A 126,340-nucleotide genomic window follows, 5' to 3' on the forward strand; every position below is an offset into this window, starting at 1 on the left:
CAGAAAAAAATACAGAAAATCTCCCGGATATAATAGGTGATCAAGGGACTTGTGAAACTGAGGAACTAAAATAAATTAATATTATTAAAGAGCTAGTAGTTAAAAAATCAAGTGGGTTGAAGATTGATGAATGCCCTGGACCAGATGAGCTTCATCCCAGATTGTTGAAGGAGGAGGCTAGAGAGATAATGGATTATTGATGGTGTTATGGCTCAGGTCAGAAACTCCAAAGTTTTATGGAGCCCGCATGAATCATAAGTTTTGCATCTTGAATTTGGCTAGGATAAGCATGATATGTTTCACTTCAGGTATGATTCGAATGACCCACGAGGGAGCATTTATCAAACAAATTTTATTTATGAACATAGTGAATATGTATGGTAAGAATATTAACAATAACTTCTATCAATTACAAACAACACCAAAATAACCACGAATATAGGAACTGTCCCAATCAAACAATATAGGAGCTGTCCCAATCAAACCAATCTCTAAACAAGACCCTTCAAACAGGTTTGATACAGGTAATGCTCACGTGATACTGGAATTGGATCCTTTGGATGAAGTTTGCAGTTCTCTGGATAGATTCAGAACAGTTTGAAGTCAGAACAACTTCCTAAAACCCAGGGATTCTGGGCAAGCCACCAATAGCAGATTCTCCCCTTCAGAAAAACAAGACTTTGCTTTCAATGACCAGCAGAATTTCCAAAACCAGGAAGAGAGAGAGAGAGAGAGACTCTTCTTTCCAGCCTAATGTCCCCTCTAAAACTTCAAACCTGCAGCTCAACTGAAAATTAAAGAACTCCAGTCACCTGATTTACCAACCAGTTTTCCTCCTAAAAATGCAAAGCCATAAAACATCCCACAGTAAAAATAAACAAACCCCCATATCAAGCAGCTTAAGGAACAATACAGGACATCTGGTAGACAGCTCGGCAGCAGTGAGGAACATTAAGGCTGTGAGAGCTCCAGAGATCGTTATTTTAAAAAAAAATCACAGTGGTTATCTTTCAATGTTCTATAGATTCTGCAAAGGGTTTTGCAGAATGGAAATTAGCAAATGTAACCCCACAATTTAGGAAGGGAGGGAGAGGGGGAATGGAGAACCAGTCATAGGGAAAATGTTAGAATCCATTATGAAGGATGTGACAACTGGACATTTAGGCGAATAGCAAAATTGGATAGAGTCAATATGGGTTACGAAGAAGAATCAGGTTTGACAAACTTGCTGGAGATTTTTTTGAGAATGTCACTTGTAGCATAGATAAATGAAAACCAGTGGATATGATGTATTTGGTTTTTCAGAAGGCTTTTAATAAGGTCTCATACAAAATAAAATTAGAGAACATGGAATTTGGGGAAATTTCCTTTATAGATTGGGAATAGTTTAACAGGCAAAAAAGCAAGGTGTGAGAATAAATGGGTCATTCTCAGGATGGCAAGATGTTACCAGTGGGGTACCACAAGGAACAGTGCTGGGGCCATCGTTGTTCACAATCTATTTCACTTGAACACCGAAGGGGGCAACATGATAGAAGTTTACAAAATTATGAGAAGATGGCTAGAAAGGCTATTCGGAATCTTTTTCCCAGGATTGAAATGTCAATTACTAGGGGACATGGGTTTAAGGTAAAAGGGGGAAATTTTAAAGGAGATGTGAGAGAGTTTTATTTTCAGAGGGTGGGAAGTGCATGGAACGCAGTGCCAGAGGAGGTGGTAGAGGCAGATACAATAGCAATGTTTAAGAGGCATCTTAAACATGCCTGAAAAGGCAGGGAATAAAGGGGTATGGACCGTGTAGAGGCAAAAGATCTTTAGTTCAGAAAGGTGTCATGTGTCAATGCAGGCTTGGTGGGCCAAAGGGCCTGTTCCTGTGCTGTACTGTCCTTTGCTCTTTAAATGATTTGGTTGTGGGGACCAAGTGCAATGGTTCCATATTTGCTGATGACACCAAACTGGGTGGAAATGTAAATTGTGAGGAGGTTGCAAGAATGCTTCCTGAGAACTTGTACAGGCAAAATGAATTGTCTAGAACATGGCAGACAGAATATAATGTGAATATGTGTAAAGTTATCCACTTTGGTAAAAGAAACACAGAATATTTCTTAAGTGATGAGAGGTTGGAAAGTGTTGATGTCCAAAGGGATCTGGGTGTCCTTGTTCATGAGTCACTAAAAGTTGCGCATAGACGCAGCAAGCAATTAAGAAGGCAAATTCTTGCTGCACTTAATTAGAGCATTTAATTAGACCTCACCTGGAGCATTGTGTACAGTTTTGGTCCCCTTATCTAAGGAAGAATAAACTTTCCATAGAGGGAGAGCAATGGAGGTTCACCAGACTAATCCTTAGGATGGCAGGGTTATTTAGACGAGAGATTGAGGAGACTGGACCTGTACTCTCCAGAGTTTCAAAGAACAAGAAGTGACCTCTTTGAAATTTACAAAATTCTCACAAGGTCCGACAGTGTAAACATAGAAACTAGCTGCAGCAGTGCACTGTTCGGCCTTTCAAGCCTCCACCACCATTCAATGTGATCATAGCTGATCATGCACTTTCAGTATCCCAATCCTGCTTTCTCTTCACACCCCCCGATCCCTTTAGCCACAAGGGCCATGTCCAGCTCCCTCTTGGACGTATTTACTGAACTGGCCCCAGCAGCTTTCTGTGGTAGGGAATTCCTCAGGTTCTCAACTCAGAGTGAAGAAGTTCTTCCTCATCTCAGTCCTGAATGGCTTACCCCTTATTCTTAGACCGTTACTCCTAGTTCTGGATTTCCCCAGCACTGGGAACATTCTTCCCGCATCTAGTCTGTCCAATCCCAGCCTAGGATTTTATATGTTGCCATGAGATCCCCTCTCATTCTTCTAAATTCCAGTAAGTACAGGCCCAGTCAATCTTCATATGTTAGTCCTGCCATCCCAGGAATCAGTCTGCTGAACCTACACTGGATTCCCTCAATAGCAAGAATATCCATTCTCAGGCTAGAAGACTAAAACTGCACACAATACTGAAGGTGTGGCCTCACCAAGGCCCTGTATAACTGCAGCAAGACATTCCCACTCCTATATTCAAATCCTCTTGCTATGAAGGCATTAGTTTTCCTCACCACCTGCTGTATCTGCATGCCAGTAACTGTTCAAGGTCATGTTGCACTGCCCCTTTTCCTAAACTGCCACCATTGCGTGGTCAAATTCCCCTCCAACTTGACTTTCGAAGTTTGCTGACGATACTACCCTAGGAGGTTTGATCTCAAATAATGATGAGACAGAGAACAGGAAAGAGATAGAGAATCTGGTGAACATGGTGTGACGACAATAATCTCTCCTTCAATGTCAACAAAACAAAGGAGATAGTCATCGTAGTGGAGGACAAGTCCCTGTCTACATCAGTGGGGATGAAGTGGTTGAGAACGTCAAGTTTCTAGGTGTCCAGGTCACCAACAATCTGTCCTGGTCCCTCCATGCTGATGCTATAGTTAAGAAAGCTCACCAATGTCTTTACTTTCTCAGGAGACTGAGGAAATTTGGCATGTCCAGTACGACTCACCAACTTTTACAGATGCACCATAGGGAGCATTCTTTCTGGTTGTATCACAGCTTGGAATGGCTCCTTCTCTGCCCAAGACCACAAGAAACTACAAAAGGGTTGTGAACAAAGCCCAGTCTTCATGCAAACCAGTCTTCCATCCAATTATTCTGTCTACACTTCCCACTGCCTTGGCAAAGCAGCCAGCATAATTAAGGACCCCACACGCCCTGAAAATACTCTCTCCCACTTTCTTCCATCGAGAAAATGATACAAAAATCTGAGGACATGTACCAACCGATTCAAGAACATCTTATTCTCTACTGCCATCAGGCTTTTGAATGGACTTACCTCATATTAAGTTGATCTTTCTCTACTTCCTAGCTATGATTGTAACACTACATCCTGCACTCTCTCTTTTCCTTCTCTATGAACAGTATGCTTTATCTGTATTGTGCTCAAGAAACAATACTTTTCACTGTATACTAATACATGTGACAATAATAAATTGAATCAAAATCAAAGCATTCAGATAATAATCTTCCTTCCTGTTTTTGCCACCAAAATGGATAGCCTCACATTCGTCCACATTATATTGTATTTGCAAAGTATTTGTCCATTCAGTCAGCCTGTCCAAGTCACCCTACAGCTTAGTGTCGTCTGCAAATTTGGAGATACTACATTCAATTCCTTTGTCCAAATCATTAATGTATATTGTGAACAGCTGGGGTCTCAGCATTGAACCCTACAGTACCTCACTAGTTACTGCCTGCCACTCTGAAAAGCACCCATTTATTCCCTCTCTCTGCTTCCTGTCTGCCAAGCAGTTCTCATCCAGGTCAATACATTACCCCCAATATCATGAGCTTTAATTTTGCTGACTAATCTCTCGTGTGGAACTTTGTCAAAAGCCTTTTGAAAGTCCAGATACACAACATCCACTGGTTCACCCTTATCGTTGGATGGATGTGGATAGGAAGTTTCCCCTGGCCAGTGAGTCTAACACTAGAGGATATAATCTCAGGAAAAGGGTAAACCATTTAGAACTGAGATGAGGAGGAATTTCTTCACTCAGAGGGTGGTGCATCTTTGGACTGTGGAGGCTCAGTCATTGACATGTTTGAGACAGAAACTGATAAATCTCTGGAGACTAATAACAATGAGGGATGTGAAGATAGTGTAGGAGAATGGCATTGAGATAGATGATCAAACATGACCTAACTGAACGGCAGAGCAGGCTCGATGGGCTGAATAGTCTATTCCTGATCCTATGTTCCTAAGCACTTTCAGATGTCTTAAGGTTGTGAAAGGCACTATATAAATGCAAGTTTCCCTTTCCTTTCAGTTTTTCATGAAAACAAAGGGGCTGTTTGGCCTTCAGCAATGCAAAGCGCATGATGTGGCCAGATTTCATTCATTGGAGCTTAGAAGAATAAGAAGGGATCTCATAGAAACTTATAAAATTGATCAGGGTTGATTCAGAAAGAACATTCCCGATGATGAGGGAGTCCAGCACTAGGGATTCTAGTTTGAGGATCAGGAATAAACCTAAAATCTATGCCCCTTTGAGGAATTAATAACTTTGAGGAATAATAAATCAAATCAAAAAATTACTAACTTGTGATACAGTTTCAAGCTACCCAGTGAGGCTAATCTCTTTACAAATTAATTTTTAATTGCTAGCCCTGTGCAATTAGTTCTACAGGACAAACGTCAAGTTGTTTTCCCTGGTTAGGTGCATTGACCCGAACAGGCGCCGATTGTTGCGACTGGGGGATTTTCACAGTAACTTCATTACAGTGTTCATGTAAACCTTACTTGTGACGAATAAATACTTTGAAAACTTTACTTTCTCTCAGGTACAGGATGGTCGGCACACATGCTAAATGAAGCAAGACGGGGTACATATCTACTGTATGTTCAAACTGCCAGCCGCCTGGGTAAGGCCACTCACAATTATCCCAAGGGTTTGAGAGGCCAGGCAAAATCCTCACACATATGGAGCAAACCTTTTTTTTTCCTTTTTGTCGTCACACTTTCTCAGTATGAGACGAAGAGTGTGCTGGGGGAGGGAATTAAAAAGCCAAGTCAACCAGAGGCTCCCCATCAGACCAGAACTGGGCAGGGGGCAGTAGCCTGAGTGTCAGAATGCCCCTGCGCCGGTAATTAATCATTCCTCCAGCCGGACTGATAGCTTCCACCCTCGAAATCCTGTTCTGGGATCATTCCTGCGGCAACAGCTCACAGCTTCTGCAAGACCAGGCTCCCCAGATCCTGAAGAGATGAAGTGGAACGGGCTGATACTGACTTTGCAACTTCTCCTGCAGGCAGCCCCAGGTTTATCCGTCGACTCGGAACCAGAGAGTGAGTATCTGCGGGACAGGAGCGTTTGATTTCTGATTTCGGCTGCGAGGGGATCATTTAATCGGAAATTCTTCCACTAATTGCATGACCTGTAAAGTAAAACAGGTCGACATACCTCGTTAACTAACCTTGATTTGGAAAGAAAAGTAAACCGGATTCAGTAAAATAAAGTGTGTTTATTAATCACAAGTAAGCCTTACATTAACACTGCAATGAAGTTACTATGAAGTTACTGATTCAATGAATAATCAGGGACAGAGATTGATAGGAAAGAAACAATATTAGTGTCTACTGTGATTGGGGTAAGATTCTCCCCGCTAACGTTAACTCTATTAAGGCATTCAATATTGCACTGGGATGACCAAAAACTTTCATTTTAAACAATGCAAAGCTCCCGAACTGCTTCGTTCTTTTAAATGTTGAATGGAAAGAATCTGCAAGGGGGAGGGGCAGGGGATGGCGCTAAAGCCGTTCGTTTGGCGGGCCAGCACAGACACGATGGGGCCAATGGCCTCCTCCTGTACAAGTCTGGGGAAGGTTGAAATGTAAGCTGTTGGCAGACGGAATCTGTGCGGGTTGCAAGACTGAGACATGACCTGCACCTATTAAAATGCATTCAAGTATATAAGGGCAGTTGAAATTAGATGGTTTGCCCACTGGGTTATAAAACAGTACAAAATTAGTATGTTATGAAGCATAATCACAACCATCTGCTACTCTCCTCATTAGATAGTCATCTGTTTAATGCGAATCTGTTATATTCATTCGTTTGGATTGTGTAGAGATACAGCAATCCTAGAACCCACTTGGGACCAATGGTGCATACATTCACCCAGACTACAGTAAAGTCAGAGTGTTCAGTGCCAAGTTAGGGACATAAGAAGAACACATCTTCGTTTGCCACTATGTTCCATTTCGGTTTTTTCCCCCCTGAATCGAAAAGTAATTGTTGCCAATTTAAATATCTGAGAATGAGTTACACTCAATCCACGCATTGGAACTCCCGCCCACGACGCAAGACCCAGCTCCAACCATTTAATTGATAAATTAGTTCCCAAGCAAAACTTTTTCTACTCTCCAACAACAAACAGGTCACAGTTAAGTGAGAAAATGTTCTGCCCGAATATAAAGCTGAACGGCTAGCAGAATCTAAGAGAGGAGGGATAGAAAACACTGAACTGTAACTCATTCTAGTTTTATTATCGACTCCTGGCACCGTTTTCTCAGTAATTCTTTATAATAACGTGTTTTTTAAATGATGATTAATGGCGTTGTGAGTTATGGGCTATATTACATTAGCGAATGTGCAGCCCTCAAGTTGAAGGGAGTCTGAAAGTCCTTTCGGAAGGACCAGGGATTGTATATTGTTGAATATCCGATGTCGGATATTCTGAATCCTCTGCATTGTTCTTGGCTATTAATCCCCTGGTACATTTATCAGTAATATCCCATAGTTTGATTTGATTTATTATTGTCATATGTATTAGTATACAATGAAAAGTATTGTCCCTCGCACATGACAGGTGGCACAGGGGTTAGCACTGCTGACTCACAGTGCCACCATCCTCGGATCAAATCTGGCTTGGGTCACTGTGTGGAGTTTGCACAATTTCCCTGTGTCTGTGTGAGTTTCTTCCCACAGTCCAAAGATGCGTGGGTTAGCTGGACTGACCATGCTAAATTAACCTTTAGTGTGGGAGGGCTCACTAGGGTAAATGCATGGGGTTATGAGGATAGGGCCTGGGTGGCATTGTGGTTGGTGCAGATTCAATGAGCCAAATGGCCTCCTTCTGCATTGTAGGATTCTATGATTCTGTACAGACAAAGCAGACCATCCATGGAGAAGGAAAGGAGAGAGTGCAGAATGTAGTGTTACAGTTATAGCTAGGGTGTAGAGAAAGAGGCAGGTGCGTTCAAAATCTGATGGCAGCAGGGAAGAAGTTGTTCTTGAGTCAGCTGGTACATGACCTCAGACTTTTCTATCTTTTTCCTGACAGCAGGAGGTGGAAGAGAGAATGTCCGGGATGTGTGGGGCCCTTAATTATGCTGGCTGCTTTGCCAAGGCAGTGGGAAGTGTAGACAGAGTCAATGGATGGGAGACTGGTTTGCGTGATGGATTGGGCTACATTCACAGCCTTGTGTAGTTTCTTGCAGTCTTGGACAGAGCAGGAGCCATACCAAGCTGTGATACAACCAGAAAGAATGCTTAAGAATGCTTTCTATGGTGCATGTGTAAAAGTTGGTGAGAGTCATAGCTGACATGCCAAACTTCCTATTCCATCAAATTTTACTGTGACTATCTGTTCCTCAGTAGTTGTTTATGTAGGGGCCACATAATGGTGACAGCATCAAAACAATTGCGGTCACATAGAATCCTACAGTGCATCGAGTCTGCGCCAACCACAATCCCATCCAGGCCCTATCCCCATAACCCCATATATTTACCTGCTAATCCCCCTGACACTAAGGGGCAATTTAGCATTTCCAATCCACCTAACCTGCACATCCTTGGACTGTGGGAGGAAACCAGAGCACCTGAAGAAAACCCATGCAGACACAAGGAGAATGTGCAGACTTCACACAGATAGTGACCCAAGCTGGGAATTGAACCCAGATCCCTGTCACTGTGAGGCAGCAGTGCTAACCACTATGCCAACATGCCACCCTTCTCTGGGGTTGTTGGAATTTCGAGTGACAAAAATCTTGCAGAAGATGAAAGTAATGGTTGGGTCTCCAAGGGGGTGAGGATTTAACTCAAAGGAATAAAAGGAATGGCCAGGGTCCTTGAATACTGATGGTGTAAAGACCATTCTCTTGCAAAAAGAAGACCTAGCAAATACATTGTATTTTTTAATCATCCTTGGGATGTGGGTGTCATTAGTAGAGTTAAAATTTATTGTTCATCCCTAATTGCCTACAGAAGATGGTGTTGAGCTGCCTTCTTGAGCCACTGTAGTTCATGTGGCTAGGTACACCCACAATGCTGTTAGGGTGGGAGTCCCAGGATTTTGATCCAGTGACAGTGAAGGAATGGTGATATATTTCAAAGTCAGAATGACCAGGGACTTGGAGGGGAAGATGCAGGTGGTGGACTTTGAATATTTTTGTTGCCCTTGTCCTTCTAAGTGATGAAGGTTGTGGGTTTGGAAGCTCTGTCAAAAGAGCCTTGGAATTCCTGCAGTGCAGCTATTGTGTGTCAGTGGTGGAGGGAGTGAGTGTGGAAGGCAGTAGATGGTTTGTCGATCAGGTGGGGTGTTTTGTTCTTGATGGTGTCACACTTCTTGAGTGTTGTTGGAGCTGCAGTATCCAGACAAGTAGGGAGTATTCTATCACCCTCCTGATTTGTGCCTTATAAATGGTGGGCAGGCTTTGGGGAGTCAAGAGGAGAGTTGCTCATCACAGGATTCCCAGCCTCTGATCAGCTCTTGTACCCACAGTATTTTCATGGCTAGTCCAGTTCAGTTTTTGAGCAACAGTAACCCCCACTGGATGTTGATTGTGAGGGTAGATTCAGTAATGCTTTTGAATGTCAAGGGGAGATGGTTAGATTCTCTCTTGTTAGAGGTGGGCATTGCCTGGCATTTGCATGGCTCAAATTTCACTTATCAGCCCAAGCCTGTTGTCCAGGTCTTGCTGTATTTAAATAATTTGTTTAATGTCATTAAATCATACATTCAAATTACACTTAACACTGGAGACAACAAAATAAGTGATCACTTAAGCTCTGAGTAAATGTAAAATCTGCTTGTTCTTCTGTACTAATGAAAACTAAAATAGAAGCAAAGTGTTGATATGCAAAGGAAAGATAGCCTTTAAGTGTTCCACTGGGAAGCAAGGCATCTATACTATCATATTTCCAGTATAAATTCCAGTATATTCAGCTTAAATTGGCACTGAGTTGCGTAATCCTTGTAATCTCTATTATGTTATGTTAGAAATTGGAAAAGTTAATCCTATGTGTGACAGAGAAGAACTTTGAAAGAATTTCATGGAAATCAATCAAAGGTGAATAATGTAGAAGGGAGGAGTAAACCTGATAATCTGCTGGGGTGGAGAGATACGAAGACATTTTGCTGAACTTTCAGGAGTTGAAATAAATAAAATAAAATCCACATCAGGGCATCTCTGGTGCACAAAATTACATAATTCTATACCCTTCAATACCTAAAGCTTTGATCACCTTTAAAGTTTATTTATTGGTTGCAAGTAAGGCTTACATTAACATTGCAATGAAATTACTGTGAAATTCCCCTAGTTGCCACACACTGCCACCTATTCAGGTCAATGCATCTAACCAGCACGTTTTTCAGGCCAGAGCACCTGGAGGAAACCCACACAGTCACGGGGAGAACGTGCAAACTCCACATAGACAGTGACCCAAGACGGGAATCGAAACCAGGTCCCTGGCACTGTAAGGCAGTAGTGCTAACGACTGTGCCACCATGCCGCCCACATTGGACTTAAATATTTGTTGGCATCCTATTCTCCATCTTCCCAAGACTTCAGATTAACCACAACGTTATTGTCCATATGTACTGCCATGCACCAATTCTTGCTCGCTCATCCCCTCTGTTTCTTTCACCTACAATTGCTTCCTGTTGTACAAGAAATTGAATTTGAAATCTTCGTTCCTTGCTATAAACCCTGGCTTTGCTCCACCCTATCCACTCACTCAATCTCTATTTCTCTAAATCCAGCCTCCTCTATGCAATCCCACACAGCAGCCCAATCCGTTGTTGCTTGTACATCACTCAGCTGCCTCAGCTATCTCAATCTCAGGCTTTGCAGATCACCCCAACTCTTCAGTCGTTTTTGTCGTTTTATCCCCCTTTCCATATTTATAAATATAAATCATAGAATCCCTACAGTGCAGAAGAAGGTCATTCAGCCCATTGAGCCTGCACCAACCACAATCTCACCCAGGCCCTATCCCCATAACTCCATGTATTTACCCTGCTAATCATGCTGACACCATGGGTCAATTTAGCATGGCCAATCAACTTAACCCACACATCTTTGGAGTGTGGGGGGAAACCAGAGCACCCAGAAGAAACCCACACAGACATGGGAGAATGTCAAAATTCCACCCAGAGAGTTACCGAGGCTGGAATTGAACCAGGGTCCCTAGCAGTGTGAGGCAACAGTGCTAGCCACTGTGCCACCATGCCATCCATATATATGGTATATACAGAAGGAGGAGTTCAGGGAAAAGAGGGTGGATCTCATAGAAAGCTTTAAATTCTAACAGGACTAGATGGGGTAGATGCAAGAAGGCTGTTCCCAATGGTGGGGGTGACCAGAATCAGGGGTCACAGTCTGAGGATTTAGAGTAGACCATTTAGGACTGAGATGAGGAGAAATTTCTTCACCCAGATAGTGGGCAGCGTGTGGAATTCATTACCACAGAAAGCAGTTGAGGCCAAAGCATTGAATGTTTTCAAGAAGCAACTAGATATAGCCCTTGAGGTGAAGGGAATCAAAGGATATGGTGGGAAGGTGGGATCAGCTATTCAGTTGGATGATCAGAATGATTGGTGGAGAAGGCTCAAAGAGTTGAATGGCTTCCCCCTGCTCCTATTTTCTATGTTTCTGTGCCTATACATGATTACATGTATTCCTTATTAATGTGAGAGAAATAGACATATAGCTAAATGGACTTTTATCATTATAGCTGTTTTATGTTTCTATTAATTGTATGTTCCTAATAACCCTTTGTAGATTATGTTAGAAACCAGGAAGCTTAACCCTCTGAGTGATGAAAGAGAGCTTTGAAAGCTCCTCTACCCTACCTGCCTTTTCCAGTTGGTACCGTACATGCCAATGTTGGAGCAGAATTTTGTAACATGCTGTGCCTAAAAAAGCTTTCTTTTTTCAATTCTTTTGCAGTTCTTGACCTTCTTTCTCTATCCGAGTACAGAGCTTATGTGGACCTGCTACAACAAGCTCTCACAGATACTCCTGCAGTGAATGAATTCTATATTGTAACAACATTTAAACTGCAACCAAAGTCCCTTGCTGCCATCTTTGGACTTTACTCTGCCAGAGGCAATATTAAGTACTTTGAATTTTCAGTGTTGGGCCGATTGAATAAAGGTAAGAAGACTTGTTTTAATCATTGGGCATTACAAGCATCACTGGTATTTATTTCACATTTCTAGTTGTCCTTAGAAGGGTAGTGAGTGCAGTGTTTTCTTGTGAACCAATCAGCGTGAGCCATTACACAGCACTTTCACCTCCGAGCCAGAAGGTTGTGGGTTCAAGTCCCACTTCAGGATTTGAGCACCAAAATCTAGCCTGACACTTACAGTTTGTGGGTGAGAAGTTAAGCTATGGCCTTGTTCACCCTCCGAAGGTGAACACAAGAGAACCCATGGCACTTTTTCACAGCAGAGCAGGGGAGCTAATCCATTGTATCCTGGTTAACGTTCATCCTTCAATCAACAGCACAAAAACAGACCATCTAGTCATTTTCACGTTGCTGTTTAGGGATCTTGCTGTATGGAAATTAGTGGCTGCATTTCTCTATAACTGACATTACATTTCAAAAGTGTCCTGAGGTTGCGATACATGCCGCACGCATGCAAGCCTTTTAACGTGGCAGAACAGCTCCTACAATGCAATTAGGCAGAGATTTTTACCCAGCATCAACAAAAGAATTTGATCTATATCCAAGTCAGAATGGTGTGTGTAGAGGGAAATTTGCAGGTGATGATTGAGGTGCATGGACTGGGAGAGTAGGGAGCAGCTGTTCCCCTTAGATTAGGGGTCAATTAGGACAAGATATAATTTTAGGATGAGGGACAGGAGATTCAGAGGGGATTTGAGAAACATGTTTTCATTCAGAGGGTGGTGAGGATCTGGGATGCACTACCTGTGAAGGTCATGGAGGTTGGGAACCTTACAGCCTTTAAAAAAAATATTCGGATGAGCGCTTGAAATATCATAACATTCAAGGATATGGGACAGGTGCTGAAAAATGGGATTAGCATATCTTTAGTAGTAGTGATTGTCAGTGCAGACTCGATGGGCTGAAGGGCCTTTTGTGTGCTGTATGACTCAATGATGTTTCCATGCACTGGTTGACCATGTCCCCCTGGGTTGTGGAGGCTGTGTGTTTTAGTGGTGCTGCTGAAGAAGCCTTGGTATTTTGGTGCAGTGGGTCTTTTAGGTAGTTTACACTGCACTGATGGAATACTGGCATTGGATCAAGTGGATTGCTTTTCCCTGAGTAATATTGAGTTACCTGGCCGTTTTTACAGCTGCACTCAATAGTAATGAGGTAATGAGAGAGAATTCCATCACACTCCTAATACGTGCCTTGCAGATGCTAGAAAGACTGGGGGGAGGCAGGAATTGATTTGGTCTGATTTATTATTGTCATATGTATTAGTATACAATCTTGCGCACTATACAGACAAAGCGTACTGTACATAGAGAAGGAAAGGAGAGTGTGCAGAATGGTACAGTCATAGCTAGGGTGTAGAAAAAGATCAACTTAATGCACATTAAGTCCATTCAAAAGTCTCACGGCAGCAGGGAAGAAGCTGCTCTTCAGTCACTTGCTGCAGAATACTTGGCTTTTGTTCGGCTCTCATGGTTATGAGATTTGTGCAGTTGACCCAAGTGAGTTCCTGGTCGACAATTATAGAATGATGATAGTGTGGAAATCGCTGACGGTAAAGCCAATAACTGTCAAGAGGATGCGGTTGGGTTCTCCCTTGTTAAAAGTAGTCATTGCCTATGTGACGTGAATGTTATTTGACACTAGCCAGCTCAAATCTGGATGTTGTTTAGGTCTTGCTGCTTTATTAACTGAGGAATTGCAAATGGAGCTGAATACTGTAATCAGCAATGTACAATATACTTCTGATCCTTCAATGAAGGTAGTTGTCGTAATATTGCAGTTAATAATTTTTGCAGTGATGTACTGGGGCTGAAACAATTTGCGGGTATTCTTGAAGCCACACTGGTAGAACAATGCCTCACTGTCTAGGGCTGTCACTCTCACAACTGGAATTCTGTCCTTGTATCCATGTTTGTTACATAGCTACAATGAGGTGTGGAGTGGAATCAAGAGACTTTAAGGAGGTGGAATTAGGTGATCTTGGTGATGAAGTAGATGAGTGTTGCACAGCGGCAACTGCTGCCTCACAGGGACCCGGGTTCGATTCCTGAATTGGATTACTGTCTGTGTGGAGTCTGCACATTCTCCCTGTATCTGCATGGGTTTTCTCCAGGTGCTCTGGTTTCCTCCCACACTCCAAAGATGTGCGGTTAGGCGGATTGGCCATGCTAAATTGACCCTCAGCGTCAGAGGGCTAACTAGGATAAATGCATGAGGTTACAGGGATACTTGGTGGGATTGTGGTCAGTGCAGACTCGATGGACTGAATGGCCTTCTTCTGCACTGTAGGATTGTATGATACCATATGTGGTCAGAAGCCCAGCACAGAGTCAAATGCGAGAGTAAAGATGCAAGGAGTATCTGCTTCACATAAGCATTCTAACTACAATGTAAATGCGTCTTTAGAAATGCTCTGATACTATATCACATGGCACAATGTAACTGAGGCACTAAACTGTTGACACTTTGCTGTTCAGGAGAATTTTCTAGATCAGTATGTTTCCGGCTCAGTGAGAGAGGTGGCACAGTTGGGTCTGGTTTTGGGGAATGAGATCGTAGAACGGGGTAGTGGAAGCAGATACAATAGTGACTTTTAAGGGGCGTCTTGACAAATACATGAATAGGATGGGAATGGAGAGATATGGTCCCCAGAAGCGTAGGGGGTTTTAGTTAAGTCAGGCAGCATGGTCGGTGCAGGCTTGGAGGGCCGTAGGACCTGTTGCTGTGCTGTAATTTTCTTTGTTCTTTGAGATGGGTCAAGTGTCAATAGGGGGACATTTAGGAGTTAATGTTCATTGTATCATAATGTTTAGGTTAGCCACGGAAACGAACAAGGAGTAATCTGGAGTAAAAATAATTAAACGTGAGGACAGCTAAATTGGAATGAAAAATAGTAACGGGACAATGGGCTGTCTTCAAATGGAGCGTTGGTCAAGGTCAGGGTAATAAATCCAGGCCTTCCTAAATGATAGAAAGCTAGATAAAAGAAACTGCGTGTGGCAAATGCCAGTGGATAATACATTTGTGAACCCAGCTGAATTCAAAAGGTTGAGAAGGAAGTGAATGAAGAAAAGGAGCAAAGAGAGACTACAGAGAAGAATTTTCAATAGCAGGGTTTCCAACGCACTGTCAAGCCTTAATATTTGGAGACAGGACTTCACTCTGATTGGCTGGTAACTCTATAGTCCCAACAGCATCTGGAGCAGCAGTGGCCAGGACTGGACCAGAGCTAGTCCCCAGATTGAAAGTCCCGGATCCAGGGCCAGGTACGTGAGAGTGGAGTCATGATAGAGAAGGGAGGTCAGCCTCGGGTGGGGGAGGGTGGTTGTTAATAGGGAGAGAGGGTGAAGGTGGGATGCTGAGAGAGGTGATGGGGTGGGAGGAGAAAGTAAAGGGGGGGCAATGCAGAAAGAGGCCATTCAGCCCAATGAGCCTGCACCAACAACAATCTTACCCAGGTCTATCCCAGTAACCTCATGTATTTACCCAGCTAAGCCCCCGGACACTAAGGGGCAATTTAGCACGTTCTGTTCACCTAACCTGCACCTCTTTCGACTGTGGGAGGAAACCAGGGCACTTGGAGGAAACACATGCAGACATGGGGAGAATATACAGACTCCACACAGTGACCCAAGGGCCGGAACCTGGATTCTTGGCGCTGTGAAGTAGCAGCGCTAATCAGGATGCCACCGTGCTGAGTCCTTTACCAAAACAGAAAATGCTGCCTAAGTCACAGTGAATGTGGATGTAGCTGAGACATTGGACTAGGTAACAGTTGATAAAGAGAGGGTATTGAAAAAGTTGGCTGTGCTTAAAGTTGATTTATTCTCTGGACCTTAGAAACAAAATTGAGGGGATCTTGTTGAAACATGTTAGATTATTAAGGAGCTTCAGAGGAATCATACTGAGACTGTGTTTGCCCCAGCTGAGGAATCTAGAACAACTGATTGAGGTCCAAGTCCAAAAGCTTATCATCAGACTCAGACTCAGTAGCTCCCTTGCCTCCAGCTGTCCTCCCAGTGCCAGCAACCTGAGATGTTTCTGCTTCCACCTGCTGTGGAACAGATGGTATGCTGTGCTCAACAGATAGCGGTCCTGAGCATGCTATACATGGCGGTCCCACCAAGATGTGTGGTGCTGCTCTGGTGGAGGGTGTAGGTGAGTGAGTGATGGGTCTTCAAGGGTGCTGTCCTCAGGGTCATCATCTGAGGTGGTGTTGGCAGTGGATTCGGGGCCGAGATTGACTGAGGATGATGTGGCAATTATGCCTGGTGGGGAAAGTGTAGATTGTTCTCACATAGACACCATGGTAATGAGATGGTTGCCTTATCCCGATGGCATGGATGAGATCATTTGTCCTCTTTCTGCACTGGATTGTCATTTTTTTTAATTCATTCATTCCTGGGATTCCTGGAATGCTGGCTGTTCCCCATCCTTAATTGCCTTTAACTGAATGGCTTGTTCAGCCAGTTCAGAGGGCATTTAAGAGTGGACCACATTAATGTGGCTCTGGAGTCACGCGTAGGCCAGACCAGGTAAGGACAACAGATTTCCTTCCCGAAAGAACATTAGTGAACGAGATGGGTTTTTACAACAATCAACAATGGTTTCATTGTCGTCATAAGACTTTTAATTCCACCAGCTGCCGTGGTGGGAATCGAACCCAGATCTCCAGGACAATACTCTGAGTCTCTCAATTAGTAGTCCAGTGAAATTACCACCATGCCACTGCTTTCCATGTGCAGCATTGGCACCAACCACTGCTGCCACCACTTCCCAAGCTGCATTGGCGATGTTGCTGCCCCTTCTGTGGTCATTCTCAGGGAAGTGAACATCACAGGACACCTCCCTGGCATCCAAAAGCCATTCCAGGGATATGTCACTGATGATATGGAGTGATTAGATCATAATCATATAAGATGATTAGAGGTTTAGATAGGGTGGATAGTAATAGCCTTTTTCCTCGGATGGAGAAAGCTAGCACGAGGGGGCATGGCTTTAAATTAAGGGGGGGTAGCTACAGGACGGATGTCAGGGGTAGGTTCTTTACCCAGCGGGTGGTGAGGGATTGGAATGCCCTGCCTGCTGCAGTTGTAAATGCGTCTAGTTTGGGGGCGTTTAAGAGATCTCTGGATAGGTTTATGGACGAAAAGGGATTGGTATAGGCTAGTGGGTCATTGTTTTTGTAACTGGTCGGCGCAACATCGTGGGCCGAAGGGCCTGTTCTGCGCTGTAATGTTCTATGTTCTATGTTCTGTGTTCTATGAAAGCCCCACCATTGTAGCTGGCGGGTAATTCAGTTTTTCTCCCCACTTAGTGTAAACCACCTAGTTAATCGTAATATTTTAGAAATAATTTTCAGTTCTGGGAACATTAATGCTTAACTGTAGAAAATGGGAAATGCAGTTAAAGCAACTTGAAGTCTATTACATTTGAAAGAATGGGGCTATGTTGACTTACTTGGAACTAGAAGCAGGAGTAGGCCATTTGGCCCTTGGAGTCTGTTCCACCATTCATTTTGATTATGGCTGACCATGGAATTCAATATCCTGATTTTTTCCCTTCCTCCCATGCCTCTTTAGCCCTAAGAGCTAAAGGTAATTTGTTCTTGAAATCACACAACGTTTTGGCCTCAATTATGTTCTATGGTAGTGAATTCCACACATTCACCATCCTCTGGGTGAAGAAATTTCTCCTCACATCAGTTCTAAAAGGTTTACCCCATTTTCTCAAACTATGATCCCTACTTCTGGACTCTTCCACCATTGGGAGCATTCTTTCTGAATCTACCCTGTCTAACCCTGTTAGAATTTTGTTTCCATGAGATCCCCTCTCACTCTTCTAAACTCCAGTGAACATAATCCTAACCAACTCAGTCTCTTCGCATATGACAGACTTTCCATCCCAGGGATCAGCCTGGCAAACCTTCATTGTAATCCCTCTATAACTTAGAAGTTTAACAGCTCAAATGGTAAGATCATAAAACAGCAGGTGAGCTTCCATTGCTGAAGATGAGGTGTCTACACAGCAAGCAAAGAAATTCAGCCCAGAAAATTATTATGTTTTGGGAGTTAGGATTCCAATTACAGTCCTGGAGGGCTTTATCATCATGGAGATGGATGGACCTGAAGAAAGTTTATTGGGGAATGTGTTACAGAAGGGGAAAGGCCATATTCAAAAGGTGCTGCAGTTAGCAGGCACCAGGCAACAAAAGTGTTGCTGCTGGCTGGCTCTGTGTATTTGGGGCTCAGGAGAAGCCTTGGGGGAGCTGAGAAGGTGGCAGAAGGTTACTGGCTCCATGTTGGAAAGGCTCACTTGGTATATCTGGGGCGATTGGAGCTTATTGAAATCCAGGGCCTGTTTCAGCCCAGTGAAGTTAGCTGGCTATTAAAAAGCTGAAATTGCACCAATGAGTAGAGGCGAGAATGCAAACTCAGATATCCAGGGGAACAGGGTCTCAGGCGATGGGATTGAAACCCTGGGAGATGTACAAGCATTGAGGCATTCTGAGTAGGTGCAGCTTTGAGGGAATTCAGAGGGCTGATCTTTGAAAATGAAAAGTTTGGGGTCTTCATGATGGACATAGAATGTCAACACAATTAGTTGACATGTGTGTATTGACAATTAGGTAGGTTTCTGTGAAATCCATAGAATTGGTCTTGATTGCATCTGCCATTTATTTCTCAGTCTGGTGTGTTGGATCCCTGTTTGCCTGTTAATTCACATATCCCTCTTACTAACCCTGAACATTAGATATAAAGTAGATGTTGTAAATTGTTTAATCTTTCTAACTCTGTACAGTGAAGTTTATTTTTGTTTGATGAAAACCTGTGGAATCTTGGGTTTTATTCCCTTAGCATATGTCTTGAATCTCAAACTTTATCTTTTTTTAAACAAAAAAATGTTATTGGCCCCAAACCAGGTCTTGCCAAAAACTTGGCCTGATCTAGGATCATAATACAAAAACAAAGCAATTCATTTTGGTAGGAAAAATAAAGGAAGGCAAGATAATAGAGCATCCAATTCTAAAGGGGATACAGGAATGTGTATAGCTTAGGGTATCTGCAGAAGTCATTAAAGGTGGTAGGACAGGATGAGAAAGTGGTTAATACAGTGGCACTGTCACAGCACCAGGGACCCAGGTTCAATTCCCTATTGAGGTCACTGTGCAGACTCTGCACATTCTCCCCATGTCCATGTGGGTTTCCTCCAAGTGCTCTGATTTCCTCCCACAGTCAAAAAGACATGCTGGTTAAGTGCATTGACATTCTAAATTCTCCTTTAGTGTGCCCAAACAGGCACCAGAGTGTGGCAACTAGGGCATTTTCACAAACTTCATTGCAGTGTTAATGTAAGCCTACTTGTGACACTAAAACATTCAGAAGGCTAGGTTTTGTAAATAGGGGCAAGTTTGAACTTGTATGTAATCTTGGTTCAGCCTCAAGCAGAGCATTATATCCAATTCTGGGCACCACACTAAGGATGTGAAGGCATCAGATATAGGGTACAGAAAAAGGTGCATGAGAACAGTTGCAGGAAATGCACTGCCAGACAAGGTGGTGACAGCAGATTCTCACACATGACTGCCAATGTCACTGTTACATAATGATGCAATAGTGATGTGTATCATTATCATCACAACTATTAACTCATTACACTACAATTTACTGAGGAACCCATCATCTATTCCTTGTTATTTCTTGACTATTCCAACACATGACCAATTTCCCCTTTGATGTCACAAAAGACTGGGGCAAGTGATGACTGTTCAATAGCTCACACACTTGTCCAAATATAAAAGAAAATGAATGTTTCTTTAAAGGTCTTCAGATACTCAGCAAAAACAAAAGGAAATAAAACACTTGACTTTTCTTTGAGCCTAACTTTACAACAATATGTCCCTATTTAAATCCAGATGGCTGATACAGTTCCCAGAGTAAATTCAACATTGTCTATAACAACAACCATGCTTCAGGATAATAAGGCAGAGGCAAGGTAAAAACACAGACAAAGAACATCAGATTACCAGAGGAGGTTCTGACACAGGCCAATGTTCAATCTGAATCAGGATTTTCATACAGTCCAAAGTCAACAATGAACAGTCATGCACACAACAAATTCTTCACCCTCCACACATCCACCAAGTTAACTTCCCCCTCTAGCAGGGCTCACTCCTCTACTTATATAGTCTAGCAAGGCTACACAGCTGATTCCCCATTGCACTGATTCCTGATAGAGGCTTTCCATCAGCCTGCCATGTGACTTCAGTGTTGGCTTCCTGTGGCCATCTTGGTCGGGGGAAAGTCTGCCAAGAGACTGGAGAATATTATGGGAAAAGTACCACCTGCCAGGCAGCAGTGGGTGATCGATGGGGTCATCCACCCTGACTGTCTGCCCCTCTACTGCGGCTATATTTGCATTCAGGTGTCCCTAGAAAGGGAGCATGCGGTGCCCATGGGCACAGTTGACTACTTCCATGCCCGCTGGGCACCAGAGGGACTGGGGTGTATTATAGACACCGATAATCACATTTTAATTTGATGTTTTAAGTTTACTTTCTACTTTGTTATTTGGTTCGTGTGGGTTCCCCTCTCTTTGGGGAGCTGCCCCTTTTAAGTTGTTAATTTGATGTAGTTTATTTGATTGGTACCTGATAAAAAGTATCTGATGAGTCTTCACAAAAAGAGATACCACCCTTCTAGCACAGAGGCCCTGGTGACACCACATCAAATTCACCTGAGCTGATTCAAAATGTTGTGTCTTCTCTAACTCACACTACAGTTCATTCACCAGCCTCCACTCTTCGTATTCACCTACACTGGCTCCTGATCCAGCAATGCCTGAAATTTAAAATTCCCAGCTTTGTATTCAAATCCTTCCATAGTCTTCCCCCATACTTCTCTAACCTCCCTCTGTCCTACAGCCCTTCCAAATCTCTGAGCTCCTGCAATGTTGGTCTCTTGCAAAAGGAATAAAGTTTTGGATTTATTTTCATGTCATATGAATCCATAGAATCTCTACAGTGCAGAAGGAGGCCATTCAGCCCATCAAACCTGCACTGGCTGCAATCCCACCCAGGCCCTATTCCTGTAACCCCACATATTTATCCTGCTAATCCCCCGACACTAAGATTAATTTAGCATAGCCAATCAACCTATCCTGCACATTTTTGGGAAGAAACCAGAGCACCCAGAGGAAACCCACACGGACCCAGGGAGAATGTGCAAACTCCAGACAGACAGTGACCTGAGGCCAGAATTGAACCCAGATCCTTGACACTATGAGGCAGCACTGCTCTAGCAGTACTGTGCTACCATGCCATCCTATTGAGCCAACATAATGTTCAAGTGAATCATGTAAGGAGGTTTTACTACATTAAAAGTGCTACATAAGTGCAATGTGTTGTAGTAGTACATTAATGCTGTATGTTATGATGCAAGTGCAGCCTGGATCCCTAGTTAGAGTCTGACCGCAGACTAAATTGGAACGATACATCCATGAGCTAGGATTCCAGAACCACTTCATTTCCAACTCATTTTGTGCCTGACAGATATCCTGCCCCCAGCAGTTTAACCCTCGAGTCTGCACTACACAGTGCCCAGGTGGGGATGTGGCAAAAGTGTAATTGATCTATTCAATGTGTTCTTTGTGTTTAATAATCTTCCTGTATTTTCAGTTTGTTGTTGGTGTTTCATGTTGGTTGGAATTAACTTATTCTCTGCAATCCCTCCAATGTGTTGCTACTCAGTCTTTGGACTTTCCTCCATTATTCCGAAAGATCTCACAAACAACAATGAGACGGGTGATCACTTAACATTTTTTGCACTGGAGAGAACGTAGTTATGATGTCCAGCAGCTTATTCTTTGGGCTACTATTCGCCATGACACTGATGATTTTCTCAATGACTCCTGCACTACCTACTTTGATGTCCTGTCCCCCAATCAAACCTTTACTTTCTTCCCTCCTATTCACACATCCTTGTATAACCAATCCCCTCCCCATCTTTTTGATCCTTAAAATCAATGGGTACAAATGCTGCACAACTGGTTTAGTCATCCGTCATCATGTCTGCCTGGGCCCTATCAAGTGCTATTGTATCCTGGTTTCATCTACAAGGTAGTCCTGGAGAATAATGCTAACCCACCAACACAGTGGCACAGTGATTAGCACTGCTGCCTCACGGCTCCAGGGCCCCGTGTTTGATTCCCGGCTTGAGTCACTGTCTGTGTGGAGTCTGCACGTTCTCCCTATGTCTGCGTGGGTTTCCTCCGGGTGCTCCGGTTTCCTCCCACACGCCAACAGACATGCAGGTTAGGTGCATTGGCCATGTTAAATTCTCCCTCAATGTACCCGAACAGGCATCAGAGTGTGGCAACTAGATTTTCACAGTAACTTCATTGCAGCGTTAATATAAGCCTACTTGTGACACTAATAATTAAACTTAAACTACTCTCCCTTCCCCCTGCTGAACAACTCTCACCCAACTAGATTCTATCTCCTGATGCTAAATGTCTCCTTTATCCTCTCTCCCTTGCTTCCTTTTCCAGCTTTGCCTCCAACAACAACTGCTATCACTGGTTTTAAATGGAGTTTCCAAGTGGTTCCTTGTAGCTTAAATTCTACGCCTGTAATAAAATTTAGCACAGCCATTATTAAATGACTGTTACCATTTGATATCTCGGAAGGTACTTTGAATTGTGTGTTTCTTGTGTTGTCGAGTGGAACCGGGGCTCTGAGGAATTTCCCCCTCGCCCCTGGCAGGGTATAGAGATGACCTCGCGTGTGTGGACCTTCACCTAGTCTGTGCTTCTGTCCACAGCCAGCCTTCGTTATTTGAAAAGTGATGGGAAGCCACATGTAACCACATTTCACAATGTCCAGCTGGCAGATGGGAAACGCCATGCTGTGCTAGTACAGATAAAGGGGCTGCAGCACGGGCCCACCACAGCTGAGCTCTACGTGGACTGTACGCAGGCAGGCGTAGCCCACAACTTACCAACCATGTTCGCAAGCATGCCGCAGAGTGCAGATTCCGTCGAAATCCGCACCGTCCAGAGAAGAGCACAGGTGTGTATAAAAAAAATCCATTCAATTATAAATGCTACATGTTCCGACTGAGTGAGGAGGGATGAAGTGATTCCCCTATTCTCCCACACCATGTTTGACAGAAACAGGGCTTAATGTGAATTTGGAGAAGTTGGGTGGGATTTTACTGTCTCACTTGATCCAAAACTGTAAAATTGCACCTGAGGTCAATGGACCTTTCCATCGTCCACCCCTCGCCCACTCCCATTCCCATGGCGAGTGGGAAAGTAAAATTCTGCTTCTCTAAGGTTAAACAAAGAGAAAGATGAGTTCATTGAAATTATTTCCCAAGCTAAGAAAAAAACTAGGTTAATCACGAGCACCATTCATATGTCACACACTGTCATTTGGGCTCACGCACACGTCAGTACAGGTGACAGTGTAAGAGGATTCTTACAGTTCGTGAAAACATAAAACAAAGAAGTGTACAGTTAGCTGTCCTTAGGCTTCTCTTGATGTGATGATGCTGCTTTGTGAGTGTTTTGTTCAGTTGTCTTGAGTTTTTTTTCATGTTTTATTCCCAAAAGGTCTCAACTTGCAGTAGATTTTTCTTCTCAGGATGGTTACTTTGCAAAACCGGGTACAATGGTCCATAACTTCCTAGCTCCCCAGTGTCAGATTTGAAGCTTATTAAAATGCACCACCCGCCATATTGGACTGGGCTTCTCCATAGGCATCCAGGGCATTGCCAGAAGAATTAAAAACCATCACTATAATATTTAAATAAAAGTGCTGTGGTTTCTGTAGGATCCTTTTATAAAATTAGTCTGCCCCAACACCTGACTCACTACCTGATAAACCCATCTCTCAACTCATGGTGCTGATAGGCACTCCTTTCCAATTTCTCCCTTTAGACTACTGGTTAGTATCCGTATGTGCTTTTGCTAATTTTCCGTATTCAACAACTGAATATTGACTACTCACAAAAGTTTGCTGGAGCTGGATGGCTTCGTCTGGCACCAATCAGGGGTGATTTGGGAGAGTTGAAGGATAAGGGAAAACAGTGAAGAAAGGAGAAGTGGCTGGGAGAAAGAGGCAGAGGAGGAGACTACACAGGAGGCCATACCCATGGCTGTTTCTCCAACTATAGAAGTGGCTGAGGATAACTTAACTCTGTTACATGGCCCAGAAGGGATTAAACTACAAGTCATGGGCAGAGAATCCCTTCAGTACAGAAGGAAGCCATTCGACCCATCGAGTCTGTACAGGCCACATCCCACTTATTTCCATACCCCACACATTTACCCTGCTAACCGCCCAACGCAAGAGTCAATTTAGTATGGCCAATCCACCTGCACATCTTTGGACTGTGGGAGGAAACCTACACAGACACAGAGAGAAAGTGCAAACTCCACACAGACAGTGACCCAAGGCCCGAATTGAACCTGAGTCCCTGGGGTTGTGAGGCAGCAGTGCTAACCACTGTGCCACCGTACCCCTACAGTGCAAGAATGAAGAGATACTGGAGACAAAGAACAAAGAACAACCCAGCACGGGAAACAGGCCCTTCGGCCCAACAAGCCCGCGCCGCCGCATCACCCTACACCTATTCTACCCTGCATTCCTACGAATGGAACCCTACTCAGTCAGATTCAGGGAAGAAATAGTGTCAATTTGGTAAAAACCGATTAGCCTAAGAGCACATCTTTGGGGAGTGGGAGGAAACCGGAGCGCCCGGAGGAAACCCACGCAACCACAGGGAGAATGCGCAAACTCCCACAGACACAGGCCCAAATCCATGTATCTGCACAGCCAGCAGTGCTAGTCACTGAGCTGTTGCGGCGCCCGTCTATCGGTCCAGGATCAAGCACACACACCGACATGAAGTACTAGGCCACTCCCGGAACTTCCAAGAGCAGCCCACGCACGACCCGCCGTGTGCATGCCCCTCGTTTGACACGAGGTGGACCTCCACCTGTGGAATAAAGACAAAAATATTAATCTTACAGCCTGCCTTTCCGGTGTCTCCCGAGGTTTAACCCTATTTAAAGCCCCTACCATATCCCTCCATTCTCGTTTCACTCATATGCCTATCTAACTGCATCTTAAACGAGTCCAACGTTCCTGCCTCCACCACCCTACTCGGTAGCGCGTTCCAGACCCCCACAACTCTCTGCGTAAAGAACCTTCTTCTCACCTCCAAATTATACCTCTCCCCCCTCACCCTTAAATGATGACCTCTCGTGTTCGTACCCAGTCTAGGGAGCAGTCTCTCACTATTAACTCTATCTATTCCCTTCAGTATCTTATATACTTCTATCATGTCCCCTCTCAATCTCCGTCTTTCCAAGGAGAATAGCCCCAGTTTCTTCAATCTCTCCTCGTAACCCAGTCCCCCCATGCCAGGCAACATCCTGGTAAACCTCCTCTGCACCCTTTCCAGAGCCTCCACGTCCTTCCGGTAGTAAGGTGACCAGAACTGGACGCAGTACTCCAAATGCGGTCTAACCAACGTTCTGTACAACTGAAGCATTAGACGGCAGCTTTTATACTCTATGCCCCTTCCTATAAAGAGACGTTCACGGTCAGGAACTTTTTCAGCCAAAACTCTTGTGTCGACCTCGACCTCATCAAGACAGCAGAGGGCATCAATCATAAAACATTCACCAATTATACTGAATCTGAGCTCCTCAAACTATCCAAATGCACTGCAGTGAAGAGCTGCATTGAGACTTTTGTGTGGGTTTTCTGACACTTTTCACAGAAGAGGATAATCCAACCCATTTCCAGGAAGATGTCCAGAGGACAAAGAGAAGCTTATTCTCCCCAAAGTGGGGCAGAATCAACTGGACCAACAAATACTGACGTGCGACCATGACCCTTCATCACTGTGTGCACCTGCTGAGAAAGTGGAAGACAAAACTGAAGTGATAAAATGTCCTGGTACAATAACCATTCACCCAACAGTGGTGATCCCTTTGTAAATGTATCCACACTTATCCCTCCACAAGTGTCCATCCACAAATGGACACAAACAATCAAGCAAGTCCAGCACTAGAGACAGAACCAAACAAGACAACGTCCACCTCTTTCCCATTGGAAGATGCTGACATTACCGCTATACCAGGGTTGTTGGAATTTGAGGGAAAGTAATTTGTTGACCAAATGCCTCCACAATGTTTCCAGTTTTGCCTAAAAATTATTTCCAGAGGCAGCTTTCCAGCATTACCTAAAGGTCCACAAACAAGAGGCTACAAGGAATCATCATTCTGAATGTAAAGAAGGACAACCAAAACTGTCAGAAAACATCAAGGGCCACTCAACTGACAGGGATGGGGTATGTATAAACATAAAGAAAAGGACAAACCCACCAAGTTCATTCATGAGAGAAAAACAAGGGATCGAGAAAGATACAATAATGAGAAAGGGGGAAAGAGGATTAAGTCTAGATGCAGTTGAGAACCAGATGTTGAGAGTCAAACTGACAATGCACCAGATACCACAACTCCTACCAAAACTAAATTGTTTCAAAGCAAAGAGATCCAAAGAGAGGCTGCTGATCTTAAAATTCTGACAAAAGCACAATCAGGAAGTCATGAATCTTCCACTTGAATCTATGAAGTCGGAGACTTCAGAGGAGATGGAGTAATCAGTAAATAGAAATGTAAAATATATTTGGACATGGACTTGGGAGAATGGGGGTGAGGAGATGTAGTATTAGGGCATTCAGGGTTGAAAGGGTTAATGTGTGGTACTGGGGAAACAGTACCGCCCACATAACAATGTAAGCGAGACTCATGACTAAATTGAGAAGGAGAAAGCTCATGGCTTAAACTGAGGAACACCCAGCCTTGTATATCTCGACATAGTTATGTTCATCCAATAAGCCAGTTATCATTCAGGCTTATTTCTGCAATCATTCCTTAGCCAGTCACAACCAACGCACTACACTCATTACTACCAGCCATCTGGCCTGGCTAGCTCTGCGCCATTCACAAAGACACTGGCAGAGTTGTTGCTGAGTCATCCTGACAATCTGCCATTGAACCAAGACCACTCTCCTATGCCCCAGTATGCCCACTAATCTGTGATGTAGAGATGCCGGTGTTGGACTGGGGTGAACACAGTAAGACTTCTTACACTAGTCTGTGCCAGAATACAAATATTACCTGATTCACTCAATTGTACCCAACAATTAATAGCTTTTACTTCATTGGATAAGATTGCTATGGAAACCGGAATTCATTAGGATTTTAAACGTTTGGCAGGCTGTAATCTCTGCATACATTACAAGATTGAGTTAATGCATATGGGCTGCTGGTGGAGAACTTTGCACACAATTTGAAAGATTAGCCTTATTTGTTCATGCGTAAATTAATTTATTTTATTATAAATGTCACATAGGGCAAGCAAAACATGCATGTTTTGAACTCCTGTTTGAACTCTCAACTGAAGCTTAAATTAGCAACCTGGAAACACCCAGGATTAATAGGGATTAGGATCCCAGGATTACAGGAGCCAACTGATGCCTGGTAATGGTGACGTTTGGGCTCTGATCTTCATGTGTCCACTGTTATCAAGTACAAAAAAGTAGCTGATGTGGTGGTTTGCAGTGCAGTGATCTGTGCTCATCTTGTACCTGAGACTAAGCAGTGCGACCTGGATCACATTTGCCAGAGAGCTGGCTGGGATAAGAATGACTGGGATCAGAGCAGCACCATACAATGCCTGAGGACAATATTAGAGGTGTTCACTTCAGCTCAGCTTTATGCAATTCCATTGAAGAGCACAGGAGCTGAGAACCTTTTACAGCAATGTGGAATTTCATCCATGCATCTGGGAAAAAGCCAATCTCCCATCCCTCATGCACACTATTCTCTGTCTATGGCAAAGTTCTTGATATAATGACAGTTCAGTGGAAGCTACCAAGAGAAATGTGCTTTTGTTTATAAAGGTACAGTCAAATTGATGACGACCCTCATCAGTCATGTTACATTGTTCACGATTAGCATTCTACATATCCTGATGATGTTTTCTGAGAATCACACCATTGTCTGTGATACCCAGCTATGTCGCTCCTAGAGCCTCTGCCCTATGCCTTTGATTGGCTTCTTCAGTTTGGCATCTGCCCCAGTGACAATGATTCCATATATGGGGAGGATGCATCCTTGCTTGGAGGCATATCACTGTCAGATATTTTTGTAGGAGCCTATGTATTACATATATCTGTAATAATGTGATGAGGGAGTCCAGTGGTCCCTAATTAATTTATGGAAAGGAGGAGGTAAAATTGTAGTGCTTCTGTGAAAATATTACATCATGTCTGATGTCAACACTGTAATGACTGCACCTTTTCAATCACTTCCAGGAAATAGGATAACAACATTTCCAGCATTTTCTGTTCCTGTTTCAGATTCCAGCATTCACAGTAATATGTTTTTATCTTATTTGATAACATTTGTGTCAGAATCTCTTGGACTTAACGTTGGGTTTTCCTGATGAGCCGTTCTTTCTAGCCTGGCTATCGTCTTTGCTGGCTTTTTGACATTGTTACATCAGTTGTGGATTGTTTGCTAATATTCCTGGTAGTTCAGACTGTAATCTCCTAATCTTCTTGCTGCAGACACTGTTCCCTGTATTGGAAAAGCTTCTTGTCACTCAATTGTCAATTTCTATTGTCTCAGACTCTATAAAATATGCTGGGGCCTTGAAGTTTCTGATCAGCAATGCTGGGTGAATTACCACGTTATCTTTTACAGGTTAAGTGCCTCATTTCCTGCTTGTTAAATGACACCACTCTGTGTGTAATCTGATTGGGTGCCTTAATTTACAGCTGGCAGTAAGTTCAGCTGCTATTCATTTTAACACGGTGACGTACTACATGGGCAGTAATCAGGACTAATTACTGCTGGAAAATGTCTACAGTGTCTGAATGCTTGCAAGTTAAAAACAGATTCCTAGTGTTTTTCCTTATTTTTAATAGGTCGTAAATAATGAAATGAGACATGAATAGTAATTCACCGATTACCATTTCCAGATGATAGGCCGGGATTGGAACCATATGAACTGACAGTGCAGAACGCGACAAGGCTGTAGCTTAGGCAGGCTGTTCAGACAGATTAACGCCTGTTAGCAAAGCTTTATTGACATCACCTGAAACCTGAGATCAGGCACAATGTTCATAATTCAGCTCAGGTACTGACAGTATTGGACTGCACTTTCAGTGGATTTTAAAGTGTGCATTGTGTTGTTGGCTTGGTGCCAAAATGTATTTGTTTTACTGAACCGCAATTTCAGTGAACAGAAGTGGCACCGCTGTTGTTGCAATAATACAAAGGGAGAGTGGTGGACCAGTGGTGTTGTTGTTAGTAGTAATCCAGGGATCCAGAGTAATAACCAGGGTTTGAATCCCACATGGCAAATGGTGAAATGTGAATTCAGTCCAAGCCTGGAATTAAAAGATGACCATGAAACCATTCTTGATTGTCATAAAAACTCATTTGGTTCACTAATGTCCTGTTGGGAAAGGAAATCTGCTGTCCTTGCCTGGTCTGGCCTACATATGACTCCAGACCCTCAGGAATGGGCAATACCCACATCCCATGAATAATTAAAAAATATTTACCTCCTACTGCTTCATTGGAAAGCAGGGACAGGAGGCAAGTAAAATAAAGCATGTGGCCAGCCCATCACCTTTCCATCACTGCTGAGGCTACCCCACCATATTATGGGGGCCACGAGTAAGCCAGGCCTTAGGTTTATTGAGGCCCTTAAGTGAACAATTATTTTCCACTTAAGGGCTTCACTCCACCTTTGTCACAACTTTTCGATCTGCACAGAAAGGCAAACGCATGGCTTTCACAGCATGGGCTGCTGGTGGGCAGGGGTGGGTGGCCCCTCCTTTGAAGTTCTCTGTGTCCATCAAGGGCACGCCTCCCAAGTTGGTTTCCCCCTCCCCCACCCCCCACCCCCTTGTCCTGCCCACACAATCTGGATTTATCTGAATTTTGGTATCCGCCTGCAGTTCTTTCTCAGCACAGTAAGTAGTCTCACAACATCAGGTTTAAGACCAACAGGTTTATTTGGAAGCACAAGCTTTTGGAGCATTGCTCCTTCATCGGGTGAGTGAAGAGTTCAGATAGTGTGACGCGAACCCAAGATGCCGGTTGAGGCTGTCCTTATGTGTGTGGAACTTGGCTATCAGTCTCTGCTCAGCAATTCCGCATCTTGTTCTCCAAGGTGACCTTTACAACACACGACAACGCAAAATCACTGAGCAGAAACTGATAGCCAAGTTCCGCACATGAGGACGGCCTCAGCCGGGATCTTGGGTTCATGTCACACCATCTGTAACCCCTACAACTTGCCTGGGCTTGCAAAATCTCACTAACTGTCCTGGCTGTAGACAATTCACACCTTTTTAACCTGTGCTTAATTCTCTGTCCCCTCACTTGTCTGCACCTGTAAAGACTTGATTACCTGTAAAGACTCGCATTCCAACCATTACATTGTAATTGAGTTTGTGCCTATATATGCCTGTTTGTGAACCAAACTCTTCACTCACCTGATGGAGGGGCAACGCTCCGAAAGCTCGTGCTACCAAAGCTAGGGACTAACTAGGATAAATGGGTGGGATTGTGGGGATAGAGCCTAGGTGGGATTGTGGTCGGTGCAGACTCGATAGGCTGAATGACCTCCTTCTGCATTGCAGGGGTTCATTCAATGGAGAAATCTCCAATATAACATTGCACTTTTATTCGTTACCACCAGGGGATGACATTGCTTCACTTTCCAGCCATGCATAATGGGGAGAATGATATGACTATAACTCATACTCTAATTGTCCCCAGAGCTGGACATCCATTGAGAAAGGTTAAATCAAAGAAATGTAACACTGGGCTGCTTGTCAAGAAGAGAGTAATTTGGCACGGTCAAGGTATATTCCCAGAAGTGGGAATGTTGGGTCAAACAAATCCAGAGCTCACCAGATAACAAAAAGAGACAGAGATAAAGATGAAGAATAAAAAGTGTGTTTCTGATGGAGATCAGGTGGATAATGCAACTTAGAATTGTTGCAGAATGTGGGAAGGTTCAGAGGGGAATTGAATAAATAAATCAGAGAAGCAAAGAGAGAGAACGAGAAGAGACCAAGAGCAAACATAAAAGGGAATCCAAAAGTCTTCTATAGGCATATAAATAGTAGAAGAGTGGTAAAAGGAGGATTCGGGTCAATTAGGGACCACAAATAGGATTTACGCATGGAGGCTGGAGCATGGCTGAGGTACTAAATGAATACTTTGCATCTGTTTTTCCCAAGACACTTGAAGGGTTTAAAATTGATAAGGAGGAAGTATTGAATAGACTGTCTATACTTCAAGCTGAAAAGGCATCAGGACCAGATGAAATGCTTCCAAGGATACTGAGAGAAGTGAAAGTGGAAATTGTGCAATGATTTTTCCACCTTCCTTAGACTCAGGAGTGATACCAGAAGACTGGAGAATTGTAAATGCTGCGTCTTTGTTCAGAAAAGATAAGCCCAGCAACTACTGGACAATCAGTTTAATCTCAGTGGTGGGGAAATGATAAATCAGGACAAAAGTAATAGGCACATGGGCAAACGAGGGCAAAGGAAGGCAAGCCAACACTGAACTTTTGAGGGAAATTTGTGTTTAACTAAACTGCTTGAGGTTTTTGACGAGGTAGCAGATAGGTTGATGTAGATGGTACGGTGTACACAAACTTTCAAAAGGTATTTGATAATGTGCCGCACATCAGACTTGTGAGCCAAATTAGAATTCATGGAATGAGAGGGACAATCGCAACTTGGATACGGAATTAGCCCAGTGACAGGAAACGAAGAATGGTGGATGTTTATTAGACTGGAAGAAAGTTTATATTAGGGTTCCCCACGGGTCAGTGTTAGGATCCTTCTCTTCCTGATGATATTAATCATCTTGACCTGGGTGTACAAAGCACAATTTGCAGATGATGCAAAACGTAGAGATGTTGGGGCAGCACAGTGCTGGCACAGTGGTTAGCGCTGCTGCCTCACAGCACCAGGGACCTGGGTTCGATTCCCAGCTTGGGTCACTATCTGTGTGGCGTTTGCGCGTTCTCCCTATGTCTGCGTGGGTTTTCTTCCACTGTCCAAAAGATGTGTGGGTTAGGTGGATTGGGCATGCTAAAATTGCTCCTTAGTGTCAGGGGGCTAGCTAGGGTAAATGCATGGGGTTATGGGGATAAGGCCTGGGTGGGATTGTGGTCAGTGTAGGCTCAATGAACCAAATGGTCTCTTTTTGCACTGTAGGATTCTATGATTCTATGATTGTGAACTGTGAGGGGGATAATATAGAACTGCAATAGGACACAGGCAGGTTGGTGGAATGGGTACACATGTAGCAGATGAAATTTAATGCAGTGAAGTGTCAAGTGATTCAATTTCATAGAGAGACAAAATAAAAGGGTGCAATTCTAAATGTGGGCACAGGAGCAGAGGTGTAAATGTGCATAAATCATTGAAGGTGGCAGCTAGTTTGCAAAAGCTGTTAACAAAGCATTTAGCATCCTGAGCTTTCTCGATAGAGGAACAGGTACAAAAGCAAGATGGTTATGTTAAAACTATAAAATACTGCTTTGTCCTCAGCTGGAGCATAGCATTCCAGTTCTGGGCACCACACTTAAAGAAGGATGTGAAGGCTTTAGAAAGGGTGCAGAAAGGACTCATGAGGATGGATCCAGGGATGAAGAACTTCAGTTACGTAGAAAGAAGTTGGGGCTGTTCTCCTTGGAGAAGAGAAGATCGAGAGGAGATTTGATGGAGATGTTCAAAATACTGAGGTGTCTGAACTGAGAAAATAGGGAGAATCATACCCATTGATGGAAGGATCACAAATCAAAGGTTTAAGGTAATTGGCAAAAGAAGCAATGATGACACTTTGCTCTGTACTTGTAGCCTGTTTTATTTTACAATTCCTATCGCCTTTATGTCGTACCATAAACATGTTGAGGAGATGCAGCCATCACTTGAAAATACATCATTCTGAATTGTATTAAAGTATGTGTTTTTGATCTTTGTAGGATGCTGCTCAGGAGATGAAACTTGTTCTTGGAGGACCTATTTCTAAAGTGGCAGCACTGCAGGATTGCATGTTGCAGCAAAGTGATTCTGCTGGAATTGGAGGTAAGAACAAAGAAAATTACAGCGCAGGAACAGGTCCTTCGGCCCTCCAAGCCTGCACCGACCATGCTATCCGACTTAACTAAAACCCCCTACCTTTGCAGGGACCATATCCCTCTATTTCCATCCTATTCAAGTCGCCCCTTAAAAATCACTTTTTGTATCTGTTTCCACTACCTCACCCAGCAACAAGTTCCTGGCACCCACCACTCTGTGTAAAAAAAATCTGCCTCATATCTCCTTAAACCTGTGCCCCCTAGTAATTGACTCTGGAAATAATTTTATTTGCCTGCTGGAAATTGGTTGCTGTGGTAGGAGCGGCTGGAGATTTCTATGTGAAGCTGGCCCCCATCATCATCTTTGTGATCTCGATCTATATCTACCCCAAATAGGAATCCAAGATAACCAACTCTCTTTATATTGCAGGTGACACAGGAAAACTTTTGGTTACCCGGATGACGCAACTCAATCAGTTACTTGAGGAAATGAAAGAGCTTCTCAGACAACAGGTAACACAAATGTCCCACTCTGCAAGTAAGATATGTCATTAAGCACCTTCGGTCCAAATACCTGTAGAGGGATCACATCCCAGTGTATGTGCTGGAAAGTGCCCACCACCAACCTCTACCACCAACCCAACACATTTAACAACATCCTTACTGTGATTGCCATGGCATGTGCCTGTGCAGCTAGAGATGCATGTTGAGTGGTCATCTGCTGAGGAGGTTGCGAGTATAATGAATTGTATATGGTCTAAGGTGTACAGTTAAAGAACTGTCCTTTTGACCCTCTTTGCAAAGTGATCATTTACAAATCCTTTGGATTGCGAAGGTCTGGTTACAATCTTTGACCCAGGCATCCAAGTGTGCCCCCAGCCACAGCTTAGCTGATTGATATGCCTACTCCTGCTGATGAAGCAACCAGCTAATAGAAAGCTGTGGTATGCAAACCCCTGATGTTGGCAGTCTTCCAAATGACCCTGCCCATGCCTCTGCCACTTGTCTTATATGGGGTGGGTGGAGATTCCACTCCATTACAAGGCTCAAGGAATCCAAGATTCCTGTCTACTGTCTAGTCCCCTGGGCTTACACTGACAGTGTAGCAGGATGGTGGCAAATTTTAACTTTGAGCTTCAGTATCAGGTTGTGAGATCTTGGGCTGAACTACCCCCCACAGAGCTGGGAAACCGGACTCAGGGCTTTTTTCATGTCCGGGAGGGGTGGGTGTGTGTGTGTGTGTGTGTGTGTGTGTGTGTGTGTGTGTGTGTGTGTGTGTGTGTGTGTGTGTGTGTAAGAGAATCTGATTCAACTCAAGCCTTTCATGTGGGTGACCCTTTCATTGGAATGTCTAACAAAGGATGGCAAACAGGGTCTATTATTTCAAAAGTGTCGATAAAACAAGACCAAAAAAACAGTCAGTTTACCACTGGGGAGGGGTGAGAAGTCTTTGTACAAGGCAGTCTTTGGTTGTACCTTTCCAAGGCCAACAATAAGACTCTAGGCCTAGGGTCATTAGCGTATCTGCTTCCAGATAGTTAAGTATAGGGAGTAAACTGGAGGCCATTTGGAAAATCCCAGTCCGCCTCCTCACTTTACTTTCACAAGGCTTTTAACAAACCTCACCGACTGTCTGACTGGTGGAACAGGTGCCCCAAATCTACATCAGCTCAGAGGGCAGCACTGGCCAGCCTTCTCATTTTCAGGCTCCATCCGGCCCTGCTCTGAAACCAGTGGGACTCGAAAATTCAGCCCTTTGCATCAGGAGAGCCAGGCCGGAACCTTACCACTGCTCACACTGGCGGGATTTTCCCATCCCCGCTGCAGTGAACGGAGCCTGTTGGCGAGCCACCAATTCTCTAATCTCATTGCAGCGGGAGCGTGGCGGGAACAGGCGGGAAGCTGGCACTCCCAGGGTGCAAACACATGGGAACGTGCCCTTTGCTTCCCCCTCTCAATCTGGTCGATGCTCTTTGCCCTTGTGACCAGCCGGGCCTTGGCTCTTTCACACAAAGTGAGTGAAGCTGATGGAGAGAGAAACAACCAGCTACGTATGGAGAATTAAATTATTAGGAAGCAGATTCAATCGTGACTTTCAGAAGAAAATTGGAAAGCAGCTGAAGAGAAAAGCATTTTGCAGGGTGACGGGGAAACAGCGGGTGGGAATGGGAAGAGGGGAGTTGCTCTTGCAGAGAACCAGCACAGGTACAATGGGCTGAATGGCCTCCTTCAATGCTGTAATCATTCCATGATTAGTGTTCAGTGACAGGAAGGATCAAACCAAGATGATACACGTTTTGCTTGAAGTTCTCCCATGTGTTACTTTTAACACTGATTAAGTGAGGCATGAAATCTGCTGCGATTTCATTTCCTGAATGCGTTCTCGTAACATCTTTCTTCAGGAAATCGAAACAGCACCTAAGTCCCTATTTCGGGAAGTGTTACTAACTGAGAAGCGAGCTGGATTATGCAATGCACCAAGCTGTTACAAATATACAGATCTGGGACTGCTTAAAGCCAAGCTACCTGCTGCCACACAAGTGTTAATGAGAAGGCTAAAACTTAGCTACTTTCAGCAAAAGAGGGCTGGGGTAAAAGGTATATTTAAGGTGATAATATCAGTCAGTAGCATCATTCTGGGAACATAAGAGCAACATATTGCAGGTTCTGGAAATTTTTAAGTTTAAAGTTTATTTAATAGTGTCATTACATTAACACTGCAATGAAGTTGCTGTGAAAACCCCCTAGTTGCCACACTCCAGTGCCTGTTCAGGTACAGTGAGGGAGAATTTGGCATGGCCAGTGCACCTAACCAGTATGTCTTTCGGACTGTGGGAGGAAACCAGAGTGCCCAGAGGAAACCCAGGCAGGCACAGCGAGAACGTGCAGACTCCACACAGACGGTGACCCAAGCTAGGAACTGAACCTGTGTCCCTGGTGCTGTGAGGCAGCAGTGTTAACCACTGTGCCATGGAGGAAATCTGAAGAAATAAAGAGAGAAATGCTGGAAAAACTCAGCAGTTCTGGAACAATCTGTGGAGGGAGAGAAAGTGGGGTTAACCTTTCAAGTCCGTATCCCTGTCTTTCAGAGATAAAGAGAGGTAGAAACATGATGAATTATATACTGTAATAGAGAGGGTGGAGCTGTGTAGAAGGTCAGTGATGGGTAGGAGCTAGGAGAGATTGTAACAGAGATGGGAAGGTCACAAGACGGAGCAAAAGTTAATGGCAGTGGGAAGGATTGTTGAAGGTGCTAGTCACAGCATAAAGGTATCAGAATGTGTTAATGGGAGAAACAAAGCTTAGCGCTCAGTGAATGTACAAAACAATAGATGGGAAATCTGATCTGAGGCTAAAGGGTTTGAAGGGGATGGATATCACATTTATTCACAACTTTAGCAAAGGTAGGAATCTTGACCTTTAGCCAGTGAGAAATGTGGCAGCAAATTGCTTCTAAAAGAGGCAGAATGTGGACTAGCCTGAGAATTACATGCTATTTTCTGGAGCAAAGTATCTAGGATAAGCCTGGAGTGCCATATTCTGCCTCTTTCAGGCATCGTTGAATAATTCTGATCAGTGGAAGTGGGGGGACAGGAGTTTCTCTATTGTGCACTGTTCCAGTTCCCCGTCCCCCGTTGTAAAGTTTTTTAAACTTTATTTATTGGTGTCACAAGCAGGCTCACATTAACACTGCAATGGAGTTACTGTGAAAATCCCCTAGTCACCACACTCCAGTGCCTGTTTGGATACACGGCAGGAGAATTTAGCATGGCCAATGCACCTAATGATCAGACTGTGGGATGAAACCGGAGTACCCGGAGGAAACCCATGCAGACACAGGGAAAATGTGCAGACTCCGCACAGACGGTAACCCAAGCTGGGAATCAAACCCAGATCCCTGGCGATGTGAGGCAGCAGTGCTAACCACTGCGCCGCCACTGTGCCTCCCATAATGTGAGACAACCCTCCCCCAAAATCCAACAGAGCCACCAATCATATAGCTATAGGTAAGTAACCCTGCAGGCACTGGCTGCATATTGTCCATTATGGGGCAGCTAATGCTCTATCCCACAGGCAATTGATCGCATATTGAAGCACTGATATTTGGGATTTTAATATGTGTGGCGTGGGGGACTGTGTGAGCTCCAGTCCTTACAGCAAGCTGCCTGAGGGAGGCTCCACCAGCCATTTCTCGGGCTGCATTCTCATCTGCTCAGGATGATACCTGTGGCTTCCAAATCTGTGCTCTACAGATGGTTGCTGCGGTTATGTGGCCATGCAGCAACGCAACAGTTCCTGTGCAGGCCACCACACTGCTCGGCCCCTTTAAGCAAGCGTGACATATAAAAAACTTAAATGGGCCATGCACTTAAACAAATCACCCACGCAGTGCACAAAGAAATACTTTGCTCACTGGATCTGGCTACGGTTGCAGGAGCAAGTGATGGCTTTCGAGGAAAACTCCCATCGCAAGTCCTGTTAGATTGCTGACCCAGAGGTTTATTGTTATTTTTGTTTCTGGTTTGAGAGCTTCACTGAAACACTTCACATCCATTAGTCTGTTGAAGTCAGCCTTTATTTCTAAAGGGTAAATTCCGCAGTAATATCATTCAAGCACAAAACATCTGTTACATAACAAATACACAAACTGAGTCAGACCTCCTTAGAATCACACAGTACAGGAGAGGCTCTTCAGCCCATCGAATCTACACTGACGCACAAGAAACAGCTGAACTCCCATCTAATTAATAAGTGCATAACTAATAAGTGCATTGGCCATGCTAAATTCTCCATCAGTGTACCCAATTAGGTGCCGGAGTGTGGTAACTGGGGTAACTTCATTGCAGTGTTAATGTAAGCTTAATGTGAAACTAATAAATAAACTTTCAACTAATCCCATCTATCAGCCTATAGCCTTGAATGTTATGATGTATAGAAATTTATAGAAATCAGCGGACAGGCTGATGGGGGGGAATCTTAATGTGACCTCATGGTGAACGGGAGCAGTCTGCGGCGGAGGGGGTTAAACATATTTCGTAATAACCACATACGCACCTGCCACGTCTAAACACTGCAGATTGGAGACTGTGCCTATGATCTGTCAGGGAAAGCTGAGACACCTCATTATGATATTTAGATCAGGCACGCACAATGCTGTTGGGAGCCTGATTTAAATTCCAAGCTGGCTAGCTGTGATGTCCAAAGCTCCAAATCCATCATCCTGATATTCCAGCCCAGTGATCTCTCCCAATCCCCCTCCATCCCGGCTGACTAAGAACCGTCTCCAGCCTGCCAGCTGGCTCTCCCACTTGGCGGACAGGTTAGCTATTGATCTGGCTGGTTATCATGCGGGTAATAGATTACAAACAATTATGAGATCCTACCATTAAATACCATCACACGCACACACCGCATCCCAAATCCTCACCACCCCACCATGCCACCACCACCCCACCTCCTCCTTCACCCTTCCCCCCCCCGCCACCCCCGCCACCCCAACCACGATCATGCTCCTTCGCTTAATCCCTGTAAAATTAGTGCCATCATTACAAAGTCTGGGAGGCACAAGGGGATGGTCCACTTTGCCTGTTGTTGCTAGTTTTCTTGTCCCATGTGCTCAACTAGGCCTGAAACCATAGCCTGCTTGTCATTTGCCACATCGCTAAGTTAGGCATTATACCAGACAGAAGTTACAGAAGACACTCGCACAATGTAAAATGAATGGCCTTCTATCTAATTAAATGAGTGCTTCCTTTCCAGTCTCCTTGGGAGCATGGGTTCAGATCTCACCACTGCCACCATGCTGTGTGTTCTTGTCTTTTGATTTCCAAAGGTTGTTAATAATGTTAATAACACTTCATGTTTGTAAAGATTAGAAACTGTTCACGTCTACTTTTGCCTTGCTGTCTGGTTCACAAGAAGAACTGGATTGAACAAATTTTTTCATTGCTTCAGTCTCCAGTGCAGCTGTGAAATGTGGCCCCGGAACACTAATACATAACATATTAGTAGCTCCGCACTACTTGCAGATATTTACAGAAAACACAACAATGTTTGATAGCCCTCTTATCTCTTTCCACATTCTGTGGGCACTGGCAGCCTTGTAGTTTTGATTGAGAACGAACAGTTCTTCATTGTGCTTTCTTTCCACAATCAGCTGTCGTGCTTTGAGAAATTACTGCATAAAATGTCTTAAACTAATAGCTGAACTATATGGCTTTCCACTTAATTAGGCAATAAGGCAATGCTTGCACACATCTACAAACATTCCTTCCTGTCTAGAGAATGTCACCTTGCTACTCCACCAACTTGTGATGGCACCTTACTTTATAAAGATGTCACACATTTCCAGCATCCTTGTGAGGGTGGGAAAGGTGGGCTGGCAAGTAGCCATGTTGTCTCACGTACACTCCTCAGGCCTTTGTGTTTATTAACACCAAAAAGAGGAATTAAACTACTGCTGCCATAAGATCAATTTACTTCACTTTATTATTATTATCCCTATGGGAATCTGTTCCGGGCACATTGCTCATTTAATAAAATATATATATAAATGATTAATAATAAAAAAAGACTGTATCACAAAGATCTAACTTTAATTAAATATCTATTAAAAATTATTCCAATGCAATTGAAAAGTTTCAGCAGTTTCTGTGATATTTCCACTAATAATCTAACAGGGAGGCTCATATATAATACTTGAAGATATATCTGTCACTAAACTTTCCCTTCTAAACCTAAGATTTCACTTCAAAAATCTCAGTATGAATGGACTATTGAACAGTTTCCATCGGAAGCTGTCCTATGCTCACACGCAACAAAGTAACCTATTATTCTTTTACTGCTGCCCCATCCAAAACATTTTTTCAATCTCAAAGCCTGTTGAATCCTTACCATTCACCATGAGCATACTAAAGGTGGGGATAAATATGACAGGCAATTGGCAATGATCGCTCTCAGTCTTGTTTCGCACAACAAATCTTTCTAACACAATAAGGCTACCTGCTAAGAGCATCTGAAAATTCATGGCAAGAAAATGTCTTCTGTGGTGAACGTCCCTCTTGCACCATCTCCTGATCCTTTGCTTTAGGAAACAACAATTTCCTTCCTGAAATTCCTTTAAGAAAAACATTCCAGCAGTGTTGTGACTAACCTCTCTAACACTCCAGCATCTCAACAAAACTTCACTGCAGTTCCTGTCTAAGGATGTTGATTGTCCATGAATCAACCTCTTTCCCTAGAATTTTCAGTTTGCTCTCCTGTTGAGGAAAGAATGTTTGTTCCACTAAGCTGCTACTTAAGGGCCTTAATTGTGGGGGGGGCATGGTGGGACTGACACATGAGGAGAGATTGAGTCGGTTAGCATTATATGCACTGGAATTTAGAAGAATGAGGGGGAATCTCAAAGAAAGCTATGAAATGTTAACAGGACTTGACAGGATGGATGCAGAAAGGATATTCCCGATGGCGGGGGAGTCCAGAACCAGAGGTCACAGTTTGAGGATATGGAGTAAACCTTTTAGGATTGAGATGAAGAGAAATTTCTTCTCCCAGAGAGTGGTGAGCCTGTGGAATTCTCTACCACAGAAAGCAGTTGAAGCCAAAACATTGGATCTTTTCAAGAAAGAGTTATGAATGGTGCTTATGGGATCAAAATAAATGTGGGGAAGCTGGGATTAGGCTACTGAGTTGGATGATCAGCCATGAACATAATGAATGGCAGAGTAGGCTGAAAGGATGGAATGACCTACTCCTGCTCCTATTCTTTATGTTTCCATGTTTCTAAGAGGCAGATGAAATTTCATACACAGAAGTGTGAAATGACTCATTCGGTAGAAAGAATGATGAAGAAACAATATAAAATAAATGATGTAAGTTTTAAAAATATATTTGTTCAAGAGATGTGAGCTTTGCTGGCTAGGACAACATTTATTGTCCATCCCTAAATGCCTGTGAGAAGGTGAAGGTGAGCTGTCCGCTTCAGAATATAGGAATGGGGTAGACCATCAGCCCATCAAACCTGTTCCACCATTTAATGAGATCGTGGCCTAATCCCATGGCCCTTGGGCCCATATCCCTTAATACCTTTGCTTAACAAAAAATTAATCGATCTCAGATTTAACAATAGCCACTAATCTAGCATCAGCTGCCATTTATGGAAGAGATTTCCAAATCTCTACACCCTGTGTTTGTCAAAGTGTTTCCTAACATCTCTCCTGAATGCTCTGACCCTAATTTTTAGACTCTGTCCCCTATTTCTAGAATGGCCAGCCAGTGGAAATAGTTTATCTTTATCTACCCTGTCTTTTCCTGTTAGTATCTTGAAGACTTTGATCAAACTATCCTCAACCTTCTAAATTCTCGAGAAAACAGGTCCAATTTGTACAATCCCTCCTCATAATTATTTCCCTAAAGTCCAGGTATTATTACTGTAAACCTATCCCTCCCAGGCCAGTATCTCCTTCCTAAGGCATGGTGCCCAGACCTACTCACGTTACTGCAAGTGGGGTCCAACTAGAATTTTGTATAGCTGCTGTAGTCCATGTGGACTAAAGGGGATACAGGGGCAGATGGACCTGGTTGTGTATGTGTATAAATCATTGAAGATAGCAGGACAGACTGAGAGAGTAGTTAATAAAGCATGCAGTATCCTAGGCATCATTAATAGGGGCATAGCTTACCAAAACAAGGTGATTATGTTAAACTTGTATGGAACAGCCTCAGCTTCAATATAGTGTCCGTTTCCGAGCACCACATTTTAGGAAAGATGTGAAGGCATTAGAGAGGGTACAGGAAAGATTCATGAAATTGGTTTCAGGGATGAGGAAGTTCATTTATGTCGATAGATTGGAAAGGTTGGGACTGCTTCCTTGAAGAAGGGAAGGTGGAGTGGAGATTTGATAAAGGTATTCAAAATCATGATGGATCTGAAAAGTGTAAATAGGGAAACATTGTTCTAATTGGAGGAAGAATCAAGAACAAGAGGGACAGATTTAAACTAATTGGCAAGAGAAGCAGTGGCAAATGGGGATCAACATTCATGCAGCAAAGAATTGAAATCTGGAATATATTGTCTAAGAGTGTGGTGGAGGTAAGTTCAATCAAGGCATTTAAGAGGGGATCCCTGTGTCTGCGTGGGTTTCCTCTGGGTGCTCTGGTTTCCTCCCACAGTCCGAAAGATGTGCTGATTAGTGCATTGGCCATGCTAAATTCTCCCTCAGTGTACCCCAACAGGCACCAGAGTGTGGTGCCTAGGGAATTTTCACAGTAACTTTGTTGCGGTGTTAATGTAAGTCTACTTGTGACACTAATGAATAAACTTTAAACTTTAGATTATCATCTGAAAAGGAAGAATGTGCAGAGCTGCAGAAAGAAGAGAAGTGGCACTAGCTAAGTTGCTCTACCTGAGAGGTAGTACATGCACGATGGGTTGAATAGCCTCCTCCTGTGTTGTAACTTTTCTGTAGTTCTGTGTTATGCATCAAATTCCTGGATTAGTGCCTTTGTTGAATACATGGTCAAGAAGTTGGCACATCAGCAGGTGCGCCAAATTCCTGGAATTATTTTCCCATGTTACAGAATTCCCATTTCTCCCATACATGTCTCACACCTCATGTAGGCTGAGAAGACAAGTCCATGAGCCAAGGCCAGTTTTAAGCTTGTGGTGATTTTTAGTTGGCCACCAACAGGCATGTGACTCTATGATTTGCCTCGAATTTTACCTCACACTGTGACACACAGCTCAGCAGAGCAGAATATTGAAGCTTATTTTTTTGCTCCTGATCCTTCAACAAGTTGTGCCACGGAATACCCTCCATCTCATTATTACTCGATCTTTAGTGTTATTAAGACTCCTTTTTGTTTCTCCAGGTTGCAGAAACCACTTTGTTGCGTCACACCATTGCAGAGTGCCAGGCGTGCGGTGAGCATTTTAATACTTTTTCTATTTATAACAATAACCTTGAACTGTACCAAATCACATTTAATACGGAGGTCAAGAGATGTGCACCCCTTCAGGCACTTTTACAATCAATGGAATCAAGGGTTTCGGGAAAAGGGCAGGAAAGTGAGGAATGTTGGATTGGCTATGATCCTATTGAAGGGCAGAGCAGGCTCGAGGGCCTGAATGACTTACTCTTGTTGCTATTTCTCATGGCCTCTGCTTTTATTTCCTCTCCCACACACTTTTGAAGTAGGCCTCAAATTTCATTCTCGAGGTGTGTAGCAGGAATCAGGAAAATCCTCCCGTCAGTCTGCCTGCCTCAGGAGAAAGTGCTGACAAAGGCCGCGATCTTCATTGCCACGGGTAAAGGCAGGTTGAGGTTGGACCAGCTGGGAAGAGGTTTGAAGGCAGCCACTGGGGATGCTGCATGTTGAGGCGACCTGTTTAAAAGGCTCACCATGGTGCTTTTGGACTTTGCCTCAGTTAAAATAAAAACATAAAGGTTCCCCAGCCCTCACCCATCCTGCACCACCCCCTCCCCACACACTTCCCATGCCACATCCATGTAACCTCACACCCCCATGTCAGACTATACCCTGCAACCCATTCCCCATGGCCCCTCTAGCCTCTAATGCCAAGCTATGACATTTCCATTGATCCACTATATACAGAATAGAACCAATTAACTCTATTGTGACAGTAGGATTTATATTTTTTTAAAATTTAAACATCACTCATTACTTTCCACTATGTTAAAAAAAATGTCATTTCACTATAAGGCACTGAAAGTGTCAGTCATCCAGTCCCTTGAAAGTATCAATAACAGAAACCAGAAATCCTAGTGACCACTTAACCTTGTGTAATAAACATTGTGAAATTGACCCAGGGATTAGCGAGCAGAGCTGTTTGTCAAGAAATTGTTCCTCTGGGATGCAACTGTTTCAGCAAGACTAATGGATGTCTGGGCTCTCAGCCAAGCCTCAATATGTATGCTCGAGGTCCACACTAAGTGCTCAGCCTGGCAGCTTTCCCTTTGTGAACTTTTGATGGGAAGGGGGATCTCTCCTTAACAGGTCTGCTGGGCTCATCAGAGGGCAACCTCCCCCCCCCGCCCCAAGATGTCACCCATCTCCCTCAGGTTCTCCTCCCCCCACTTCTGCCAGCCACTGATGAATTGACAGCTATCTGGGGTGGGGCTTCCTGAGTAGAGGATGTCTCACCTCAACACAGATATGAGCCAATTGAGCCTGGGATGGCCAGCATTTATTGTCCATCCCTGGTTGCCCTTGGAGAGCAGGTGAAAATCAACCACATTGCTCTGGAGTGATATCTAAGCCAGGCCAGGTAAGGACAGCAAATTTCCTTCCCTAAAAGACATTAGTGAACCAGATGAATTTTTCTAAAAATCAACAATAGTTTCATGGTCATCAGTAGATTCTTAATTCCAGATTTTTTTTCTTGAATTCAAATTCCTCCTTCTGCCGTGATACGAACCCAGGTCCCTAGAACATTAGCTGAGGTTCTGGATTGATAGTCTAGCGATAATACCACTGGGCCATCGCTTCCCACAACCCACAATAATATGAATTAGTATGACCACCATTTGAGTAGTGGGTGATGACCTATTTTGCAGCTCATTTCTGGACTGGAAGCTCTTCTGCACTTTGATGATCCGTGCAGGGGCCTGGGATGACAATGAGAGCCATCAATCATTCTGGGAACGTTGGAGAATTCCATGATGCAGGAAAATCCCTCCATTCTGCAGTCAGGATTCCAGGAGCAGGTGTTTGCTGTGCCCAGCAACCGCAACACATCCCTGCACTCTGATCTGAAGTTGCTGATGCCCCCAGTGGTAGCTTGGAGCTGAGTGATAAAATGTTAAGTGTTGTTGAGACCCTGGAAACTGCTGCTAGTACTGTTCCCGTGGTGGAGATTATCCGTAGGTCAAATTCAAATTTCAAATTCCTGGCACATTCCTGGACTTGTGTGACCTTGTGCCTAAAGATTGCCTTTGCCTTCTCATTCAACAGCTTCCAGATAAGTGAGGGTTCTCCACTCGGCTATTCTCACATGCAAATTTCAATGTGTAACCTTGGTAAATTCTGCTGCTAAAAATCCCAGACAAAAATATCTCCAAGCAAACAGCTGCCCATTGAGAGTAAACAGTGACGGTATTTGGTTTGCAAAGTCATTTCCCCCACCCCCAGCTACTCTCACTACTGGGCTGTAACTTCAAGGGAGAGTGGCAGAACACCGCCCCCCCACTCCTCCAGGCAATGGTGTAAATGACCATTATTACCTACTACACCACTTGCGGGAAATTTCCATCAGTATGTCAGCAAGCTCGTGGGATGTGGGTGATTGTGCAATTCCAGAACTAAAACCCATTTGCGTATCTACTTCAGAATTCTGCTGACTCCCCCTTTAGCTGCTGACTTCACGTTTACCCGAAGCTCCGAGCCCTTATTTATCATAGAATCTCTACACTGCAGAAGGAGGCCATTCAGCCCATCAAGTCTGCACCAACAACAATCCCACCCAGGCCCATCCCCATAACTCCATGTGTTTATCCTGCTAATTCCCCCAGACACTAGGGCCAATTTAGCATGGCCAATCCAACTAACCTGCACATCTTTGGACAGTGGGAGGAAACTGGAGCACCCGGAGGAAATCCATGCAGAAACTAGGAGAATGTGCAATCTCCACACAGACATTACCCAAGGCCAGAATTGAACCTGGGTCCCTGGAGCTGTCAGGCAGCAGTACTAACCACCATGCTGCCCTGTGACCTTGGGATGTGAAAAATGGGAGCTGTATTTATTGTCCATCCTGAATGCACTGAGAAAGTGATGGTGGTTTTCTTCACCCGCTAATGTCTCTGCCTGAATTTGTTTCCACAATGGTGTTAGATCAGGGAATTCTGGGACATTGATCCAGAAACATCAAAACAACAGCAATATAATAACCAAAGCAGAATAATCTGTAACTCTGAAGGCAGTTCTGAGATATTCCCATGATATTTCTACTAGTATCATTCATTGTGACAAATATTGTGGGCTAGTAGGAACAAAAATGTAGAAAGTAGAGTTGCAGTACAAATCCTGCTGCAAAGAATCAGACAACAGATCTGAAGCATTAAAAATTCCATTTGGAGTCTTACATATTCACACTCCAAACACATTAGACTGAGTATTAGACTATAAGATATAGGTGCAAAATTGGGCCATTCAGCCCATCACGTCTGCTCTGCCATTTGATCTTGGCTGATATGTAACACAACCCCATTCTCTCACTTTTTCCCCATAACCTTTGACACCTTTACCAATCAAGAACCCATCTATCTCTATCTTAAATACGTTTAATGATCTGGCATCCACAGCCTTCTATGGCAAAGAATTCCATGGTTTCACCACCCTCTGGCTGAAGAAATTCCTCCTCATTCCCGTTCTAAAGGGTCGTCCCTTTGCTCTGAGACTGTGCCCTCGGATCATAGTCTCTCTTATACTGTTTTTGGCAATGGTAACAGCCAAATAGTCAATTGACAATGCTCTGGCCATGGACTGCAGTGGTTCAAGAAGGCAGCACACCATCACATGCTCAAGGGTAATAAATGTTGGCCCAGCCAGGAACACCCACAACTCATGAATGAATATTTTAAAAACCCACTATTTTATCAGAAGATTTGACCATTTGCTTTAAATGATTGACGATCATCATGCAAACAACAGGAAGAGGAACGCTGTATAAACATGCTCCGTATGTGTTTGGTGCTGTTGTCCATGATTGGTACAGCCACTATATAGAATTTCTTACAGACTATTTGTGCATATATAATTTGCTGATATCATACTTCAACTAATTTTCTCAGAAATTTGCAAGAAGCATCATTAGAATTCAGGCCAACATTGTTAATGGGTCTTAGTCCTGCATGGCAATAGTTAGTGTTCTTTAAAAAAGAACGCATTGCATGAATCACTCTGAGATGCTTCAATACCAGGAGTGCAGCATAGATCCAAGTATCATTCAGCATCACACTGTGACACCTAGACTTTGACAAAAATGGGAGCAAGGCTAAATACATTTCTACAAACCTGGTTTACAGTGTTAGAATAAGTAAAGTCACTTCTCTGATATTCAGGCAGATCCCATAACTGACTTCTGCCCATCGATTCCTGTATCCCTAAATCTTCTATTTTAGGTATTGGATCGATTGAACCGGACGAAAAAATTGAACCCCCCGTGATCCCCACTGTTGCTAGACCCAGGTGTACTACGCACTCTTGTTTCCGAGGTGTGCGCTGCACTGAGACTCAGAATGGTTTTCGGTGTGGCCCCTGTCCTGCTGGATTTGTAGGTGATGGAATTCGGTGCACCGATGTAGATGAGGTAGAGTACTAATGTTATAATAGATTTCTATTCATTTTAGTTTGTAATCATTTCATTCTTGTTTACAAAATTGAACAAAACAAAATGGATTTTTTTTTTGGAAATGGCTAACCTTGATTTCTGTGCATTGATCCTGATTCCCAATTTTCCCATGTAGTGTCAGGTGAACCCTTGTGTTTCTGGAGTTCGCTGCGTGAACACTTTCCCTGGCTTCATGTGTGAGGATTGCCCCGCAGGTTATACAGGACGAAGAGTCCAAGGGATAGGGTTGGAATATGCAACTCAAAATAAACAGGTAAGTAATGGACACAGCATGGAAGCCTTACTTAGAAACACAATAATGCAGGAATTGGATGCCGAGAGAGGATTGGGGATGGGAGTGAGCAGAAAGTGGGAGTGAGAGTCAAAGAGTGATTGGAAATGGAACACAGGAGAAGGTGTAACAGAAGTGGGCAGCACAGAGGCACAGTGGTTAGCACTGCTGCCTCACAGCACCAGGGACCTGGGTTTGATTCCCAGAATGGGTCATTGTCTATGTGGAATTTGCACATTCTCCAGGGTTTTCTCCAGATGCTCTGGTTTCCTCCCGCAGTCCAATAATGTGTGGGTTAAGTTGATTGGCTATGTTAAATTGCTCCTCAGTGTTGAGGGGATGTAAGTGGGATTAGTAGGGTGAATGTGTGGGGTTACGGAGATAGGGCCTGGGTGGGATTGTTGTCAGTGCAGAATTGATGGGCTGAATGGCCTTACTGTAAGGATCCTATGATTCTAATTCCAAAACAGGTTGGAATAAGATTCAAGCAGGTGGGGGTGAGAGCTCAGATGGTGTACAGACTGAATGTCAGAAGAATGTGAAAGTAAGGAAAAGATAGGGAATGAGATTCAAGAGAAGGTAAGAAGTTGGGTCAGAAGTGGGAATGAGACTGAAAAGAGGGGAATGAGCCAGGAGAGGGCGCAGAATGTGCATGAGAAAAGGGTGAAGAATTGGAGTCAGTTAAGCAATGATAGAAGAACGCTGGGAACAGCCTTGCTGATTGAGATACAAGTGGCCACTGGGTTCAGAAACAAATTAGAATTCAAAATTAAGTGAAGAATGTTGTTTTGCTATCATTCAAATAATCTGATGTTTTTAGTTGTTCACCTCTTAAGTTCTTACTCCTGGTTTTGTTTATTTGTTCACCATGTATGGGCAAAGTTGAAAAGTTTGCACTTAGTGCTACTGAGTGCTGAGTGGCTAGATCACTAGAGAAGATAAAGGTCAATCACATTGGCTATTTAGCTTGTAGGCAAATTCTGTTTGTAGATTTGCTCTTAGCCCTTATTCAAAAACTGCCCATCCCCTGCATTTCTTTAACAACATAATCAACCAACCTTGAACATAGCGGGGTGAGAGGGCATTTGTTACTGGGTTGCACAGAATGGGTTTCCTGATTATCCTACATTATTTAACAGCAGGGTTGCTTTAACATTTTTGCTGTGGTGTTCCCACCCACAGGTTGCCTGATTTAGAGGTGAGGATCCCAACTGTGCGAAGAATTACACTTAAAATCAATTTAATTTTTAACAGTAGGGCTTGCAGTGTGGCTGACTTACACGTGGTAGAAGCTATATATATTCATACACAGGATCTTCCCCCTTGCCAGCAGAAAGAACATGTGCTTTGTGGATGAGACTTCCAGCTGCACTCACCCCCAGTGCCAGAAAATCCTGCCCCGAGGTCAACAGACCTTTGCATGGTCCTTGTCCCACCTGCTATGATTCCTGTAGGATGGGAAAGATGGGAAGATTCTGCCCTGTGCCTTGTTCAACTAAACAAAATAACTGACAGCTATTCATTCCCCTGGGCAATGCCTACACCAGTCAGACTCAACCTGCCTAGTTTGAATTTAAACAACGCTTAGCAGTTAACTGTCAGGTGTCATTAACTGCTGCATTCTTCATGGTAATGCCTCTATTTTTTCAGAATGCACTGACATCTGATGAGTATAAATTGTCATTCCTTTCAAATTTAGTAATCTTATGAATGCCCTGATGAGTGCAAGACAAAAAGCTTTGACAACATATGTCTTTTTTCAGCAATGCTCACGTTTTGTCCTAACAAGTGGCAGCCCGAAAATATCATCAGTTTTACAACAATCTAACACATTTTCAGTCCTCCTTTTCTTCAGTTTCTAGCTCACAACTAACTAGATTTGGAATTGGACGAGGCTCCATGGGAAAGCAACTGGTTTCAGGTTTAAAACTTAGAGATAATTGTAAAAGTTTGCTCTCTTTCCATTGCTTGTCCATTTCTAATGACATTATGAACATATTAAATCACACTGAAATACACCATTTGTATCCCCTTTGCTCTCAGAATAACAAGACAAATGTTTACAAAGTTTGTTTATTAGTGTCACAAGTAAGGCTTACATTAACACTGCAATGATGTTACTGTGAAAATCCCCTAGTCACCACACTCCGGTGCTTGTTCAGGTACACTAACGAAGAATTCTGCATGGCCAATGCACCTAAGCATGTCTTTCGGATTGTGGGAGGAAACCAGAGCACCTGGAGGAAGACACGGAGAGAAAGTGCAAACTCCAAACAGGGAGAACGTGCAGACTCCACATAGGTAGTGACCCAAGCTGGGAATCGAACCCAGGTCCCTGGCGCTGTGAGGCAGTAGTGTTAACCACTGTGCTATCGTGCCACCCCTGGTTACTGACTTGGACCAGTCTTCACCTATTTGCTTGCGTCTACTTTGTGTGAACATTAATACAAGAGGAAACGGCTAATGTCTTTGTGTTAAATTCTTCTTGGTGGTATTTTCAGGCAGCCAGTTAAGTTATTTTAAATAGATTAGTAGATTGATGTAGTCAAGAAGGGTTATGCAACATTAAAATTTGCACTGAGTAGAAATCAAACCCCAAATTCTAAACAACAGAACTGAATAATTTATTTTGCACAAGGACTTCCCCGCTTGCCCACCAGAAAGAGCTACAGCTCCGTGTCAATACGTATGGATTTAATGATTAAATACAATGCCAGTAGGCAAGGAAATAAAGTTCATGGAGCACTGTGAAGCACGATTAACCGTAATGTAATGTATTCACTACAGGTCTGCACTGATATAGATGAATGCAGTGATGGAAGGAATGGAGGCTGTACTGAAAATTCCCAGTGCATTAACACTGCGGTAAGGATGCTTACAATTCAATTTCATCTTTCATTCAAAAGACTGCTAACTGCTTGACATAGACAATGTCTTTATGGAGGCGTGAAAAAGCATTTGATCAAAGGCTGCTTAACAAAACTCAGACTCATGGAATAGGAGGGTCATATCAGCTTGGGAGCGATGAGGCTAATTGACTCCAGGAGGACATAGATAAACCTGTGGAATGGGCAGGTAAGTGGTAGACCAAATTGAAATCAGGGAAGTTTGGTACATTTTAGCAGAAGGAGAGGCATAGTACTATACTGAGAGATCTCAGCGTTCAAGTGCATCGGTCTTTGAAGGTGGTAAGACATAGTACAACAAAGAACAACGAAAAGCAACAGTAGGAAGTCGCACAACACCACGTTAATGTCCAACAGGTTTATTCGGAATCACGAGCTTTTGGAGGACTGCTGCTTCATCAGGTAAGTGCCCAGCCTAGTCCAATGCTGGCATCTCCACATCAAAGAAAAGTAAAGCAGGCCTTTTGTCCCTCCAGGCCAATCACGATGCCCTAACTAAACTAAAAAAAACCTTCTGCCCTTACTCAGTCTGTATCTCTCTATTCTCTCCCTATTCACGTACCCATTCAGATGCCATTTAAATGTTGCTAGTGTGCCTGCTTCCACAACTCCTCTGGCAGCGCGTTCCAGGCACCCACTACTGTCTGCGTGAAAAACGTCCCCTGCACATCTCCCTTAAAATTTCCCCCTCTCACTTTGAACCTGGGCCCCCTTGTAATTGACACATCCACCCTAGGGAAAAAACCCTGACTATCCACTCTGCCTATACCTCTCGTAATTTTGTAGACCCCTATCAGGTCTCCTCTCAGCCTTTATTTTTCCAGTGAAAACAATCCTAGTTTATTCCACTTCTCCTCATAGCCAACACCCCTGAGACCAGGTAACGTTCTGGTGAACCTTCTTTCCATTCTCTCCAAAGCTTCCATGTCCTTCTGGTTGTGTGGTGTCCAGAACTACACACAGTACTCCAAATGTGGCCTAACCAAGGTTTTATATAGCTGCAGAGAGAGTTACCAGCAAAGCATATGGGAGTTTGGTATTCATAAATAGAGGTATTATATACAAAATCAAAGAAGCTCTACTGCACCTTTATGTATACCTGATTAGGTCACAAAGAGAGTATTATATTCAGGTCTGGTCACCACACTTTAGGAAGGATGCAAGGGTCATTGGAAGAGTTTCCAAGGAGACTTCCCAGAATGGTTCCAGGGCCGGGGTATTCTCGCTACATGATTAAGTTGGAGAAGCTGGGACTGTTCCCCTTGGAGCAAAGGAGATTGAGGAGAGGTATACAAGATTATGACAGGTTTGGATAAGGAAAAACTTCTCCCATTGGCTGACCATGTACAAAGACCAGCAAATACAGATTTAATGTTTTGGTCAAGAGATGAAGGGAGGATGGGAAGAAGAACCTTTTTGAGTTGTGTTTGATTATGAACTGGAACCCACTGCCTACAAGGTGATGGAAACAGGGATGATCTGTGATCTCAAAAGGAAATTGGATGATCAGTAAATGTTCAGGGCTACAGGGACAGAGTGGGACTGACTGGATTGCCACACAGAGAACCAGCATAGATTTGGTGGGCTTGATGACCTGCTTCAGATGATATGTATAGATGATCTGGAGGAGGGAACCGAGTGTAGGGTGTCGAAATTTGCTGATGACACCAAGATTGGTGGAAAGGCAAATTGTGTGGAGGGTGTGGAGAGTCTACAGAAGGATCTAGATAGGCTGGGCGAATGGGCCAGGAAATGGCAAATGGAATTTAATGTTGGCAAGTGCGAGGTGGTCCACTTTGGTAGGAATTTTGGTAGGAAGGATTATTACTTACGTGGAGAAAAACTGCAGCAGGCGACGATGCAGAGGGACCTCGGGGTCCTTGTGCATGAGTCGCAAAAACCCAGCCTGCAGGTGCAGCAGGTGGTCAGGAAGGCGAATGGGATGCTGGCCTTCATAGCGAGAGGGATTGAATATAAAAGTAGGGAGGTCTTGCTGCGGCTGTATAGGGCATTGGTGAGGCCGCAGCTGGAGTACTGTGTGCAGTTTTGGGCGCCGTACTTACGCAAGGATATTTTGGCCTTGGAGGGAGTGCAGAGGAGGTTTACTAGGATGATGCCGGAGTTGAGGGGGTTGAGCTATGAGGAGAGGCTGAATAAATTAGGCTTGTACTCGTTAGAGTTTAGAAGAATGAGGGGAGATCTCATTGAGACGTATAAGATGATGAATGGGATGGATGGGATAGAGGTGGAGAGACTCTTCCCACTCAGAAAGGATAGTAGGACTAGGGGGCACAGCCTCAAGATAAAGGGGGGGGCGGTTTAGAACGGAGTTGAGGAGTAACTTCTTCACTCAAAGGGTGGTGAATCTCTGGAATTCTCTGCCCGTTGAAGTGGTGGAGGCTACCTCGCTAAATATTTTTAAGACGCGGGTTGATGGGTTTTTGATAAGAGAGGGGATTAAGGGTTATGGGGAGAGGGCGGGAATGTGGAACTGAGCCATGACAGATCAGCCATGATCTTATTGAATGGCGGGGCAGGCTCGAAGGGCTAGATGGCCTACTCCTGCTCCTATTTCTTATGTTCTTATGTTCAGAACTGTTATGACTATATGATCTTTACTAAAGGGGCAATGTTTTAGTTATTAATATTTGGACAATTTGGCCTTGATAATAACTCAGATACAGATATAAGAGAGAAGCTTTTGCAGGAGACAGGGCAGGAAGTGTAGATTTCCCATAAATTCTGCTGAATCTAAAGGCAGGAAGCACTTCTTATTTTTTTTCCAATGGGTTTCCAACACAGCATCCAGTCAGATTAACAGCCTATCAGACAGTAAAACAGCAAAGACTGACATCGAACTTTGGGGCTTGGACCACAAGACCCAAGCATTCAAGATATTCCCTATTCAGGTCAGGGAGAGATGACTGGGAGAGATTGGGATCCTCCAGGTTTTTGCATTGGGAGAGATTTGTGATCTTCAAGATCAGCTTAAGGGGGCAATGCCTCTAAAATATGTCTTCACTGAGTAAGTATCAGATTCTGGACTGTGAAGTATCCCTCACCATCTCTCCTGTAAAATATTGTATAAACTCTGCCCTCTATTTTGTCAGTCTCTCTATCTCTTGCACTGGACCCCTCACTCTCTCCTGAATGATAATTCACTCACAATCTTTATCCTTCATGGTACGTCTCACACTCACTTGTACTGTATATCTGTGTTCCTCCAGTGCTTTATCCTCTCTGCCCATACTGTGTTTCTCACTCTTTCCTTCCTGTAACATTGTTTCTGTCCACATTATGTTGCTTTTAATCTCTCTCACACATGCTGTTTCTTTCACACTCTTTGTCTCGTGTAGTATGTCTCAGTCTCTCATGTACATTGGAGCTATTTCTCCTGTACTGTAACAATCACTCTCTTCTTACAGTGCTCTAACTCTCTGTCTCTTTCTCTATGTTTCACAAAATGGGGGGAACAGATAATCTCTAAAGGCACACCCTATCCATTCACAGTAAAGGAGACATATTTTTATTGTATGATTTTCGGTAAATTGCCATTTTGCCCAATATTATTATTGTAAAATAAAGTGTCCAGCATTGTGGGCAATAACTCAGTGTAGTGTCTGCACATTCCCCCCATGTCTGAGTGAGTCTCCTCCAGTGCTCCAGTTTCCTCCCACGCTCCAAAGATGTGCTGATTAGGTGGATTGGCTATGCTACATTGCCCCTTAGTGCCAGTGGGACTAGCTAGAGTAAATAAGTGAGGTTTCAGGGATAGGGCCTGAGTGTGATTGTGGTTGGTGCCAACTTGATGGGTCAAATGGCCTCCTTCTGCATTGTATGGATTCAATGAATGTAAATATATTACTTTTGCCTATCAGATTTCTCATCTTTCTGCTGATTGTCCTAGGGTTCGTTCCGCTGTGGAGCCTGTCGGACTGGATATGTTGGAGACCAGCAGAGGGGTTGCAAGCAACAGAAGAGCTGCAGCAACAGCCTCCTGAACCCCTGCCACGCAAATGCGCAGTGCTTTATGGAAAGGGATGGCATCATCTTATGCACTGTGAGTTCCCAGCACCATGTGAATGAGTGACATTGAGTGCTATGGACTGGCTGGTAGAATGCAGTGGCAGATAACACCCTGTGACTCAGTCAGATCTAATGCAATCTGTTCCTTCTCCAACTGAAACAGGATGCTTCAGTGCACTGGGAAATTAGAGACGCTGTTGGAAGTTTCAAGGCTACGGGAGATTAGCTGGTTGGGGTACAACCAACAAAAGGGTGGATTCTACCTGCTGTGTGAATGAAGCGGCCTTAATGAGTGAATGTTGCATGGCCTCTAGTGAGTTCACCCAATCTTTCTGACATTCTGAATTAATTCAATGTATACAGCAATTAATGGTATCCAGTAGCAGGCGATTACAAGCAAATCTTTGTTTCCTAGAGTATTTAGGTCAGGGGAAACTTTCCACCACCTAATTGCAGCATCTTCCTTGATAAATGTGGAAGTGACATGTTGGCACAAGTTCGGTTTCAGTGACTGGAATACACAGTGTTTCAAAATTAACCTTCCCACAACTAGAGTGACTTGATTTATGGGGTACAGTACATTTCATTTTCTTCAGTTTAGTCACTGGAGGTGACTGCATAGGAAAGTACACTTACATTCATAGAATCCCTACAATGCAGAAGGAGGCCATTTGGCTCAGCGAGCCTGCATTGACTACAATCCCACCCACACCCTATCCCCATAACCCCGCTTATTTGCCCTGCTAGTCCCCTGGACACAAAGGGGCAACTTAGCAATGGCCAATCCACCTAACCCACGTGTCTTTAGAGTGTGAGAGGAAATCTGAACACCTGGAGAAAACCCATGCAGACACGGGGAGAACGTGTAAATTCCACACAAGACAGTCATCTAAAGTGGAATTGAACCTGGCTCCCTGACGCTGCGAGACAGCAGGGTTAACCACTGTGCTGCCGTGCCACCCCATTGATTGGACCACTTGCCGTCTTAATTTTTACGGATCTTTCCAGGTTTATTTCTTCTATTTCCCCCTCCCGTCTCCTAAAGGGTTGACTCCCCGATGAGGTTTGGTGTCCTGGGCACCAATCATCCTCCAGCATCTTGTCACTGTTTGCCTGGTGGCTCACAGCCATGCTATTTGACTGAGGGGAGCATCACACTTCAGCTCCATCCAGCTCTCGGCCACTGCCGATGTAAGTGTTCACTTCCAGCAGGGGTCTTGGGAATTGGAAACCCTCATTCATTGTACTCCCTTTGGTTTCAGCTTTCCATTGGGTTGAGTCACTGAACCATGGGTGGAGCCATTTCAGCATTTAACCTGAGACAGTCTGATAAATGGTCCAAAAGTCGGGTCAGCACTACAATTTTGACAGTGACTGTGCAAACTTAAACACGTACAGTTTAATCTTTGAGGCAAGCGTGTACCAGCATACACTGTTCATTTCACCAGCCTACTGCAAGCCCAAAATGGAATAAAATTGGAATTTTTAATGATAAAATAGCAAAACTGTTGTTACTGCAAACAAAACATCCAAAGATGTGCAAGTTAACCATGCTAAATTATCCCTTAGTGAGAGGGGGATTAGCAAGGTAAATATGTAGGGTTATGGGGATAGGGCCTGGGTGGGATTAGTGTCGGTGCTGGCTCGATGGGCTGAATGGCCTCCTTCTGCACTGTAGGGATTCTATGGTTCTGTCCGAGTTCGATGGACCTTTACGTGGACTGTCCCCCTGCCCACAACGATTCCCATGGTGGGTGGGACGAGAGAATTCCCCCCGGTGAGTCAGCCTCTGAAACAGAAACTTTCATGATCAGTTTCTCCTTTGTCCATCATTCCTTTGCAGATGCTGATTGATTGGCTGTGCATCTTTAACTTTTTTGCTAATTTTCTATGATTTAAAGTTAACGCTTTAGCAATCACAGTATAGAATCGTAGAATCCCTATAGTGCAGAAGAAGGCCATTCGGCCCATCGAGACTGCATCGACAACAATCTCACCCAGGCCCTACCATCGTGACTCTACTTATTTACCCTACTAACCCCCTGGCTCCAAGGGTCAACTTAGCATGGCCAATCAACATAGCCCGCACATCTTTGGACTGTGGGAGGAAACCAGAACACCCGGAGGAAACCCATGCAGACACGGGGAAAACATACAAACTCCACACAGACAGTGACCCAAGCCGGGAACTGAACCCTATCACTGAGAGGCAGCAGTGCTAACCATTGTGCCACCTATTGACATAGGCATACTTCTCGAGCTGGTCAGCGCTGGAGATTCCACATTGGTGCCCCCAAGCTGCAGTATCTGCCAGCCTCACTGGGGCTTCGTGTATTACTTTGTGCAGCCTTCAGCGTACGCAGGACAGACTACTCATGGCCACCTCATTTCTTTCCATAGTGTGGAATTGGCTGGGCTGGAAATGGCTACATATGTGGCAAAGATACCGACATCGATGGCTACCCGGACCAGGAACTCAGGTGCGCGGACAAGAGCTGCAAAAAGGTTAGTAAAATGTACAAATTTGCGTCCCTGTGACGGTAAGAGGAGAGGATTCAATCCAGCAGAGCACAAACACAGGTATGCACTGAGTCTGCCTTACTGTATAAGTGAAGGATTCCTGGCAATAAGTCAGCAGGATGGAGGGAACTAGAGTCTAAAGGATACAATTCTGATTTATATTTAGCACTGGCTTGCAAATAAAGAGGCCTGAAATTTTGCCGGGCTGGGTTGACTCGGGAGTCTTTTAAAAATGCCAGTGAGTCCAGATTCTGGAATTCCCGACACCATTCCTGGACTGTCTGATTTTCAGGAATGCCTTTAAAGAGTGCAGGCTGGTTCCTGTCAGAAGCCTGCACCTGGCATTCCTAACTTGGCTGGCTCCAATGCGAGAAAAGATATCTCCTACACCTCCGCAAGTTTCATGGAAAAGGGCCAGAGGAGTTGTGTGCATGAGGGAACTTTTTAAAAGGTAAGATCAAAGGGTCCCTCTTTGTCTCCATGCCAAGTTATTTCACCCCATCCACTCTGTGGCCTCTCATGTGCCCTATGCCAAGCTCTGGCTTTTCACTCACCACTTACGCCCCTCATACCCCCATACCAAGCTATGTACTTCTATGCTGTTGACCCACTGTATACTTACCAAGATCAATGAATCCCATAAATTAAAATGGGATGTTAAAAAAGCCCTTGAAACTGTGTCATTCATTGAGGTCTTTCTCTTGTGTATGAAAAAATCTGAAGTACAAACTAATAAACCTGTCAATCACCCAGGCCCTTTAAAGTTTCAAAAACCACAAATTACCAGCTTTTGAAAGCACTTATCTAAACAATCATGGTGAAATTCATATCAGAGATCAGAAAGCCTCAATTGTCAATCAGATAATTTTTCCTCTGGGGAGCAGGTGCTCTAGTGTAATAATAACTGCCTGGACCCTCATCCATACAAAATGAGGCTTGATTGAGAGCCCAGACAGCTATTAGAATACTAGGAAACATTGTTTGATCGACAGCTCAGGCTCTCTGATCTCTGCCCAATTTCGCAATGTTTATTTACACAGGTTAAGTGGTTTCAAGGGATTGTGGTTTGTCATTTTTGAGACTTCAAGAGCCTGGGTGATTGACACCTTTATCATCTTATACTACAGAATATTTTTTTCAAATACAGGAATACATTCTCAGTGGATTACTTTTTTCAAAGTTTACTTTCTGAAATACATTCACTATACACTTTGCAGTTCATTGATTCTAATAAGTGTACAGTGGGTTGATAGGAATGGAAGTGCCATAGCATGGCGTGGGCATAAATCACCATTGGTGACGGGTAGAGGGGAATAGGAGGCACGAGAAGCCATGGGAGCTGGGTAGAGGGCCATAGGGGGCGTGAGATGGCACAGAGGGGGCATGGGAAGAATTTGGAGAGAGAATGCTTTGTGAGGGGTGAGGGATGGAGGGCCTTTTTGTTTTTGTTTAAAACAGGACAAAATCCCACGTCACCAAGGTGGATTTCTTTTATAGTAACCCACCTCGGCATCTAACAACTCCAATGACTGCCCCCACATTTTTCTTCCTTGGTCGACGTTCCTGATTCCAGCCACACCAACCACTTCCCCCTGCCCCACCCCCACCACCCCACTACCCCACCTCCACCAACCCCCTACCCCTACCCCACCCCCACCCTTGCAGGATGAAAATCCAGGCCACTGTATCTGTTTCCTGTAAATACCATCATGCGTGTTGCTTGCGTGTCTCTGGTATGCTTCCAATATCTTTTCCTGAGAACACTTATGGCAGTCAGCCAGAAGGGGAAACAATTCAGCCAGCAGGTTATTTTCATCCCGGCTGCGTGCAACTAGAAATAAATGTCCATGAAATTCATAGGAAATAAGTCTCGGGCAAGTTAAATATGAAGGGAAAAGAGCTTAAAAATTCCAGAGCCTTGCTTTGCCAACTGGATATACCTTCTCATGCCCAAAACTGGATGCCATGCCCCAACTCTCACTGCCAGGTTTGGGTTATCAGTATAGCTGGGACAGCCCGATGTCCAGCGATGTCCTACAGAGACCAAGGTTAAATAAAAATGAATTCTCTTCAGCTCTGACTGGAGCTATTCCAACCAGAGAAGGTAATCAATCCCAGCCAGACTTCCAACTGGCGAGACTCCCACTAAAGCCTGTTTAAAAACACAAGACCTGGAATTTAATGGTCTGTTCCAAATAGGCTGGAATTCTGGCTGATTCAGCCCAAGTCCTGGCTTCCAAGGCAAAAATGGAATTTTTGTCTCCTTCAGACCCAGGGGTTTTGGGCTTTTCCAGATTAGTTACTGAAGTAAAGATTGGTTTATTAATAGAAATTTATTCCACTTCTGAATTCATGCACTCGATTTACTCTTCTCTGTGAATATGTTACTGAGCTGAACAGAAGGCACAAATAAACCCTTTGTTTTTCAACCTCTGACAATTCTCTTACTTGGATTTCTTTCCTTCCATCTGGCCCCTTTGCTTTCTGTTTCATTATTATGTTCATTTCCTTGTGCTGTATTTCCTTCCCTCTTTCTACCCTTTAATTCTCCTATTTCTTGCTTTAATCTTAATTATTTATTCCCCTGTCCCTTTTAATTCTTTCCCTTTTTCTCAGTGATATTAATGTGAGCAGCTTCTTCCCTGCTGCCATCAGACTTCTGAATGGACCTCCCTTATATTAAGTTGACCTTTCTCTACGCCCTAGCTAAAACTGTAACACTACATCCTGCACTCTCTCCTTTTCTTCTCCCCTTTGCACTCTATGAACAGGATTCCTTGTCTGTATAGCGCAAAAGAAACAATACTTATCACTGTATCCCAAAATATGTGACAAAAATAAATCAAGTCAAAATTCAAATCAAAGAGATGGTCAGGGTGCTGGAGAGTCTGGTGGAGGGTAAAGAACACAGCAAGACTCATAGCGGTCCCATTGCTAGACAGCAGGGCCTCATTTGAATAACTTTGTGTTGACTGTCACATTATCGCCATTGTGGACAATGTGCAGGTAAGTAACACAAGGCCTCAGCCTGGGGACCTGTGAGATTGGTCTGCAGCACTCAAATGGAGACAGAAGCACTAAGATGGGACTGGAGCTTGGCAGGAAATTGTGTCCGGGGAGGAGGCTGAATGGTCAGGGCCAGGGAAAGGAAAGAAGTTGCAAGCGCAGGGCCATGGTCTGGAGGGTCTGGGTGGGCAGAGGTGTCATCAGGGCTGGGGGAGGCTGAAGGCATCATTGTCAAGGGGATGTAGTTGATCTCTTGCCCCATAAGGAGTGTTGGAAGGAGCAAATCTTGTATTCTAGTCAGTCTACACCTCCCACCTTGCTTTTGCGACTGAATATCCAACAGCGTAGGCCCCTTCCCCTGATATGCAGTGAACATTAAATAGCAGTCATGGGGCTGTGAATTTTGGATGTTAATTACGTCCCTTTTGCAGGAGCCTCATCAATGATCTGATTTTGTGCCTTTAAGCAAATTGGGAATGGGGTCGATTACAAAATGTTAACTCTTCCTCCCAGCTGTTTCCTGACCTTCTCATACAGGTTCTGGAGATGCAGCAGCTGCTGTTTTACCTCCTCCCATAGCCCCATCCAGATCCTGGTGCCCTTGGACCAGGTGAAACAGCGATATGCTTGTACTTTGTTTAGTATTGTGTGTTTGCCGCTCATACTGCAGTATCCGCTACATCAGGGACACCAAAAGCAGATTGGGCGATTGCTTTGCCAAATGCTTCCATTCAGTTCATGAGTGATATCCTGAGCTTCTGGTCATTTGCCATTTTAATCCTGTGTCCCACTCCCACTTTGCTCTCTCTCTCTCTGTACTTGGCCTCATATAAGAACATAAGAACATAAGAACATAAGAAATAGGAGCAGGAGTAGGCCATCTAGCCCTTCGAGCCTGCCCCGCCATTCAATAAGATCATGGCTGATCTGTCGTGGCTCAGTTCCACTTTCCCGCCCTCTCCCCATAACCCTTAATCCCTTCTCTTATCAAAAACCCATCAACCCGCTTCTTAAAAATATTTAGCGAGGCAGCCTCCACCACTTCAACGGGCAGAGAATTCCAGAGATTCACCACCCTTTGAGTGAAGAAGTTCCTCCTCAACTCCGTTCTAAACCGCCTCCCCTTTATCTTGAGGCTGTGCCCCCTAGTCCTACTGTCTTTTTTGAGCGGGAAGAGTCTCTCCACCTCTATCCTATCCATCCCATTCATCATCTTATACGTCTCAATGAGATCTCCCCTCATTCTTCTAAACTCTAACGAGTACAAGCCTAGTTTATTCAGCCTCTCCTCATAGCTCAATCCCCTCAACTCCGGTATCAGCCTAGTAAACCTCCTCTGCACTCCCTCCAGGGCCAAAATATCCTTGCGCAGGTGCGGCGCCCAAAACTGCACACAGTACTCCAGCTGCGGCCTCACCAATGCCCTATACAGCTGCAGCAAGACCTCCCTACTTTTATATTCAATCCCCCTCGCTATGAAGGCCAGCATCCCATTCGCCTTCCTGACCACCTGCTGCACCTGCAAGCTGGGTTTTTGCGATTCATGCACAAGGACCCCGAGGTCCCTCTGCACCGTCGCCTGCTGCAGTTTTTCGCCACGTAAGTAATAGTCCTTCCTACCATTCTTCCTACCAAAGTGGACCACCTCACACTTGCCAACATTAAATTCCATTTGCCATTTCCTGGCCCATTCGCCCAGCCTATCTAGATCCTTCTGCAGACTCTCCACACCCTCCGCACAATTTGCCTTTCCCCCAATCTTGGTGTCATCAGCAAATTTCGACACCCTGCACTCGGTTCCCTCCTCCAGATCATCTATATAAATGGTAAATAGCTGAGGCCCCAGCACCGACCCCTGGGGCACCCCACTAGTCACCATCCGCCAATCCGAATAGCACCCATTGACCCCCACTCTCTGCCTCCTATTTGACAACCAATCCTCTATCCACGCTAACACCCTACCCCCAACTCCATGTCCCCTGACCTTCTGCAATAACCTCTTGTGAGGTACCTTGTCAAACGCCTTCTGAAAATCCAGAAAGACCACATCCACCGGCTCTCCTCTATCCACTGCCCTAGACACATCCTCATAGAACTCCAGTAAATTTGTCAGACACGACTTCCCTTTAATGAAACCGTGTTGCGTCCGCCCTATCAAGCAATTCCCTTCAAGATGCCTCGCAATTTCCTGCTTAATGATGGATTCTAACATTTTAACTACCACAGACGTTAAACTAACCGGCCTATAATTCCCCGCCTTTTGCCTGGCACCCTTCTTAAACAACGGCGTAACATTAGCCGTTTTCCAATCTTCCGGCACTTCCCCGGAATCCAGCGACGTCTGGAAAATAACCACCAAGGCATCCACTATCACCTCCGCCATTTCTTTCAGAACCCTCGGATGCATTCCATCCGGTCCTGGCGACTTGTCCACAATCAGCCCCTCCAGTCTGTCGAGCACCACCTCTCTAGTAACAGTAATGTCATTAAGACCCTCCATTCCTACCACCTTTCCATCGCTAACACCCGGCAAATTATTCACGTCCTCCTCCGTGAAGACAGAAACAAAAAAGTTATTCAAGACCTTCGCCATATCCCCATCCCCTACCACTAAATCCCCTTTCTCATCCTCTAAAGGACCAACGTTCACCCTAGCCAGCCTCTTCCTTTTTATATATTTATAAAAACTCTTGCTATCCTTTTTTATATTAAGTGCTAGCCCAGCCTCATAGCTTCTCCTACCCTCCTTTATCAACTTCTTTGTCAATCTTTGTTGACATTTAAACCTTTCCCAATCCTCTTCTCGCCCACTGCTCTTAGCTACTCTAAATTCCTCCGCTTTTAATTTAACACTTTCCTTCACCTCCTTCGTTATCCACGGCTTATTACCTCTCTTCCTACTGTCCTTTTTAACCATCGGAATAAATTTCTGCTGAGCACCAAGAAAGATCTCCTTAAAGATCCTCCACTGCTCCTCAGCAGACCTACCTTCCAACACATTCCCCCAGTCCACATTCGCCAATTCTTCTCTCATCCTACCATACTCCCCTCTATTCAAACAAAGGACGCGTGTCCGGGAACCCACTTTCTCCTCCTCCATCTGCACCAGAAACTCCACCATACAATGATCACTCTCTCCAAGAGGATCCTTCACCGCAAGGTCCCTAATTCTACCCGCCTCATTACATAGCACCAGATCCAAGATAGCTTGCTCCCTCGTCGGCTCCAACACACACTGTTCAAGGAAATTATCCCGGCAGCATTCCAAGAACTCCTCCTCGAGCCCACCTCGTCCAACATGGGTCGACCAATCAATATGCAGATTGAAATCTCCCATAACTACTGCCGTCCCATTCCTGCACGCCGCACTTATTTGCGTGTTAACAGCCCGCCCCACCTCCAGATCATTATTCGGGGGCCTATAGACGACACCCACCAGCGTCTTCCTCCCTTTGCTGTTCCTAATCTCCACCCACAACGATTCCACGTTCTGCTCTTTGGCTCCGATATCATCCCTTGCTACCACCTTGATACTATCCTTAATCAGCAGAGCTACGCCACCCCCTCTTTCCTCCTGCCTATCCTTCCTAAACACTTGATAGCCCTGTACATTCATCTCCCAGTCCCTGTCACCTTGCAGCCACGTCTCTGTAATGGCCACCAGATCGTATCCATTTGTGTCGATCTGCGCCACCAGCTCATCCACTTTATTCCGAATGCTTCGTGCATTCAGATAAAGCGCTTTCATCCCAGCCTTCACCTGGACCCTATTTGCCGTAACGCCACCAATTGGGACATCCTCGGCCTCTTCCCTTACCTGTACCCTATCCTTAACTTTAGACCTCGTAGCGTCACCTACCCTCGCACCCTCCCCCCCCCTAATTAGTTTAAAGCCCTGTCTACAGTCCCCTTTACTCGATTCGCCAACACTCTGGTCCCAGCACGATTCAGACCAACCCCATCCCGCCCGAACAAGTCCCACCTACCCCAATACTGGTGCCAATGCCCCATAAATTCGAACCCATTCCTCCCACACCAATCCCTGAGCCACCCATTCACTTCCTTTATCCTGTCAACCCTATACTGGGCTGAGGAATTGCCAATCCTGTTGCTGGGGCCATAAGTAGGAGGCAACTCAGCTCAGGCTGGAAGTAGGACTCTCTGGCATAATTTTGCCACCGCCAGCCAAATAAAGACCACAGCTTGCCCCCTAGAGCTGCCAGCCCAATCAATAGACTGGCTGATCTGCTACCTCTGGCAATGGTGCAATCCCAGGGAGAGGCCACTTCATTGCTGAGGGCCTCTCACTGATGTGTAAGTTCTTTTGGGAAAGCCAGGGACAGGCAGATGAGGGGAGGGGGGGTGGGGGGAGTGTTTATTGGTAGGGTAGTGACAAATTAGATACGGGACAGCCTATGACATTAGGGGGCTTCCCCCACCCCGGAACCTGCTGACAGCCACCGGAATTTACCTTGCAGTCTTCCCAAACAGCAGTGAGCCTTTATGACACAGGCCCGTGGACGGAGAAGTGCTCTTTAATTGGCTCCATTGGCTGCCCAGTGGGTAACCACTCAAGTTCCCAATGCTGGCAGTATGCCATGGTGGCAGGAAGGCGGTAGGTTTCCCTCATGCCCCCATTCCTCACCACATTGCCTCCCAGCTGGCTTCCAGTGGGCTAGTGAAATTCAACACACTGTTACAGTAAAGCTCAATGGAAACTCAAGGGACAGCACCCCATCTTTCAGATAGGAATCTTAAGGTTTCCTGGACTCAGCACTGAGCTCAGCAACTTCAGATTATAACCACTGCTGCCATATGTTCAGTAAAAAGTCTGACAACACTAGGTTTTAGTCCAACCGATTTATTTGATAATAAATTATTAATTTGATAATAATTATTATCAAATAAATCGGTTGGACTAAAACCTGGTGTTGTCAGAATTTTTACTGTGTTTACGCCAGTCCAATGCCGGCATTCCCACATCATGGCCATATGTTCAGGCAGCGGTTGCGAGCAGTGAATCTTCTATTTTTAGTTCCAGCTTCTCCAGACCTGTTCTTTGACTTGTCTTATTGCCATCTCTTTTTCTCTTACACCATTATCCTTTTCGTCATCTAAATCAACTCAAAATGTTGGCCAATTGCACATGGAGGCTGTAGACCAAGAGTGCGGTGTTTTTAATATAGCGTTCCCAAATGATGTGTTAGTGTCCTGATGTCTCTGGCTTCCACTGGCATTTTTAAAGCAAGGACAATGTGGGGGTGTGAGGAACTTGCTCTCCTCCAGTTAATGATCCATTAAACTCCTCAAGGATCTTATTAATGGGTCAGAGGGCAATTTTCAAATTGCAAATAATCACCTGAACAGTCTGGTGCACCTTACCTGTTGTCCTCACCGTAGGGAGGAATTCAGTTGTATATTGTGATGAAGTATTTCTATAATGAGGGTTTTTTTTGTTCTGGATTGGGGACAGTGCATCTGTTTGGCCACTTCCTGTGAGACGACTCATTTGTTACAAGGCTGTCACAATAGTTTCCTGTATTTAAAACTATCCTTCCCCTCAAGTAGCAAGACAAAGTCGCGCAGTAGTTTCAAGATGAATTTATTAAAGGACTACTGCTATAGGACTCTGAATGAAGTCGTTCAGAGTGAAAAATTCAGAAACACGTCAGCAATTATAATTCAAATTTGATTACAAGTAATTAGCATATACCAATAAAAACCTGGGAGTTATCTCTATCCATTCACATTCATTGATTAAGGTTACATCATTTAAAAAGTTCAGTTCAATTATAATATCCATTCGACACAAGGTTTTTAATTGCATCAATTGGGTATTGTTTCTAACTATCTTTAAACATCCCAGCTGTTTCTGAATGTTAGAACATGAACCTCCCTTTTCCAATGTCTGGTTTAAAGACCTTTCCCAGCATAGTATCTTTCTCCCTTTCTTATCTGAAGGTCAGGTGTCTAGCAGTAGCTGTTTTATTATCCTGCAGTCAAACACCGAGTAGGCCTTTGTGATTGTCTCTGTTAATCCTTTCACTGGACACACAGTTATTAATATGGCTACTATTTTGTTCCATAATTATTAGTGTGGGTATTAATCCTCCGCACCATCCGAGGTGCTGCTTCATTTCTTCTGGTGAGGCAGTGACAGGCCCCATAATGGCTTCCATCAGCCTTTGCCACATGTGCTGTTCCCTCCTTATAGAACTCAGTGTCAGTAACCGAACATCAAACTCCCCTCCAGTCCAATTTTCATGTAAAGATTACATCCCATGAGTGATGCAGATGCAACAGATCCCGGGCAATACCCTGGGTGTCAGGTTCCCAGTCCTGGATTTAAAAGCAATCCCATTAACTTTATTACCCTCTCCATAAAACCGGTCCAACCTGCTGTGTATTTCCAGCATTTTCAGTTCATGCACCATATCAAATGCTGCTTGGGGAGGGGCTAAAATAACTGAGACAAAGAGAACACCAACCTGTTTATACCAGCCACCTTTTTAGGATTATATTCTCGTGACACAGAATTTGGTATTAAAAATTCAGTTTCGCTTCATCATTTTAATTTATTTGCTTGTTACCACCTGCAGCAACCAACAACCCTGCTGGATGTCAAAAGGGGGGACACCTTCATATCAGATGTGCTCAAGTAAATTGGAAAATGATTGAAGAAAATTAAGTAGAGTTATCAATCAAAAACAGCTCTCTTTCTCTTCAAAAATAATTCATTGCAGTTGAGCACTGCAGGACTGACCTTCCCCTAACTGTGCATTTAGCCCATCTAAATGCACCATTTGGCCTGATTGAAATCCCTGTGTGTATTTATATAGTTTTTAGATACCCCAGGCACAAGCTGCAGCAAGAATCTTTGGCTAGAAGTGGAGTGAGGAATGTATCCATTTGGCAGCCAGGTGCAAAGCCTTCTGGCCATTGAGCGAAAGCAGCAGCCACGTGCCCTCCAGCCTGGAAGATCCACAGGCAAACCCGAACATAAAAGTTGCGTGTTCCTTTCCGCTCCTCTGATCCTAGGAAAGTATACAGAAAGCTTTCTCAAACACATCTCAACATTAGGAAGCAAATTAGATAGAAGCTAGAAGGGTGGCACAGTGGTGCCCCACAACACCAGGGACCTGGGTTCAATTTCTAACTTGGTTCATTGTTCATGTGGAGTCTGCATGTTCTCTGTGTGTCTGTGTGGGCTTCCTCCAGGTGCTCCAGTTTCCTCCCACAGAGCAAAAAACATGTTGGTTATTTGCACTGACCATGCTAAATTCTCCATCAGTGTACCCGAACAGGCGCAGGAGTGTGGTGACGAGGGGATTTTCACAGTACCTTCATTGCAATGCAATGTTAATGTAAGCCAACTTGTGACTAATAAATAAACGTTAACTTTAATTGAGGGTAGTGGTACAAAACACTGAGAACCACATTCAGGGAGAGTCAAACAAAAATAAAATACTGCAGATGCTGGAATCTGAAGCAGAAACAAAAAATGCTGGAAAATCTCAGCAGGCCTGACAGCGTCTGTGGAGAGAGAATAGAGCCAATATTTTGAGGCGAGGTGATCCTTTATCAGAGCTGGAGGAGGGAGAGTCCTACCCTGAGTAAATCTACTGACTGAGATGTTCAAGGGTTGAAATTGTGAATCCTTGATTCTTGCTAGGCACAAATACAGATTACAGAATTTGGCTTCTACTATTCTCACCATTCCTCTAAACATGTGCTTGCATCAAGCCAAGTCTCCACACTGGCGGGTGTGACTTTATCATTTCAATCCTTATCATGTTGTTGATTTTGGAATCTAGCAGGAAACAATGTAAAAACAACAATCCAGTCCAGTGGGTCACCAGCTGCGGAGAGTCTGGTCCAAGAAATTACAGTCGGTCCAAACAATAAACTGGGCGGGATTTTCCAGCCTCGCTCGCCCCAGAAAACAGAAAATCCCACCCAAGGTCAACGGACCTTTCCGTGGTCTGCCCCTTGCCTGCTCCGATTCCCATGGCAGGCAGGATGGTAAAATTCCAGCAATTGGGCGTGAACGGTAAATTATCTGTACTGTACCCGAGACTGTGGAGGGATTCGAAAACTTCTCAATCTTACCTCGTGTTCTCCGGATCGATCTATTTGTCCTTTTTCACTCTCAGCGCTGAAAGTCTGAAGCCAATCAGGTGATTTTGAAATGGATACTTTCAGTGAATTTAATTTCTTTTCATCTTTTTTCTTCCCAGGATAACTGCATATTTGTTCCCAATTCTGGACAAGAAGATGCTGATGGTGATGGGTCAGGTGATGCTTGTGACGATGATGCAGATGGAGATGGAATTTTTAATGCACAGGCACGTCTTTAAGATATAATACCAGCACCTCTCTCTTTGGTTTGTAATACTGAGAGCAATGTCCCGCCAGTTACAGTGATAGAATATTTGAACCAATAATGTTTTAGATGAATACATTTTTTTATATTCATTTATGGGATGTGGGCGTCGCTGGCTGCTAGCATTTATTGCCCATTCCTAATTGCTCTTGAAGCTGCTGTTGAAAGTCAACCACTTTGCTGTGGGCCTGGAACCACATATAGGCCAGGTCAGGTAAGGTTGGCAGATTTCCTCCACTAAGGGTCCTTCGTGAAGCAGATGGAGCTTTATGACAATTAGCAATGGTTTCATGGTCACCTAGATTTAATTCCAGATTTTTATTCAATTCAAATTTCACCACCTGCCATGGTGGGATTAGAGGATAAGGGGTAAACGATTTAGGACTGAGAAATTTCTTCACCCAGCGAGTGGCGAGTCTGTGGAATTCACTACAACGTAAAGTAATTAAGGCCAAAACATTGTGTGATTTCAAGAAGAAATTAGACATAGCTCTTAGGGCTAAATGGATCATGGAATGTGGGGGAAGGCGGGATCAGAATATCAGGTGATGCCAGTTGGCAGGATAGCTGGTGCAGATCAGATTGGAGACAACAACATGGAGTTTGATCCATGGATTTGGGACCTGCCTCCTTGCCCTGTACCTCGCGAAGATTGTGGTGCTGTGGGCAGAGAAGTGAAGAAAATTTGTTGACTAATTGATTTCTTCATCACCTAACAGCTCAAATTTAAAATTCTCATCTTTATATCTCAATCTGTTGATGGCCCCATATATCTGTAACCTTCTCTGGTCCTACAAGCAGTCCTATTCTTTGCAGATGTTGAGCTGGAATTCAAGAATAAGTGTTCTTGAGTAACATGAAGGAGGTTAGTGCAGCCATTGCTTTTTTATTGTTATTCATTCCTGGTATGTGGGCATCACTGGGATATCAGCCTTTATTGTCTATCCCTAATTGGTGGTGTGCCATCATTCTGAACCATTTCAGCCCTTGAACTGAAGGGATTCCCACAAAGGTGATAGGCAGGAAGTTCTGGAATTCTGATCAGCGATGATGATGGAATGACAAAGTACCAATATTAGTGCAGAATAGATTAACTTTCACGATAAGCTTCCCAATGAGCATTTCAATCATGTGAAACCTTGCCAACCACCCTTGAAAATTTGTGTAATCTCCGGTACGACTCAAGAACAGCTTCTTCCCTGCTGCCATCAGACTTTTGAATGGACCAACCTTATAGTAAGTTGATCTTTCTCTACACCCTAGCTATGACTGTAACTCTACATTCTGCACCCTTTCTTTTCCTTTCCAGTATGCTTTGTCTGCTTAGTAGCGAGAAATAATGCATTTCACTGTGCACTAATACATGGGACAATAATAAATCAAATCCTCAAAATTAGTGTTCCCTCTGCACCTTGAGCGATAATCACTTTATGAGATAATTAGGAAGATTTACGAGTTCGTTTTTGAGTAAATGTTATCCAGCTTTATCACAGCTTTCTCCGTCAGGAGCCTGTGGAGCTCTATTTGTATGTGTGAATGTTGCTGTGAATGGGCGGGGAGCATAAGCAATTGCATCGAAGCAACAGAAGAGCTTTATTTATGGCATTGCCTGATGTCAAAGAATGGGTGTGAATTGGAGAATTTCAGTAAACAGAATGCATTTGTGTGAATTGTGCTGCCTGAACAGGATGAATCTTGGTGGGTATTCACAGCGTGCAATGATAACTGCTGGAACAAATTTCATCAGGTTCAACCTTGGGGCATGGCAGTCTCAGCCGCCAGCTTGCCAACCTGAAAGCCTGCCCCCTAACCCCAGGCTGCGTAGTTACTGGGTTTGCTAGTGGGCAGCACACGTAGATAGTCAGCGCCTGAGATGAGTCAGTGGAAAAACGCTGCTGAAGTTTATGAGCAAGGAGCTCAGATCAGATAGATGACCGCAGATTGACCTTGATCGAATTTGTCCAGTAGCTCTAAGGCCGCACAGTAAAGTTAAAGAGGACCGCAATAAAAAATAATCAGTCATTAACCTCCATTCTTTTCTGTTCGTTGGTGCATCAATTCGATGGTAAAAGCTTTTCATTTTATTGGACACCTTATCTAAACCAGGCTTTTTCTTTAAATAAATTAAGTTAAAGCATAAATTATGTGCAAACAGAGCTTGACGGAAAGCTTTTACACTCTGCCTTTACCCAATGCCTATTATTATGCCAGAACCCATTTACCAATATGTAGCCACGGAAACAACAGGAACCTTACACTGCATTTCTACAGGAAACTAGGGCCAGGGGAGGGGGTTGGGGGGTGGGGGGTTGGGGGGGGCGCGGTGGGTGGGTGGGGGCTGGGGGTGGGGTGCAGTGTTGAGGTGGTTTTGGGTGGAGGAGGTTCAGCTATTCACACCTGCTCCTAGTTCAACAACAGCAATTTGCAGCTAACACTAAGACGTCCAAAAGTGCTTCACAGGGGAGATAGCAAACAACATTTATAAATTGAGGCATGTCTCAAAGAGGCAGGTTTTAAAGAGCAGGAAGATAGAAAGACTGAGTGATTTACAAAAGGTATTTCAGACCTTTAGGCAGCAATGGCAGGGAGATGAAAATTGGGGTTTATTAATTGTTTTTATTAGTGTCAAGTAGGGGGCATTGGTTTAAGGTGCGAGGAGCAAGGTTTAAAGGAAATGTACGAGGCAAGTGGGTGTCTGGAACTCGTTGCCGGGGGGGTAGTGGAAGCAGATACGATAATGACTTTTAAGGGGCATTGTGACAAAGTAAGAAGTCTGACAACACCAGGTTTAAGTCCAACCGATTTATTTGATAGTAAACTCACAAGCTTTCGGGGTTTGCCCCTTCGTCAGGTGAATGGAGAATTCTGGCCTCAGACAGAGCATATAAAGCACAGACAGTTTACAGATTACTGATTAAAATGCGAGCCTTTACAAGTTGCTGTTATATGCTCTGTCCGAGGCCAGAACTCTCCATTCACCTGATGAAGGGGCAAACCCCGAAAGCTTGTGAGTTTACTATCAAATAAATCGGTTGGACTAAAACCTGGTGTTGTCAGGCTTCTTACTGTGTTTACCCCAGTCCAACGCCGGCATCTCCACATCATGACATCTTGACAAATACATGAATAGGATGGAAATAGAGGGATATGGTCCCCAGAATGGTAGGGGGTTTTACTTAAGTTGGGCAGCTTGGTTGGTGAAGGCTTGGAGGGCCAAAGGGCCTGTTCCTGTGCTTTAATTTTCTTTGTTCTTCGTTCAATGCAATGAAGTTACTTTGAAAGTCCCCTTGTCGCCATACTCGGGTACCTGTTCGGGTACGCTGAGGGAAAATTTAACATGGCCAATGCACTTAACCAGTACATTTTTGGACTGTGGAAGGAAACCAGAACACCCAGAAGAAACCCACGCAAATACGGGGAGAACATGCAAACTCCACACGGACAGTGACCCAAGTTGAGAATCAAATCTGGGTCTCTGGCGCTGTGCGGCAGCAGTGCTAACCACTGTGCCACTGTGCCATCTAGTCCCGAGTTAGAGGATCACGAGAGATCTTGGAGGGCCATAGGGTTGGAAGAGGTTGCAGAGGTTGCAGGGATAGGAATGGACAAGGCCATGGAGGGATTTGAAAACATGATGTGGATTGAGGAGCAGGGTTGAAGACACTTGTAAGATACTCTAAACAGCTGGTTTATATATTTCTTAGCAAATGCATTCCCCATGAGGAATGTACTGATCATTTTCCAATAATTCTGAAAGGAAATATGAGGGAGAGAGCCTTTTGTTTCCTTCCTGGAAAATGGACTTGCAGCTGATGTTTCCAAACTGCACTGTTCATTCCTGACAAAACGTTTATTTTCAGTCAGTGAACATCTCCGCATCACTGGCAATAAATTAAAGGATTTAAATTAAAATCTCACTCTCTTGACCAGACCCTGTCCAGACATATATCCAGATTTAATTGTACAAGTATTACACACTATACCTAGACTCATAAACATAGCCACATGTAATCCTAAACCTACCATCTGTTAAGAAGTGAGTTTTATTAGCTATTCCTAACCATGAGTAACTCTCCATTAGACCTGATGGGATTTTGAAAGGTAACTAAGATGAAAAATTAGGTAAGGTTTTCTAAAAAAATTGTGTGCAACATTAATTATAGAATTGCAGAATAATGCAACATAGAAGAAAACCTTTTGGCTCATCCATATAATCTCGCCTTACTTCTCTTTGCCCTAAGCAGGATAATCCCAACTTCTCCTGTTTCTGCATTTAACTGTAGATCCTCATCCCAGATATCATTCTAATATTCTTCTCTGCTGCCTCTCCAGGGCTTTGGCATCCTTTGTAACTTTTGGTGCCCAGAGTCGGTCACAATATTCCTAACCAGTGATTTGCAAAGGTTTGGCATTGTATTTAATATGCTATGGGTGGGATTTTCTGGCCACGCTCACCCCAAGACCGGAAAGTCCTGCCGGAGGTCAACAGACCTTTGCATAGTCCATGTCCCACCAGCTACGATTCCCATGGCGGGTGGGATGGTAAAACTCTGCCCTATGGCTTATATCTTGAAGGAGTAGGCTGTGTAGATGGGACAGGAAACAGACAGGAAACCCAAATGTCTGGGCTTATTCCTAGCTCACAAGCAGTGCTGCAAAGGCACTTATCTTCTCCCAGGAGGTATCCTTGACTCCCCTGAGCTAGCAGCTATCCTGAGACCTGGGAAACCCAATGATCATTATAAAACGTGCAAAGCAGATTCAGTCGGAGGCTGGCAGTTTCATTAAAATATTTAAATGCAAACCTGCCTCTTGAGAGCAGGTTGACCTCTCATTCTGCTGCCATGAATCACAGAATCACAGTGCAGAAGAGGCCCTTTGGTCAATCGCGTCTGCACTGACACATGAAATGCCCTGACCTGCTCTCCTAATCCCAGTTGCCAGCACTTGGCCCATAGCCTAGAACATTATGACATGCCAAGTATTAAAGCTGGATGTGGGATGGTTGGAGACAAGTTGGTGCCCTGTTGGAATCCATTTAAAATCTTAATATTTGTCCCAACCCCAATTTACCCATTTTTTTAATGAAAATTGACCTTGTGCCTTAGCTTATAAAGCCAAGGCCCTTGAATGCTTTTTACAGCATTTATCACCTTCCCTTCTTCCCAGTCAAAGATTTGTCTACCTCATCCCAGCCCACTATTTCTGCACTATCTACAAAATGGAATCTTTATTTTATATTGCCTTTTCACAATCTTTCTCCCAAAAGACATGAACTCACACTTCCGTGCAATCAATTTCATCTGCCATGTGTCTTCCCAATTCACCAATCTGTCTACGTCTTCCTGAAGTCGAAGATTAAACAGCTTGGTGTTTGCTGCACTTTGTGTCATTTGCAACCTTTGGAATTATATCTTGGATACCAAAATCCAGATCCTATTAAAAAGAGCAGTGCTTCTAACAGTAACTCCGTCCAGTATACTGTCCATAAACTTCCCTTTATTCAGAAACAACCAATCACCATTACTCCCTATTTTCCATCTCGAATTGGCCAAATTCAAATCCGCGCTGCCACTGCCATTTAGTTCCCATAGAATCCCTCGAAATTCGAGGATGACATGCGTCAGACTTCCCAAATGACTGAGGAGGCCAATTCTGGGTCCACAATTTCTTCCGCAGTGGGGGCGTGTTGTTCGGCGAGGGAGTGGAAGGTGCAGCCCTCGGTTAGCTACCCTCACCTTCCTCTGCCACTGCCATCTTGCCTCGCAGCCAAGTTGCTGAGCCTTGGAGTGGCTTACGCCTTGATGGACCAGGTGGAGCCATGCTGAACGGGACACAGCCTTCTCCCAGTCAGTGGTATCAATGCCTCTGTGCTTCGGGTGGCCTTGAGCTGATCCTTGTAGCTTTTCCTTGGCTGCACTTGGAGTGTTGGCCAACAAAGAGGTATAATAAAAATATGTAAATATAATAAAAATAGGAGTATAATATTTGCAACGTACCCATCAGTTCTCTGGCACCACTCCCATTTCCGGGAATACTGTGATCAAAGCCTTTGCTTATTCTACCCACACTTCGCAAAGCAAGCTGGAATACATCCCATCCAGTACTGGTAACATTACTACTTCTAGCAATTGCCAACCTTTTACTTCCTCTTTAATCTTTGTATCCTATTCAATTTCTCTACGCTCTAGATATTCCTAAGAATTCTTTTTCATAGAATCCCTACAGTGCAGCAGGAAGCCATTTGGCCCATCAAGCCGACACTGACCACAATCCCACGCAGGCCCCATCCCCATATATTTATCCTAGCTAATCCCTCTGACACGAAGGGGCAACTTAGCATAGTCAATTTACCTAACCCACACATCTTTGGACTGTGGGAGGAAACCACAACACCCAGAGGAAACTCACACAGACATGGGGAGAACGTGTAGACTCCACGCAGACAGTAACCCAAGTTGGGAATCGAACCCGGGTCCCTGGTGCTGTGAGGCAGCAGTGCTAACCACTGAGCCACTGTGGTTCTCACAATTCATGGAGTGAGCAGAAGGGAGTCTTACATACAACCAGCTTCCAGACAGTTAGATCTTCTTCACCATTGCAAACTGAGTCCAAATCAGGTCATTTCAATTGTCTAATTATCCGTGGCTGGTTGAGTATCCTGGCATCCATGTTTACAGATATTTGAAGACCATAAATGGCTGTACAAAGCCAATCCAAGGAGAGCCTTGGGTCGTGGGGAAGGTTAGGGAGAAGTGGGACTGTAACATTTCCATGTCATAACATCTTGTGATTGGACTACAGCATAAACTTTCTCTTTGCAGGATAACTGTGTGCTGGTCCGTAACGTCAATCAGCTGAATACTGATGAGGATAACTACGGAGATGCATGTGACAACTGTCGAATATCGATTAACAATGACCAGAGTGACACAGATAGTGATGGGAAAGGTGATGCCTGTGATGATGATATGGACGGAGATGGTGAGTGTTTATCTCAAGCGGAATCCTCTAACACGGGCTAATGCAGCTATAGAGCTTGTTCAAATGTTTGCCTATTAATCTGTTCTGCTGATACTGTGTAGCTCCATGTGTTAAACCCTATTTGCTAAATTCCCCACCAATCGAAACCTTCATCATCGCATCACAAAGATCACTCTGCTTAATGAAAATGTCAAGAATGAATTAGGAACTATCCAACCATAGAATCCCTGTGGTGCAGAAGGAGGCCATTTGGCCAATGGAGGCAGCACTTACTCATTTAAGAGGTCCCAGGCCCAAGCTCCCGCCCTATCCCTGTAGTCCTGCACATTTACCATGATTAATCCACCTAATCTGCACGTCTTTGGACTGTGGGAGGGAACCAAAGAACCCAGAGGAAACCCACGCAGACACTGGGAGAAAGTGCAAACACAGTAAGAAGTCTCACAACACCAGGTTAAAATCCAACAGGTTTATTTGGTGGTAAGCACCACTAGTTTTCGGAACGCTGTTCCTTCATCAGGTGAGTGCAGAGTTCTGATCACAAACTGGGCATATAAAGGCACACACAGTTTACAGAATACTGATTAGGATGCAAGTCTTTGCAGCTAATATGCTATTCAAGTCTTAAAAATGCAGATAATCTGAATGGAGATAGCATTAAGCACAGGTTGAAGAGATGTGTATTGTCTCCAGACAGGACGATAAGTGAGATGTTGCAAGTTCAGGCAAATCATGGGGGTTACAGATAGTGTGACATGAACCCAAGATCCCGGCTGAGGCCGTCCTCATGTGTGCGGAACTTGGCTATCAGTCTCTGCTCAGCGACTCTGTGCTGTCATGTGTTGTGAAGGCCGCCTTGGACAACGTTTACCCGAAAATCAGAGGTTGAAAGTCAGAGGCCTCCCCCGTGACGGGCCTTCAGCCTCTGATCTTCGGGTAAACGTTCTCCAAGGCGGCCTTCACAACATACACACTTTTAAGACTTGAATAGCAGATTAGGTGTAAAGACTCGCATTCTAATCAGTACTCTGGAAACTTTATATGCCACGTGTGCCTTTATATTGCCCTGTTTGCGATCAGAACTCTCCACTCACCTGACGAAGGAACAGCATTCCGAAAGCCTGTGGCATTTACAATCAAACAAACGTGTTGGACTTTAATCTGGTGTTGTGAGACTTCTTACTGTGTTTACCCCAGTCCAATGTCAGTATCTCCACATCAGAAAGTGCAAATACCGTACAGACAGCCACTCAAGGCTGGAATCAAACCTTTTGGCAAGATGCCTGATACTAAAAGGAGGCCGCTAATGGAGGCGACACCCTTCCTTCCCACATGAGGCCTGAGCAGTGTTACTTTGCGGGATTCCTCTATGCCCCTAAATATCTGCTGCCAGCCTGACAATTGAGGCTGGGCAGGAGCCGACCTTTAAGCGGTCAATAATTGGCCACTTTAGGAGCTCCAACTGGGGTAAAGGTGGCTGTGTTGGCTGAGGTCTCACCCGTCCCACCATAAAATTGCAGAGAGGCAAACTGGAGGCTGATGGGAAGGCTATCTGAAAATTTTAAAGCCCCCCCCCACCCCCACCCCCCCCACCACCTACAGCAACAAATCCACCGTCAGTGAGATATAAGATTCTGCCCAAGAAGTAAGGCGGGGGGGGTGGGGTGGGTGGGGTGGGTGGGGAGAAGGGTGTTTGCGTAGTGTTTCTTCAAAGTGGCCCTACAAGTAAACTATACAGATTTGCTAAGGGCAGACAGCATTGCGGCTCACACACAGGTAGCAGCCAAGAGGCTGGTGTCTATCCCCGGGGAATTTACTTTATAAGAACATAAGAAATAGAAGCAGGAGTAGGCCATCTAGCCCCTCAAGCCTGCCCCACCATTCAATAAGATCATGGCTGATCTGTCGTGGCTCAGTTCCACTTTCCCGCCCTCTCCCCATAACCCTTAATCCCCTCTCTCATCAAAAACCCATCAACCCGCGTCTTAAATATATTTAGCAAGGCAGCCTCCACCACTTCAATGGGCAGAGAATTCCAGAGATTCACCACCCTTTGAGTGAAGAAGTTCCTCCTCAACTCCGTTCTAAACTGCCCCCCCCTTATCTTGAGGCTGTGCCCTCAAGTCCTACTGTCCTTTCTGAGCGGGAAGAGCCTCTCCACCTCTATCCACCTTTATCTCCATAGCTCTGCTTTAAAGCCAGGCAGCACAAGTAAGATTTTCCACTGCGGTCTCAGCAGAACACTCACTATCGTTCAGTATCGCTTCCTGTAATTTGCACTGCTGAGGTTTTTTGGCTACACAGATTAACACCCTATTTGTCGATTAGTTTGTTGTAGTGACTGGTTGCTGATTGATTCTAATCTGGCTCTTACCTCATTAAAAATTTCTTCCCCAGTGTATGTACATAGACCATTCTTGTTTCTATAGGCACTGCCTGATGCCTGTCGATATTGCTTTTTTAAATTCCCGTTTCATTAACAGCCTTCCTGTTTTATTTTCCCTTTCAACCAGTGCTGTCATCTTCCAAAATATGTAACCTTAAACGACGCTAAGCTTTTGTAATCCCGTCTCGGCGTTAGTCATTCGGCTGAAACAAGTTGAGTTGATGTACACTTTCTGCATCTTGCTGCAGGGATCAAAAATTTCTTGGACAACTGTCAGAGAGTTCCCAATATAGACCAGAAGGACAGAGATAATGACGGTGTCGGTGACGCTTGCGATAGCTGTCCTGATGTCATCAACCCGAACCAGGTCTGAACCAGCAAGCTTGTCATTATCCTGTGCAAACTAACATTTCCCAAATGCTGAATGGACACGTTCATACCAGGCTATGGGCCAAATATTGGAAAATGGGATTAGAATAGTAGGGTGGGTTTGGCTTTGATCAGTGCAGACGTGAAGTGCCGAAAGGCCTTTTTCTGTGCTGTAGACCACTGTGCCTCTATGACATCTTCAGCAGATTGCGCTCTGTGTATATCAGTGCTCAGAGGAAGCGTGTAGCAGCAGTTTCTATTTTTATTTTGCATGCTTCATTCATTTAATAGCAAGTGCATTTTGCTGAAACAAATAGTGCACATCAAAGATGAAGGATGTGAGTGCAGATGCAATGATTCATGTTTCAAATTCCAGGTTCTGTCAATTCAGCTCGAGGCAAAGCTCTAATCTGCCCCTACAGATGTCCCCAGCCCCCTCTAGCCTCTATTATTCTAATGGTCTCCTGGCCACTGCCCCCTTCATAAACTTCAGCTTATCCATCTGGTGCCTGTATCCAATCCCGCATTAAGCCTCACTCACCCATGACCCCTATGCTGACCTTCGCTGGAATGCAATGCCCCAATTTTTCAAGTTGGAAATTCTTATTTTCATCTTCAAATTGCTTCAAGGTCTCGTCCCGTCCTGACTCTGTTACCTTCATAGAGTCACAGAATCCCTACAGTGCAGAAGCAGGCCATTCAGCCCATCGAGCCTGCATTGACAACATCCCACCCAGGTCCTAACCCCACAACCCCACGTATTTACACTGCGAATCCCCCAGGCAGTAAGGGTCTAAATTGGCGTTGCCAGTCAACCTTATCAGCACACCTTTGGACTGTGGGAGGAAACTGGAGCACCTGGAGGAAATCCATGCAGACACGGGGAGAATGTGCCAACTCCACACAGACCGTGACCCAAGGTCAGAATTGAACCCAGGTCCCTGGCACTGTAAGGCAGCAGTGCTAACCACTGTGCCAGCGTGCTGCCATATCAATGCAATTTCTTTCTTTTCTGACAATTCAAAGAAAGAGAACAAAGAAAAGTACGGCACAGGAATAGGCCTTCAGCCCTCTAAGCCTGTGCCAATCATGATGCCCTAAGTAAACTAAAAAAAATCTTCTGCCCTTACTCAGTACATATCCCTCTATTGCCTCCCTATTCATGTACCCATCCAGATGCCTCTTAAATGGTGCTAATGTGCCTGCTTCCACCATCTCCTCTGGTAGCACGTTCCAGGCACCCACTGCTTTGCATGAAAAACTTCTCCAGACTGCTCTGTTCCTGCTCCCCATTGGGGTGACTGTGCCTTCAGCCATCTAGGCCCTCTTAGAATTGTATTACTGAATTCATCTTGACAGTGACATCTCCTTGTTGATATGATTGAATCCTGACGTCTCAGAGTTTAGATTCCAGCTGTGGATTTCACCTGGAAGTAAAGAGAGCTCACAATGTTCTACATTCATCTGTCATGCAAATGCTTCTCCCCTTTTAGGGCAGTAGCAATCAGTGAAATACTACCAAAAAATACTTGTAAGTAATAGCCCTGGTATAACTATTAATGGGCAGTGGTGAATTCATAACACTCACAGAAAAATCTGGCTTGGACTTTGTCAAATTTGTCATTTCTCTTTTGATGAAATCTTTATTTGAACGCTTGTATACAACACCTTCACTCACTCGTTAAGCAGGACAATTTGTCCCACCATATTAATTGGCCTTCATTGGATCTTTAAAAAAAACAATTTCACAGGATGTGGGTGTCGCTAGTGAGGTCAGCATTTATTGCCAATCCCTAGTTGCCCTAAAGAAGGTGTTGATGGGCTGCCTTCTCAAAGCTGTTGCAGTCCATGTACAGTAGGTACATCAACAGTGCAGTTAGGGAGAGAGTTCTAGGATTTTTATCCAGCGGCCATGAAGGAACGTCAATGTATGTAAAGTCAGGGTGGTTATTGGCTTAGAAGCGGACTTCCAGGTAGTGGTATTCCCATGTGTCTGCTGCCGTTGGCCTTTTAGGTGGTCGAGGTCATGGATTTGGAAGATGTTGAAGGAGCCGTGGTGAGTTAATGCAGTAAATCTTGTAGATGGTACACACTGCTGCCACTATGCATCAGTGTTGGAGCAAGTGAGTTTTGAAGGCAGTGGATGGAGTGCCAATTAAATGGGCTGCTTTGACCTGGATGATGGGAACTCATGACGGTGCAGGGAAGGGGTCCGTATCCATGTGAAAGGGGGAGGTCCCATATCCATGTAGGGAAATGGCATGTTGGCACAGTTCTTAGCATTGCTACCTCACAGCACCAGGGAATCAGGTTCAATTCTAGCCTCAGGTCACTGTGTGTATGGAGTTTGCATGTTCTCTCTGTGTCTGTGTGGGTTCCCTGTGGGTGCTCTGGTTTCCTCCCATAGTCCAAATATATGTGGGTTAGGTGGATTGGCTATGATAAATTGCCCCATAGAGGCAGGGGGATTAGCAAGCTTAATATGTGTGGTTATGGGGATAGGGCCTGGGTGGAATATTGTTGGTGCAGACTTGATGGGCCAAATGGCCTGCTTCTGCACTGCAGAATTCTATGATTCTCTGATCTTTAGGGTCCTGATTTGAAAAATATAAAAAGAAAAAGGATTCCTCCAAACTTCCATGGGCCTGGTGTGCCCCCCTCCACGGACATAGGTCTCCTCCTCCTCCTCCCCCCCCCCCCACCCCTCCCCCCCCCCCCCCCCCCACCCCCCGAGTCCTCTCACTCCCAGGAAAACCCCTCCCCACATACCAAATCTCTCCAAAGCCTTGCCATAGCAGTGTCAGAAGGCAGTGCCAGAGTAATGGCCAGGCATGACCCTTCTCCCCTGGGGGCTGTACATCCCTGTGTGCTCCTGCAGGTTCTGTTTGTCAGGTCCCTATTTGAGAACAGGGGCGCAAAATCCCTCCCCCCTCCCCCATGTTCATGTTCAATCTCTCTCAGTGATTATTAATATTGCTTCTACATAAGGCACAGATATAGAGATGTGAAACTCAAGTCATCCACTTTCAAAGATTGCAACATAGCAGAAGAAAATGAATAACTTGTTTAGTTACTAGTTTTAGTCTCTACGGGGCTATAACCATGATTGGGCTAGTATGTGATCTGGCTCAGTGTCTGTAGATCATTATTAATAAATTCCATTTTGACAAGCATGTTTCCTGTCGATGCATGTTAAAGAAAGAAGTAACACTTTGGTGAAATTATGATGACATTTATTTGAAGATTTTTTGGCAAAGATTGAAATGAGCATCCAGCTACCCTGGCAGAATCCTGAAATTCCTAGCTCAGTTCCCGCAATAAAAAGGTCTTTAACCTTTTAAGTGTGGATTGCTCTGCGAAGGACTTTCTCAAACTGTAATCTGCATCGATTTGTTCAGGGATGCTAGATGTGTTTCTGTGCAGATCCATCTTATTGCTTGTATCGGTATTTGATGAGTTGTTTGCTTTTCCATAACACTCACCGTTTCTCTCTGTAGGCAGACATCGATAATGACCTTGTTGGGGATTCCTGTGACACAAATCAAGACAGGTACCTTGTTCCAATGGTCTGATATTTATTAAAGTGTATTGTCTCAGCTTGGTAAGAAATGGGAAACAATCTTCCATGCACTATTGAGAAGGAGGCATTAACTTATTTTAATACCTGAGGATGAGTTAATGAATCGTTAAATGCTTGCTGCAATAGTTTAAAGTTTATTTATTAGTGTCACAAGTAGGCTTACATTAACACTGCAATGAAGTTACTATGAAACTCCCCTAGTCACCACAGTCCAGCGCCTGTTCAGGTACACTGAGGGAGAGTATTAGCATGGCTGATGCACCTAACCAGCATGTGGGAGGAAACCCACGGAGACACGGGGAGAACGTGCAGACTCCTCACAGACAGTGACCCAAGCCAGGAATCAAACCCAGGTCACTGGTGCTGTGGGGCAGCAGTGCTAACCACTGTACCACCATGCCACCGTAGCAAGCTACAGTCACAATTTTTTCAATGTAATAAACTCCAAAACACACTTAATTAACACACAATTGAAATAAAAAAGATGTCTAATATATATATAATTCCAAACTACAATGTTTAGACTTTGAATGCTAAATGTTCAAAGAAAAAGAGATTATGATCAGACCCATTGGATGCTCCTGATGTCCTTTGGGGAAGGAAATCTGCCAACCTTACGTGTAGAGTCTTTGAATACTTTTTGAGGCAGAACTGGATAGAAGTGGGACTGTGGAGTTGAGATCACAATCAGATCTTTTTGAATGGCGGCACAGTTTTAATGGGCAGAGTGGCATAGTCCTGCTCCTAATTCATTCGTTTGTGTACTTGTATGTAATTTGGTTGACTCTTAACTGCTCTTTGAAATGGCCCAGCAAGCCATTCAGTTCAGGGAGAATTAGGGATGGGCACCAAATCCACATCCCATGAAAGAATACAATTTTTAAAAAGGATCTATGTGGGTACGTTCCATGGATTATGTTACTCCCTGCTTGCCTGACTACCCTTCCCTCCCTTTGGTTACTTAACCTCTTTTTTTCAATCTGCTCTGTCGCAGAAGAAGTATTCCTTTTGATTGAAGATAATGGGTAAATAGGCCTCTGGCAGTGAACGTTGCTAACTACGCATTAGAATATGAGTGGTCTCAGGAACATATAATTAGCTATTTCCAGCTTTCAAGTAGTGGTAGCATGTAATAATTACTGGAGGCACAGTATTTTTGATCACAGTTTGAGTCAACCTCTAACAGCCCTTGCTGAAATCTCAAAGTGTCAGCGCTGAAGGCGAGAATTCGCAACTTAACATTCTGAGCTGGTCTATAGTTATCTCAACACATTACCTTAACAGCCTATTCTGTTTGGCTTTAAACAGCTAGACAGCATTTATACCCATTCCAATGTCAGTAATTGCCTCACTCCCACGAGGGGTGGCTACTGCAAGCATAACAAATATGTTATCAAAATGCAAACCGGCAGTGTGCTGAATCAGATAAACATGTGAACGATGTCTCCTTCTTCCTGAAGATGTTTTTCACGATACAAATGTCAAAATCATCAACTGCCAGCAATTTGCGGCCTTTACATACTTTTGAGATGTTTTCTGATTTGGTGTTGTTACTCCATTCGGAGAAATATTGGGAATTTTAAACTCAGTTTTCTGCCAGGGTATCAACTGGCACGTTTATCTGGGAAAAGGTTGCAGGAGTTTCATTGGGTTTTCCTTGATGTCCTGATGTTTGAAAGACTGCTGTTGGAAGGGTCAATTTTAACTTAATTCCATTGACATTTGAGGATATTAGGCTTTGCAGGAATTCTGTTTTGGACTGAACTCCGGGGTGGGCCAGCTTCGCTGCCAGATTGGAAATTTAGCTGCAGGAAAATCAAATATAGTGCACACCCAGATTTGAGATATGGACTTGTAATGGGCAATTCTCCCAACCACGAGGTGGAAAATTATTCCTGTAGAGTACTGTCAACTATCAGTGGGATTGATTCATGGTCAGGTTGTGCAGATATTTTGTCTGCCTTACTGATGGCCAAAATACACATGGGTTGAAGAGCATCTGACAACCTCTAAAACCACAGTGGCAGCAGTAATATATTCCATTTCTCATGTGATTCCTTAAAGAAAGTGGAAAAAATGCATTTTGTTGACAAATCTAACATTTCAACAAGTAAGCCTGTCAATGGGGGAATGTTGAATTTTGAATTGAGTTACACTTCCATTGAAATTGTGAGTCTAGTCAAAAAGAAAAAGACATGAGGTCTAGGCACTAAAAACAGATGAAGCATTTGAAAAATACAAGGAAAGTAGAAAAGAGCTCAAACAGGGAGTTAGCAGGGCAAAAGGGGGTCACAAAGTGTCCTTGGCAGACAGGATTAAGGAGAATCCTAAGGCATTTTTACATATATTAGGAGCAAGAAGATAGCTAGAGGAAGAGTTGGTCCACTTAAGGACAAAGGTGTAGAACTAAAGGAAGTGGGTGAGAACCTTAATGAGTACTTTGCATCTGTATTCACGAAGGACAGGGATATGTTGATTGATGGTGCCTTGGAGGGATGTGTAAACCCTTCAGAGCAAATTATTACAAGGGAGGAAGTGTTAGGTGAGTTAAAAAGCATTAAGGTAGACAAATATCCAGGGCCAGATGACATCTATCCAAGATTACTGAGGGAGACAAGAGATGAAATTCCTGGGTGTCTAACAGAAATCTTTGTTTCTTTGTTGGCCACGGTGATGTCCCAGAGGATTGGAGGACAGCCAATTTTGTCTCATTATTTAATAAGGGTAGCAAGGATAACCCGAGTAATTATAGGCCGATGATCTTGATATCAGTGATATTGAAATTGTAGATTCTTAGGAATAGGATCTATACACATTTGGAACTGAATGCTCTTATTACCGACAGACAGGATGGTTTGTACGAGGGAGGTCATTTCTCATTAATTTATTTGAGTTTCTTAAGGAGGTGACAAAAATGATTGACGAGGGAAGGGCTGTGGATGTTGTCCAAATGGACTTTTAAAGCCTTCGACAAGGTCCCTCATGGCAGGATGGTGCAAAAGATTAAATCTCATGGGATGAGGGTGAACTAGCTAGATGGATTCAGAATTAGCTTGGCCATAGAAGACAGAGGGTAGCAGTGGAAGGGTGTTTTTCTGAATGAAGGCTATAACTAGTGGTATTCAGCAGGGATCAGTTCTGGGACCTCTGCTTTTGACATATATATAAATGACTTGGAAGAAAACGTAGTTGGTCTGATTAGCAAGTTTGCAGATGGTACTAAGATTGGCAGAGTTGTGGAAAGTGATGAAGATTGTCAGAAAATACAGCAGGAAAGGAAAAGCTGGAAAATTGGGTGGAGAAATAATGCATTTTGGTAAATCCAATTGAAATGGGAACTACAAAATAAATGACAGTCATGAGGAGCATAGACACACAGTGAAATCTGGGAGTACAGGTCCACAGATCCTTGAAAGTGGCAGCACAGATGGAAAAGGTGATGAAAAAGGCATACGGCATGCTTGCTTTCATTGGATGATGCATCAAGTATAAAAGTTGGCAAATTATGTTACAGTTGTATAAAACATTGGATAGGCTACATTTGGAATACAATGTCCAATTTTGGTCACCACACCACCAGAGGTTCATGGAGGCTTTGGAGAGAGTGCAGAAAAGGTTTACCAGGATGTTGCCTGGTAAGGAGGGAATTAGCTGTGAGGAGAGATTGAATAAACTGAGATTGGTTTCCCTGGAAAGATGGAGGCTGTGAGGCAACTTGATAGAAGTTTATAAAATTATGAGGCGTATAGATGGGGTGAAGAGTGGGAAGCTTTTTCCCAGGGCAGAAATGACAATTACAAGGGGGCACAAGTTCAAGGTAAGGGAGGACTGTTCAATGGAGATGTGCAGGGGAAGTTTTTTACACAGAGAGTGGCGGGGGCCTGTAATGCATGGCCAAGGCGGTGGTGAGGCAGTCACGTTAGTCATGTTTAAGACTTATCTTGATTGACATGTGAACAAACGCGGAATAGAGGGATATAAGGGGGTGGTCTAGATACAACAACGTGATTGATGCAGGCGTGGAGGGCCTGTTCCTGTGCTGTGCTGTTCTCTGTTCTTTGATATCTGGTGATGTTCTGTCCATAGCCTAGTAAACCAAGGTCTCCACAAAGTGTGCATGAATGTGTGTGTGTGTGTGTGTGTGTGTGTGTGTGTGTGTGTGTGTGTGTGTGTGTGTGTGTGAGTTTGAGAGCTGAACCTACATTTTATAGTCTGTAAAGAAGGTCAGGAGTTTCCAGCTGCTCTCATCCCCAACACCAGAAATTCCCACCCAAGGTCAATGGACTTTTGCTGTCCTCTACGATCCCCGTGGCAGGTGGGATCAAAAAATTCTGCCACTAATGTCCCTAAAACATCAATGGTTCGTGGTATATTTATAACAGCTACTTGAAGCATTTGTCAAGTAAAAAAATGGAATCGTAGAATCCCGATAGTGCAGAAAGAGTCTGCACCAACTCTATCAGAACATCTTACCCAGGCTCACCCCATCGCCCTATCCCTGTAACCTCATATATTTATCCCACTACACCCCCTAATCTTTGAACACTAAAGGGCAATTTAGCATGTCCAATTCACCTAACCCACACACCTTTGCACTGTGGGAGAAAACAGAAGCACCCGGAGGAAACTTACGCAGACATGGGGAGAATGTGCAAACTCCACACAAACAGGCCAGAATTGAACCTCGGTCCCTGACGCTGTCAGGGAGCAATGCTAATCACTGTGCGTAAAGAAGTTTAAACGAGGGAAGTAAATAACTAAATTGCTGCTGTGTTTTACTTTGACAGTGATGGAGATGGGCACCAAGACAGCAATGACAACTGCCCAACCGTCATTAACAGCTCCCAGCTGGACACAGATAAGGATGGACTTGGAGACGAGTGTGATGATGATGATGACAATGATGGAATTCCAGATGTTTTCCCACCTGGTCCGGATAATTGCAGGCTGGTAGCCAATCCAGGGCAGGAGGATGATAACTGTGAGTATGAGTGCTACAAGAAAGGCTAATTGGCACACCAAGCCTGTTCCTTTCAAAAGTTCATTTTCAAAAGGTCGTGTAGAATTTGCACTGCTGGGAACTCTACCCAATCTAACCACAAGTACAAACTTCCAGATAGATAATACACTACAAACATTCTTACTGAACACTTGAAGTTAATTGAGCAAAGCTCCAGAATGTGAAGTAAATGTTGCATTCTGTGTTGTTCAACATTGAATCATAAGAACATAAGAACATAAGAAATAGGAGCAGGAGTAGGCCATCCAGCCCTTCGAGCCTGCCCTGCCATTCAATAAGATCATGGCTGATCTGTCGTGGCTCAGTTCCACATTCCCGCCCTCTCCCCATAACCCTTAATCCCCTCGCTTATCAAAAACCCATCAACCCGCGTCTTAAAAATATTTAGCGAGGCAGCCTCCACCACTTCAACGGGCAGAGAATTCCAGAGATTCACCACCTTTGAGTGAAGAAGTTCCTCCTCAACTCTGTTCTAAACCGCCCCCCCTTTATCTTGAGGCTGTGCCCCCTAATCCTACTGTCCTTTCTGAGCGGGAAGAGTCTCTCCACCTCTATCCTATCCATCCCATTCATCATCTTATACGTCTCAATGAGATCTCCCCTCATTCTTCTAAACTCTAACGAGTACAAGCCTAGTTTATTCAGCCTCTCCTCATAGCTCAACCCCCTCAACTCCGGTATCAGCCTAGTAAACCTCCTCTGCACTCCCTCCAAGGCCAAAATATCCTTGCGTAAGTGCGGCGACCAAAACTGCACACAGTACTCCAGCTGCGGCCTCACCAATGCCCTATACAGCTGCAGCAAGACCTCCCTACTTTTATATTCAATCCCCCTCACTATAATGTTGTACTGATCCCAACTTTATGAAAAATTTATTCATGGTATCATAGAGATGGATGCGACACGGTGACACAGTGGTTAGCCCTGCTGCCTCACAGCGCCAGGGACCCGAGTTCAATTCTGGCCTTGGGTCACTTTCTGTGTGGAGTTTGCACATTCTCCCTATGTCTGTATGGGTTTCCTCCCACAGTCCAAAGATGTGTGGGTTAGGTTGATTGGCCATGCTAAATTGACCCTAGTGTGAGAGGGAATAGCAGGGTAAATATGTAGATTTAGGGAAATAGGGCCTGGATGGGATTGTGGTTGGTGCAGACTTAATGGGCCAAATGGCCTCCTTCTGCACTGTAGGGACTCTATGATTTACAGCACGGAAAAGGTCCTTCAGCCTAACTTGTCCATGCCGACCATGTTTCCTAAACTGAACTAGCCCCATTTGCCTGTGTTTGGCACATATCCCTCTAAGCCTTTCCCATCTATGTACCTGTTCAAATGTATTCTAAATGTTTAATTTTACCCTCTACCACCTTCTCAAGCAACTCTTTCCCCTCTCATCTTAAACCAATGCCCTCTAGTTTTGGACTCCCCTACCCTGGGGAAAGACCTTGCCTATTCACTTTACCTATGCCCCTCATGATTTTATAAACCTCTATAAGGTCACCCCCTCATCCTCCTATGTTTCAGGGAAAAAGTCATGATGTGGAGGTGCCAGTGTTAGACTGGGATAAACACAGTAAGAAGTCTCACAACACCAGGTTAAAATTAGGGAAAAAGTCCCAGCCTATCCAGCCTCTCCTTATAATTCAAACTTTCCAGTCCCGGTAATATTCTTATAAATCTTTTTTGCACCCTTTCCAGTTTAATAACATCCTTCCTATAACATGGCAACCAGAATTGTACACAGTACTTCAAGTGTGACCTTACCAATGCCTTGTTCAATTGTAACATAACGTCTCAACTCCTGTAATCAATGCTCTGACCAGTGAAGGCAAGTGTGCCAAACACCTTCTTCACAACCATATTTATCTGTGACGCCACTTTTAAGAAAGTATTTACCTGCACCCCTAGGTCTCACTGTTCAACAATACTCCCCAGGGCCCTATCATTAACTCTAAGCCTTGCCCTGGTTTGTCTTACCAAAACACAACACCTTGCAATTATTTGAATTAAATTCCATCTGCCATTCCTTGCCCAACTGGCCATTTGATCAAGATCCCATTGTAGCCTTAGGTAATCCTCTCCACTGTCTACTACATCACTAATTTTGGTGTTATCCTCAAACTTACTAACCATGCCTCCTATATTCTCATCCAAATCATTTACATAAATAACAAACAACAGATCCAGGAGCAATCCTTGTGGCACACCACTGGTCACAGGCCTCCAGACTGAAAAACAACCTTCGACAATCACCCTGTCTCCTACCGGCAAACCAATTTTGTATCCAATTGACTAGTTCTTCCCATGTGATCTAACCTTACTGACTAATCTACCATGCGTCACCTGGTCGAAGGCCTTACTAAAGTCCATGTAGACAACTTCTACTGCACTGCCCTCATCTACTTTCTTGGTCCATTCCAGAGGTAGGCATTTAATCGGACATGTGAGTGCCAGTTCAGGACCCTGCCACCTTTCTGCCTCTGCCCCGATTCAGTTGAGGCAATATTATCTCGACACTGCTGGTACTCACTGAATGGCAATGGAAGATATGCCATGTGGGAAGCTTGAACAGCAAACCCTGTCAGGGTTGCTTTCGGGCTCCCTCATTCAGAGACACTCAACGCCTGACTGAGGGACTCAGCGTTGGGAAAGGGACGGGGGCCCTCTTGCTGAGAGTCATGTGTTGCTGATTCCCCTTCCCCCTCTCCCATGACCCTCGCCTCACGACCTCTCCTCCCCCCTTCCATCACTCACCCATGTCTGGGTCCCTTGGTGACGTGGGTGGGAGCAGCAGACCCTGCCTCCTCCACGTGCAGCCAAGCATTAAAGATGACATCTGACTGGTCGGCATCTCTGGACCCTGGGGGCTTTGCTTTGAGGAAGACCCATTATTGCCCAGTTTGGCATGAGGAGCCAGCAGCTGTTCTTCCTGAATAGAGGTGACATGAGGATCTCACTGCCTTTCCAGCCAATTTCCTCATCCCTGACTGGGGAGAACATCAACAACCAGAGCACACAGTGCATGGAGAGCTGCAGGGGCCCTGTTGAGCTCCACTCCTGACCATGACTTAGCTAGCCAAAGATTGTGAAGGTTATTGATTTAAATGGACCAGGACCTTTTCCCTCCTTTTGGTCAGCGCTGATTATAATGTGATAGTGAGAAGAACTGAAACTCAGAGCTGCTGCTTGATTATTGTCTGAAGCTGAGTTTGGAAATTGAGTATAACATGAGCAAGATCTATCAACATTAAATTGGAAGACATTTCATTGACTGTGGTGAATGTGTAATACAATACAATGTAATAAGGAATGATGTTCAGGCCAAGTTATCGGTTGTAAGTGCCAACCTGATTCAATATTACAAATAACAATTCAATTCAAAGGTGTCCAAACCATGGCTCTTTGTAGCTTGTTGCTATGACATTTTGATACTCAGTGATTTAAAAAATACAGATTATCAACAACAACTATCATCCCATCTGAAACATGATAAAAATGCATTTGTGCTTTCATTATCCATTCAGTCGATGGAGTAGGAGACATTTGTGAGGGGGATTTCGACCATGATACAATCATTGACAGAATCGATGTTTGTCCTGAAAACGCAGAGGTGACTCTTACTGATTTCAGAGCGTACCAAACTGTGGTTCTCGACCCTGAAGGAGATGCACAAATTGACCCAAACTGGGTTGTACTTAACCAGGTGAGAATATCTTTTATTATTCATAGAATCCTGGCAGTGCAGAAACAGGCCATTTGGCCCTTTGGCTCTGTACTGACTCTCTCCAGCAGAGCATCCTATCCAGATCCTGTCCCTATTACCCCACATATTTACACCACTTATTCTCCTAACCTACACATATTGGGACTCTAAGGGGCAATTTAACATGGCCAATCCACCAACCTGCACATCTTTGGACTGTGGCAGGAAACCGGAGCACCTGGAGGAAACCCATGCAAACATGTGGAGAACATGCAAAGTCCACACAGACAGTCATCCAAAGCCGGAATTGAACTCGGGTCCCTGGCGCTGTGAAACAGCAATGCTAACCATTGTGGCACTGTGCTATAATCATTTTTAAAATGTACCTGGATTCATCATAGTTTTGTGACGATGTATTAGAGTGTAGCCATGATGTGGAGATGCTGTCATCACTCACCTGATGAAGGAGCAGCACTCCAATAGCTCGTAATTCCAAATAACTCTGTTGGACTTTAACCTGATGTTGTGAGACTTCTTACAATGCATTTGATTGGCAGCTGTCTAGCCCTGAAGCCTCTCTCTAAACTTCTTTGTCTCTGCTAAGCTCTGCAATTCTCTCCTGATAAACATCTCTCTCTCCCTACCTCTCTACTCCTTAATGATGCGGTTTGAAGTTCCACCTCTTTGGCCAAGTTTTTAGTCAAATTTTGTCTGAAAATGCTCCTGTCAGATGACGCCTTGCTACATTAAAGGTGTTGTAAGTTTAATCATTGGAATATAAATATACTCATTGGAATTCAGAAGAATAAGGGAAGATCTTATAAAAACATATAAGGTTATGAAGGGAATAGATAAGATAGAAGCAGGGAAGTTGTTTTCACTAGCAGGTGAAACCAGAACTGGGGCCATAGCTTCAAAATAAGGGGGAGCAGATTTAGGGCTGAGTTGGGGAGAAACTTCTTCACACAAAGAGTTGTGAATCTGTGGAATTCCCTGCCCAGTGAAGCAGTTGAGGCTACCTCATTGAATGTTTTTAAGACAAAGATAAATAGATTTTTGTACAGTAAAGGAATTAAGGGTTATGGTGAACGGGCGGCTAAGTGGAGCTCAGTCCAAGAAAAGATTAGCCATGATCATATTGAATGGTGGAGCAGGCTCAAGGGGTCAGATGGCCTACTCCTGCTCCTAGTACTTAAATTCTTACGCTCTTCTGATTGGCTTCCCAATTGTAATGTTAAACTCATTCAAAATTCTGTTGCCTACATCCTCCCTCACATTAAGTCATGTACACCCCTGCGCTCTCTGATCAGCGTTGGCTCTTGATCTGATATCACATCAAGAATTCTCATTCTTGCTTTCAAATCTTTCCCTGGGCTCACCCCTTCCTATTTCTATAACCTTCTACAGTCCTGGAAACTGTTGGAATCTCCACAATGCACATCCCCAATTTCCAATGCTGCACCATTGGCAGTCCTGCCTTTAATTGCTGAACCCTGAGCTCTGGAATTCCTTCCCTAACCTTCCTGGCCTCTTTCCCTTTCTCTCTCACTGCCTTTCTCTGAGGCACTGGTTAAAACCTACTTTGATCAAGTTTTTGGTCACCTGCTTTAAAATCTACTTAAATAGCTTGGTGTCAGATTTTGTTTGATAAGCACTCCTGTCAAATGCATTATTAAATGTGCTGTATAAATGCAAGTTCCCGTTGAGTTCTGTAACCAATTATTCATCATTACAGGGTATGGAAATTGTGCAGACGATGAACAGTGATCCGGGCCTGGCAGTTGGTATGTGAAATCATGCAGCACATTTCAGTTCATTGGTGCCCTAATTTTAGCTTTTGAATAACATTTTACAGGCCATCCCTACCTGCACCTGCAAACCTGTCAGCTGGAGACTGTCAAAATTTCCCCCCCTGGCCTAAAACATAGGATGAAATTTCCTCCCACACTTAAGAGTCTCATGACGTAACACTGGCCGGCCAGCCTCTAATTCACCAACCCCATCAACAACTGATTTAGTCCCTCAAAGGTCAAGGTACCGGTTTTAAATGGTGCTGCAGCATAAAGTAGTTCACCTGGAACCCTGGGTATTGTTCCCCGGCACAGCCCCAGCATTGCCCTCTGACGCTGCTCAGGCAATACCAGAGTAGTGCCCCCAAGTACTGCCTGTTAGTGACCCCTCCTCTGGGTGCTGCACTCACCAGAGCTCCCTGGCATGTCTGCTCAGCAGTGCGCACCTTCAGAGACCAGTTGTGATGCACACTGTTCCGTTATCACACTACCATGCCTGGTTTTTCTGACAGTGAGGAAGGGGATAATTTAACCACAGAGACCTGATCTTTTTTTATGTCTTTGTGGGACATGGGTGTCGCTGGCTGGCCAGCATTTATTGCCCATCCCTGGTTGCCTGAGAGCAGTTGAGAGTCAACCACAGTGCTGTGGCTCTGGAGTCACATGTAGACCAGACCAGATAAGACAGGCTGATTTCCTTCCCTAAAGGACTGTAGTGAACCAGATGGGTTTTTCCGACAATCAACACTGATTTCATAGTCATCAGCAGATTCTTAATCCCAGATATTTTTTATTGAGTTCAAATTCCACCATCTGCCATGCTGGGATTTGAACCCGAATCCCAGAACATCAGTTGAGTTTCTAGATTAATTGTCTCGCGATAATACCACTGGGCCATCAACTCCACCTGAAGGGAAAATCCCCATGAATACTAATGCTTTGAAATGATGCTCCCAACATTGAACGTTGGGAAAAGTGCCCCGTCTCTGACAGGAGGGGGAGGGGACAATCACATCACGTGTTTACATTGTAGTGAAACACCACTTGGGAGTTCTTGCGAGACTTTCTGCTCTGATTGCTGACCCCGCCCAATGTAAATGAGCACGGTTGCAGTAAATCACTACACACTATAAAATCCTGTTTATTGCTGCAAAAAGTTCAGTTATTTGAAGAGGAAATTATAAATTAGCTCATAATAAATATAAACTAGTCACTGATAAACCCAATCCAGAATTGAGGAGAATGATTAGAGTGTGGAATTTGCTGCCATGCGGAATAGTTGAGGGAAGTTGCATGGATGTATTTAATACAATGTGAGTTGAGTATCTGAGGGTGAAAGGAAGAGTGACATAAGAACATAAGAACATAAGAAATAGGAGCAGGAGTAGGCCATCCAGCCCTTCGAGCCTGCCCCACCATTCAATAAGATCATGGCTGATCTGTGGCTGCTCAGTTCCACTTTCCCGCCCTCTCCCCATAACCCTTAATCCCCTCTCCTATCAAAAACATGCAAATGAAATTAGGAGAAGTAAGGTGATTACAGGTTTGGATGGGTTAAAGACACTGGCATTGACCTGATGGGCCGAATGGACTGTTTCTGTCCTGCATCTACTGTGTAATTCTCTGTAATTCCACATAGTTTATTATTTGCTGCATTTCAACATTTCCATGTTTGGAGCACATGCACAATTTGATGATTAGTCCTCACTATAGAGGAACAGTGGTGAGTGGGGCTGCTGGCTGATTTTTTTTTGTGACCTTACAGGTTATACTGCTTTTAACGGAGTCGATTTTGAAGGCACCTTCCACGTGAACACGATGACAGATGACGACTATGCTGGGTTTATATTTGGGTATCAGGACAGTTCTAGTTTCTACGTGGTGATGTGGAAACAGACCGAGCAGACCTACTGGCAAGCTACCCCATTCCGTGCTGTGGCTGAGCCTGGCATTCAGCTCAAGGTACACTGAGCACCAGGGTCCGTTGCTTAGATTTTCTCACAAAAAAAAATCAACCAAAGCCTTTAACTCAGCTAATCAGGAGTGGGTGCTCTCAGTGGTGACAGTAAATTAATTTACCTCATAACCTCGTAATCACTGTCCTCAATCACTGCTGACTGTCAATCATGTGAGTATGAATTAGCTGTAGAGCAGCCAGAGTTGGCAGAGGTGTGTTCACCCCTGACTCTTTGCGGAGCTAGGCACCACCTTTGTGAACTGGTAGTGGTTCCACTCAATCAATATTCAGATTGTTGACGACAATAAGACCTTGCAAGTCTGTGCCTATCACCCTGGCAGCTCACATGATGCCTACATTCTGCGACACTCACCAAGGCTGTTTGTCGCTCCTGCTCCTTTGGATGGATGGCTCCTGGATGTGACAGAAGCTATTCACTGACAAGGTGGCTCATGAGCCCGGGGCAGCACAGTGGTTAGCACTGCTGCCTCACAGTGCCAGGGACCCAGGTTCAATTGCGGCCTTGAGTCACTGTCTCTGTGGAGTTTGCACGTTCGCCCCATGTCTGCGTGGGTTTCCTCCGGATGCTCCGGTTTGGTCCCACACTCCAAAGGTGTGCGGGTTAGGTTGATTGGCCATGCAAAAATTGACCCTAGTGTCAGGGGGATTAGCAGGATAGATAGGGCCTGGGTGGGATTGTGGTCAGTGCAGACTTGATGGGCTGAATAGCCTCCTTATGTACTGTAGGGGTTCTAGGATTTTAAGAACAGAAATGGAGGAGAGGTACATGCCTCCACATGGGCAGTGCTTGAGGGGACCACTGGGCTGCTGAAGGTGCAGTTCAGTTGCCTGGACCAATGCAATATTCTCCAGAGTCCTGCAAGGAATGGGGGGGAACAGAGGCTGGGGATTATGAGGCAGCTCCAGATGCCATGGAAGACGAATCTACGAATAGATCTGGTGAGGAGCCTGGGCAAGTAAAGGGTGAGAATGTGGGGGCTAACATCAGGAGGCTTCAGAGAAGCAGGTATACCAGAGGGACCGTGATAATATTCACCTACAGCTCAGCTGTCCTTGCATTGATTCCAGCTCAGACACTGACCCCATACAAAACATTTATGATGCACCAAGCCAGGACCCCAAATTCCAAGCACATTCTATGCAATGCATGTTGCAGAAAGGACAACCTTCACATGCTCTCAGCAAGTCCTGGCAAAAGGAGCTTGTATTCATTTCTGGCACAGGATGAAAGCTGATAGCAATGTAACTTTCTCCCAAAATGGTGGCCCTGAGAAGATCATTGAATATAAATATTAACTGAACTTGTTACTTGTTTTAATTTGACTCTGTTGCCCTTGAGTCTAAATTATTTGGTCTAAGCCTCGTACTTACAAAAATGAAACGCAGAATGTAATCAGAAATGTGTTTGCGTATGGAATCTGAAGAAGCTTTCAAGGTTGACATTTTATCTTTTTAATTGCTTGTCAAGATTGATGCCATGCCTTTCATAGTTTTAATTTCCTGTCATAACTGCCCTTTAGGCAGTCAAGTCAAACACCGGACCAGGCGAGCATCTGCGAAATGCACTCTGGCACACAGGAGACACCACAGACCAAGTCCGACTACTATGGAAAGACCCCAGAGATGTGGGGTGGGAAGATAAGGTCTCGTACCGCTGGTTTTTGCAGCATAGACCCCAAGTTGGATATATCAGGTAGAGTGGAAATCTATTCCTATATATGAATCAGATCCAGCTACTTTATTTCTTTCATTGTGATGAAACTAGACCTATTAACCACATCCAAATCCATACCCAGAGTGCAACCATTCATAACGTATCCCAAATATCAAAAGCAAATCAATTTGGAAGATGGTTATGGATGAGGAAAAGACCATTCAGCTTATCCTATCTCACCATTCCAGAAGATACTCCAGGGCTTTTGCCTCCACGTCAATAGCTGCAAATTCATTTCATGCATTGATCACTCTTCCATGGAGAAGAACTTCCTGACCAGCCCCAAATGATTGGGGAGTGGAGAGGGACTGAATGGCCTCAACCTGTACCAATATCTGAAATTTATGCTTGAATCTCTCAGCTTATGTCACTAGGGTCAATTTAACACAGCCAATGCACCTAACCTGCACACCTTTGAACTGTGGGAGGAAACCGGAGCACCTGGAGGAAATCCATGCAGACATTGGAAGAACGTGCAAACTCCACACAGACGGTGACCCAAGGCTGGAATTGAATCCGGGTCCCTGGCACTGTGAGGCAGCAGTGCTAACCACCGTGCCACCGACTTCCATGGCTGATCACACAGCGCCCAGATCTTTCCTCATAACTCTGACAGCAGCAATGGAATTTAATGTCCTCTCCTGTGGTGAATGTTGGGGTGGGGGGGGGCATTTAATAAGGTCAGAGGGTGGCAGATCAGAACCCTGTCAGCTTCCCCCCGCCCCACCATGTTTAGGTCCATGGTGGAAAGGCCCATGGATAGCTTTCCCATGCCAATTAGGGCCATTAACTGGGCAATTAAATCCAACTTGAAACCCTGATACCTGCTCCTGTTGGTGTTAATCCATAACACCATAAGAAATAGGAACTGGAGTAGGCCGTTCGGCCCCTCAATGTGGCTGGCCTTCTCAAAAGGAGGTGACTTAGGGCTCTCGCTGGTTCTGCAGCTGGCAACCAAGACCCCTGTCGCTTCCACTAGGTTCTGCAATATGCAACCACAGGGTGGGAAAAGGTCAGCTGGTTCTTGCCTGCCCCACATGTGTGATGGCTAAAGCCCCTCCCCCACCATGATGCTGAAGGAAACAGTATAAAATAGAGGAAAGAAATCAGGAGCATTGAGGAACATTTCTTTGTACTGCCCTCTACTCACCTGAACCAGGCGGTCATAGAGCTGTGTTAATATCCGTGTGACGGAATCTGTGCCCCAGTCAGGAATAACCTGGCTCTGGTTTAATGACAGAGTCAGGATCCGGCAGTTTGTAACAGGCACATACTCTCCAGGAAAAGAACAATCAGCCAACATTGTCTGTATAGATGCAAGAAACAATCCTTTTCACTGTATACACAAAGTGAAGGTGTTGGCGTTTGACTGGGGTGGGCACAGTAAGGAGTCTCACAACACCAGATTAAAGTCCAACAGGTTTATTTGGAATCACGAGCTTTCAGAGCGCTGCTCCTTCAGCAGGACTCACCTGATGAAGGAACTACGCTCCAAAAGCTCGTGATTCCCAATAAACCTGTTGGACTTTAACCTGGTGTTGTGAGACTCCTTACTGTGTTTCACTGTATACTACTAATACAAATGACAATAATAAATCAAATCAAATCAAATCTACCCTCCTCTCACATCGTTTAAACTCATATCCTTTGAATTTCCCATGCTATCCTTTTCTTTTATTGGTGTCAAAACACAACCCTCTGATGCCAGTCACAAAGATTTGGCTCCAATCTGGATCATCAATCTTAACATTAAACGTTCCATGAACTCTGGTAAACTCCTTTGTTGAGTTTTGCCATCCCAAATGGGAATAACTTTCATGTTAACCACTGAGAGGTAGGCAATTGAAGGAGGTATTAAACAGGTTGCTGATTTGCTATCGTCCATGTTCTATTTGGGAATGATGGTTATAATTAGCCCCGGTGAGTTTGCATTGATGGAGAACCCTCACGGCAGTTACTGTCACACTGATAGCTCAGGATTGAAGATTCACAAGCTTTGCTGTTGAATCCTGTTGGTAAAAAACAAAAGGTCCACGTCACACCCAGCCCCTGCACTGAGCCCATTGCCCTGAATAATGCTTATCCTACAATTTACAATGAATCATTGCACAGATGCAATGCTCTTTGCCTGAAGGCAGAATGCTTCACATATATTACAATTAAAATTTAAAATGCTAAATCTCCGTGATGGCCTCAAAGCAAGAGGACTTCTGTGTTAATAAGACTTTCAGACCATATAGGCACAAGTTCAATGATTAATTTGTCTAGAGTCATCTTTTCTCAGCTGGGAGAACAATAGGTTATGTCACTGGCTTTAGTCAAGCTGAGTTATAAAAAATAATAATCAGCCAGGCTCATGACACCCGATTACTATCCAGAAACATCCGCCTGGAAGTGTCCTGGTGGGTAATGTTCTCCACAGTCAACTATCCTGCTCATGTTCCACAGTTAAAAATATTATTTTGAAGATTGAATCCCCTCAGCCAGACCCTTTGGGAAGGAGCCAATTTAAGTTAAGGGTGAAGAATAGGTCGGAGGAGTGGAAAGGAAAATGGTTCAGCTTAGCAATTTGTTCAATAATTGTGTTAAGGAAGTGATTCCTGCTGCACCTGAGGGGTAGGCCTCAGATATGCCCAATATTTTGCTTAGGGTCTCACTTAAATAGAGTCGTAGAGATTTACAGCATGGAAACAGGCCCCTTCGGCCCAACTTGTCCATGTCCCACCCCTTTTTTTAACCACTCAGCTAGTCCCAGTTGCCTGTGTTTGGCCCATATCCCTCTATACCCATCTTACCCATATAACTCTCTAAATGCTTTTTAAAAGACAAAATTGTACCAGCCTCTACTACTACCTCTGGCAGCTTGTTTCAGACACTCACCATCCTCTGTGTGAAAAAGAATTGCCTCTCTGGACCCTTCTGTATTTCTCCCCTCTCACCTTAAACCTACGCCCTCTAGTTTTAGACTCCGTTATCTTTGGGAAAAGATGTTGACGATTTAGCTGTTCTATGTCCCTCATTATTTTGTAGGCCTCTACAGGATTACCCCTAAGTCTCTTACACTCCAGGGAAAAAAGTCCCAGTCTATCCAGCCTTTTCTTATAACCCAAACCATCAAGTCCCAGTAGCATCCTAGTAAATCTTTTCTGCACTCTTTCTAGTTTGGCCAGACCCGTAACAGTATTCCAAGTGTGGCCTTACCAATGTCTTGTACACCTTCAACAAGACGTCCTAACTTCTGTATTCAATGTTCTGACCAATAAAATCAAGCATGCCAAATGCCTTCTTCACCACCCTGTCCACCTGTGACTCCACTTTGAAGGAGCTATGAATCTGTACCCCGAGATCTTTTTGTTCTATAACTTTCCCCAATGCCCTACCATGAACTCATTAAGTCCTGCATTGGTTCGGTCTAGCAAAACGCATCACCTTGCATTTACTTAAATGAAACACCATCTGCCATTCGTCGGCTCTCTGGCCCAATTGATCAAGATCCCGTTGCAATCCTAGATAACTTTCTTCACTGTTCACTGTGCCACCAATCTTGAAGAATCTTATTCTTAAATAAGAAGCCTGATTGAAAAGCTTGTCTTACAGTTCACTTGGAAATGACAGCCACCTTCAGCTGCTGTTGTGTGGGTAGAAGTGTGAAACTCTTCTCCAAACTTTACTGGGAGAGATCTCATCACCTGATCCCCAGTCTTGGGGTAGACGAGGGGCTTGAAAAGAGTTTTTGTATCCCGGGGATGGGTCTTTGTATGCTGGTGGGGGAGGGGTGGCGGGATTAAAATTCAATCTGAGAAGAACCTGACAGTGGTTTGCAGTCAAGCGAGATGTTAAAATTTTCAAAATCTCAAATCTGACCCCAAGATGAATCCAAACCCATCCCCTTTGGGGTTTAACAGGGACGGGACAAGGAGCAGGTTAACTCTTAGCAAACTGATTAACCATTTAAATCTCATACTGAGACGATGGGCTTGATATTAATCCTGTTTTGCGTAGTTAACCCTGTCAACTGGGATTTCCAGGTCTCAGGAGACGGGGGACTGAGGGAAGGGCTGTTTCCTCAATAAGCCTTTCTAGCAGTGATTGTGGGCTGCAAGTTTCTCCTCCGGCCCACCGAGCTTTCTTCCCTGGGATCCAAAACCTCCTATCCATTTGACACCCTCATAATGAGGATCAGAATTCATCCCAATTTCAGAACCCCAGCCATCCCCAAGGACTCCAACACTCTCACTAACACAACTGCTGGCTCCCTGCCTGCTTTTGAAACCCCGTGTCTTTGTGGGTTTCCCCCGGGTGCTCCAGTTTCCTCCCACAGTCCAAAATACATGCTGGCTAGGTGCATTGGCCATGCTAAATTCTCCCTCAGTGTACCCAAACTGGCACCAGACTGTGGTGACTAGGGGATTTTCACAGTAACTTCATTGCTATGTTAATGTAAGCCTACTTGTGACACTAATAAATAAACTTTAAACTGAAGCAGCAACCCTTCAATTAGGCTGACTTCAAGGCAATATTTCTCAAATTTTTGTTTGCTTTGTGTAGCTGGCATGTTGCATCATGCAGTCCCTTTAAGATTGGCATGCATGGTGCTTCTTAAAGGAGCCATTGCTTACACATGGTATATTTTCTGCCAGTGTGACACATTCCTGCACACCCACGCGTCCAGGTAGGGAACCTGCAAAGAATGAATGGCACACTTCGTAGAATTAAAACTCCACAACTTGCGGGAAATCCAGATCTCTGAGTTTTCCAAGAAAAATCCTTCCACCTTCTCTCATAAAACCCACCCTAATCAATATCTGGGCCTCTGTTTAGAATCATGGGATCCCCACAGTGCAGAAGGAGGCCATTCTGCCCATCGAGTCTCCAGCACCCACAATCCCACTTAGGCCCTATCTCCATAAACCCACATATTTACCCCGCTAATCCTCTAACCTGCACATCCCAGGATACTAAGGGGCAATTTAGCATGGCCAATGTACCAAACCTGCACATCTTTGGAGTGTGGGAGGAAACTGGAGCATCCGGAGGAAACCCACGCAGACCCAGGGAGAACATGCAAATTCCACACAGAAGAGTGACCCAAGCCAGGAATCGAACCCAGGTCTGGAGAGCTGTGTGGCAGCAGTGCTAACCACTGTACCACCATGACGCCCAAAATTCCCAGGCAGTCTCCCATCCCAGTACTAACCAGACCTGAGTCGGCTTAGCTTCTGAGATTAGATGAGATCAGGTATTTTCATAATATGGCCGTAGGCAGGCGTTGCTGTGGAGGCCTCCAGAACTAGAAGCAGTAAATATAATATTATCATTAATAAATCCAATCAGGAATTCAGGAGAAATGTCTTTACCCAGAGAATGATTAGAAGGTGGAACTTGCTACCACGTTGAGGAGTTGAAACAAATAACATAGATGCTTTTAAAGGGGTGCTAGGTAAGTACATGAGGGAGAAAGAAATGGAAGATATGTTGATTAGGCTGGCTGACGTAAAGGAGGAGATTCATGTGGAACATAAAGACATAAAGCAGCCAGCATAATTACGGGCCCCACGCACCCCAGACATTCTCTTTTCCACCTTCTTCCATCAGGAAAAAGATACGTAAGTCTGAGGTTATGTATCAACTGACACTGCTGCTGTCAGACTTTTGAATGGACTTATCTTGTATTAAGTTGATCTTTCTTTACACTCTAGCTATGATTGTAACACTACATTCTTCCCTCTCTCGTTTCCTTCTCTATGAATGGTATGCTTTGTCTGCGTGTAGCACGCAAGAAACAATACTTTTCACTGTATGTGACAATAATAAATCAAAAACACACACACAAATACACATATATGTAAAGGTTGAGTGTCTGTTGTTATTCAAGATAGCTGGTGTGTTTTTTCACAGGGCAAGGTTCTATGAAGGTTCTGAGCTGGTGGCTGATTCTGGCGTTACGATAGACACTACCATGCGGGGTGGACGACTGGGAGTCTTCTGTTTTTCCCAGGAAAATATCATCTGGTCCAATCTCAAATACCGCTGCAATGGTAAGGAACTGTTGTCCCTCACTCCTTGTGTGTGGCAATGTTTGTGTGTGGAAAGGGTATCAACATTGTGGAATTCGACACTACAAAGCAACATCTGAAAAGAGAGGTTGTGATTTCAGTGTAACCTTCCACCAGAATTGGAAGTCAAGTAAAACCCTTAGTAGAACGAATCAGTGTTAAGAGAGGAGAACTGGTCAGTCTGAAACTCATGCTGGTTAGGTGCGTTGGCCATGCTAAATTCTCCCTCAGCGTACCAGAATGTGGCAATTAGGAGATTTTCACAGCAATTTCATTGCAGTGTTAAAGTACGTCTACTTGTGACACTAAGAAATAAACTAATCTGATTGCAACCTCAACCCCACATTCCCATCTACCTCCATAACCTTTCACCCCGCCCCCTTGTTAATCAAGAACCTATCTCACTCTGTCTTAAGGTTCTACTTGCACCCTTTGGGGAAGAGAGTTCCAGAAACTCAGTAACCTCAGAGAAAAAAATATTCCTCACCTCTGTTTTAAGTGGGCATCCCCTTATTTTTAAACAGCGGCCCCTCGTTCTAGGTATTCCCTCAAGAGGTAACATCCTCTCTATATCCACCGATCTATCTTTAGTTATGTCTATATATATATATATGGTACTCTAGTAGTTAAAGTGCTGGTTTAACAATTAAATCTCACCATGCTAAGTTGGAAAGTAGAATTCAGTGAATCTGGTGTTTGTGGGATGCCGCCAGATGGAATAATGAAAGTTACTAAAATAGTTTGAAAAGTACAACTGGTTCACTAAACCTGTCACATCTTCACAGCCTGACCTATGTGTGGCTGTTCTCACGCACACTACATACTTCTTAGTGGCCTTTGGGCAACTGGCCAATAAATGTGACCTTACCGTCATCGCTCACATTCTGAGAATAAATCAGAAGAGGCCACAGTATGAGTGACAGTTTGGCAGAGGCACATGAGAAAGTGACCAACTCTCACAGAAAAGTGTGGTTGTGCTCCAGTGGAACGGGGTCAAATGAATAGGCCTTGCATGTGCAAGTTGCACAGGGAAGCATCGCTTAAAGCCAGCTGATGGAAAAATGAAATAAAAACCAGAAACACTCAGCAGGTCTGGCAGCCTTAACTCTGTGGACAAAGAAACATTGATCATATTTCAGGTTAATATGATCTTTCATCAGAACCCCTGATGATGGAAGAATGGTAAGAAATCTCACAACACCAGGTTTAAGTCCAACCAGTTTATTTGATAGTAATCCCACAAGCTTTCAGAAGGTTCCACACACCTGACGAAGGAACACTGTTTCTGAAAGCTTGTGGGATTACTATCAAATAAACTGGTTGGACTTAAACCTGGTGTTGTGAGACTTCTTACTGTGTTTACCGCAGTCCAACATCTCTACATGATGGAAGAATGAACAGGGCACCCCAGAAATCAAACAGGAGAAAGAGTATTTCATAGAATCATCATAGAATCACACAGTGCGGAAGAGGCCCTTCAGCCCATTGACTCTGCACCTACACGTGTGGAACACCTGACCTCCCACCTAATCCCATTTACTAGCACTGGGCCCATAGCCTTGAAGGTTCATTCAGGTACTTTTAAAGGTGGTGGAGGCAACCCACCTCCACCACTTCCCACAGGCAGCACGTTCCAAACTGTCACCACTCTCTGGGTAAAACACTTTTCCTCATATCCTCCCTAAACTTCCTGCCAGTCACCTTAAACTGGTGTCGCCTCGTGACTCACCATGGAACTAAGCTGCTTCTTACCCAAGCTGATGTCCATACTGACAGGTTTGTGTTGTAATGTCAAAATGCTGCACTGTGGTCTGACCACTTTGGAACCTTGTGAGATGGAGCATCAAGACATAGCGAGTCTGTTTTTATTATCAGAGCAGAAATAGTGGGTGAGTGCAGAAATGTGGAGAACAATTGCTAGATTTGCTGTCCATTAAACCCATTTAACTGCTAGTCTGTGATGTTTCAGTATTCATGAATGTTACTTATACTCTACCATTAATCCGTCTCCTCCTTGTTCAGACTGGTGAAGGGAATTGTTTACGATCTACCAGTTTCCAGTTTTGATAAAGATATCACTGCCTAAAAGTAATGCCCCCAGCATTAAGCCTGAATAAAAAACTGCCCATGCCATAAAACAGGAGAGGGCAGTCCAATCCCGCTCATATCTCTTCCTGGCTACCCAAAATATCCTAGCCCAAAACCCTGGAGTTATCTGCTGCTCTGGGGGTTCACCTTCTCCTTCTGCTGTGGTCCCGGCAGTGGCCGCTGACATGAGTCTTGGAGCCTGTCAATGTGACCACGATACACACAGCTGAGAATACTGGCAGAGGATTTTGTCTATCAGCAGACAAATGGCACTCACATTTTTGTTTAAGGAAATGTAGGCTTTCCCTTTAAGATTATTAAAGATCATTTGAATTAAATAATTAATATGATTACTTACTGTTCATATTCATTACCCAAAGCACAAAACTGGCCAGCATAATTGGACCATACCACACGTGCCGAGCTTGGGCCAGCTGAGTATATCCCACTCCATCCATTAACCACCGGTACAGTCAGCAGCAAACATCCCCGCAAAACAAATCATCACTTTAAAAAAGTACTGCCAACAGGCTGAAACAATGCAGATTTCTGTATCTGACCAGTGACAGCTGTGCCAGTGAGTCTTGCATTTGAGTCAAATGGTCATGAATTTGGGGCAGCACAGGTGGCACAGTGGTTAGCACTGCTGCCTCACAGCTCAAGGGACATGAGTTCAATTCCCACCTTGGGTGATTCCACGTGGAATTTGCACATTCTCCCCATCTCTGTGTGGATTTCCTCCAAATGCTCCTGTTTCCTCCCACAGTCCAAAGATGTGTAGGTTCAGTGGATTGACCATGTGTAATCGTTCCTTAGTGTCCAAATGATGTGTAGCTTCGGTGGATTAGCCAGTCGCAGGGACACGGGGATGGGGTGAAGGGGAGGGCCTGGGTAAGATGCTCTTTCAGAGAGTCTATGCAGACTCAATGGGCTGAATGGCCTCCTTCTGCACTGCAGTGATTCTCTGGATCTATGGTGCATCTCTGCCGCTGCAGACTTGCAGAAACATGATATTAATTTCCAAAACCACTGAAATATCGAATACCCAGACTCCCTACTTCTGACAAGACTAACAATCAGCAATTTTCTTTTCAGATACAGTCCCTGAAGATTTCCAGGAGTTTCGGGCACAGCAGTTGTAGTCCCTTTGTGGAGACTCAGCTGCAGGATGGTCCATGTGGAGCTAGTCCTGAGTATGGAGAGGATGAAAGAGCTGTGAAATTAAGAAATGTGCTTAACAAATAACGTAAACAAAGTCTCAGAGCTGTCTCTGACACTTACACTAGACATTCCAATAAAACATTTTAAGAAGCCATATTTAATTACATTGCTCTGATTGTTTTATCATAATTTAACATCATAGCAGAAACTGTATAGCTTCCAAAATGTTAATTAAATCCATCATTAATGCTATCCATATTTATTCTGAAGCAGATGTTACTCTATAATATGTCACACTGTGTAAAATGTCTACTTTCTTTTGTTAATTTGTTCTTGGATATGATGACTCTGATAAGCTTGGGTGTACCTTCCATCCCTATTGTGTCTACATTTTAGGATAAAGCAACACAAAGCACTACCGTCAATCGCAAATTGACAGTAATGCCAATCAGTTTGTGCCCCTGTCTGACTAATTTGCTGGCATTAGCCAGGATGGAGCCACTTTAGTTGGTCTCAGAATTCCCAGGATAGGGAGGAGAAAAAAATTGCCAAGTTTCCAGTTCCTGGTCCCTAAGAATAGCAGCTATGTACCTGGCAAAGGTTCATTTAAATTTAGAACTTTAAAGTTATCACCTCAGTGGCTAAGTTGCAAAATGCACTTGCCTGGGAAAACTGAATCAGACAGGTCAATCATTTGCCAGTGTTGCGATGGGTTGACTGATGTAATGGATTGTTTTACTTTTAATGTGGAGCTGAGAGGAATGTTCCAACCCACTCCACTGCACTTACGATAGCTGCTGGGCAAAAATCCTTTATCCTGAATTTTCTAATTCCCTCCCCACCCGATCAAGGGGCCAATCAGACTTATCAAGTAGCCCAGAGTGTTTCAGTGAGGCATGTGAAAAACGGCGAAAAACGGACCTGGGGGTCCTTGTGCATGAATCACAAAAACCCGGTCTGCAGGTGCAGCAAGTGATCAGGAAGGCGAATGGAATGTTGGCCTTTATAGCGAGGGGGATAGAATATAAAAGCAGGGAGGTCTTGCTGCAATTATACAAGGTACTGGTGAGGCCGCACCTAGAGTACTATGTACAATTTTAGTCCCCTTTTTTAAGAAAGGATATATTAGCTTTGGAGAGGGTACAGAGAAGGTTCAGCAGGTTGATTCCGCAGATGAGGGGTTTGGCTTATGAGGAGAGATTGAGTAAACTGGGCCTGTACTCATTGCAGTATAGAAGGTTGAGGGGAGATCTTATAGAGACATATAAAATAATGAAGGGGTTAGACAAGGTAGAAGCAGCGAGGTTATTTCCACTTAGAATGGAAACAAGAACTAGGGGGCACAACCTCAAAAATACAAGGGAGTCAATTTAAAACAGAGTTGAGGAGGAACTTTTCCCAGAGGGTAGTGAATCTTTGGAATTCTCTGTCCATTGAAACAGTAGAGAACATAAGAACATAAGAAATAGGAGCAGGAGTAGGCCATCTGGCCCTTCGAGCCTGCCCCGCCATTCAATAAGATCATGGCTGATCTGTCGTGGCTCAGTTCCACTTTCCCGCCCTCTCCCTACGTCATTAAATATGTATAAGCCACAGATAGATAGATTTTTAACCAATAAGGCAATTAAGGGTTATGGAGTGAGGGCGGGTGAGTGGAACTGAACCACTGTCAGATCAGCCATGATCTTATTGAATGGCGGGGCAGGCTCAAGGGGCTAGATGGCCTACTTCTGCTCCTATTTCTTATGTTCTTATGAGTCACAGTTTTGGACAGGTCTCAGGCTTCTCAGTGCAGCTAGACCCAGGGCTATAAGCTGATATCAGTAAAAGTGAGCTTGAAGCTGTCAAAATGCATTGCTTTAATAATGTCCTTTAGGATAGGAAACTTGCTGTCCCTATCAGGTCCAGCTCATTTGTAACTCGATACAGATAACACTTAACTGCTCTGGCCTCCCATCAACTCAAAACAGCATTAGGCACTGACTTCAGCCTTGCCAAAAATGCTGACAAATATCCCAAGATAAACCATTTTAATACTGTTAAAATGATGTATTGCTCTAGGGTATAATAGAATTGCAGCGTCTGCACCATCAGTAACCCTGACGATAACAATTAAATTCTGCCTGATATTGTATGACATTTCTTTTTGGGACCCACCCACAAACTGGCTCCCAGGGTACACCAGGTGGATGGGTGTCGGAATCAGCAGCCCCACCCCACCCCACCCCAGCCCCCATCCCACCCCAACACCCCACCCCACCCCACCCCAACTACCTCACCCTCACCACCCCACCTCACTACCTCACCCTCACCACCCCACAACCCCACACCCCACCACCCCGCCCACACCACCCCACAACCCCACCCCCATACCACCTCCCCCACCCCCGTCCTCAACCTCCCACCCTAGCCCACACCCCTTCATCATATTTAAGTAAATAATTAGATGTTAATTAGGCTTGTTAGCAAGCTTATTGACTAGGATAATATACTGGCCATAACACAATAGGATTGGCATGGGTGGGATTTTGAAGTCTAAATGACAAAAGGCAAAAAGGAAGGGGAGCACCACTTTGGTCAGGTGCTGTGTGTGTGAAAGCCTGGGACTTAACTTTCAGCGGCAACTATCGCTCTCCTTCAGGCTCCTTCCTACAATCCTGGCAGTGCCCACTTGGGGCTGGGAATCCTCCCACTGAGGGGCAGAGGTCCCAACCTCAGCTGGTGTGGATGGGGGGTATGTGAACAGTCTGCCTCTCCAGTGAACGTAGCCCAAACACAGTCTCCTACAAGGGTAGGACATCTGTGAGTGATGTGTCGGACTGTTATGTACACACTCCCATGGCAAGTGAATGGTTTTCAAGTGATTCGATGTCATTATTGTAAATGTGCAGCAAAGTTTGATAATCAGCCTTCGACATAAAAAGAACAACTGCAACCAGAACCTGAGATGCTTCGTTCAGTGCGGGCAGGATTTTAAGGGACTCCATTGTGGTATTAAATGGAAGTCCTGACCCCGGATTGTGTGAGAAATAGTCACCTGATATTGGTTGTGCCTTGATTGGCCAATTAGTAACCAGAGGGTGAACTTGGCAGTGAAGAATAGTAAGTCAGCTGTCGAAGCTGGAAGGACAGTAGGAGGCTTTCAAGTTCAGAAAAGCTGCAGCCTGCCCTTTCAGATAAGAAGGAGAGAACTTCCATCATAAAGCACTCTCTAAGTACCTCGTAACACTTTTAAAATGAAGTAGCCACTGGTCTTTGGTCACAGATCTGACCAGCTTGGGCCTCAAAGCCTTCTTGGAGCATTCTCCGACTCCCCCGCCAACCATTGCACCCTCCCATCTCCTTCACCATCAATGGAAGGTCACCTCCAGGCTGCTAACCTAGTGTTCCCAACACTTGCAAGAAACTGGTCCTTCCACCCTGATCCTGCTTCCAGAAAAAGGGATCGTGTTAGCAAAAGATCACACTGGCATGTAGCATGAACTCTCACATCCATCTGCCTCTGCACACAACCCCCAAAATGAGAGGGGAAATTCTGCCCTCTAAAAATGTGCTGTGTCTGGTCCTGTGGGTAATAATGAGGTATAAGGGGCACATTAAAGAGTCCATTGCTGCCATCATGGCAACAGACTCTCCTTCCCTAAAGAAGATAAACTTGCCTCGGCGGAGGTACAAACAAGAGACTTCCTGATTTTTTTTGGAATGAGGGGACTATCCTGTGAGGAGAGATTGGACATAATTGGCCTGAGCTCTCTGAAACGTAGAACAATGAGAGGTGGCCTCAGTGAAATGTGTAAAATTCTTCAAGATCTTTTCAGGATAGATACTAAAAATGTTGTCTCCCTCGCGGGAGAGGTTACAACTAGGGATCAAGGACTCAGGGTAAGAGATCAATTACTTAGAGCAGATGTGAGGAGGAATTCCTCAAGTAATGTTGAGCTTCACTGGAACAGTGCAGCAGGACAGAGAAGTCAGCGTGACAGCAAGGTGAGTAATTAAAATGGAAGGCCACTGGAAACTCTCAGTCATCCTTGTGAAATGTGTAAAATGTTTCAGGGTCTGCAAAATAGTTATCCTATCTGAGCTTGGTCTCCCCCTATATAGAGGAGATCACATTGTGAGAAGCAAGTACAGTCTGCTAAATTCCTGCCTCGCCTGGCAGGGCTTAATGCACCCGAAATCCTGCAACTCCAATCAGCACCTCCGATCGTGCATGCACACAAAAAAAAAGATAGAATGCTGCTCCCCTGCCACATCCCTCCCAGGCCAGCTAATGTCTCCTCCTGACCCCCACAGACATTGCCCCACCAGCACAACATTAGTGACTCCCTTATCCCCCCCCACCCACCAATAATCCAGACCAATCATGGGCCCCTTCCCCCACCGATATCAGGTATGGTGGCAGCAGACCAATCTCAAGCAGAGAACCGTTGGGCGCTCGGGGCACTTACCTCCTCACTAACTGGAGCGCCCAAATCAGACTTTTACGGAGCATGTCTGTTTTGTGCCGACGCGGTGGTAAAGGGGGAAGTGCCGGTAACGGGTGTGCAGCCCATTGAGTCACTTTCAATGTATGCAAAAGCATTAAATTGCCGTCATGCCTGTTTTGGGTGCGTAACCAATCGCGGCCATTTTCTGGTCTTGATAAAGAGGAGCTGGCGTAGGGGTGGGGTGGGGGGGGTGCGTGGATTGCACTACACGCCTCACACCAGACTTTACCGAGTTTTTGCACCCAAAAGTGGGCACAATGCGATGGTAAAATCAGGCCCATTAATCTCTTTCTCTCTTTACAGATGCCACCAGACCTGCTGAATACTTCCAACATTTTCTGCCTTTACAGCAATTTTTTTTGACAATTCCACAGCTTTGCAATCACTTTCATTTCCATATTCAACAATATTGAAGTTAAATTCTCAAATAACCATACTAGGATATTTGAACTCACATTGTCTACATGAGGTCAGTAACAATGGCCACTTTAAAGAATCATAGAAACCCTGCAATGCAGAAAGAGGCCATTTGGCCCATCGCGTCAGCACCGACCTCAATCCCACCCAGGCCCTACCCCCATACCCCTACATATTTTACCCTCTAATCCACGCATCTAAGGACATTAAGAGGCAATTTTAGCGTGGCCAATCAACCTAACCTGCACATCTTTGGACTGTGGGAAGGAACCGGAGCACCCGGAGGAAACCCACTCAGATACAAGGAGAATGTGCAAACTCCACACAGATAGTGACCCAAGCTGGGATTTGAACCGAGCTCCCTGGAGCTGTGAAGCAGCTGTGCTACCATGCTACCCTAAAAGGACATAATCCTGTTACTAAAAGGATTACGTCCAGTTTGAACGGGTCTAATTCATACATATTGAAGATGGGTGAATTGTATTTCTTAACCTGTATCTATTTAATGTATAGAGAACTTGGTGTAAAAGCATTTGTAGGCCAGTGATTTTCTTTTTATTCATTTATGGGATGTGGCTGTCGCTGGTTATGTCAGCATTTATTGTCCAGCCCTTTTTGCTCCAGTGATGTTGAGCTGTCTTCTAGAACCGTTGCAGTCTATGAGGTATAGGTATACCCACAGTGCTGTTAGGAAGGGAGTTCCAGGATTTTGACCCAGTGACAGTGAAAGAACAATCATATATTTCCAAATCAGGATGGTGAATGGCTTGGAGAGGAACTTCCAGGAGGTGGTGTTCCCGTGTACCTGCTGCCCTTGTCCTCCTAGACAAAAGGGGTCTTGGGTTTGAAAGGTGCTGCCTAATGAGCCTTGGTGAGTTTCTATGGTGCACCTTGTTGATGGTACACATGGCTGCTACTGTTGGAGGCGGAGGGATACAAATCAAGCAGGCTTTATTAAATTTTATTGGAGTTGATTTATTGTCAAGTGTCAGGATACAGTAAAAGTCATTGTTTCTTACACACTATACAGACAAAACATACCGGACATAGAGAACATAGAAGGAAAGGATAGAGTGTAGAATATAGTGTTGCAGTTACAGATAGGGTGAAGGGAAAGATCAGCTAAATATATAAGACCATTCAAAAGTCTGATAGCAGCAGGGAAGATGCTGTTCTCAAAGATCAAAGAACAACACAGCATGGGAAACAGGCCCTTCGGCTGAACGAGCCCGCGCTGCCATTTTAACATTACGAGTCCCCTCTCCACCCATGACCCTTGTCTATGCTTATGGCATTCCACATTGAGGGAAGACTAATTTAGGGACAATTTGTTACACCAATCAGCCTAATAGCACATCTGTGGGGTGTGGGAGGAAACCAGAGCATCCGGAGAAAACCCACACAAGCACGGGGAGAATGCGCAAACTCCCACCGACACTGGCCCAAATCCATGTATCTGCACAGCAGTGATAGTTCTCAAGTTGGTTGATACGTGATCTCAGACTTTTGTATCTTTTTCCTGATGGAAGAAGGTGGAAGAGAGAATGGCCGGGATGCACGGGGTCCTTAATTATGCTGGCTGTTTTCCTGAGGCAGTGGGAAGTGTAGACGGAATCAATGGACGGGAGGCTGGTTTGCGTGATGGACTGGGTTATGTTCACAACACTTTGTAGTTTCTTGCAGTTTTAATCAGAGCAGGAGCCACACCAAGCTGTGATACATCTAGAAATGATGCTTTCTATAGTGCATCTGTAAAAATTAATGAGAGTCATAGACGGCATGCTGAATTTCCTTAGCTTTCTGAGAAAGTAAAGGCGTTAGTTGGACGGCACGGTAGCACAGTGGTTAGCACTGCTGCTTCACTGCTCCAGGACCTGGGTTTGATTCTCCTCCTATCTGTGTGGGTTTCCTCCAGGTGCTCCGGTTTCCTCCCATCATCCAAAGATGTGCGGGTTAGGATAATTGGCCATGCTAAAATTGCCCCGCAGTGTACGAGGATGTTTAGGTTAGAGGGATTAGCAGGTAAAATATGTAGGGATATGGGGATAGGGACTGGGTGGGATTGTGGTCAGTGCAGACTCGATGGGCCAAAGAGTCTCTTTCTGCACTGTAGGATTCTATGATTCTAGTGGACTTTCTTAACTATAGCGTCAGTGTGGAGGGACAGGTTGTTAGTGATCTAAACACCTTGACCATCTCCACTCCATCACCATTGATGTAGACAGGACCATGTCCTCCACTACAGTTGCTGAGGTTAAATGACCAACTCCTTCATTTTCCTGACATTGAGGGAGAGACTATTGTCATCACACCAATTCACTCTTTCCTGTATTCCATCTCATCGCTGTTTGAAAAAAAGGCTGGCAGTATCAATACGTGGGTGGAACGATGGCCAAGGGGCAGGATTTCTACTTTTCATAACAGCAAGGGCTTTGTGGTGTACTTATTATATGAATAATATGGCAAAGGAAATATTAAAATTAAGAACTAATTAGGGCATGTGTCAAACTGTGAGAGAAACTGCAAGAATAAACAGATGGGATAGAAGATTAAGCAGATGCAAATTAAGAACATAAGAACATAAGAACATAAGAAATAGGAGCAGGAGTAGGCCATCTGGCCCTTCAAGCCTGCCCCGCCATTCAATAAGATCATGGCTGATCTGTCGTGGCTCAGTTCCACTTTCCCACCCTCTCCCCATAACCCTTAATCCCCTCTCTTATCAAAAACCCATCAACCCGCTTCTTAAAAATATTTAGCGAGGCAGCCTCCACCACTTCAACGGGCAGAGAATTCCAGAGATTCACCACCCTTTGAGTGAAGAAGTTCCTCCTCAACTCCGTTCTGAACCGCCCCCCCTTTATCTTGAGGCTGTGCCCCCTAGTCCTACTGTCTTTTTTGAGCGGGAAGAGTCTTTCCACCTCTATCCTATCCATCCCATTCATCATCTTATACGTCTCAATGAGATCTCCCCTCATTCTTCTAAACTCTAACGAGTACAAGCCTAGTTTATTCAGCCTCTCCTCATAGCTCAACCCCCTCAACTCCGGTATCAGCCTAGTAAACCTCCTCTGCACTCCCTCCAGGGCCAAAATATCCTTGCGCAGGTGCGGCACCCAAAACTGCACACAGTACTCCAGCTGCGGCCTCACCAATGCCCTATACAGCTGCAGCAAGACCTCCCTACTTTTATATTCAATCCCCCTCGCTATGAAGGCCAGCATCCCATTCGCCTTCCTGACCACCTGCTGCACTTGCAGGCTGGGTTTTTGCGACTCATGCACAAGGACCCCGAGGTCCCTCTGCACCGTCGCCTGCTGCAGTTTTTCGCCACGTAAGTAATAGTCCTTCCTACCATTCTTCCTACCAAAGTGGACCACCTCACACTTGCCAACATTAAATTCCATTTGCCATTTCCTGGCCCATTCGCCCAGCCTATCTAGATCCTTCTGCAGACTCTCCACACCCTCCGCACAATTTGCCGTTCCCCCAATCTTGGTGTCATCAGCTATTAAAGCAGTAAAATGTAAATAAGTGTCCTTGAGACAGAAGTAGTGGAAAAGTACACGCTAAACAGTAACTGTTTGAAGCAGCAAAGATCAGGGAAGCAATGATTGTTTCTTTAAAAGGATGAATAGGACAGGGCCAGACAAATATCTACAGTTCTGGATTTCATACATGGAAGTAAAGAAATGATGTTGAATGGTTACATGTTCTTGGTTAGAATACAGTCTTGAGTTTTGGACACCGTATTTTAAAGTTTTTATTTGTTAGTCACAAGTAAGGCTTACATTAACACTGCAATGAAGTTACAGTGAAATTCCCCTCGTCGCCGCACTCTGGCGCCTCTTTGGGTCAATGCAGCTAACCAACACACCTTTCAGAATGTGGGAAGAAACCCAAACAGACGTGGGGAGAATGTGTCCTCACAGACAGTGACCCAAGCCAGGAATCAAACCCCGGTCCCTCGCATTGTGAGGCAGCAGTACTAACCACTGTGCCATCATACCATCCCCATTTGGGAGAATAATGAAGACATCAGTAAGGTCATTTCCACCAGAAAGAGTTTGTTCAATAATGCTCCAGGTAAAAGCCTTCAGGAGCAATATTAGAATCTATTTGGTGATCCTCCTATTGAAACAGAATACCTACAGTGCAGAAGGAGGCCATTCAGTCCATCAAGCGTACACTGGCAACAATCTCACCTAAGCCCTATCCCCATAATCACCCTTCTAGTCCCCCTGACATTAAGGGGCAATTTTACATCGCCAATCCATCTAAACCACATATCTTTGGAGTGTGGATGGAAATTGGAGCACCTGGGTTAAACCCACGCAGACATGGGGAGAACATGCAAACTCCACACAGATAGTGACCAGAGGCCAGACTTGAACTCGGGTTCCTGTCACTATGAGGCAACAGTGCTAACCACTGTGCCACCCAAATCTGGAGGATACATCCAGTATTCTTTTGTGTCTTAAATGTTGATGACAATTTGGTCCACACTTTGGAACTCCCGCAACCTTATCATCATAGATGACCCTAGCAGGAGCAAGGTGCGTCGTTCAAAGGATCATCAGAATGCACAAGCCTTTCCTACCACATCAAGGTGGTTGTCAATGGAGAAGACAGAGGATTCTGGCGGATCTAACTGAGGTCTGAGCGCTCTATGGCTGATGTTTCCTGTTACTTTGTCAAGGCAGCCATGTATGAAGTTGAATGGAAAAATAAAATGAACAATACTGGCAAATAATGATGTAGAATAACAATATATAGGCTTTATGATGGTGACAATAAGTGCTGGCCCGCCAACAACACCAATTCCCCATGACTGAATAAAAAGTTCAAGGAGTCTAGGAAAGATATAACCTGACAAAAATCCAGAGCAGCTAAACACTAATGAATCACACGGATGGTTAAAGACATAAGGGAAAAACAAATCGAGGTTAAGGGAAAGGACATACATTAGGTACATGGAAGCAGTTAAGAGCATGTGAGGAGGCAGTTCTGAAGTGGTGTGGTCTCTGGACTAGTGATCGAATGACGCAGGGCAATACTGTAGGAACCCGGGTTCAAATCCCATCACAGCAAGTGGTAGAGTTTGAATTCAATTTTAAAAATCTGGAATTAAGAGACTAATGACCATGAAGCCATTGTAAAGTGTCATAAAAATCTGGTTCACAATACGCTTTGGAGGAGGAAAGCTGCCATCCTTACTTGGTCTGGCCTACATGCGACACCAGACCCACAGCAATGTGTTTGACTTTTAAATGTCTTCTGAAATGATCTCACCACCTTCTCAAGGGCAATTAGGGATGGACAATAAATGTTGGCTTAGCCAGCAAAGGTCACAGCCCTTGAATGAATAAAAAATTGACAATGGAGAACATGAAAAGATTAGAAGTAGCGTAAAATTAGGAAGTCAATGAAGTACTATGGAATTAATTGAGGAACTTAAATCAAAATAGTAAAATTACAGCCAGATAATAAAGGAGAGTCAGGGTAGGAATAGTGTCATTTATTGAAGGATAGGATAACATCACAGGCAATGGCAGAGAAATATTCAAGAATTACTTTGCCTCAGTATGAATCAGGGAGATGGATCTTGTGTGCATTATTGAATGATGGATTAGAAATGAGATGACTGCATTAAAAATAAAAATCAGTGACATTTTAATAAACTAATCGAATTTAAAGATAAAACCTTCAAACCAGACAGATCATATAGCATATTTTAAAAGGATCTCGGAAAGAGATAGCAGATTAAATTTGACATGGAGAAGCAAGAACTAATACAATCTGGGAGTTGAAACGAGGAATGGAAGTGCATACTAATGGTTATGGATGAATGGATAGGTTTTCAATTGTGTAATTCCATGAATGTACCAATGCAGGTGAATAAAGCTATAGAGAGAAACCAACAGCACTTTAAGATTAAAAGATAAAGTTGCCATAGACTCAAATTATCTTAGGCTGGAGCTAATTTAACCCGAGGGTCACCACACCTCGGGCAAGGGGCAAGGTTGAGAAGGCAGGGGCTTCATGAATAACCTCAGCCAATATGGGAATTGAACCCACTGTTGGCGTCACTCTGCAACGCAAACCAGCTGTCCAGCCAAGTGAGCTAACCAACTCCTAGAGGCACAGCAAACAAACGTAAAGAAGTAAAGATAAATTTGTACAAATGCTGGTCCGGTGGTCTTTTCAAAAATTGGAGAACGGGATGCTTTATACAGGGATTAGTTGAGGCAGAGACCACTGTATCTTCCAAAGGAAAAGCAGAATCACTTCCAGGGAGAGATCAGGGCAATTTTAATTACTCTACCAAAGAGCTGTGACAGTAACAAGTGTACAGTAAACCTCATTGGATTTGGAAGCCTTTTATGCAAACAAATATTCCTTTTATTTAACAACTCGTAACTAATGTGTGCCGGCAGCAAATTTTTCAGGAACTAATTACATCAATTTACAACAACACATAACCAACACCTTTTAGCATTTGAGCAAATTGACTCATTAAGAAATTGACTGTCCTCGTTACATTCTGTAAGACTCTAGTCTACCAAGCACATGAAAAGCCATTTAACCCATCAAACCTGCTTCTTGCAGAGCCCATAGGTGGACTCTCCTCATCACCTACTTCATGAATCTTGCTGAGAGAGAAACACTGGCCGGAATTCTGGTTTTGAATGTCCCACTGCCGCTGCCAGCAAGAATGGAGAAATCAGTGCTCAGTCAAATTTCCATTCACAGCAGCAGGGCTGGAAAATCCCAGCCACGGGAAAGGTTGGAGAATTCCAGCCGCTGTCAAAGCTTTTCATCTTGCAACTCTTCAGATCAGACACAAGATTGCCAAATTTCATCAGGAGCAACAATTTATATTGCAAGAGGGGGGTTACTGATGAATTGGCTTGCCAACCATTGATTGGTCTAGGTGTTGCCATGGAGGATGCACCAGAGAATGACTGCATCCCACATGTTTTTGTTTACTTCAAAATAGGTGCAATACCTGGCCATGTTGCTTTTGCCTGCAGAGGACAAGTCGCTGTGTATGAATATATGTAGCTTCTTGCTAGTGTAAGTAAGCCACATTGTGAGTCTGACTTGATAATAAATATGATGTGGGTATGCCGGCGTTGGACTGGCGTAAAAAGTCTGACAACACCAGGTTTTAGTCCAACCTATTTATTTGATAATATTCTCACAAGCTTTCGAGGGGTTACCCTCTTCGTCAGGTGAATGGAGAGTTCTGGCCAGAACTCTCCATTCACCTGACGAAGAGGGTAACCCCTCGAAAGCTTGTGAGAATATTATCAAATAAATAGGTTGGACTAAAACCTGGTGTTGTCAGACTTTTTACTTGATAATAAATTCCAGACCAAACTCAGGTTGGATGTGCCCTGCTGTCAACGGGGATCAGACTCGTTCCTTGAGAAATCAGAGCTGGAATTCTGGATGAGGAAGAGGTTTTGTGGCAGTGAGTTCACCAAAATCTGAGTAGGCTGCTAAATTAGTGCTTTAGTTGTATCTGCTATTTTAGATCCAATACTTAGCTTATATTTGAACATTCTCCCTGCTGATTTTTGTTTAACTCACGTTAGTTCTGGATGCAGAGTATAGGATAGATCAGGGCTTCCCAAACATTTCCAGCCGTGGAACTCTTTTGACCTTCCAAACATACTGAAGGAACCCTTAAGAAACATTCTTATATTGAAGAAGTAAAAAAACAAAATGATTATTGTGCAATAGATACAAATATATAGGAGGCCATTTGGCCTGTTGAGCCACCCAGGCCCTATCCCCATAACCCCACGTATTTATCCTGCTAATCCCCCGAAACTAAGGGGCAACTTATAACGGCCAATCAGCCTAACCCATGTACGTTTAGACTGAGAGGAAACCCACGCAGACATAGGGAGAATGTGCAAACTACACAAGGTGACCGGAGGCCGGAATTGAACCTGGGTCCCTGGCGCTGAGAGGGAGCAGTGCTAACCAAACCAAACATATATGACATAGAAAAATCATATATACACACATTCATTATAAGAAAGTTTCTAATATTCAACAAATACTTCAGTCTCATCTTCCTTTTGTCATTTTTAATGGGCATCTGCTTACTCTCTTCTTGGAATCTGAGACCCAGCTTTTGTCGGGGGTCACCGCCTCCCAGGGCCCCTCAGCCATTCCCACCCCCGGCTTTTCGTGATCCCCCTGCCTGGCCTCGCCTCTTCCAACACCAACCTTGGCTTTTCTCGGTCTCCCCGTCAGATTTACTCGTGGCGTCCAGCCAGACTGACTGCAGAATCCTCGGTTTCCATGGAACCCCTATGATAGATATATTTTAATATTTGTTGCCTTTAGTAAAAATTTTTGTTATAAATTGAGGAATCCGGTGACGTCATTTAGTAAATAACTACAATTTCAAATTTTGTCCACGTTTTAAAAAAATGGTAACTAGTTTTGCTCTAATAAGATTGTAACGAACTGCTCAAGTACATTTCATTTTGGATCATTAGAGGTGTAAGCCATTTATCCCCTTAAACACGTTCCCCCATTCAATAAACCAATGGCTGATCTTCTACCTCCACTACAACTGCCTACATTATCACCAAATTCCTTGATATCGAAAAAGCAATCTCTCTCTCTCTCTGAATATATTCAATGATTGAATATTCATAGCTTTCTGGGTAGAGAATTCCAAAGCTTCACAACTGAGAATCTTCCTCTTAGTCCAATGTTTAGAATCAGACTAATCTGGTTCTAGACTTCCCAGCCAGTGACAATATCCTCCCAAATCGCTTAAGAAATTTATGTTCCAATAAGATCCCTCTCATCTCAGGAATCAGTCTATTGAACCAAGGCAGGTAAAGGGCCAGATTATCCATCTTGTCCTTCCAGTCTCAGCTACATTGACCCCCCCATGGCTGGTGCTCCCCCCCCACCCTCCCCACCCCTCCGTGGAGCAAGCAAGCTGCAGAAAATCTCATAAGGAAAGCCGGAAAATTCAGAAGCTGATGGCTCATCACAGGAAAGCCCACTGAGGCGGGGGAAAAGAGAGTGGGCTGGAAAATTCCAGCCAAAGAGTGAGGAACGGAAGCAACACCAAATGGCAGGGAACAACCAATGCATTTTTTAAAAAAAAAACCAGGACACTCCTCTGGGGAGTTCATGGCCTAGTGGTATTATCGCTACACTATTAATCCAGAAATTCAGCAAAATGTTCTGGGAACCTGGGTTCAAATCCCACCACGGCAGATGGTGGAATTTGAATTCAATTTAAAAAAAATCTGGAATTAAGAATCTACTGTTGACCATGAAACCACTGTTAGAAAAACCTATCTAGTTCACTGATAGACTCTAGGAAAGGAAATCTATCGTCCTTACCTGGTCTGGCCTAAATGTGACTCCAGAACCACAGCAATGTGGTTGACTTTCAACTGCCCTCTGAAATGGCCAAGCAAGCCATTCAGTTCAGGGGCAACTAGGGATGAGCAACAAATGCTAGCCAGCCAGTGACACCCATGTCCCACAAATGAATAACTCAGAAGTCACTCCTTTGAGTCAGAAGGTTGTGAGATCATTGGGAATTCCCACTTCAGAGTGTTACCTAGCTTGACATTTCAATGAAGCACTGGCTTGTCTTTCAGATGAGACTGTCTATCTTGTGAAGTAGACATGAAAGACTCCAAGGCATTATTTGAAGTGGATTAGGAGTCCTGATCATCATTTATCCCTCTATCAATTGGACCATGTGTTTCATTGCTGTTGGTGGGAGTTTACTGTATGCAAATAGGCTGCCACTTTATTGACAATGGTGACTGCACAGCAAAATGTACATCAGAGAGTCAAAGGGGTTTACAGCCTGGAAACAGGCCCTTCGGCCCAATTTGTCTATGCCACCTTTTTTTTAAGCCACTAAGCTAGTCCCAATTGCTCGCATTTAGCCCATATCCCTCTATACCCCTCTTACCCATGTAACTGTCTAAATGTTTTTTTAAAAGGCAAAATTGTACCTGCTTCTACTACTACCTCTGGCAGTTTGTTCAGACACTCTAACCTGCGAGTGAAAAAATTGCCCCTCTGGATCCTTTTGGATCCCCCCTCTCTCACCTTAAACCTACGCTCTCTAGTTTTAGACTCCCTACTTTTGAGAAAAGACTTTGACTATCTACCTTATCTATACTCTTCATTATTTTATATATTCACCCCTAACTCTCCTGCGCTCCGGGAGAAAGAGTTCCAGTCTTTGTGCAAAGCCCCACGGTCATGAAAGGTGCTATATAAATGCAATCCAAGTTTTTTTCTTTCATACAAGTTCATGCCATTTTACCAAAATAAGATCAGTAAAAACATCTTAAGTGTGGTGTAACATTTTGTAGATTTCAATCAAAAACAATTTAAAGAGTTCAGAAAAAAAACTCCAATTTATTGAGAATTTTAATAAAAATAAAGGTGTGCTTGTAAGGTAGAAAGTCAGTAAAGCAAAGTTACATTGGAAATTGAACATAAAAATATTAATGTACAATCCTTATTTGAAAACATTTAAAGTAGAACTTAATGTACAGCCAAGGACATTCCACATAAATTGAAGAATTTAATAAAGTATCAGCAATTCAGTTACTGGATAAATAATACTTCCACCTTAAATTAGCTTAGGCAATGTTATGGATGGCTGTTAATAAGCAATCCATATTAAATCAGTGACAAGCACAAGTAACTATAGTCATATCAAAAGATTGCAATAATGAGAAATACTCGTGTTAAAAACCGTGAATATATATTAACAAACTATTTCCACAGCTTTTTAAAAAAAAAACCAGTTACCCTTAGCAAAACTTGCACATTAAGGTCCAAGACTTGTCATCATTGTTTGGCGCCAGCAAATACTTGGGAGACAGAAGTAAGCACTGTTGCCTCAGAGGAGAGTCCGTGGTCCCTATGTAAAAAGTTCTTGGACATGGGATTGCCATCGAACAGTTTTGTAAAATGAGGCATTTTGAAGAAAATCTGAGGCGAGGAGATTTGGCCACAGGGAGAGGCCAAAATATCCCACCGTCTGAAACTTGCAAGCTCCAATTGGACAGGCAGGTCCATCATTAGCACCAGTATAGGAATAAAAACTCACAGACAACTAATCCTGTGTCTGCTGCAAACCACACTCCAACAACAAAAGCACTTGTACTAAAATGAGGGAGAAATATATCAGACAAAGAACAACACAGCACGGGAAACAGGCCCTTCGGCCCAACGAGCCCGCGCCGCCGTCCTACTATCTCAGTGACCTATTCATGATTTTAGTCTACGTCTAACGTGCGAGGATCAGGGAGGTCCAATTTAGGGACAATTTTAGTACCCAATCAATCAGCCTAAAAGCACATCTTTGGGGGATGTGGGAGGAAACCGGAGCACCCGGAGGAAACCCACGCAACCACGGGGAGAACGTGCAAACTCCCACAGACACAGGCCCAAATCCATGTGTCCGCACAGCAACAGAGATAGTCTCTGAGCTGTCATGTTGCCCTCGAGATGGTCCAGTTTAAGCACACTAACGACATGAAGCAATAGGCAACTCCCGAAGCAACATCCAAGAGCAGCCCACTACAACCTGCCGCCTGCATGCCCTTTGCTGGACTTAAATGCCTGTGGAGACAAAAAAATTCATTATTAAACAGGCAAAGACTAACATTCCTGAGGCAAAATGTATTCCCAAGCCTACAATGTTCAGTAAGGCCTACTATATCCCCCTATATGTAGCCCGCTCATATGGCTGTCTAAGTGACTCTTAAACAACCCTAGCGTGCCTGCTTCCACCACCTTACTTGGCAGTGCATTCCACACCCCCACTACCCTTTGCGTGAAAAACTGCCCTCTAATATTTGTCTTATACCTAGCCCCCCTCACCCTAAGCCCGTGACCCCTCGTTCTATCCATTTCTTGTAGCGGAAAAAGCTTACCACCATTTACTCTATCTATCCCCTTCATAATCTTATAAACCTCTATTAGATCCCCCCTCAGCCGACGTCTCTCAAGGGAAAACAGCCCAAGTTCATCCAATCTTTCCTCGTAAGACAGCCCTTCCATACCAGGCAACATCCTGGTAAATCTCCTCTGCACTCTCTCCAGGATCTCTACATCCTTCCGGTAGTACGGCGACCAGAACTGGACACAGTACTCCAAGTGAGGCCTAACCAATGTTCTATACAACTGCAACATCAAACTCCTACTCTTATATTCTATACCTCTTCCTATGAAGGCTAACATACCATACGCTTTCCTCATCACATTCTGCACCTGTACCGACACCTTCAGGGACTTATGCACTTGCACCCCCAGGTCTCTCTGCGTATCTATACTCCGGATAGTTCTACCTTTTATCGTATAACTCCCCTCCACATTATTCCGGCCAAAGTGCATCACCTCGCATTTCTCCGGATTAAATTCCATTTGCCATCTATCTGCCCAATCTACCAGCCTGTCTATGTCCTGTTGCATTGCCAGGCACTGCTCCTCAGTACCCGCCAATCCAACCATCTTGGTGTCATCAGCAAATTTGCTGATCACACCACCTACCCCCTCTTCCAAGTCATTAATATATACCACAAATAGAAGAGGTCCAAGTACCGAGCCCTGCGGCACACCACTGGTGACAGGCCTCCAATTGGAAAAGGAGCCTTCCACTACTACTCGCTGTCTCCTCCTCCCAAGCCAGTTCTCCACCCATCTACATACCTGGCCTTGTATCCCATGAGCCTTCACCTTTTCTATCAGCCTACCATGAGGGACCTTGTCAAACGCCTTACTGAAATCCATATAGACAACATCAACGGCTTGTCCTTCGTCAACCGTTTTTGTCACCTCTTCAAAAAATTCCACTAGATTCGTAAGGCCCGACCTCCCTGTAACGAAGCCATGCTGCGTATCCCTGATCAGATTGCAGCGCTCCAGATGTTCATACATCCTATCCTTGAGGATCCTCTCCATTAGCTTGCCTATAACTGAAGTCAAGCTCACCGGCCTATAATTCCCTGGGTTATCCCGCTGACCCTTCTTAAACAACGGTACTACATTTGCAATGCGCCAATCCTCTGGGACCTCACCTGTGTCCAAAGAAGAGACAAAGATTTGCGTCAGAGGCCCAGCAATTTCATCCCTCACCTCCCTTAACAGCCTGGGATAGATGCCATCAGGCCCTGGAGATTTATCCGTCTTTATACTATCTAAGAGTCCCAACACTTCTTCCCTCGTGATGACTATATCCCTCAACGGATCCTCAAACTCCTCAAGCACAGCACCAGACATCAGGCCCCTCTCCTGCGTGAATACCGACGCAAAGTATTCATTCAGGATCTCCCCCATTCCCCCAGGCTCCAGACATGTATATTTAACCTGCAACTTGCAAATAATGGCAATCCCCAAGAAATCTTACACAGGCTGCACTTTAGCACACCTTTTAAAGCAACGCATTTATATTTTTGTCTTTCTGGTGCCAAAAATCATGGATTATAAACTTGCAACCACAAAAAAGCTGCTTGTCCCTCTAGGGGCTATTACAACAGAAAGGCTATATAAGTGGCTGTTTCGAATTAAATTCATTTGCCCTCCCCAATAATTCCCAGAAGCCAAAACGTCCACAATGGCACAACCCTCTAAACCAAATTTCCACCACCTGCACTCAAACCTTCTTAAAATATACCATTGGGTGCACCTCAGAAGGTGAGTGAATCAGATACCTTTGCTATCTCTGCACAGAGCACTGCAGGCAGGTGGCATTGTGCAGAAACACTGCTTTGTTTTCAAGGTGCCCACAAACATTTAACAGGCAACAACTCAGTTGCAGCACCCTTTGCAAAGTTCCCAAATAGTTTTTGAGTTCTAACATTACACTGAGTTGAAAATTTTAATCACAAACTTAAGAGCTTACTCCGTTAATAGGGCATTTGAGCGGGTAAATGATGTGAAACTCGATTGTCAGTGTATTTTAGTAACAGCTGCATTCAACCTCCTCTTTTCAGGTTTACCCTTGCTGGGATTGGAGAGAAAGAATGCCAGAGAACAGTTACCACCAGGCACTAAAGCAGGCATGAGAATACTGGAGGTGAGTAAAGCCACTTAGCTTTATTCTGGGAACATCACAAGACATTTTTTAATCACCATTCCTCCCCCCAAAACAGGGCTGAGGAGAAAAAGAAAGACCGAGCCCTCAACTGCACACTCAGTTTCAATTCTTGTCAGTGTCACTTCTTCCTCTATTAGATGGATTGGTTCTGCAGGTTTTGATGTCAAAGGGAAATACAGCTCTGCATTCAAGTTCCCACATGAAGCAGGTTTCAGAAAGTCCCAGCCTCGTGCACTATTCCACAAAACTAAAGCAGCTTCCCCTTCACTTCCTGGGTGCAACAATGGGCACATTTTGAACTGTTCACTTTGTATTGGAGTCTTTCACTTCAAAAGCTAAAAAGAAGTTTCTGAGCCTCCTCCTGCCATTCTTCAAAACCTATTTTGCTTCAGTTTATCAATTCTCCATTTGGGATTCATTCAGAAAGACCATCCCCCACTTAATAGCGCCTGCACTCATTCAAAGGGGATGTTGAGTTCATTGCGACAATTTGGAAAGGTAGCAAGTGCAAACATCCCAATGTCAAGTTTGGCTGATGTCACATGGGGTTTAAGGCGGTCTGCAGAGAGTCTCCTCTTTGTTTGGCCTGTTGGAGATCGACAAATTTCACCACACACAAAAAAAAGAATAGCCTCTGATGCCAATGCATTGGCTGAAATAGAAAGTAACACTTGGCTAAACTATGTCTAGAGTTTGGTAAACCACAGCATAAATGGATTCGTTCAGGAGGCTTACTTAACCTACAGCTACACATTTGACCTCATGACCAACTTTCTTAACTAATTTGGCAACTCTAACAATAATTTAGTTTGCTCTGTATCATGATGTAAATGCACTAGAAATTTCTGCATCAAATACTATATTTTTTACAAAACCTACAAATTAAATATTTATACACTAATACCCGCATCAAAACACTCCATTCAATCAACTCTTTAATCTTTTCTTCATATATTAACATATCACAAAAGGTGCAATTCTTTGATTTGATCCAAAACACCTTTAAACTTTTCCACATATACCTTCTTTTCAGTTCACTCTCATCAGCAGGTTGTAACCTGAGTGTTGCACAACTGTAACATCACCACATGGTTCTGATGCAATTGCCTTAATCTGGTGGCATTTTTTGTTGACAAACTAACAGAAAAATTAGCATGCAAGGGAGGTGGGTGAGTGGCTGGGAAGAGGTAGACACTGAAATTCAAATAGGGGAGACATACATACTAAATTTTAACATGATTATTTGGATAACAACATCCCTTGCCCCATACATATTCCAAGTAACATACCTCTTTTGCATAAATCCCCTAAATCTTACTTCTGACTCTGTTACGCCTACTATATTTTAATGGAAAGGTCTGACATTTTCCATTTTTGTTTATTACTAAAGCACTGAAACGCTCAGTTTTTCTATTCTGTCTAGAACTTATCCTGGAGCAGAAACCCACACCTCTACATGCATTAGGCAAGGCAGACAAAACAAGCCGTTCTTGCCCGGATTTGTACACAGATTCTGGTACCGGTTTAGATTGGGTCAAACACAAAGTGGGATCTAGTGGTAACAGGCTGGACTGCAATTTACCAGATCCATTGAAGTTCAATGACTTCTTGATAACGTCTAGGTTACTTAACATGTCAGTGTACACAATATTTCAATCTACATACAAAATGGTACTGGGCTGTATATACGAATTATATCGTTAAATTCAAATTGCTGATTTTCCTAATGCAAGGTCAATGTAAACCAACAATTCAACATCATCCCCGTGAACCTCCAGACTCCCCCCCACCAC

At 44.2% G+C, this 126,340-nt stretch overlaps 1 protein-coding gene across 1 annotated transcript; it reads left to right on the top strand.

The window, feature by feature from the left end:
• The first annotated feature begins 5,640 nt into the window (after positions 1-5,640).
• On the top strand, positions 5,641-105,752 carry thbs4a (thrombospondin 4a). The gene is made up of 22 exons (XM_080189733.1): positions 5,641-5,889; positions 11,776-11,982; positions 22,834-23,081; positions 33,117-33,219; positions 33,643-33,725; positions 43,083-43,134; positions 47,354-47,541; positions 47,699-47,836; positions 50,642-50,719; positions 54,668-54,820; positions 57,187-57,291; positions 68,550-68,657; positions 75,520-75,679; positions 78,314-78,432; positions 81,932-81,984; positions 86,802-86,995; positions 90,556-90,734; positions 92,470-92,518; positions 94,290-94,486; positions 96,023-96,195; positions 102,115-102,254; positions 105,456-105,752. Exons 1-22 carry the CDS (start codon positions 5,808-5,810, stop codon positions 105,500-105,502), a joined length of 2,856 nt encoding a protein of 951 aa, XP_080045859.1. The 5' UTR covers positions 5,641-5,807; the 3' UTR covers positions 105,503-105,752.
• The last annotated feature ends 20,588 nt before the right edge of the window (positions 105,753-126,340 follow it).

This window comes from Carcharhinus amblyrhynchos, chromosome 5 (genome assembly GCF_965287045.1).
Source record: "Carcharhinus amblyrhynchos chromosome 5, sCarAmb.v2.hapA, whole genome shotgun sequence".
Taxonomy (NCBI): domain Eukaryota; kingdom Metazoa; phylum Chordata; class Chondrichthyes; order Carcharhiniformes; family Carcharhinidae; genus Carcharhinus; species Carcharhinus amblyrhynchos.

Bases quoted from the DNA above. Each gene is read 5' to 3' on its own strand.
- thbs4a (XM_080189733.1), top strand. From the start codon at position 5,808: ATGAAGTGGAACGGGCTGATACTGACTTTGCAACTTCTCCTGCAGGCA. The intron at 92,519-94,289 runs GTATGTGAAATC...GTGACCTTACAG, and splicing joins TGATCCGGGCCTGGCAGTTG to GTTATACTGCTTTTAACGGA. The intron at 94,487-96,022 runs GTACACTGAGCA...ACTGCCCTTTAG, and splicing joins AGCCTGGCATTCAGCTCAAG to GCAGTCAAGTCAAACACCGG.